We start from the raw sequence: 143,712 nt of genomic DNA, 5'->3' as shown, positions 1-143,712 counted from the left end.
CACACTTTAAGTAGGTGAGTTGTATGGTGTGTGAATTATATCTTAACAAGGCTGTGCTTTAAAATGAGAGAAGAAAGAGACGGAAGGAGGAGGGGGCCAAGATACTATCCGTATGGGGGAGACAGGGCTGGGCCTCTGCCCCCGTGTGTCCGCCAGGGCGAGTCGTCAGTGTCCCTGAAGCCACATCGCTTAGGCCTTGGTGCCTCTTCTGAAGGGAGGGCCGCTGTCAATCATTGGCCAGCTGAGAAATGGCCCTGTAAACTGGTGCCCAGTGGCCTCAGGTATGCTGTGCCCTTCCACCAAGATTACCCGTCATTACTGCTTTATGGGTCCTCAGATACCTTCTGGGTATTCAGTTGCTTGGAACTTTCCCACTCACCTTGTAAGTCCCCCCATGCAAGTCGGCCGGCCCCATTTCCCGGCCCAGGATTCCCACCAACCCCAATCTTCCTGCTATAAATGTCAGAGATGATAAACTGGGGCCAGATCTCTTGTAGGAAATGGTGGAAACCCTATCTCTGAAACGGAGGGAAGCAAGACTGGACAGAGGGCTGGGGAATTCACCAGAGCCACTCTCCCACAGGTGCCCTGGGGCAGGGGAGAAGGACGATGGAAGAATGGAGGTTAGATTTGGGAGCTTGCTTTTCCAAAACCCTATTATTCTGATGGCTTGCATTACCGCACGATAAAAACAGAAGGAAGTGAAACATTTTATTAGAAGTTAAAGGTTCAGGATACAGACAAATTAAGAGGCATTCACTTCCTTCATAGAGAAAACGTCTGTGGTGTTGAGCTAAAGGAAGAGCCCACACAGGGGTGTGTGTGGGGAGGGGTCTCAGGCCCCCCACTCCCCAGAGCAGCAGGAAGTCACAAATCCTGCAGGTGTGAGAGCCTGCCCATGACACAGCAACCACTTTAGGTAGAGCTTATTAGCAATGACTCTCTTTGTATACATTAGCTTCAACAAAGTAATTAAAGATTAAACAAAAATATGTGGTGATGGCTCTCAATTCAAATAGAAATAGTTTGGAGCCATCTGGTCTTTTGCATTCCAGAGACTATTTCTGCATGTCAAGCTCATGAGGTTGGGATAAGGGGCAAAGGAGGAAAAGTCCTGGGAAGCATTTTGGAAACTGCAAAGCACTAGACAAACACTAACATCTTGCCTTCTCTCTTGGGGACTGCTTACTCAGGGACCCACCTAGGATGCAGCAGGAGAGCCAAGAGCGCTTGCCAACCCTCTGTCCTCCAGAGAGAAGCAGACCAGCCATGCAGGCTGCCCCCTCCCACTGCCCTGACTTCACACGACCCTCCCCACCCTGATTCAAGCCCGTTTCCTGGGAATTGCTCTGGTTAGATAGAACTTAGTACCTAACGCCAAGCTTACTCTCTCATTTGATGACTCAGCAAAATGGCAAGGTTGGCAGAGCAGAGGTGAGCATCTCCAGGTATGAGGGAGAAACTGAGGCTCGGAGGGGGTCCTACGCTCTTCATCCTACATAGTCTGGTGTCAGGGGGAGGATATGGTGGTGGCTTGTCAGAGAGGTCCATTCTCCCCCAGCCTCAATGCTGAGGCCACTCCCCAAATAGCCCTTTGGTTCCCAGCCTCCTTTGTTCTCAAAAACTTTGCCCAGGGTCTGGGTGTCCTCGTGAGCCAGGCACCCAGTGGTCTGGAGGGTCCTCATGCCAGGACCCTAACTGCCCGCAGAGGGAGCCTTGGCATCTCATCACACAGGCATCAGAGCTGATGAACCACGGAGCGCTCGGTGCTGCAGGGCCTGGCAGCACAGCGAGGGAGGGAACCAGCTGAGCAGAGGGAAAGCCCATGCAGCCGGGTTGCGCGCCAAGACACGTGGAGGTACTTCCCCTTCCCCCTGGAAACATTTTTTTGGAAATTTGTGCCTCTTAACACTTTTCACTTTTGATAGAAACATGGGCACAGAGAAATATTTCTCTACTACAAGGGGAAAAAAAACAGTGCAAATACGATGATATACAAGCACAGACCCCCAACCCCTTAGCTGGGGACATGACAGGGAGCTGGGGGTGCCAAAGGGACTGAAGTGGGGCTGTTTCTCACTTCCACATTGTTGTCTCCACACTGGAAGGTGGGCCCAGTTTCATAAGATGGTGTGAGTTTTCAAGGGAATCTGGAAATGTGTACTTCTATATGTCACTTCCCCCTTTTCATATGTAGCACAAATCTTGCTTTCCCCTGAAGCCCAGTGAAGGTAGCTGTATGATGCATTGGTGGCCAAATTGACTTGCCTGTTTGGATGTTTGCCTTACCTTTTATATTACATGGTGTGTAAATGTCTCTCCCTCAGAAGATCCACACTGGTTCTCATACAGTAAGCTGACTTACTCTCTGCAAGCACGCTCCAAAGACCTGGGAGGGAGCACGGACACATCTCAAATCTCGTCTTTCCTGAGAATGCTCAGGGAATTCCCCTTCCTCTCTCGCCTGCTCTTAGGACCAGCACATAAATATATACTGATCGGTTCTATTCTTATGAGATAAAAATGCATTAATCGAACACAGTGTTCTCTACATTTTTGGTTTCACGATAAGAAGGAAATCTAAACTCTTCATTCCAAAAGACTCCAGAATGATTTAATAGATTTTGTTCCAAAGCCTTGCCTTTTTAAGTTAAGTTTGTAGGTTTCTTAACCAACATCAGTACTAGTTAACAGAAAGTTTAGACTTGGCCCCTGAGAATCCCAAGTTCAGGGGCTTATATCTTAATGTAAACAGGCTGTGAACATTTGACAAAAACAGGTAAAGTCATGACAAACAAACTATGATGAAATGAAAGCTAATCAGAGGAGAATAACTTTCTGAATCTTTTTGAGAAACTCTGCTAATCCTGGAGGATATGATCTCACCCTCCAACCATGCAGCCTCTGTCCACACAGGAGACTTGTAGAGGCACCAAGATAGCGGTTCTGTGCGCCTCCTGGTCCCAGCCCCAGCCATGTGGTCCTGAAAGCTTGGCCATCACACTGGTTTTCCTCCCTGATAGCCATTCTTCTCCTGGTTTTCTTTTCTCTCCTGACCAATGATCCCATTCTTTGAGATCTCCCTGGTATGCTTCTGCACAACTATATTTCCCTCCTTGTTTACAACATCATAGAATTTTTTTTTAAGAAAAAGGAACTGAGGAAATTGGAAAACCTGGCAAAAATGAAGTTGAAGAAATTCACTCCATCCTTCACTGAATCTCCCACCCAGCATCCAGATCCAGTTAAAAGTCAAAGATGCTACCACGCCTCTGCTCGGAGCCTGCGGTGTCTTCTTATTTCTCTGGAAAACCAAGGTCCTTCAAAGGACCTTCAGGTGTCTCTTTGAGCTGCTGTCCTCCTACCCACCCCCAAGTCTCTAGCCTCACCTCCTCCCGCTCTCTCATGCCTTCAGTCCGCCAGGATGACTCGCCAAGCACGCCAGGTCCACCCCACCTCAAGCCTTTGCCTTTGCTGCGCATTCCACCTGGAAGCTCTTCCCCAGAAAGCCACATGCCTTGCTCCCTCACGTCATTCAGGTCTTTTTTTAAAAAATGAATTTATTTATTTATTTTTGGCTGCATTGGGTCTTCGTTGCTGCACGCGTGCTTTCTCTAGTTGCGGCGAGCGGGGGCTACTCTTCGTTGTGGTGCGCAGGCTTCTCATTGCGGTGGCTTCTCTTGTTGCGGAGCACGGGCTCTAGGCGGGCAGGCTTCAGTAGTTGTGGCACGCGAGCTCAGTAGGTGGCTCACGGGCTCTAGAGCGCAGGCTCAGTAGTTGTGGTGCACGGGCTTAGTTGCTCCGTGGCATGTGGGATCTTCCCGGACCAGGGCTCAAACAAGTGTCCCCTGCATTGGCAGGCAGATTCTTAACCACTGCGCCACCAGGGAAGTCCCCGTCATTCAGGTCTTGATTCAAATGTCACCTCATTGGGGTTTTAATTTGCATTTCCTGACAATTAGTGATGTTGAGCACTTTTCATGTGCCTGTTCAGCCTATTATATGTCTTCTTTGGAAAAATGTCTAATCAGGTCCTTTGCCCACCTTTTAATTGGATTATTTGCTTTTTTGCTATTGAGTTTCACAGAAACAGAGAACAGAATGGTGGTTGGCAGGGGCTGGAGGTAGGAGGAAAGGGAGAGATGCAGATCAAAGGGTACAAACTTTCAGTTATAAGAGGAATAAGTTCTGAGGTTCTAATGTACAGCATGGTGACTATAGTTAGTAATACTGTATCGCATACTTGCAAGTTGCTGGGAGTAAATCTTAAGAGTTCTCACTAAAACAAAAAAGTTAACTATGTGAGATGAGGGATGTGTTAATTATTTTGATCTTGGTAATCATTCCACAATATTGTATATCAAATTATCACGTGGTACACTGTAGATATACACAAGAATATTTGTCAATTATTCCTCAACAAAGTTGGAAAAAAGAGCCCCTGACCACACTATCTAAAACTTCAATTCAATGCCCTCCAACTCCACCACCCCTTCCTCTCCTTCCCCTCTTGTTTTCCTAAGCCCTCATCACGCACTCTCCGACCTTCTGTCTACTTTATATATTATCTTGTTTGTTACTCTTTCCCTACAAGACCTTAACCTCCCTGAGAGCAAGGATTTTGGTCCCTGCGCTTGGCACATGGGAGGCTCTCAATAAATGTTAAAATCTCTATTCCTTTTATCAAAGCAGACACTAAGCAAAAACACACATGCACCTGGCAAGGTGATACCATTGGAGTTGGGCAGTGGAGAGGGCTCTGCTTCCCCGGCCCTTTGCTCCATGGGGGCCTGGGCAGGTTCCTTGCCATCTCTGAGCCTCGGTCCCCTCTGTGTCTTGCCTCACAGAATGAGAAACCATTGAAGAGCAGAGGCTAAAGTGCCTTGCAAGAGCTAATATGCTCTATGGCAGGGTTTCCCAATGTGGGCACTATTGCTATTCGGGGCCGGCTCATTCTGGGTTGTGCTGGGCTGTTCTGTCCACTGCAGGTTGTTGTATAGCATCCCTGGCCCTAGTGCCCTGGACGCCAGAAGCAATCCCCCCAAACCCCTATTCCCCAAGTCTTTACAACCAAAAGGGCTTCCACACACTGCCAAATGTCCCTGGGGCAGGGGCAAAATTGCCCCCACTGAGGACCACTGCTCTCTGAGGACCTATTAGTTGTAGTGGAAACTATAATATTCACCATTTGAATTCTTTAACGGGCCTGGTTTTCACTGAAATTAAAAATTTACATGACTGCCTCTTTGACTGAAGTTTTATTCATGTGCGAATGAACTAGACACTTCTCCTTCCCCCGGCAGCCCCCAGATGGCTCCAGCTCTGACCCTCACAGCAGATGTCCTTTCCCCCCTCTGGAGGATGGTAAAACATCTTCAGAGTTTACATCTCAATTTCAGAGCCTCGAATTGGATCCCCAAGGTACTGGGCAGTCTGTGCAAAGTTCCAAAGAAAAATCTGTTCGTAAATTGTCGGAAGTGAGAGGAAACGCTCTCATTCTTTACCAGCAGTCACATCCATGTCCTTTAGGAAAAGTTCTAGCATCTGGAAGAGGCAGTTACACACTTAGGCTAGTGGCTGGCTGCACGTAGCCAACTAAACGTAAGTGGCAGCTTTGGGAAAGAAACACACCGTAGGCTGCCCGGCTTCAGGGTACACCTCTGAAGGGGACTCTTCACAAGGGTAATAACTGGGTCCTAAATTTAACACACTTCACTCCAATGTGCAAAGAAAATGTTGCTTTTTTGTTTACACTTTACTATAATCTTTTACATGAATCCCCACCCACTGGTATGTGGACATAGAGCTAGCAAAGGCAACTGTGGCTTTCCAGTAAACAGCATCTCAATGTGTTTCCGGTTTAAATAGTTTCTTTTAGTAAGTAGTCAATTCCAAGTTCAGCTCTTGACTCCGGTGGGTTGCCTCTCCCTCTTTCTTCTCCAGATGGTGATCTGGATGAGAGCGAAAGTCCCGGAACAAGGGAAGCAGGAGGTCATGGATGGTCCGTGTACCGCCCACCCTGCTGGTGACCACCAGGGACTCTGCTCTCTCGAGGTCTGTGCTGGTCCGAGGCCAGTACACTGAGATACCAGCAGTGCTGGCTACTCCCACAGCAGAGGGGGTGCTATCACCTGCTACTGCCACTGGGACTCTGGCCTTGGTGGCCCTCAGTGCTTCTCTCTCTTTCAGAAAATAGATTGCTGCTCTTCCACATTGAACTTCACATGCTCTTATTTGGCAAAGGGGAGCTCCAGGACCCCATTCACGCCTGGTCTAGGTTACAGGGAGTCAGGAGGACTGCTCACACCTGACCACCTAGACACCTGTCACTCACTCCCAGCCTGTGTTGAATCTTGACCCCACTGAGCCAAGACAGGGCTTCTCCCAAGAGCATGGAGCCTCATTCACTCATTTATTCATTCAACAAATACCTATCAAATGTTCACTTCTGTGCCATGCACTGTTGTAGGCACTGGAAATGGAGTATCAAGCAAAACAAAATCCCCAATCCAGTGGGAAGAAAAAGACAGTAAGCAAACAAACGAATACTCAGTGTGTCAGTGGGTGATAGATGCTACTGAGAAAAGTATGTCCAGGAAAGGAGATGGGGACCATTGGGAAAAGAGGGCACTATTTTAAATAAGGTGATCAGGAGAGGTTTCTCCATAAAGTGATACTTGAAAAGATTTGAATGGAGATTTAGAATTGGTGAGGGGTGAGTCATGAGAATATCTGTTGAAAGAATCTTTTAGTCAAAGGGAACGGCAAGTGCAAAGGTCCTGAGGCAAGAGCATACCTGGTGTGTTTGCAAAACTACATGAAAGCCTGGGTGCCCAGAGTTAGAGAAGGGTTTGGAAACATCCAGGTAGATATGGAGGCATCTCAGAACATTAAGTGGCTGCCTAACTTGTCTCCTTGTCCTGCTCTTGGCTATTCTCTGACTTGAGGACCGGCCTCCCAGTGATGCCAGGCTGTGGAGCCTGAGGTCTGCTTTCCTTGCTCTCCCCCCATATCCCATTCCCTCCTCACCAATTCTTAGTGCAGGAGAGGCAGGGTCTCGTTCCTCTTTGAGTTTCATTAGAGAGCTACCTCACTGTACATCCTGGGTCCTCTCTCTTCAGTATGACTTACAATAAAATTCTATAATCAGAGCCATGGAAAGTCTCACTCTTTCTTCTTCCTTTTTCCAAAAATCCTGGCTTTGTCTCTGCTAGTCCACAGGGTGTCTTTGTGAGATTTTGAAAACGTCGCCCACTCTCAGAGGATGCAGCCATGTGCCATGATATACAGCTTGCCAAACCAAACCCAGACTGCATTTCTGCCCCTTCTTCACACTCCCTAAATAAGTAATCCTATAGCCCGCACCTCGGTAAAGGTCTAACTGGCTGTCATGACTACTAATCCCTAAGGACTTGAGAAAGTCAGCTTTGAGATGCAACATTAATCAATGACCTATGTGTCCTAGAAATACCAACGTTAAACTTTCCTGAGATAATACACTTTGTGGTTTTGGAGGTAGAAGACATCAGAGAATGCGATTTAAGGTGGAAATGAACAATATTGTTCCTATTACCAATATTTCCCAAAGAGTCTACGGGATCCATTTTGATCCTCTGAAAAACTTTCTCCTCCTTTCTCTCTCCCCTCATGACCAAGACCAGTTGGGACCTTTGCTGGCTGTTCCCCAAAGTTAGCGTTCAATCGAATAATAGACGGGGTGGAGATCAAGGTATGGGTGGAGACTAACTGGAGCCAGGCATGGGCAAAGGAGCCTGAGGAAAGGATCAAGACCTAACTAGTTGATATCAAGCCAAAGCAGTGAGTGTCAAGACCATTAAGGGTTTGCCATTTTACTCTACTTACAAAGTAACAAATTAGTCTACCACAGTTTCATGGGCAAAAGACATGAGAGTCCTGGATCAGAGACAAAGGACTTTATCACTCACCACACAGCAAGCAGCATGAGCATCAGCATATTTACATCAATTCTCCTTGGCCCCCCCAAGTCCTGTAGAGATGAGACAGAGAGGTCCACGTGGATGCCACACACGCAGTGAGTCTGCATCACAGCTGAGACACCCCGAGCTTAGGGAACCTGAATCTGTATAATATACAGTAAGCAAACCTGCCTGACTTTTCCCCAGAAGGAGACATTATCTTTGCCATATTGGATAGTAAGTAAATCTGCCTTTTGCTCTGAAGAGGCAGACTATCTCTGTCTTCCCAGGCTGCTCCCCATAGAAACATTCTTGAAGAGAATCTGGGCCAAAGGCAGCTGGTGTCTCTGCTCACAAGAGACGTGCAAGACACGTGGAGAACTGTCTCCTAGGCTGGCAGGTAAAAGCGCACTCTGCAATGTCGGCAGAAGTTCAGGAATTGGCTGCCACCCCAGAGTTCCTGTTCTTGGTGAGAATGGATGAAAAACATAAAACCGAAGACCATGTCACTGGAGGATAATGTTGCCCTTTTGATCCCTGGTATTGCCTCAAAAGTAAACAAAAATGAGCCTAAACACAAAACATAGGCAAGACAGGAGTTCAGCAACTTGAACATTCCCCCTCACCGGGTACGTTTTCTGTAGGAAGTCGTTGGCCCCTGGCTGACTGGGCCAGCGAGCAGCTCAATTCATCACTGACACAGCTCTGGCAGCTGCCGGCCCATCCGGCCTCTGGAGTCACCTCTCCAGGCAGAGACCAGCAATTAGGGGTTTAGATCCGAATCAACATTTATAATAGCCTTGGGGAAGTTTGCAGTGCTCTGGGAGACCAAGTAAGCTACTATCAGTAAAAACATATGAATTAAAATCGCACAGGGAAGGATTTTATAAAATCTACAAATACACTTGTTTTGACAAGAAATTTGTTTGCTTTTCTTACTGCTTCCTCTGCTTGTATAAGAGTATTAATGATTCACTAATTCTCTTAATGTAATTAAGTGTAATTCTCTTAATGTAATTAAGTGTCTAAAATTTTTCAGAAAAAAAGTAGTTGAGCATTTGCCATGAGTTGGTCTTGACTAGGTGCTGAGAATACACAGATGGGTAAGTGGCGCCCCATTTCCTCAAGAAGCTTACAGTCCGCTCAGCAATGCAGTCCTCTGAAGGGACAGCCACGGGGGCCTGCAGCAGTGCCAGGAGGGGGAGTGGAGTCTGGTCCCTGACACACAGACACAGGGACACTGACCTCTCTTTATCCGTCAGCGTGGGAACAATTCCTTTCATCCTCGTTCCTCATCACTTACTGCCTCCTCTGATTCTGACTGTGCTTTGTCCTGCAAAAGCCCACTTGGGCTACAGAAAAATATTAAGGCAAACTGGTCACAAATGTGAAAATCCAGGATTGCATTGCAGACTCAGAGTCCTAAACAAAGGTTGGGCAAGAGGTTCAGACAAACCTTCTGTATTTATAATAGGTGAAGAAATTAAGAGAATGAATGAATGAATAAATTATGTAAAATGGGAATTCTTGTAACATAAAAAAAGCAAAGAAAGATGAAATTTACACCCATTAGGATGGCCGGAAGAAGAAGAAGGACGAAGAGGAAAAAAAGAAGTGTTGGTGAGGCTACGGAGGAAATGCAACTCTTGTGCATCGCTGGTGGGAATGTAAAATGGTACAGCTGCTGTGGAACACAGTATAGCAGTTCCCCAGCCCCAGATAAACATAAAATTACCACATGATTCAGCAATTCCACTTTTAGATACTATATCCAAAAGAAGTGAAAGCAAAGACTTGAACAGATTATTTGTACACCAATGTTTATCACAGCACTATTCACAATAGCCAAAAAGTGCAAACAACCTAAATGTTCATTAACAGATGAATGGATAAACAAAATGTGACATAGATGATAGATAGACAGATAGGTAGATAGATAATGGAATATTATGTAACTCCCCAAAGGAAGGCGAGTCTGACACATGCTACAACATGGGTGAACCTTGAGGTCATTATGCTAAGTGAGATAGGCCAGACATAAAAGGACAAAGACTGTATAATTTCATTTATATGCGGTACCTAGAGCAGTCAAACTGATAGAAACAGAAAGTAGAAGGGTGTTTGCTTGAGGCTGGGGGAAGATGGAAATACAGAGTTTTTGTCTAATGAGTACAGAATTTCAGTTTGAAAAAATTGTTGAGATGGGTGGTGGTGATGGTTGCACAACAATGTGAATGAAATTAATGGCCCTGAATTAGACACTTAAAAATGGTTAAATGGTAATTGCATGTTATGTATATTTTACCACAATAGAAAAAGGAAAAGTAGAATATTCAGTGAGTCATCAGTTGAAAAATTGATGGCTTTTTCACTTTTTAGCCAGATGTTTTGGCGTCATGTAGACATAGCCAGATTGAAATGATGAAGGCTTTGGGAATTGAAACCAGGACTCCGGAGTCTAAAGTGACTGCAATAATTACTGCATTTCATTTCCTGTATATAAGGCTAACTGAGTTCAAGACCAAAAACAATATTCCAATGGGCTGTGATTAGTTGCCCCTCCTGTGTTTAAACGGACCTCCTCATGGCTTTTGCTATTGTTCCACACAAATAATTAGTGCTGTTTCCACTGCAGGGGCCATGTGTGTGCATGTCCTCATGGACAAAAACAAAGGGCAGTTTCTGCCCCATATTTAATGAGATTTCAGACTTGGAATAGTTTAATCCACTGTGAGATTATGAGCACATAGGTTTAACTGGGAAAGGAAAGACACAGACCTGGGGCTGGCTCCAGCTTTACACCAGCTTGTCATTCACCTACACCATTTCACTTAATTTTCTTAATAATTCTATGATGTATATATTCCTTTTTTCTTTCTTGATGAGTGAATTTCAGAGAGGTGAAATAGTTTGCCCTGAGTCACACAGATAGTAAATGAAAGTGTAGAAAGCTGTGCTTGGCTCTGATACCAAATCCTTTCGTGCTTTTCCGAACTCTGCATATTGACAGGTGATAGAAACCTTGACTTTCCCTGAATAATTATGCTATCCACTTGGTTATTTTCTTACTCAGCCAACAAAGAATCATCTTTACTTCCTATATTCTAGTGATAAGCACTGAGGATAGAGACATAACATAGTCTGTTGTTACTTCTAGGGAAGTTCAATGTCAGTGACAGGGAGAGGCAGGTAGACTGGCATTTAGTGCCATTGCAGAGGTGTGCACAGGTAGGAACGAGCACAGAGAAGGCAGCATAGACCAGGCCACTCTGCAGATGAGGTAGGGGTGAGAAGGCATCAAAAGACAGAAAAATGAAAAGCAGACATTCCAATCGCAGAAAAAAACCCAAAACTTCCTGGTAGTACACTTGGAGCAGATGTTGGAAATGGGGTGGGGGGTGGTCAGGGGGTTGGATTTTATGCTGAGGTAGACAATGAACAGGGATCCACTGCCACTAGTAAGTGAAAAAATGACAAGAGTCCATTTGCAGTTTAGAAGGATCACCCTGGTAACTCTACGGAGGATGGAGAGAGGAGGCGGCAGGCAAACACAGAGGCAAGGGGGCCACATTAGTTTCCTAGGGCTGCCCTTAACAAATTACAACAAACTGGGGGAGGAGTCGAGGGGGTTGGGGGGAAGCAGTTAAACAACAAATATATATCCTCTTACAGCTACGGAGGCTAGGAGTGCAAAATCAAGGTATCGGCAGGGCCAAACTCCCACTGACGGCCCTAGAGGTAATCTGTTCCATGCCTTTCTCTTAGCCCCTGGTGTTGTTGGCACTACTTGGGGTTCCCTGGCTTGGAGGCACGTTTCTCATGGCATTCTCCTGTGTGTCTGTCTCTTCTCTTCTTGTAAGGACACCAGCCATATTCAAACAAGGATTAGGACATGAACATAGTTTTTAGAGGGGAAACAATTCAACCCACAACAGAGACCAATTAGAGGACACTTGCCATTGCTCAGCTGAGAAAGGATGGGGAACTGGGCGGCAGCACTGACATGGAGTAAAGGGGTTGATCAGGAAGTAGAACTGCCGAGCTGGACGCTGGATGGACGGGAGAGCCGGCGGCAGTATTCCCGCTCTCAGCTTAGGGCCCGTGGGGTCATAAAGGAAGAGGATTAGTGTGGGAAAGAGAAAGGATAACTTTGCCATGCGCATCTGTCAGACTTGAAGAAAAAGTGTTGGCCACGATGGTGTTGATTCTCCGCTTTATAAAACAACAGAACTCTCCATTGTCTGTAAGATAAAATGCCAACATTTGATTTGGGCATTCAGAATCGTCCAAGTCTGGCTCACACCTCTCTCTCCAGCCTCACCACTCACACCCCTGCCTTTTCCCCATTGTGCACGCACACACATACACACACCAGGGAGTTATTCTCTCCATTTGCTCACCTTTCTCCTAAAGCACATGCCAGGCACTGCGCTCCTTGAGGATGGACTATGTCTTGTGCCTGTCGTGTCCACCTGGTCCAGAGAAGACCATGAGCATCTCAGTGAGGGAAAGCCCAGGGTGCCCCCTGCCCAGAGTGCACTCTTACCTGCTGAACTCCACTCCTCTGCCCACATGTCACCCTTGGGGAGAAACAAATTAACTCCTCCTGTCTTTGAATTTCCGTAGTACGTTGAATCTAATCTGCACCATGGCTGTCAGGCTCATTCATCGTCACTGCGCGTGTGCTCCACCACAGGAGTAACCACACGTAGTGAGGTCAATGTTTCACTCCTCTTTATAGCTCCAAGGCCTCACGGGACCCCTCTCGGCATAGATGCTCCAGAAATATTTGCTGAAAAAAACATACCATATTGGTCCTTCAAGGAAAGTTGCTGAAGTCTACTGCAGGGATCAAGTGCATGGACTTTGAGGTCAGATAGACCTGCATCTGAATCTGGCTCTGATACTCAGCAGCTCTGTTCATTTACGGGAATTTTTAAAACTTCCTAAGCTTCATTTTCGTGTTTGAAAATGGGTATCACAAGAGTTGGTCTGCATGACAATTCAATTAGCTCACAGATGGAAAGCATCTAGCACGCTGCCTGACACCTAGGCTCAGAACAAGGCTGATTGTCATGGTTAGTCTTCTGAGGCCACCCGGTTCTTCTGACAGCCCTTTCCCCACCTGAGAACAGAGGGATCTGTGCAGCGCTAGCCTGCTTCCACCATTGTCCTGACCCAAGGTGACCACAAAATTATGACATATGGTTTGGGTACTGAACAATCATGAGACGTCGGAATGTCATTGAGAACAGCTGTTTCTAGAGGAAAGCTCCAGGGAGAGTATGGAACCAGAAATGTGCCAGGAAAACAGGTGTAAGAGTTGAACAACGAGTTTTACAACTTGCAGATGGGATGGGAGCTTGATGCAGTGGAAAGAGCCTGAGCTGCTGTCTCCTGGTCCAGTCCTGGCTCTATCCCTTAGAGGCTGTGAGACCTGAGGCAAGTTGTTTACCCTCTCTGACCTTCATTCTCTCAGCCTTTTCATGAAGCTGTTGTGAGAACTGGAAATAAAACATGTAAGTTGACCAACCCAGTGGGCAACACTATTCAATAAACAGTGCGCCTGTTTTTCTGTCATTATTAAAATGATGGTGGGTGGAGAGAGCATCAGAGGCCCTGGTGGTAAACACTCAGCGATAAATCAGGCCCCTGAGATCCTCAGCCTCCCTCTCCCTGATGCGGGGGGTGACCTCTATAGTCTAAAAGAACATGTGTGCTACCAAGTGTAAAACCGATAGCTAGTGGGAAGCAGCCGCATAGCACGGGGAGAACAGCTTGGTGCTTTGTGACCACCTAGAAGGGTGAGATAGGGAGGGTGGGAGGGAGATGCAAGAGGGAGGGGATATGGGGATATACGTATATGTATAGCTGATTCACTTTGTTATAAAGCAGAAATTAACACACCATTGTAAAGCAAATATACTCCAATAAAGATGTTAAAAATAAATAAATAAATAAAAAATAAAAGAACGTGCGTGGACCTGCCCCTGTTTGGAAAGCAGTGTCCCCTTAGAGACCAGAAGTGACTCCCCTGGACCCCAGCAGAGCCCCGCTCCTTGGTCCTGCCTGATTCATTGGGCAGGTACCCCAGACTCAGTAACAGGCAGGCTGAGGCTGGAAACTCCACAGGACGAGTCAACTTGGAGGGGGTGAGGGAGAGACATGGAGGTTGGACCCAAGCTCAGAAAGGACCCAGCAGGGGGGATGGGAATAAGGGGGGCTTGGGGCCAAGGAGAGTTTGGGGAAGGACAGAGCAAGTCACCCCAAGCAACTGTGTGCTGACTTTGAAGTTTTTATTTGAGCATCTTTGGAAATGTCTTCAGGAGGCCTTCAAAGTACAATAAATTGCCTGGTGCCTTAGAGAACCGAGAGGTCCTCATTTTAATTCAAGTGAGAATTATTACCTGCCTAGGGAGGAGAATTATTACCTGCCTGTCTTTGAGTCTTGACGTCATGAACTGGACACTGGGGGACTTGCCTCTGGTCTTGCCCTGGCATTTTGTTTTTTAATTTTTATTGGAGTATAGTTGATCTAAAATGTTGTGTCAGTTTCTGCTGTACGGCAAAGTGAATCAGTTATACATATACATATATCCACTCTTTTTTAGATTCTTTTCTCATATAGGTCATTACAGAGTATTGAGAAGAGTTCCCTGTGCTATACAGGTGCCCTGGCGTTTTGTATTTGAATGACTTTGATCAGACCCCTCACCTTGGTAAATCCAGCTCCCTTTTTTGTGAAGTGTCCTTTGGAGAACTTGACCTCTTAGGTTCCTTCTAACTGACATTTTGTAACACTTAGTTTCAGATTCCCAGCCTCCCTTTCCTCCTCATTCTAATTTTTTTTAAGTGTGGGAACCATAACTTAGAAAAAAAGTTTTGCATTAACTTTCTGTAGCATTTCCTAGACACTAAGATCCACACTACAAAATCGCCCAGCAAGCCTATTAAAAATATCTTCCTTTGGGATGGGTCCCAGAAACATCTGTCAATTTAACAAGCTCCATAGGTGATTATTTATGATCATACAGCAATTAGCCTATGCTGTCTGAAAGTATAACCCATAAAGCAGCTGCTGGAAATTGAACATGATTCAATCCTTAAAGGCATATCTTTAAGCTGTAATAAAAGCCAAGGTCTGCACCAGCAGAGTGAAGCCAAGAATTGAGAGAAGCGCTCTGATGAACACCAGCCTCCACCAGCTTGAGAGGTGTGAACCACTGTGTGCCTGGGCCACGGGGTTCTGAGACGGTTCAGGTTGTCCAAATGACCTTGGGACGTGCTCGTTGTTGACCTAACATGCTTGTCCATGCTGTAGGCCACATGGCCTTTGGTTTAGGCTATAGCGCATGTGTGCTGAATTGCATTCAAGGGGCAGGAAAGAATCTGTGCAGAGTCATGTCCATCCTGTAGCCCTCCGTGGGAAGCCATCTGGCTGGGATCTGAGTACCCTCTGAGGCCATGGCTGGAGCAATACCCAGTGACCCACCATAGATTAGACCCTCGACCCCGGCTGCCCAAGAACAGAACTCTGCAGTGGCTGGTTCCCAGGAGGTCAAAGCTGGGCAGGGAGCAGAAGCTCAGACCTTGGTGGCCCCCTTTGAGAAGGCTAGTGACCCCTGTGACCCAGCAGAGGCAGAAAGTGCATCTGCAGGGGCTGCTACTAAGGTCCTGATGTTTGGTTCTGACCATGCAGGAGGGCATGGGACAGAGTGGGTTGCCTCTCAGTGGATTCAGTAGGCCTCCCTGGGCAACTACTGGGTTCACCCACCCCACTCTCCAGCTGGACACGGACCTTCCCTGACATCTCTGCATGTTCAAGCTAGCTGCAGGTGTCCTCAGTAACAGGACACACATAGCTGCTGCCACTTGAAAACATGTGTTTGCTTGTGCTTGCTTAATTGAGAAGTTTTCCATTGGAGGAAAAGGCAATTGGATATGACTAACATTTTAAGAAGCAGTAGCACTAAATAATGTTGAGATCAGTCCTTACCCAGTCCCTAAATCCATATTATTGAAGAACTTCTGTGGGCTAACCATTCATTCCCTCCTCTTCCCTTGTCTTCCATCGAGGCCTTTGCATATACTGTTCCCTCTGCCTAGAGCACCTCCCACCCCTATCTTACTCCACCCCCCTTCCCTTCCCTTGCTTAATCCTATTTAGTTTATAAAAAGAAAACTTTTACTTCTAGAAGAGTTTTAGATTCACAGAAAATTTGTGAAGATAGTACAGAGTTCCCACATACCCCACATTCATTTTCCCTTATTGTTAACATGCTATATTAGTATGGTTCATATGTCACAACAAATAAGCCAATATTGATACATCATTATTAGCTAAAATCTATGCTTTATTCAGATTTCCTCAGTTTTCATCTAACATCCTTTTTCTGTTTCAGGATCCCATCCAGGATTTTCATTACATGTAGCCATCATGTCTCCTTGGGGTCCTCTTAGAGCCTCTGAGAAACTGTGACAGTTTCTGACTTTCCTTGTTTTTGATGACCTTGACATTTTGAGGAGTTTTGAGGAGGACTCATCAGGCATTTTGCAGAATGTCCATCAGGTGGCCTTTGCCTGTTATTTTTCTCATGATTAGACAGAGTTATGGGGTTTTGAGAAGAAAACCATAGAGGTAAGGTGCCATTCTCGCCACATCATATTCAAGGTACATGCTATCAACATAACTAGCCTTGCTTGCCTTCATCACTGGCTGGGGTGGTGTTTGTCAGGTCTCTGTACTGTAAAGTTACTCTTTTTTCCCCTTTTCCACACTGTCTCCTTTGGAGGAAAGTCACTATGTACATCCTACACTTAAGGTAAGGAGTGGGAGTTATGATCCACTCCCTTGAGAGGGGAGTATCAATTTTTTGGAATTCTTCTGCATGGACATTTTGTCTGTTCTCCACCATTTTTCATTATTTATTCAATCATATATTGATATCAGTATGACCTAATGGATATTTATTTTAAACTTTGGGCTATGAGCCAACATTACTTTATTCATTTTATTGCTTAAATTGTTCCAGCTTTGGCCATTTGGAACTCTTTCAGTGCCTCCTGCGCCCCTCTGACATGCCTCCATCATTGTGTGTGTGTTCACGTGTCACCGCATGCACCCGTGTGTGTGTACTTATATTCTGGCACTATGAGGTACTCTTGTCGTACATACAATGCCTCAGCCCTAGAATCAACCATATCTCCAAGGAAACTTGATTCTTTTTATTAGAGAATACTATCAGAAACCAAGATTTGTGTGTCATGAGTGCTTGTTGCTACTGGGGTGCCACTGCTTCTAGGCCCTCTCAACTGACAGAGCAAAGAAATATATGTGAGTATACAGACCCAAATACAGTTGACCCTCGAACAATGTAGGCGGAGGGGCACCAACCCTCCACGCAGTTGAAAATTCATGTATAACTTTACAGTTGGCCCTCCATATTCACGGTATCACATCTGCAAGTTCAACCAACTGTGGATTGTGTAGTCCTGTAGTACATGTTCATCAAAAAAAATCCATGTATAAGTAGACCCACACAGTTCAAACCTGCCAACTGTATTTATACATATATCTCTAACCATTTCTATGTGTATCCTTCTGTATCTATATTAAGGCAATATGAGTTAATACCTATATCTCCAACTCTAATCCAGTATCACATGGATCTCTACCCTTCCCCTGACCCTTGCTTGTCTGTAACCTCCTACTCCAACAGTTAGAAACCTGGCTCCCACTAACTGCCATCTGTTAATTTTTGATTCCAGTGTACACGTGTAGTGGTTTTAAAACTGTTAACCCAAACCACTGTGGGAAACGACTTTACGGCTAGAGCACAGTGTTTTTGTACAGATCTTTTTGCCTTTAATCTTATAGCCCACGTTCATTTCTAAAGTTCCTTAGGTCAGCACCTTTTCCCCCTTCCTGTTTAGTGAAGTTATTTCATATATTTGTAATACAGTTACATTACATTTTTTGTCATAGTGTGCAGTCCATCCTGGCATCCACTGACCTCCTAGTCTTTTATTTTAATTTGCATCCATTAAATTCCAATTTTTATTCTATAAAGTTCTGTGGGTTTTGGCAAATGCACAGTGCTGTATACGCATCATTACAACATCATGAAGAATAGTTTCACCACGCTAAAAATTCCCCTATGCTTCACTTATTCAATCCTCCTTCATCCCCAAACTTCTGGCAGTCACTGATCTATTTATCAACTCCATCATTTTGCTCATTACAGAATGTCATAAAGATGGAATAAAGAAATTTCAGACAATAGAGAGGAATTGTGCCAGAGCCTGGAGTACACCCAGAGCCTTACCCATACCTGATTTAGATGATTTAGTTGAGATTTGGGAGTTTCAATTTGATAAAACTTAGATGAAATTTTGGACTTGGTTTGAAGCTGTAATGGATTGAGACTGTGGGCCCATTAGCTTGTGACAAATATATTTTGCACGTGGGATAGAGATGCTTTCGGGCCAGAGGGTGCACTGTGATAGCAAAAAATATCTCCCAAAGATCCTGGAATCTGTAAATATGCCATCTTGCTTTGAATAAGGGACTTTGTGAATGTGATTTGGTTAAGGATCTCAAGACGGAGAGATTATCATGGGTTATCAGAATATCAGGGTGGACCCAATATGATCACAATGGTTCTGACAAGGGAAACAAGGAGGCAGGGTGGACACATCAGAGTGATGTTATATGGGAAAGACTCAACTAACCACTACTGGCTTTGAAGATTGAAGACGGCCATGAGCCAAGGAATCTGGGCAGCCTATAAAACTGGAAAAAGAAAAAATAAATAAAAGAATTCTCTCCTAGAGCCTCCAGAAAGGAGTGAAGCCCTGCCAACACCTTGATTTTACCCCATTGAGAATCCTCTTGTATTTCTAACTTCCAAAACTGTAAAATAATAAATTTGCAAGTGTTAAGTCACAAGTTTGTTGCAATTTACTACAACAGCAATAGGAAACTAATACAAAAGCTATGATCCATTTGAGTTAATTCTTGTGTAGGGTGTAAAGTATGTGTCCATGTTCATTATTTACATACAGACATCTGATTGTTCCAAACACTATTTGCTGAAAAAACTACTTTTCCATTGGATTGCCTTTGTCAAAGATCAGTTGACTATGTTTGTTGGGTCTATTCCTGGGCTCTCTATTACATTCCATTGAGCTGTGTGTCAATTATTTTGCCAACACTCAATTGTCTTGATTGCTGCAGCTTTTTAGTAAGGCTGGAAATAAGGTAAAATGAGCCCTCTAACTTTGTTCTTCTTTAATATTGTGTTGGCTATTCTAAATCCTTTGTCTTTCTATATAATTTTAGAGTTAGTTTGTTGATATCTACCGAATAGATTGCTGAAGTTTTATTGGGATTACATTGAACCTAAAGATCAAGTTATGAAGAATTGACATTTCAGAAACATTGTCTTCCAATAAATAAACATGGACTACTTACTCCCATTTATTTATGTCTTCTTTTATTTCTTTCATAAAATTCTTGTAGTTTTTCCACATATTTGTACCTATTTGCTAGCTTTATAACTAAATACTTCATCTTTTGGTGCTATTGTAAAGAGTATTTTTGTTTTATTTCAAATTCCAATAGTTCATTTCTGGTAATAGAAAAGAAACTGACTTTTGTAAATTGACCTTGTATCTTGCTACCTTCTTATACTTGCTTATTTATTCCAGGGATTTTGTTTTTGTTTTTTGTAGATTCTTTGGTGCTTTCTACCTAGAAAATCATGCCATATGTGAATAAGACAGTTTTATTATGACTTTTAAAATCTCTGTATCATATATTTCTTTTTATTGTATTATTGCACTAAATAGAATCTCTAGTATTATATTGAATAGGTATGTTGAGAGAGGACACCTTTGTTTTGTTGCCAGTCTTGGGGGGAAAGCATTATTCTCTCACCATTAAGTATGGTATTAGGTGTAGTTTTTTCCAAATATATCCTTTATTAAGTCAACGAAGTTACTTTTTATTCCTACTTTGCTGTGACATTTTTATCATGAATGGATATTGAATTTTGACACATGTATTTCTGCATCAATTGATATGACTATGTATTTTTTATTCAATCTGTTAATATGATTAATTCCATTGACTGACTTACAAATATTGAACTATCCTTGCATTGCTGAATTGAATGCCACTTGGTTGTGATACACTACCCTTCTTATATGTTACCTAATCAATTTTCTAATATTCTGTTAAGAATTTCTGCAGCTATGTCCTTTAGAAATATAGGTCTGTAGTTTTCTTGTAATATTTTATCTTGTTTCAGTATCAAGGTAATTTTTTTTCTAACTCAAAAAAATGGGTTAGAAAGTGTTCCCTCTCTTCTAATTTCTAGAAGCAATTATAGAGAATTGATATTATTTCTTCCTTAAATGCTTGATATAATTCACCAGTGAAAACATCTGGACCTGATACTTTCTTTTTAAATTTTCTTTTCTGGAAGGTTTTTAATTATTAATTCAATTTATTTAATAAATTATATTGATTAGGGTTATCTATTTCTCTTTGAGTGAGTTTTGGTAGGTTGTATCTTTCAGGAAGCCACCCATTTCATTGAAGTTATCAAATTTGTGGACAAAGTGTTGTTTATGGTATTCTCTCATTATTCATTTAATGTCCATGGGATCAGTAGTGATGACCTCTCTTTAATTTTTGATATTAGTAATTTGAATATTTTCTTTATTTCTCAGTTAACTTGGCTTAAGGTTTATCACTTATATTGATCTTTTAAAAGAACCAGCTTTTAATTTTTTTTAGTTTTTTATCGTTTTCCTCTTTTCAATTTCATTGATATTTACTCTAATTTTTTAACATTTTCTTTCTTCTGTGTGCTGTAGATATAACTTGCTCTTTTTCTCTGGTTTCCTAAGGTAGAAGCTGAGGTTATTAATTTGTCATAGCAAAGGTTCAGTAAATAAAATAGTCTGACCGATGTAGAGAATGGACATATGGACACCAAGGGGGGAAAACTGCAGTGGGGTGGGGATGGCGGTGTGCTGAATTGGGCGATTGGGATTGACATGTATACACTGATGTGTATAAAATTGATGCCTAATAAGAACTTGCAGTATAAAAAAACAAACAAACAAAACAACTAATACTAAACTTTCATTGGGTTATTTTTATGGAAATATGTTAATATAAATGTTTCAGACATTACATGAAATTTCTAAAAATCTAAAAAAATATATATATATATCATGATCTTCAACTTCAAGTCATTGCAATTTAACAAATGTTGCAGTGCTTACTACATGCAAGGCACTGTGCTAGCTGGTTAACTTCCCTCCTCCCCCACTCTCAGTGTTGTCAGACATGTGTCAGACATGGTCCTTTTAAAAATCCATTGTTGCTTTTCACTTGCCTCTCAGAGAGTATTAAAGATATGAATCGTGAAAAAAAAAAAAAAAAAAGAAGACACTGATTTTCTGAGACAAACCTCTTGTACAAAATAAATTGAGAGATAATAAATCTCTATATAAAAATGATTGTACACACACACACTTATATGCCCACATACACATATTTACCTTTCATTTTAAACAAATCACTAGGAAAATAAGGGTTGAAGGAAAAGTTCCTTGCTCCTTTACAAGGTAGGCAAATCAACATAGGGTAAAAATAATACCCCAAGTCACCTAATCTATTTTGGAATAGTAAAACCAAAAGAGATGAAGAATCAGTTTTATCTTGGGGAAGTTGTTTCTGATTTTAAAATGTAAGCACAATACACATGATGATAAAATGGACTTCTCAACTCAGAATAAATGAACTTTTATGAGTGTACATAACTCTAAAGTAATGATAATGAAGTAATTCAAATAAAGGGAAGGTTGGTGTGTGAGATGTCTCCAAAATTTTTCATAATATTTGGTTTTCCCTTTACTTAGGACTTCTTTTAAACAAGGCGAAAACTTAAGGTTTTCTGGCCTGTTTTGGACAAGTTGTTATGAATTTTAGCATCTCATCTTTAAATCTCTATTCTTGAACTCCAAATGTTTCCCTCGATTACAGTGTACAGTAATAAACAACTGCTACTCTCTGCTTGTTCCCACCCACTTGTACAAGTAAGTCTGTAGTATTTCAGGACCTCTGATTTGGTTTTCAAGAGGCTTTTTCTTGTCACTGGCTCTCCTCCATTTCTGCTGACCCAGGCTTCCAAGAGTGTGAGGGATAATGGGATACACTCTCCGAAGAGTTTGATGCCTCTCTTTTTATTTGTTTTGCTCATCACTGTATTAAAAACATAAAATTCTAACTGAGTAAATTTGAAGATCGAATTGGCTTTATTCAATGATTTATGAATCGGGCAGCATCCCATTGAGCAAGTAGAAAGGAGCTCTGCGGAGCTGTAAAAAATGCAAGAACTTTACAGGCAGGAGGGGGCAGAAAAGGGAAGTTTCTAGCTAAGAGTGGATTGTTTCAGGCAGGGTCACCTTCTTTTGGGGGGAAGGTGGGGGGTCACCCCTCTAGTGCTGACCAGGTAATTCCAGATCTATTGGTGAAAGGTCCCATTCCTGAGAGAGGCTGAAACTGCAATTAGGTTAGCTATTAAGTCTTGGTTTGCTGACGTGGGACTTGGCACAAGTGACTCCATTTGGGGTTTGTTGTTTCTTTACTAACAACTGTATCTCATTCCTAGCTCTTAACCCCAGTACCTAGATACTTGCTGGTGAATGGATGACCAGACCAGTGAATTCAGAATTTCAGAGAAGTTCTTTATAATGAGAGACAGGCAGAGAAATGGCAGTTCTACCACCCAGTAAGTTTTGAACTCTTGCAGGTCTGATGCCCAAATCAAGCATGGGAACGTGAACAGTGAGACTGAGTGAAAACACAGCAGTTCTTTGTGTTTCTGTTAGAGAAACACTGGTGGGAGACAGAGGACAAAGGAAGGAGACACAGGACTGGAGTGACCTCAGCTGGGGGCAGGGTTTCACAGCGTTGGGTGCTGCAGAGTGGTAGTCAGCAGGAGCAGGGGCTGTGTACATCATCAGAGGCATTTTTTATTTTATTTTATTGTTTTTATTGACGTATAGTCGATTTACAATCTTGTGCCAATCTGCTGTATGGCAAAGTGACTCAGTTATACACATATAGACATTCTTTTTTTATATTCTTTTCCATTACAGTTTATCACAGGATATTAACTCTAGTTCCCTGTGCTGTAGAGTAGGACCTTGTTGTTTATCCCTCCTATATATAATAGTTTACATCTGCTAATGCCACACTCCCAGCCCTTCCCTCTCCCACCCCCCCTCTTCCTTGGCAACCACAAGTCTGTTCTCTATGTCTCTGAGTCTGTTGCTGTTTCATAGATAGGTTCATTTGTGCCATACTTTAGATTCCACATGTAAGTGGTATCACATGGTATTTGTCTTTCTCTTTCTGACTTACTTCACTTAATAATCTCTAGTTGCATCCATGTTGCTGCAGTCATCAAAGGCATTTTAGAAGAGGCTCTGCTTGCCATAGCTTCTGGCAGCATTGTTTCCTACAGTGGAAAGAAGAATGTTGTTGATGGGAATTCCCAAAGTTAGGCTAAAGTGGGGGTGAAGTAACTTTTCTAGGTGAAGAGGTGATCTTTTTTTTTTTTTTTGATTTGTATGTGTGTGTTTTATTATACATTAGTCTCTTAAATCAAATAGAAGACAAAAAGTGGAGCTACAAACCAAAGTTACAACAGTACTAGCTTTTCTTGTCACCCGTCTGTCTACTTTTACCAGGGGTCTTTATTTCTTCATAAGGCTTTGAGCTACTGTCCAGGGTCCTTGACTGCAACCTGAAGAACTCCCTGTGGCAGGCGGGTCTGGTGGTTAAGAACTCTCTCAACTCTTGATTAACTGGGAATGTCTTGATTTCTCCCTCATTTTCGAAGGAAAGTTTTGCTAGATATAGGATTCTTGGTTGACGGTTTCTTTCCTTCAACACTTCAAGTACATTGAGTCATGCCATCTGGCCTCCGAGGCTCCTGATGAGAAATCTGCTCAATGACCTTCCTGGCAAACCTTCTCTCAGCTTCATAGACTTTCATAATGTACCATATCATGTCTTATGCAACAGAACATTTTGTATAGTATTGTGAAGTCAGTTAAGTTGTAACGTTATTTTGAGACCAGAATTTAAGGAAAAGGAATTGAACATTTCAAGTGTAGACATTATGAGGTTTTTAAAATTATTACACATTTTCAAACTAGAAATAAAAAGGCCACTGAAGTATCCTGCAGATTTTTATTTATAACAAAGTGAATACCAATATCTAATAACACACGTAAAGAAAAATTTCTTTGGGATCCTTTTTCCTAAGTGTAAATGGGCCTTGAACTCAAAAAGTGAGAAAACCACTGTGGTGTATCCCCAGCGGTGATGGGTCCATTTCTTGCTCTGACCTCAGAGTGCACCATTGTGATGTACTTCACAAAGCCCTATGAAAGAGAAAGGTGGGCCCAGGTTTTTGGTCCTTAGAGCCCAGGAAGCTGCTTTTGGTGACCTGACGGCCTTGGACCTACAGTTAGCTTGTGTTTTCCTTGTTTCTGCCATTTTGTTGATTTTCGTTTCTCTTTTCTCTACTCTTTTTTTATTTGTGTCATTGTTCTTTCTACAGTTAGCATAGTGAGTATTGTTGGTAGAGTTAATACTTGATTAGCATAGTTAGTGTAGTTAGTACTAGTTAGCGCTGTTGGTACAGTTAGCGTAGTTAGCGTTGTTAGTAGAGACAGCATACTTAGCCCTGTTAGTACAGTTAGCATTGTTAGTTAGCGTAGTTAGCGTTGCTAGGTAGTGCTGTCAGTCAGTGTAGTTAGCAGATCACCAGGATGCAGGGCCTCACAGCCAAATCTGCTGGCAAGGAGGCTCATATTGATGATTTCGAGATCCTCCACACCATTGGTGAAGGCACCTTTGGTAAAGTGAAGTTGGCCCGGCACATTCTGACCGGGACACAGGTGGCTGTGAAGGTCATAAAGAAAAGGCGTCAGAGCTTCTCAAGTGTCCAGGCACTTTTCCGGGAAGTGTGCAGTCTGAAGGCTCTGAATCACCCCAATATTGTAAAACTGCTGGGGGTGATTGACACAGAGGAGACATTTTTCGTGGTGATGGAGTACCTCAGTGGGGGGGACATGTACCGCTATTTGAAGATCCATGGCCGTATGACAGAGGTGGAGGCCCGAGGCCCGTTCCGGCAGCTGCTCTCCGCCCTGCAGCACTGCCACCGGAGGGGCATCGTGCACCGGGACCTGAAGCCACTGAGCCTCCTCTTTGATTCCAACATGAATATCAAACTTACAGACTTTGGCCTCAGCAACAAGTGTGATGACATTGTCCAACTGGACACGATCTGCGGCACACACCCTTATGCTGCCCCGGAACTCTTCCTGGGGCAGAGCTCCAGCGGCCCTGCGGTGGACGTGTGGAGCCTGGGAGTAGTGCTGTACACCATGGTAACTGGGTCCCAGCCCTTTGTGGGAAAAGACTTCCAGGAGCTGCGGAAGCAAATCCTACAAGGGCAATACCCCATCCCACCTTATCTGTCTTTGAAGATAAGGGATCTGTTACAAAAAATGATTGCCCTCAACCCCAGTGACAGAGGCACCTTACCTGACCTCATGAGGCATCCATGGGTCAACATGGGCCAGAAGGAGCCACTCCAGCCACCCTGTGAAGAGGACCTGGAGGTGACAATGGTGAGGACTCCGGGCTTGACTTGCGACCAGATCCAGGACACTGGGACAGGCAGTGTGAGCTCCAAGAAACCCAAGGTGGAGGTCTCCATCATAACTCTGAAGCCCTTCTCTTGCGGGGACCTCTGTGGCAGTGAACTTGAGCCTTCTCCAAGCCCTGTGGTGTCCTCCCTGCAAACCAGGTGGCTCTACCACAGAAAAAGTGTGCAGCTGCAGGAAGACCAGCAGGCAGGGCAGAAGACTGGTGAGTCTGCCTGTCCCCCACCCAGCCTGGAGGCGAGGACTGCCACCCCCAGCCCAGCCCCCCAGTGTGGCACTGGGACATCCACCTCCAGCAGCAGCAGGATTGGAGCCCCAGAGGGAAGCAGCTGCCCCCTGGGTGTGTCCAACACTGGAAGGTCCTCCCACGCTGGGCAGCCTGAGAGTGTGTCCTCATCCACTGTCTCTGGCCAGAGCCAGAAAAAGCAAGGGGTGGCTGGGAGAATCTGGAACTTTATTTTGAAACATCTTTGTTGCAAGCTGCCCAGCATGAGGCGTCATAATAAAGTGAGCCCATGTGAACCCCATGGACGACCGAGGCAGGAAGGTCAGGCCACCGCGCTCCCTGGGGCCCGGTGCAGGGGAAGAGGAGTGTGTTCTCTGCACGGCCTTCAGAAGCATCGTATCCAAGACCCTGGCCAGCTCAGAGGATGGTCCGGAGCAGCCCGGGCGACCGAAAGCGAGGCCACCGTGGCTGCAGGTCTGCCCCTCAACCCCCACCTGGGTGAAACTTGAGAGACTGGACTGTCATTCCTGGGGCACGTCTCCCCTCCCCCACTCTTCTGTCTTCCGTGTTGGTGGGGGAGGGGGATAGTTCTTGTTCCAAGAACTCCTTGGTTCTTCCAATTCTAGTTAATAAACTTGATGCTCCAGAAAAAAAATAATAAAATAAAATAGTCTGTACCTCCAGGGTGGTAAATGCCTCAGTGAGAAACCTGAGACATGATGGTTTGCAAAAGGAAGGGTGTGGGCTGGCTGGGGTTTGGTAAGCAGAGCAAGGATTGGATTTTCTATTTTCTGTGCCTTTGATATCTACACTAACCCTCATGTTAGCTCTGATTTATGGAGGATTGGTTTTTGTCTAGCATTGTGCTTGGTAAGTCCTCAGGCCCTCCCAGTGACTTACGTTCTATCCGCAGGTGACAGAGGTGGAGACTGAGGCTCAGAGAGGTAGAGGTGTTGCCAAGGTCACAAACTTTTGGTTGAAACCTGAACCCAGCCTGCCTACCTCCAGAATCTGTTCCCATGGCTCCCCTCATGCAACAAGCCTGAAACAATCACCATAGCCCTTCCTTTCAGAGGATGAGCAGAGAGCTGCAGCTGCAGCTTCTTGCTGGGCCTGGAGCTTTCCAGGCTTCCTGCATCCACGCCACCTGGACACTGGTCCCAAGGTCTCAGCAACAAGCTCAGGGACCAGTGAATGAATCCAAGTAACGGGCCGTATTCAGGCCTGATGGTTCCCATTCTGAGGGCTAATTATGTCCAGAGGCCTCAAGAATTCCTCTGCCAGAAACATCAGACAGAAGGACGGGCAACTGGCACAAACAGCAGCCAGGGGGCATTTTATGAGGCCGCCCATGAGGCAAGAATCCAAGCCCTGTATGAAAGGTCCTTCCAAGGGCTGCGCCTGGCATCATGGACCACCAGCCCAGGGGGTTTTCCAGTGTTGCCTGAGAGACATCAGGTAGTCTGCACCTCTCTGCTCTCTGATGCTGGGTGTGTGTGTGTGTGTGTGTATGTGTATGTGTGTGTGTGTGTGTGTGTGTGTATGGGGGAGTGGGTTCAACAATCCACAGACAAGACCAAAGGCCAGTCACAGATGTCAGGCAGGCTGGTCACTGCCAGCTGCTCACAAGCCCCAGTGCTCCACCTGTGCCCCTGCCCACCATCAGCGTGGGGACCTGTGTGGCAGCCAGGGGGGCTGTGTGGGAGTCTGCAGCCCTCTCCCCAGTTCTTGCCTCCCCATCACTGTTTGATGCTCCGTTGTGTCCCTACTCGGCACTAGCCTCTCTCTATTAATGTTTATGAATATATATTTGCACCCTAATTGTCACTAGGAGTGCTGGCCAGTTCAGACACCTGGGTAGACGGTCCCCAGAGGTCTCTACTGTCCATGCATGTCCAGACACATGGCTCTTCACTTGGGACTGGAAAGGAACAGGTGTGCACAGGTGGGCTGTGGGGACGCGCAGGGCAGGTAAGATATGAGGAGCAGGACCCCAGGCATCCGGGCAGACTTCTAACCAGCAGACTCCTGGCATCAGCTGCCCCGAGCATCCTGGACACAAGGCTGCCACAAGCCTCAGGGGGCACGCCCGCTGCCTTAATCACTTTGGTAAATCCAATGCCCTGCTCAAGTCCTGGAAGCTTTAAACAAGGAGACCAGACCATTCAAGTTCACCTTTTGCTGTGGGAAAGCCAGCCTCTGGGAGTGATGCTGGCCTCACCAAGGGTCCTATGAGATGCAGCGAGGGCCTCCAACCTAACCAAGCGGCCCCTTTACGCTGCCCTGCTACCCGCTCTCCCAGAGTGCAAAGAGAGTCACCACTTTGTTCCACAGCCCCACCTGAGACCCTAAATTAGGTAGCGTGATGGAGCTAATCCTGCCCTTCTCTGAGCGTCCTGGAGATGCTCAGGCATATAGAGAAAGGCAGGCATATAGAAATCTGAATAAGCAGAAACATGGCAGCCGTGAGCCTTCCTTGGGATCCTCTTGTCTTTATTCAAGAGAGGTGGAAACGAAATGAGGTTCAGGGCCTGATCCTGGGTAGCAAACACCCTCATTCTGCTTTGCCCACCCAAGGCCAAGGCAGGATGGCTCGCCCTCTGGGCTCCAGGCGTGGCCCCAACCCTCTGACTCACTACTCCCTTGAGCGGACCAGTCACATCCATGGGACAAACCTGATGTCAGGGCACAATTTCAGGGCCGCTCTGCCTGCTCTGGGAAGCCCAGGTGTCTCTCTGTGACGGCAGGCAAGGCCAGGCTGGGGGCACGGGCTCTCAGAGGAGGTCGACGTGGGCTAGTAAGACACACAAGTCAGACACCGAAGAGCATGGATGACAGGACAAACAAGGGGCCGGAGAGAAATGAATGCCAGAGGAGAGCTGCTTTGGCCTCCATTTCCTGTGTGCCCGACACTGTGCTGGACCCTCCGCAGGGGTCCTCCCATTAGCCCCCGTGTCGGCTGCAGGGTGGGCACCGCCCCCACGCTGTCCCCGGAGAGCTGGAATGCCTCTCCCAAGAGCACGCATCTTATGAGAAGCTGAGCCCCAGCTCACCCCCCAGAACCCATGGCCACAGAGACACCCTCTTCCCCTGCCCACTGCAGTCCCTGTAAGGGGCCCGTGGTGACCTCACTGAGGCCTCACCGGGCAGGCTTGTCTCTGTTATCACTTCCCTGGGAAACCCAGTGTGCCCATGGAGGCCACCCTTTGGACACCGTCCCGGGAGCCGCATAAGCCGCGGGGGAGCTCCTGCATCTTCTCTCGGGTGTCACTTGCAGCCCTGTAAGAGGAGAGCTCAGATCTGAAATCAGGTTCTGTTGGGTTCACAATGTCCTTTTATCAAGTTACAGCATCTGGGGTGAAGAAGAAATAACAGACTTTGGCCTGTGGGCTGTTGTTGGACAAAAGCCACATTTGGCGCTGGGCTTTTGGCCAAAGTAATAATCATTTTTCTAAATTGACCCCAATGGAGGGGTGCAGCCGTGGGCCACCAAGGCAGGAGTGGGCGTGCTGAGGAATTCCTCCCTGTCCAATCCATCAGCCCAAAGCTTGATGGAGATTCTGTTCGGATGTGGACACCCAGGGGCCGTGCAGAGTCGACGCCCAGCCCTGTTTTCTTAATAAGCAGAGAGGCCGAGGTAATGGGTCCCGGGTAAACATTAGGGTCAGATGTCTTCAGGGTCTCTACTGTCAAAATATGAAAAGAAAACTGTCTGGGAGGCACAGCCAGCGTACAGACCTCTTGATTAGCCCCGTAGAAGCTGCACTTCATTTAATCATGCCTTCGATGGCTTTCAAGAGAAGGGAACTTTGAGGATTAAATGAGTTCCCAAAGCAAAGATTCTTCCTCTTGCTCCTATTTGCAATATTCGTGTTGGGGGTCAGCTGTGTCCTGGTCATCATGGGGCATGTGCAGGGGGCAGCAGGGCTTGTCAAGGCCCAGAGGGTGGAGGAGGACATTTAGAGATTTGGGGAAGTCCACCTCCCATTCCAGCTCATGGTCAAGAGGCAGAAATGTAAGAATGAAATGAAAATCCCGGAACCAGGAAGTGGGGAACAAAGTGCAGGGAAGCAAGAAGTTGTCCTCTAGAGTTAAGGCAGCCGGGCTGAAGGACAGGCTGTCGGGGGGCTGGGACTGCAGACCACCCCTACCCCTGCAGATGGACTTCCAGCGGCGGGGAGGTGTGGGTGGGAGCTGCGTGGAGCCGGGGCAGGCCGCTCAACCCACTGTAAAACCTGCAGAGAAGTCGTGAGGGACGCCCTCCCTCGTGGTCTCTCACCAAGCAAGGGGCAAGGCCTCCATCTCCCACCACCCCATGGAAGCACCAGGCTGTGATTCTTTCTCATGTCTTTGTTCAAGCTGCCCCTCAGCTCAGAATGCCCTTCCCCCACTCTCTTTGTTAGGCAAAGCTGAGGCATCTCCCCCTCTGGAAGCTTCCCTACAAGTTCCCTGGCCCCCTCCCTGTGCACCCTGAGCCATGAGCTTCCCCTTGGTTGTGTCCTTAGCACCTTTATCCTCACACTTTTTACCATGTTGTGGTTGTCTGTCTACTCCCATTCCACTGGGAGTGCCTTATGGGCAGATATCAACTCCTATTAATTTATACATGCCTAGTCGAGTCAGTAAGCCCTGAGGTGTGCTTGTGGAATGAATGCATGGATGAACGAGTGAATGAGAAAGGAGCAGTGGCTGGAGGGCGGGCCCCAGCAGCTCAGAGGGAAAGAGACTGCGGGCTTTGTCTTAGGTAACATGTGCTCTTCCGAGAACCCCTGCTCCATCTCCAAAGTCTGGTTGTTAACCTCCAAGTAAAAAGAAAACAAAGACTTCCAGGCCCCGGTGTAAACTCTGTCCTTAACGTATTTAATAAATGCCTCAAACGTGGAAACAAGCTGGGTGTCTCCCACAGAAAGCGTCAAGAAATCCAGTGGGGAAATGCCACAGTAAGCGGGAGTGTGCCCTTGGATTTCATTTACAAACTGGCCGTGTCTGAGCAGGGCCTCTCCTCATCCCCTCCCTCAGAGTGTGTTGTTGCTAAAATACACTATTCTATGTTAGCTCTTACTGCCACTCATGGGTATTGAGGATACCAGAGTGGTTGGAGGGTTGTTCACTTGGAAGAAAAAGTGCCCATTTATTTAAACTTGATAATGACTTAGATTTTAAAACACAAATAAGAATGGCTTAACTGGAGAATGTGAAATTTCAGTGACTGTTTAGAGACACACAGATGGGATTTGCTGTGGTGTGAACGAGGCAGATGGACTTGACTGAAGCATTGGCCTGAGCCCAAAGTCTCCCACCTCTATGAGCTCTCCCCGCAACACACACACACACACACACACACACACACACACACACACACACACACAGTCTTTTCAGAATCACAGAGGGCAGGAAGGCCCGAAAAGGCTACACTCTGAAAGCTAAGTGACATTTACTTCTCGCAAACCAGAGGAGCATCCAATCATTGTTTGTCAACTGTATAAATCTCTTTCTGCATGTATTTGTCATGTGTCCCAGCAAGGACACAATGGCAGGGGGCAGAATCATTCTCAAAAGAGCTAGAAGGTGGCCAATGGGAGAGGGACAGGCACGCATTTCTGCTACTCCATGCAGGGAATTCTCAGCAAATAAGATTAAGGGATCTGGGCTTGGCTGATTCGTGTCTGGAGGGGAAGGGCCCATTTAAACATGAGTGCCTCGATCTAGACGGCAACTCTCAAAGAGAATATTCCAGGGAGCTGTCAAGATTACTGTCAAAGATGGGCAATTATAGGACTCCATGTTTTCAGGGGGAAAACCTATGTACTTTGGCCCCAGGGAGAATGTTCAGAAAGAGACTCAGACAAACAAAGGAAATGCAAAGAGAGGAAGCCAGGCCTGAAGCACAGAGGTTGCCTTGTCCAGAGTCAGGCTCTGCTCTGGAAAAGTGTCCTAAAGCGTGGGCTCTGAGGACAGTCTACCACCCCACCCTCTGGATGCCCCGGGCTGGCCTGTGTGTTGGGAAGTGGCTGGTGGGGCACTGACAGCTCAGACTCAGGTCCTACTCATCAAGTCCAAAAATGCCTGACACTTTTTTCTAACTAAACCCAGATTGGCCAAGGCAGAAGTCTTCCTTTTTCTGACTATCCTTCATGATCAGCTGTCCCAAAGACTGTCCCCTACTTCTTTCCAGAATCAATGGACAGCTTCTTGTCAATAATCACACATCTATTTTTTCTTTATCTTTCCTATCAAACCAAATCTAACGACATAGACAAGATGTGTATACATAAAGCATAATAATAATTTCTTAAAAGGTAGCTTTACTATAGACAACAGTGGTCCTACTAGGGCAACCAATCAGATAAATTAATCCATGGAGAGTTAACGTGGAGTTCACAGGCCTCCCAGTTTGGGATGACTGATGACTGACGCTCACAAAACACATCTGTGTCTCCTGAAAGACAGAGGTGCTCTAAGGGTGGGCACCGTTACCATGCGGCAGGACAAGGATGGAGATGTCCTTTTCCGTTCCTGGATGGCCCCCACTCTTCCTGACACTGGAGCTAATGGCAATCTCATTGGCTGAGCAAAAAAACATCAACAGTCCACACACTGGCTAAGACAGCCAAGGAAATCTAACTCTGACAGTGGCCTTGAGCTCCCCACATTGATTCCAATTTTCTGACTACACAATTATGGGCCCAAATTCACTTTTATATATAAAAACAGCAATCATGTTTTGCTTAGTGTTTTCCAACTAGTAACTTAAATGCAGTAAACCTGCAGAGAGGATTGGATCCTGGTGGGTGGCTAGGTGACCTGCTATATGATTCTAAGAAGGTGCTGATATTTTTGTAAATGAAAGTAAGTGGCAGGCAGATTTGTGTAGCTGTAGAGCACCCAAGGACCAGAATGGCAGAAAGAGAAATGCAACATCAAAAACACGGAGCTTCAAAGACTCCTGTGGCCTCCCAACTTGTGTCCCCACTGTGTATAGAGGCACAGATTGAACACTTAATTGTGCACTTAGGTAATTAGATCCCTGACAGAATCTCTTCTTCCCAGCTCTGCAGAAGGCCCGGCACTACTGCATCTGGTTTTGTAGTATGGTAGCGCTTTGCACTCTCAAGTGCCTCCCTTGGAGTCCATGATCAATAATTTCTTCCTTTAAAGCTGAGCTGGCAGGGTGTTTGTCAGTGTGCGCTCCCACAAGCCTTGTGAGCAGCCCTGAGCAGTGCCGAGCTAGAGAGCCATGGTTTTTCTAGGTGGGTGTCAGAGCAGGTCAGGCCTGGGTGCAAGCCCTGGTTCTTCCATTTACTCAGTAGCTTTGTGATTTCAGGCAACTTGCTTAGCATCTCTGAGCTTCAATTTACTCATCTATAAAATGGGGATAATAATAGTGCTTATACTCAAGGTTACCTGAGAATTCAGATGATGCACGTAAGCCCCTTAGCACAGTATCCACCCTATGGTAGCTCTCGTTAAATGGTGGTTATATGTATTTTTGTTGTTGTTGTTCACAGTGCCTCATGGTACACATGTTGACAGAGAATAATTGAGTTAATAAGTCTGAGAGGGCCTTCTGGAGAAAAAATGGGTTTCCAGAAAATTTTCGGTGAACAAAGGACAATGGGAACTGATCACACTGAAGCGAAGTATTGTGTGTCCTGGACCCACTCTCCAGATACAGGGAGACTTTGTGGAACACAGCAATGAATGCAATTTTTATTAAATCCCCCTGTGATAGCTCTTTTATATAATATTGCGAGATGGAATATGATTGTCACCACCACCCTTCCAGCTCTTTCTTCTGAAAGTGTAGGTGTGCTGTCTAGGCAGGGAAGACACCATCCTCCACACACCCCCACCAACCCACACCCTTCATAGATGCTCACTGAGCCAACTTAACCCTGTAATATGACCACAGTATTAAACTAGCAGTGCTTTTTCCTTCATTCCTCCTTATTTTATTTCCTTCTTCCCACCTTTCTTCTTTCCTCTGCTCCTCAAACACTGATCCAGAACTTACCATGTGAACAAATCCGAGCGCGGTCCTGTGCACTGCAGAGCCCAGCCCTGAAGATGCCTCCCTCTAGGGAAGATGAGCTATGCACATAACTCCACCACATGGCAGGATGTAAAGGTGCCAGGAGATGGGAACCTACCAAGTCCTCAGGGATTCATGGAGAAAGGACCCAACCTCCAGCTGGGAAACCAGAGTTGACCCAACAATAAAAGTGCCATTGAGGCTGAGACTAAAGGATACCTAAAGGATGGGTAATATTTTGAGAGATGTGGAAACAGAAGAAGCTAAATGCCCATTACCTTGCCCTAGAAGTGCAGATATGATGAAACGTGGGATTTGAGGGCTAGAAGGGAATTTATGGACCACTTTGTCTGTGCATGCTCCCAACCATCAGAATGATCTTCTTTAAAAGTAAATAATGCCAAGTAACCACCAAGTTGAAATCCCTCCACTGGCTCCGCATGCACTTAGCGTAACACCCATGTTCCTGCCCTTGGCCCCTGTGGCTCTGCATGATCTGGATTCTGGCTACCTCTCTAACCTCGTCTCAGTTCATCTCCTCTCACCCACTGCAGCAAGGCTGCCCTTCTTTCTTTTTCTCAGACACACCAATCATGTTCCCACCATAGGGCCTTTGCATGAGATGTTCCCACTCTCTGCAACACTTTTCTGCCACACCATTTTGTGGCTGTCTCCACATCATGATTCAGATCTCAGCTTAAATCTCACTTCTCACCAAGGTTTCCATGGCCACTCCTAGATGAAGGGGCTCTTCCCCAAAACATACCCACCCAGGTAATCTCTAGATATAGGGCAGCACCCTCTTTAATATTTTTCAAAATACTTATCCCTCCCTGGAATTGCCTTTTTGTGTGTGTGTGTGTCTGTGTGTGTGTGTTTGTGTGGATTGTCTCCACAATCTTCTCACTAGAATGTGAAGTCCACAGAACAGGAATCGAGTTAGATTTAATCATAGTGCTAGCCCCAGACAATGCCATACAGCTGGCCCTCAGTAAATACCTGTTGTTGAATGCCTCGCTCCCACTTCGTCTCCCTTCTGAGTCTCAATAGCCCATCTCTAAAATGAAGAGTGTTATGGATTGAATTATGCCTTCTGAAAATTCATACATTGACGTCCTAATCCCCAGTACTTCAGTATGTTGCCTTATTTGGAAATTGGGTCTTTGCAGATGGAATTTGTTAAGTCAACATGAAGTCATACTGGAGTAGGATAGGCCCTAATCCAATATGACTGTTGTCCTTAAGAAAGGGGGAAATTTGGACACAGAGACAGGCATAGAGGGAATACAGTGTGAAGACATAGGGAGAAGATGGCCACCTTCAAACCAAAGAGAGAGCCTTGGAATAGATCCTTCCTTCACAGCCCTCAGAAGGAACAAACCCTGCCAACACCTCAATTTCACACTTCTAGCCTCCAGAACTGTGAGACAATCAATTTCTGTTGTTTTAACCACCAAGTCTGTGGTACTTTGTTACAGCAGCTTTACCAAACTAATACAAAGGCTGCATAAGATGATTTCCAAATTGCTCTCCTATGACTCCCCAGTTTCTTCTCTCCCCTGGTCCTATGGGAAGGGCACTTTCCATCATTCCCTTGGGGAGAATATGTGACCAAAAGTTCAGGTTGAGTTTGCTTACTTAACATTCTTTAGCAACTGGACGTATTCACTTCCTCCTCAGGTGAGATTAAATTCCTTGGCTGGACAGAGTCCTAATCTCTCCACACTGTTCCTTAAATAATATTTGTTCTACCACTTCCAACAAACAACTTGGTGGAGGGAGTTTATGACACGGCTTACAAGAGGAAGCTTTTACTTCCTCTCTCAAACCACTATTACAAAAACTTCTCCAGGGAACTGGGAGCCCATCCAGCGCCAGGGCACTGAGAAGGCCCTCCAGGGCTTACCTTGACAATCCTAAAGGCCCAGCTTGGTTTCTGCCTCGGTCCCATTCCATCCATAACAATTCTTCTAGCCGGCACCCCTCGTGTCAGAATACATAAACCCTGGTTAAAGCACAACTTAATCTTCATTCCCATTTTCCAAAGCTTCTTCCAAAATGGGAAAACTATAGTGCTCTGGAGACTGGCTGAACGACTTGAGGTTTCTGGCAAATACAAACATGCGCAGATGTGTTTTTCAAATCAAGAGCAGGGCCTCACCAGCCAGTTCACATGGGCCCTCTCTCCAGGAAAAAGAGGCAAGCAGTAGTTCTGGCTCACATATCTGAGAAAGCGTTGTCTATGTGGCCTTAGATCCAAGGAAGGGGCTTCCAGGTTCAGCTCAAGAGATGCAGAGAGCTGAGAAAAGCATCATCCTTACAACAAGAAAGACACTAGACAAATTGCAAATCAATGATATTTCTTGAACCCATCAGAGAACTGAGGTCACAGGTCAACCAACCAACCCAAAATCTGGGGAGAGACAGACACATTCAGGAAGAAACAGGATTTGAGTGTTTGCTTACCTGGGGCAGACACCACTGGGTGTCATATAAACTGGTAAGGAGATTCAACTAAAACATTTTGATAAGTTGATAAATGCCACCTGTGGGCTAGCATGAGCAAATGAAACTCCTGAGGAGGGGGTGGTGAATGGAGGTATAGGGACATTAGAAGCCTCTGGCAGGCTTTTCCTCCATGAAGCTACCACCAGGCACTTACAGGGAAGATTTGGAAAATTCTGAAATAGTCTAACTCACTGTGATGGATGGGGAAAGGTAAAAACAGACTTAATCTTCAGAATAAGAGCCACAAATATTGCCACCTTAGGGCACTGGTAGAAACACAGTGCATCTGGGAGAACAGCTAAAGTAAATCTCTATGCCTGGAGAAGCCCAGAAAAATGTGCTAGGCCCAGTGTTATAGCTGAAGGAGGTAAAGGAGGACTCATGAAAGTCATGCCCCCTGACACCCAGCTTCACAGTGCCTGCCTGAGACTGAGGCTTAACCAGAACAGCAGAGATTGCTTTTTTCCCCTTTCCCCAACACCATGATAACAAACATCAAGTAAACATAACAGTGGACATAGCTGGGAGAGTGACAACAAACAGACTCTCTCTAGGGAGCAATACAAAGTAGGGACTGAACATGAACCAGCTAGACCCCAAGCCAAGCAGGGTGCAGACAGTGGGAAAAACCCTTTGGAAAATAAGGCTACACCCTGAACACAAGGTATTACCAGAGGAATCTGAGATCTCTGGTCTCTGGTGTGCTGAGGGTAACCAGAGCAACAGCAAACTTCAAACATAACCCAACTACTAACTATGTTAACACAAACCACCAAACAAAAAGCCTAGCAGAAGTAAAACCATGCTCATATCCAAGCATAAAATTATATCCCTAACTCAATATCTACCATCCTACGTAAGATGTCCAACTTTCAACAACAACAACAAAAATAGGAGGCATATGAAAAGGCAAAATAATATACTGCGTGAGACAAAGCAAGCATCAGAACCAGAATCAGAAGTTGGAACTGTCAGACAAGGAATTTAAAATAACTATGACTAATATGTTAAAGGTTCTAATGGAAAAAGTACAGCATGCAAAAACAGGAGGGTAATTTCAGAAGGGAGATAGAAATTCTAAGAAAGAATTCAGTAGAAATGCTAGAAATGAAAAACATAGTAACATAGCTGAAAAACGCCTTCAACGTGGGTATGACACAAATGGGTATGACATAGCTGAGGAATTAATCAATGAATTTGAAGATAAGTTGATAGAAGTCAGCTAACCTTAAATACAAAGAGAAAAAAAGAGTAAAAAAAATGTACATTAGAAAGCTATGGGACAATATCAAGTATTTTAAGACAAACATAGTTGTGATGACAGGAGAAGAGAAAGACAATGGAGTAGAAGAAATATTTGAGGAAATAGCAACAAGAACAAGAATTTTCCCAAATTAATGACAGACACCAAACCACAGATCCAAGAACTCAAAGAACACTGAACAGGATAAACATCAAAACAACACAAAATTACAATAGACTTCTCATTAGAAATTATTACAATGAAGTGATTTTTTAAAATGCTTAAGGAAAAAAAAAACTGTTAGCACAGAATTCCATAGTCAGTAAAAATATCTTTCAAAAATGAAGGAAAAATAAGGACTTTCTCAGACAAACAAAAACTGAGATAATTCACTCCAGCAGACCTCCTCCACAAGAAATGTTAAAGGAATTTCTTCAGGAAGAAGGAATATGACATAGGTTAGAAAACAGAATCTACACAAAGAAATGAAGAACACTGGAAATAGAATAAATGAAAGTTAGATAAAATTCATTATTTTTAATTGCTCTAAAAGATAATGGAATATCTTTAAAGCAATACTAGTAAAAATGTATAGTATATTTATAGCTTATGTAAAAGTAAAATATATGACAACAATAGCACTAAAGATGGGAGGAAAATTGGGAATAAAGATCCTTATACGACATGTGAGGTGGTATAATATTATTTGAAGGTGAACTCAGATTATTTTAAAATGTATATTGTAAACCCTAACACAACGACTAAAAGATTTTTTTCAAGTGTATAGATATAGACATACTTAAATAAAAAACATAAAATAGAAATAGACTAGGTAAGGATTTCTTTCAATGGAGTCTAAACAGGTGTGGAGGGAATCAGAGCTGGAAGGAGGCAGGGTTGGGGTGGGTGGGTGGTGTGGGGGTTGTGATCACTTGGTTAAAATCAAGAGTACTGCTTGGGACCAGTGTCCACAACTGTCTTTTTTTCCTTAGCTTATGCAAAAATCAGTACTTCCTTTTGTTACTAGACAACTTGTCCACTCATAAAATGATTTTACTGAATAATTTCCTTTATCTTTCAGTTCTGTATCTAGTCCTTCAAGTCAACAGTGGCCAAGGGATCACAACAAAAATAGCAGACATACTTGAAAAAACTTTGTTGACCAAAACAAAGCCTACATAATGCGGCGTATTTATCAATATCAACGAGCTACACTGTTCTTAATACTGTATATTAGCCTGTTGACTTTTATCTTTTTATCCATCTTTTGCTTCAAAACAATGAGAAATTACCAAATTGGGAAATAGGCATGTACACAATTATCTTCTTGCTGACGCAACATTAAATCCTTTAAATTTACCAATCCATTGATCATTCATGACTACAAAAAGAGAGAAGAGAAGATGAGAGGTGAGAAGAGAGGAGAGGAGAGGAGAAAAAAGAAAAAAAAAAAGTGATTTCTATACCAGCCTTTGTCAGGGTTATTGACATAGAATCTAGAAGTAGTCTTTCAAATTTAGAACAGCAATTTATTTTAGAAAAAATAGACATCCATTTTCAGATTAAATTCTATCAAAAAGAGGGACCATCTACATATAGCCGAGGCACTGACTCTCTTATAATGAGAATTTGGAGCTGTGGTCACCACGCAAGCCATATCGAAATTTAAATAACTTCACCAAAAGGAAATTTCTCATGAGAAACCAAACTAAAGGCACTAAAATACAACCAAGCAACTGTAAATTTTCACATGGAAACCACTTCTCCAGATGGTTGAGGCTCTTGAGGACAGTATCATTGCTCCAGAGGCTAATTTACTGCCTATATGAACTTGAAAATGGTTCTTCTTCAATGAAAGTTAAACTTTCCATTCAGAACTTTGGCCATTAATAATTTTTCCCAAGGAATTTCTGGATTTTTTTCATAATAAAAATCAAGATCATGAGAAAATGTGCTCCAAATTTTTTTTAATGCTTGTTTTAAAGAGTAAATCTTTCCTTTTTGAAAATAAAGCTTTCTTTTTTCTGGTGAGGTATTTGTAAATTTTTAGTTATTCTAAAATAAAAATTGTATACATTTAATGTTTATAACATGATATTTTGATATACCTATACATAGTGAAATGATATAGTCAAGCTAATTAACATACCCAACTTCCTCATATAGTTACCATTTTTTGTGTGCGGTAAGAATATCTGAGATCTATGGTCTTAGCAAACTTCAAGTATCCATTACCGTATTTTTAACCATAGTCATCATGGTGTGCATTACATCTCTAGAATTTATTCATCTAGAGATGAACTTTGTACTTTGTACTCTTTGACTAATGTCTCCCCATTCCCCCCACCTCCCCAACTCCTGGCAACCACCATTCTGCCCTCTACTTCTATGAATTCGACTTTTTAAAAAGATTCCACATATAAGTGAGATCATTCAATATTTGTCTTTCTGTGTCTGACTTCTTTCACTTAACATAATGTGCTCCAGGTTCTTATCTCAAAACAGTACTATTAGCTACAATAAAGATGGAAGACAAAGGGTCACATTGTCCAAATTGGGTATTTATAACACAGAAAGGGCATATGGCCTAGCTGGTAGCAACTGTGACGGGAATCCGAACCTGACCATCAGTTGTCTGCGCTGGAGACTAGAGGCTTCCAGCCTGCACACCATCAAGGTACGGGCTCCACAAACATGCCCTGAGCCCTGCTTGTCTGCTGGCATCTAGACGGGGCACTAGAGGCCCAAACATGAAAAGGACACTCCTCCTCCTCAAAGAGTCACATCCTGGGGAAGACAGACTTAGAATTAATTAAAAATGGCATTTCAAGTAAATGCAGCCAAGCCTCCTGCTCAGTAATTTCTCAAATGAACCAAAATAACTTAATCTAGGAAAAATGAAAAATATTCTTCTACACAAAACCAGGGAAGTCCCGCCTCATTCCAGAATCTCTGTAGACTAGCCTCAGACACACCACAGTTGGGAATGAGCTCAGGGACAGAGGTCGTCACATCACAAAACTAGCCACCCCAGGACAACGCTGTCTGGCTGAGGGCGTGTCCCCGCTGCCCTCCAGCAAGGAGGGTGAGGGCCAGCGGCTGGCACTCTCCTGAGACTCGAGGGTAAACCCCAATTCGCTTCTCCCACCCAGTGCTGGTCCGCATGGGCAGAAGGACTAGAGAAACATGTTACCAAATAAGGTTTTTATTTTCTGTGACCAGGTTTCACAGACAGGAGGGTTGAGGTGAGGAGACATCTGACTTTATAACAATAGATCACAAGTGACTCAATAGAGGAAAAAATACACTGACGTCGAATCATGAAGAGTTCTTGAGCCACAAGGCATTTTTCTAATCTGACTTTGTACTAACATATCAAGTCTTATAACACGGTAGTATATCTATTTATTTTAAATTTTAAGTTATACAATACAACTAAAAATCAGCTATATCCCTTCCAAATTCCTGAAGATGGTTTTTGAGATGGAAGAAAACAGACCATAGTTCAAAAGATAGAAAAAATTTTAAAACACCAAAGAAGCATTCAAATAGAACACAAAAGCTATGTCTTACAACATCTATTTTATGCAGTAAATATAAATGTATAAATCTAACTCACAGAAGAAAGGCTTATCTCAGTCAGGACCAAAACAAAACAAATCTCAGGCATTCTACAAAAATATGCAATTAAAATAAAGGAACTTAGGAAGGTTGAAAGTAAAGAGAAGAGCAAAAATATCCCAGTTCATTGTACCTAAATAGAAATCTGGGTGCTAATATCATACACAGTTACATTCAGGGCCAAAAAAGAGGATTGTGTCATAATAATATTGAACTGTATTCAATATAAAAATATTGTACTCAACATAAATATTCAATATAAAAATATAACATACTGTATGATTTTTTGTTCAATGATTTAGAGTCATTTTTATTTATTAAATAGCATAGCACTAATAAACAAAGCAATAGCCAGAGTAAATAAAAGTATAAATTTGGCAAATCACAAAATCATTAGAAGATTTTAATGCAGCTCTCTCATTCAAACCAATAAGTCAAGAAATTAAGGATGATTAAAATGCAGAGAATCTAAATAATATAATTAATTAGACTGATCATATATATAACACATACATATATTTATGTAAACACATGTTTATTTATATGACTAGGTCTCCATGCATTGCAAACAGAAAGTTTACATTCTTTTCTACTGTCCATTTTCTTATATTATTTCATGAAGAAGATCTCAAATTAAAAAAGAAAATAAAATGAAAAATAGCAGAAACTACTTTCTATAAAGTCAATAGAGTCAAACTGGAAATACATAACAAAGGTTAGTCACTGCCAATAATAACAAGGAACAATTTTGGAATTTTAAAAACTCTTCCCCAAACAATACTTTGGTCAAGAAAAGCTGAAGATAGCTCATGGAACTTTCTTAAAACTCCTTATCAAAAAATTTGGGATTCTGTTTATAACTGTAATCATGGGAAAATGTACAGCCGTTAATATTTTTAGTAATAAATATGAAAAAACAAAAACAAGTGAATTGAGAATTCCATTCAATACATTTAAAAAATTAAATTTGCTGAAAAGGATATTGAACAGAATATAAGCAAATTAAGACGTTAACACAGAAAAGCATCATACAATTAATCATGATACAAAAGGTATTTCTTTGGGAGAGGAAGGAGAATAGAATAGAATACAATAGAATATTTATTTGCCTAGTCAAGAAAAACAAAAATAAACTAATAAAAGAAAAAGAAAGGAAGAAAGGAAGCTGGGAAATAATAGAGTAAGAGAAAGCACAAATATACAAACAGGTATTAAAAAAGAAGAAACAGAATTATACATACATGTTAATGACTCTGAAAACCTGAATAAGATGCCCTCTTTTCTAGGAAAATACAAATGATCAAAATGGACTCCAGAAGAGATAGGAAAGCCTAAAGAGCAAATCCAAACAGTTTTCAAAGAACTACGCCCTGTAAAACACCTGATCCAAACTTTTTTCTAGCTGAGCTTTTTGCAAACACTGAATTTAAACTGATCTAGTTTGTAAAGTTAGGGGGGGAAAAAAAGCCTCTCAATTATTTTTTGGAAAGCTAGTAGCACATCTCTGACATGAAACTAAAAGAGATAGCACAGAAAAAGTCCAGAAAACTCTCACAGATATTGATGCATAAATCCTAAATTAAATATTAGCTTAAGTAAGGACGCATAAATGAGAAATGGGGCAATGTGCCAATGGCAGCCAATTTGTGAGTATCTTTCTTGGTCATTGGGTCCAACTACGTTTCTGAGACTGAAAGCAGTGTCCTGGCTGGAGGAAATGGAATGCGATTGAGTACTTGGACCAAGGGCCTCCGGTGCTTGACCAAGTGCTGCTGAGCTAGGGGTGTTTGTAGAGGACGGGTCTGGAGCGAAATGCAGGTACCAGGCAAAGACTCTAGGCGGGTCTGAGTCTGAGAGGTTGAAACGCCTCTGTGAATTGTTCTGGGACTCTGCTGGAAAGTAGCGGTGAGCATTGACGCCTGGCCTCAGAGGTGCGGTGGGGAATGAGGGCTGGCCTCCCCCTCCAGGACAGAGGTGCCGGAGCGCGGGGTGACCACAGTGGCCTCTGGGAGAGAGAACTCTCCTCTAAGCAGGAACAGAGTGGTCTGCAAGACAGGAGCCTGGAGCCCAGACCCAGGGGCTTCGTAGCTCCTGAGCACAGAGGAGATTTATCTTAGACGGCGGGGAGGAACTTTGAGAAAAATAAAAGTGTAAAGAGTGAAAACATCAAAGTAGCAACAAAAGACAAAGAGAAATGTGCCATGCTTTACAACTTACCAAGCTTCTTTACAGCTTTTAGCCTGTTTCTTGTCAAGGTTTGGACAATGACCACGCCCAGGGAGGCTGGGAAGTTAGGGATCACACCCCCTCCCCCCGCTCCTGTGCTCCCCCTCCAACTATGATGAGTCACAAAATAAGTCACATGCCAGGCCCAGCCACCCATCCAGGCCACGTTCTCCCCACTGTTGGGGCTTTCCAGCCTGAAGTCCAGCCCAGCTTGGAACGCCCCAGGGTCTTCTGAACCCATGAAGCTGTCCCTCTGCCCTTTGCCACATTTAACTCCATTGATTCCACATCTTCCTCAAAGCCCTGGAGAAAGCGATTTGTGTGAATGATGAGGTAAAGTGAGAAGGTTATATGGCAGAGCATGATTGATTCCCTGGGGCTTTATTGTAATAACTTTAATCTTCTGGAGCTCATCTGGTATGAATTTAGGAACCGTGCGGCATTTTGCTGAAATTCCCCCTTAATGCAGCCCTCGCTCTGCTGGCCTCGGTGGTTACGGAGTTTGCCATGTTTATGATTTGGCCCCAGGCTCCTTATTAATAGGCCTTGAAAAGAGGGTGTGGAATGTGTTGGCGCCTTTAGTTGTGCTTTTCTTGGGGGAAGAAACAAACAGAAATCTCTACCTTGAAGTGCATCTGCGCTCTGCCTTCCTTGAAAGAGAAGTAAATCAATTTGTGCTTCCCAGGACTAGTTGGGTGGAGAAGAGTCTGGCACCTGTACGGTCTCTGAGCTCTTGATGTTTGCAGATCAGTGGAGAGAAGTGGGCTTCCTGAGGTCTTTGTAACAAGGAACTCAGGTCCTTCCACTGCTGGGCCCACCAGGGTTAATAAAAAAAAAAGACACTTGGTTTGGGGTGCAGCTCCCTCTATTTTAACAGCTCTCCTGGTCAAATCTGCCCACACTGGACATCAGGAGACTTGGGGTCAGATCCCCAGGCTTACTGACTTCGGACAGGTCGCCTAACCTCTCTCCACATCAGTCCCTCAGAGCACTTCCTGGAGTGGCCTCCAGGAAGGAGGGGTCCTCTGTGCTTTGCACTCACTGGGCATGAGGGTCCCAAGGTCAGGAAAGCAGAGGCTGATCATTCCAGTGATCGTGAGTCTAGTGCACCTTCTGAGCTTTGCATTCAGAGCCTCTTCTGCAAAACCACCTGCCAGCAGATGACGACAGGCCAGGTGCTGCGTTAATGGAATGAGACGTCAGTGTTCCCGTTACCCTCTGAGGCTTTTGTAAATCAACAGAAAGCAAACAGAGGTGCCCTTGTGACCCTGATGGAGCCGTGTTGTGACCAGCTGAGATGGTAAGAATTGTGACACCTTGAGGTGCAATGTGCACTTCACAGTTTCCAAAGCACTTTCACATACTTATTCTTTGTAACCAAAGGCTTTGGTCAGCCTTGTTTGCGAGCAAGGATGATAGTACGGAGGCTCAGCACTGTTAAATGACTTTCCCTGGAACACAGCAGGCGCGCTGCCTGCTAGAGACAGGCAGTGTGGTCCTCCCAGGCTTCAATCAGAAAGTGCAGATTTTAGTCCTGGCCACTCACCAGCTCTACGGTTGGGCAAGTTATTTATGTCTCCTATGCCTGTTTCTTTCTTAAGTTAACAAATGGCAATGAGATTGCCTGCTTTGTAGAGTTCCTGTGTCAACTAAAAATCTAACGTATGTCTATTTCCCAGGAGCATGTCGACACACAGTATATGCTCAGCAGAGCTAAGTTCACCTCCTCGCTTCTTTCACTGTGTTTCCTGCACTGTAGGTATTGCACAGATATTAACAGACAGTAGTAACCAGAAGAGAATGTTCAATTTGTGCACTTGCTGGCACATCTGTTTGAAGGTTGGTGATGCCCAGACCTGGCTCTTGGGTCACCTGGCAGCTGGTATCCTCCACGCCCTCCTTGTCTGGCACTGTCTACTGTGAGCTCAGGATTAAGGGGCCCATGTGGACCAAATCCCTCAAAGCATCCATGTGAGCCCCCCGCAATGCCACTCTTCACCCTCAAGGGGCCTCGCCAGGCCATATGACCCAGAGGAAGTGTATTATTGTCTCTGACCAGACATCCTGAGTATCCTACTACGTTCTGAAAAAAATCCAGCACTAAGAAATAAGGCAGAAAAAAGCCAGCTGTGAGAGCCTACATTGGATTCTGAACCCTGCCAACCCCCTGCTTCTACTCTTGCTAGTTCCCCACTCTGGGCCTGGCCTCATCTATATCCCAGCAGCTGGGGAGGAAAGGGGATGGAAGGGCATTAGAATGCAAGGACCCTCCACCAGGATCGGGACAGCAGCCACAAGACCCAGATCTATCGCACCCCTGGCCGAACCGCTGGGGCTGGGCTGTCCCGGCTCTCCAGCGAGCACTCCCAGGCACCCTTCACTCTGCTCCTCCCCTCTCCCTGGTCAGGGGCCCCACTGAGGCCGCCCGACCTGCCTTAGGACCAAGCCCAGGCATGAAATACAGGAGGGCATCCACATCCTCTTCTCTGGAGCAACCGCTCCTTCTATTCTTTAAATATGCAAAGGGGGAGAGAACCAGAGATCTAATCTTCCCTGAGGCAAGTCCGCCCGCCCTTCCCTTCCTCCGTCTATTTAGAGAAACAGTCAATCCCAACGCTGTGCCCCCTCAACCTTGGCCTGAGTTTGTTCAGTTGGGTTTTAGTCACCTGTGACTGTAAAAAACCCTTGCAAAAGGTTTGTAGATGTTCTATTCTAACAAGCTGGTGGAATTTTTATATCCCTGCTGTTTCCTTTATAAAAGCTTCTTAAAATTACATTTCATCTTAAACCAAGCCAAACCTCTACTCTGAAAGGTGTCCCATGAAACTCTACTGGGCACCCTGAGATTTCAGAGGCCTTGTCCTCCCGGCTTGTCCAAACAGACCACCCACACCCAGGAGCCTCCTGCGTGCGTGTGCGTGGGTCCTTATCACCGTCCAAGGCCAGGGCCTTAACCGGCCAGGTCCCCTTCTCACAGAAAACACTTCCTGAGAGACAGGGCTTGGCCAGGCAAGGGGTGGACTGTAGTAGATGCTGCGATGGGTCACCAGGTCCCCCATTCCGGCCCGAAGGACTTGTTTCTTCCAAGTGCTGGGAGTGTCACCGGCTGAAGGCCACCCCACAGCCGCCCCATCAGAAGCTGCCCTCTGCTGGAGAGAACAGCCTCACCCACGGTCGTCCTCTTCCCAGGGCGGCATCACCAGCAGCCCAGCAGGGTGGGAGCATGAGGGCCCCTTTCCCTCAGAGTCTGGGCTCTTAACTGGCGCCTTTTTAAGGCTGCCTCATAGCTTGACATCCCCCTCTGCTCAGTCCTGCTTCCTTCCCTCCCCTTCCACAGGTATCAGCCTCGGGAGTACTCCAGAATAAATTTGCTGCATATTAACAAAGTACACAGGAACATAAAGACATCATCTGCAATCCCTGTAGTCCTGGGCTCAGACATTTTCAGGGGCCCCCTTTATCCTCCAGAACTCTGCAGCACTCCCCACCATGGCCCAATGAGGCCAGCCATGGGGGCTCAGGTCATCCTGGGCATGTCCTGCCAGGGATGGACTGGTTGAACTCAGATGGCCAAGAGAGTGTCTAGAGAGAAAAGCAGAGACATGAAGCTGTAGGTGGTGGGACAAGAGCACTGCAGGGGGCATTCTGGCTCCTGGCCAAGGCCCCTGAGTGGGTCTGGGACGGCCAAAGGTGGACAGCTGCCAAGATGGAAGCTCTGAGGGCTGGAGCGTGGTGCAGGGGACAAACAGGGGCCGCTCCAGCCAGCACTGAGAGGAGCACGGCCTCTGCCTTGGCAGCTGGAGAAGTGTGGTCCCACTCAGCCCATGGCACGCACCGTGGCTTTAGGGTGAGTCCCAGCAGGAGGGCCGGTGTCAGCGTGCCCTCAAATAGCTGTGCGGGCCGGACATGAAATAGCCGGCTGCAGCCAGATGCCCTTGGAGCAGGGTCTTTGTGAAGGGGGGGGGGGGTCCAGTGAAAGGGGGCAGAGTCACCGTTTCCTGCAGATGGAGCCCATTTGTGCCCACAGGCTGCGAAAGGTGGGAACAGTGAGTGATACTACCCCACTCCTTGGTCAGACACTCGAGGTCTCTGTGGCCTGGCCACAACCTGCCCTCACTATTTAGCATCTGATACTCCACCAAATCATGCTCCTAGGTGCCCCCAACATGCCCCCGGTGTCCTCATCCTCTCTTTTGCTCCCCTAACCCTCTCCCTCCACCTGCCTCATCTTTACTTTTTAGATCTTTTCAGTCTTAAGCATTTAGGAAACCCCCTCCTTCATCCAACCTTTCAAATCTCCCCCACGATGTGCCTCTCCTCTGCCCTCCACCCCTCCTTTGTGTAGCTCAAGACCTCAGGCCCATCCTGATGAGACGCCCCCTTCCTCCTGCCCTGAGAGGGTGTGTGCCGCATAAAGGAGGGGAGAAGCTGGGATTTGTGGTTGAGTGTGAGTTCAGATCCCATCTTTTCCATTTATTGGTGACAAACTCCCCGAGCCCCAGTTTCCTCATCTGCAACAGAGGGATGGGTAACAACGTGTCGGCACCAGGCGAGCTCCGAGGACTCTTCATCCAGGGAGCAGAAGAGCTTCTGGGGAGTTTGGGCCGTCCACTCTGGCTTCTGCCTGAAAGCCATACTCTTGGGGGTCAGCCTCTGCCAGGACCTCCAGTTACCCCCCGAAAGGGAGGGAGGACGAGCCCAGGGGACCACAAGGGAGGAGTGCACCCTTGCCACTGCAGGGCAGACTGGAAGCAAGGAGCACCCGAGGGTGGCGCTGGGTGCCCAGGAGGGCCAGTTCTGGTGCTCAGGTGTGACTGCTGGGGTTGGAGACGTGGCATCGCTGAGATGACTCGGTTTGTTGGTCCCTCGGGGAAAGCAAATACACAGGGTGCGGGGAGAGGGGCCAGGGAGCCCGCTGAGTGCCCAAGGACAGGAGTAGAGGTGCCTTTCCAGATTCTTGCCCCAAATAGATCCCAGGAGGCGGGGGGCTTACTGGGCAGGCACACAGAGCCTTCGTGGCTGCGGCTGGCCTTTCTCACCATTAACTCACCCTCCCTGAGCTGACCTGCCAGAGGCGGAAAGTGTGGGGCTCACACTCATGCTGGCCTCCAAAGCATCCCAGATCTGCAGCTATGTAAGCCAGATGGGTTCTGTCCCAGGTGCCCGGCTGTTGGGGGGAGACTCCGGCTGGCTGCAGTGCTGAACGCCCCTCTTCCCTCCACGGCTGTGATCTGAGCTGAGCTTAGCACTGGCTGAGCAGTGCCCAGGGTCCTAGCGCGGACACTGCAGGCGGGGCTGGGAAGGTGGAGGGGGCCAGGCTAGGGAGCTTAAGGCTCTTTTTAGGGGCACGCTGGGTGCTGCCACCTACTGGTGCCCCTCCTCACTGGGCACAGACCCTAAGGGGAGCCTGAAGTAGGCAGCGGGCCACTGTGAGGTCTGACAGGTAGCTCTCCATCCAGGCCAGTTTCTTCCTTTATCTTATCTGCAAACTAAACGCATCTACCATCTGGCAACCTGGGGAGATGGAGGTCAAATTTTGCACACATGAAGAATTTCTGCCTGAATAAACAAGTTTTTTGTTTGTTGGTTTTTGGGGGTTTTTTTTCCCCTCTTGGGTCCTGGTCATTCTCAGAATCGAACCAGCTGTTCAAAGCCTGGGCCACCTCCTGGCCCCAGAAGTACTCTGGGGTAAGGACACCCCTGGGCTGGCTAAGTGAGAGGAGGGAAAAGGCGGGTCTCACTTCTGTGGTCCCGGGCAGGAGAGGCCTGCCCTTGTTTGGGGTGGAGGACGGGCAGGTGGCAGCCCACCCCAGCCTGGCCCTGCCCTCACTGCTCCTCCTGGGGTCCTGGAACTGGAGGCTTGCTCCAGGGAGGGTGACTGACATTTACAGACAAGCACCCTCTTCCTCCGACCAAGATGCAGCTCCTGGGAAATGCCCTCCCTCCCCGGACCTCAGTACAGCTCTCCTGTCCTGCCCTCCTTCTGTCTCCTTCCACCTCCCCTTTCCCCTTCCCCAGTGCTGATGGGGAGCTGGCCCTGGGTACAGAGATCAATTTATCTTCACTCCCATCTCCTATCAGTTCCTAGGCCTGCAGACAGGCTGGTTCTCACTGAAACCATGATTGCCCAAATTCCAGGGGCTGGTGCTTACAGAAAATAAGCTCCCATTTAAGAGCCTGTTAAGGGGCCAGGCTGAAAGCAGCAAGGGGGCAGGGGTGAGGAGTGGGTGCTCAAAACCTGTTTTTCTTGCTGTCAGGTCTGACGCAGGGACCAGTTGCTTGCAGACACCTGCCTGAGAAGCCTCTGTGTTAAGACTGAGGTGGCCGGCAGTGACTACAGGCAATGAATTGTTTTCCTGACGTCTTGCTAAGGTCAAATCTGCTGAAGCAGCTGCACCTTCACCCTTGCATGAGCTGCTTCTTCCTGACGGCATTCCCAACCCTCTCAGTGAGTACACCAGCCTTTAGAGGTCCTGCAGCTGAGGGCATGAAAACCCCCAGGACCCTGCCCCTCCACCCACCACCTGAGCGACCTCCCTCAAGTCTTTGAGTCCTGGATTCATTCCTTGCCAGCAAAATGGGGATGAGAACCCCTGGTTCAGTGGGAGACAGAAATGCATGCAAGAACTGCTTCATAAACCAAGAAGAGTTGTAAATTGGGAAGACGTAAATAATAATAATAATAATAATAATAATAAAGTGCTGGCATTCCCTGCACTTACACAGAATGGAAGCGTGCCGTCCTCCAAGCTTCTGGCTCCACCAAAAGGGAAGAGCAGATCCCACCACCTCTTCCAGCTCCTGTAAACAATGTTCCATTCTAAGAAGCTGGTGCCTGGGCATGACCTTAGCTGCGAGGATTTCAGATCTGCTAGGGCAGGGATGAGGGGGGCCCTCGTCAGGAGCCCAGAGAACCATGCCTGGAATCCTCCAGGAAGGTGCCAATGGGTATGAGACAGGAGGCCCATGGCCCACGCTGGGGCTCCCAGCCGGCCTGGGCCTCCGAGGCTCTGCAGACCCCACAGCAGGCCTCAGACACAGACCGAAGGACTGCGGGCCTCATTCTGGTCTTTGCGGTCAGCTATCTGTAGGGTTATTAAACTGCCTCCTCTCAGCTCTAGGGTAGAACCTAACCGTGAAGTTTCAGACCCCTGCTACACACCAGCCAGTGCTCCGCAAAGTGGGCCTTGGGTCAGGGGGGAGTTTGCCCTTCCACGTCCAAAGCAACCAAAAGACCGGCACCTCCACACCCAGACTGGAGCGAGCCGGGAACACATGGGCCATAGCATGAGTTCTGGGCAGAGTCTGGTCTGCATTGCCAGCTCAGCAGGTGATGGGAAGTCCATTCACTGTCTGGGCCTGGGTGTCAGCACCTGAAGAGTGGGTGAAGCACGCTTACCCTGCAGTGCGGCTGGGAAGCTCAGCTGAGCTGGCAGCGTGACCCGTCTCTGGACTCGTCAGGATCTGACGTTCGGCCAGACTGTGGCTGTCATCACACACGAGACCTCAGGCTAAGTGCAGCCTCAAAAGGCAGCTTGGTGCTTGGTCCCTAGGGAAGGACGCCTGTCCTCATAAGTTCAAGCTTTGCTTTTCCTTCAGACTTCAAGATCTGTGCGAGGTCTAATGGGCTCTTTCTACTGAGGCATGAGATTCTGATACAGCTAAGACTGCCGTCTCTGCGTGGTGGAATATCAGAAAAGCATGGGCCTCCTGAGGGCACTGGGACAAAATACAGCCTACAACTTCACAAACCAGTGGTGCTGTTGGACCAGGTACAAACTGAAGTCACCCATCTCTGTTGATAATGGCCTGGTGTGCAGGGACTCTCACCCCGCCCAGCCAGGACAGGACAATGTGCTTTTCTTGGCCCGCTTTGGGCAGGGGTTCCTGACCCCTCCTGAGTTATGAGCGCTCAGGGTTGGAACTTCCTGCTCAAAACCTCAACTCCAGTCAACTGGTAGACAGAATTATACCCACACTGACCTGCGGAAGAAGCCACAGAAGTAAATATTGCCTCGGGTCAGAGCCCCTCCTGGAATCTCAGAACTTTGTTGAAAGCTGCCAAGGCAGGGGTAATACATCACCACCACCCGTCTCTGTTTACAACCGGGTAATGCCTTTTATGACTGCCTCTCTCTATCCTGAATATTTGTTTTATTGCCCCTGTAGGGAGATTTTTCCATTTGGCAAAAATCATCAGATGGTTTTAGTCATGTTAACAACTGCTCATTAAATGCAAAGGAGTAAACAGTGAAATAAAGGTTTGTTTCTTTGTTATTTTTTTCTTTCTTTCCTTTTTTTTTTTTTTTTTTTTTTTGTTATTTACGGAAGAAAATCATGGGATGGGCAGTAAGAGGTAAAGAGTACTCAGATGTTGTCCCTCCTTAGCGCCTTGCCTGGGTGGGAAGCCAGGAAACCCTCCCTGCCTTTCAGGGAGCCCATTCCTTCAGCAAGGAGAGAGCGAAGGTTTTGATCTGTTTCAAGGTGAGGGCTTGCTGGGTGATCTCTGGGTTTTGGGCCCTTGATGCTTGATTCTTCTTCCCCTGTGGCCCAGAAATCAGGAGGTACATCTTTCTGTTCCTGGTGGAAAAGGCATCTCAGGGCTAGAGCCGTACCTGGAGAGAATTGGTGTGGAGTGGTTGAAAGGGAGAGCCCGGTAGATGGGTGGGTGGATGGATGGATGGATGGATGGGTGAGTAAACAGATGGAGGGGTGGATGGATGGATGGATAAGTGGACAAATGGATGGTTGTATTGTTGGGTGGATAATGAACGGATGGGGGGATGGTTGGATGAATGGATGAGTGGGTGTATAGAGGAATGGATAGATGTATGGATGGGTGGTGGAAGGGTGAATGGATGGATGGACGGATGGATGGAAGGGTGGATTGCAGACTTATGAAGGAAGTAGAGCACCTCTTGGTGGCAAGCCTAGGGCTGTGAGGCAAAACTTGGGTACTTTACCGAGACAAAGGGAGTATCAGTGATCCATCCGTCTGATTACAAACGTAAAAACTTCATTCTGGGAACCTAAGAAGAGAAAGGTTGCTGGAAGCTGGAAGCCAGTGAGATTTCATGGCTGAGACTCAAACTCGCAGTCAGCATCCTGGATTTGCATTGCTTAAAAACAACAACAACACCGCTAATTTACAAAGTTTTATTGATAACTTATCCCCAAACAAAAATATCTTTCAATGATCAACTTGTTTAACCTCCTCAGTCTGCGTCTGAGCAGTGGGGTGGGAGGATGCGTACCTTAGAGGTGCTGGCAATCCTCGCCACCCGAGCCCATCTCCCACTTATATCCCCCGCGCCAGGCTGCCAGGGGGACCTGCCTTTGCACTTGGCTTTGAAAGCCTCTCTGGGCAGCCTCCGTGTGCGGTCTTGTCCAGCACATCTGTGAAGAAAGACTTCAGACTCTGGCCACAGGGATGCAAGGTGGAGGAAAATGTACAAGTCCCTCCTCTGAACAGGGAGGGCCAGTGGGGCTGGGATCCTGACTTCTCTGACTAGGGGACCAGCTGTGCAGGCAGTAGGCCCAGCTCTTCCTCCATGACCCACAGCAGTGCTTGACCTCTTTCTATATCTGAGAATCCCTCCAGATAGGATACTGCTCATGTGATGCTCATTCCTGGCAAGACGGCTTCTCCTCCTCCCCCATACACAGCCCAGGCCTCCTAAACAGACAGAAAGGGTGTCAGTAGCTGGACTTCACATACATCTGCTCAGACCAGAGGAAGAGGAGGGCTGGTGATGCTGGAGAGAAGAAGCCTGGATCTCCTTGCCTCAGGCATGACCAGGACTATTTCTGGAAGGTCAGGATTGGGGCTAGTGTGTCATTAAACTGTTCATAGCAAAAAGGAGAATAAAAAAGATCATTCCCATACTGCTTTAATGCACCACTTGCCAGCATAATAAGACTCTGTTGTAGTAAAATTCAAGAAATTCTCTCACTGAGAAAGTGGGTGATTTCAGAACTTACCTTCCCAATGCCCTTCCCACCCTCTGCCCACAGGTCCTGAAGTTGCAGGCAGGGAGCCCACAGAGAGGGGCTCCATCGTGTCACGAAGAGTGTAAGACCCTGGGGTCGGGTTATCAGACTCAACAAATAAAAATCCTGCACACCTAGTTAAACTTGAATTCCAGATGAACAACGATTAATCCCTTCTAGTGTAACTATGTCCCATGCAATATTTGGAACATATTTATACTAAAAAAAAAAAAGACACATTTATCTGAAATTCACATTTAACTGGGTGTCCTCTAGTTTACGTGGCAAATCTACTCTTCTATCCTTCACCAGGAACAGCCCTACTCCACAGGCAGGCTGAGCTGGTTTAAATCCTCGCTCTGCCAAAGAGTAGCCATGTAATCTTAGTTCCCAAATCTGGGGAATGGGGTTAACACTGAACCCGCCTCGTAGGTAGATGTGGGGATAAAGGAGGCAAAAGGTATACAACACGGAGTAACTCCTGTGTAAATGTTATTTATCCCCCAGGGCACACACTTCCTATCACCCAGGGGTTTATGGTAGGGGCTGGTGTATACTCCAGCTCCAGAAACTTTGATGGAGCTCCAGATGCCGAGACCAGTCTGCCCAGAGGCAAGGATACTAAGAGAGAGGGGTACGGTTAGGATTGGCAGAGCAAATTCGGACCTGCCTCCACTGATTTTGGCGATGGGGTGCAGGCAGAGTTGCATTGGTGTGTGGGAGCTGGTGTGCAGGCTGGGGGCATGAGGATGTCCCAGAAAATACCACCCCTGCTTTAGAAGTGTCCATATCAAGGGAGCGTCTTTGGGTACAGCCACCTTACACAGAAGATCTGGCTTGTTGGACGTGCACCGTCACCTAGGGTGAGCCCTGCCTGCATGTGTGTCCCAAAGCCAGCCAAGACCCAGCACAGAGCGAGCCCCATGCAGGAGCCCTGCCTCAGCTTCCCTGGGTCCTTCCCTCCAGGATGAACTGGGGCTCTTGGAACTGGCTCCTGAGGCCAATTTGGTATCCAGTCAATGAAAACATAGTCAGCCTGACAGATGCTAAGCCCGGGCCCTGGGAACAGGACTCCAAGAGGTTCCCTAGACACCTGCCATGGAAGTGACCTCCATCCCCGCACACACTGATGTTCCAGAATCCAGAGACGCTGGTCCAGAGAGTTGTGCCTTTGTCCTTGGCCAGCTCTGCCATGTTGGCCAAGGCCTTGAACTGCTCTGAACTTCAGGCTCCTGTCTTCAAAGCTGAGATATTAGGGCTTATTCCGCTGGTGTCATCTTTGTAAGAACCAAATGTGACGAATTCAGAGACAGCAAACTGAAGTCCTGTGTAAATATCTTCCTGAGGGCCTTCCCTGTGCCAAGTGCTTTCACACTTAGTAAATCCGAAGGCCAACCCTGAGAGATAATATACCCATTCCACAGATGATAGCATCGAGGCTCTGAGGTTTTGTCTTTCTCACGGGCCTCCTGGTTCCCAGGGTAGGACGTATACCAGTGAACCCCGATGCGAGATGTCAAAGGTGGGAGAGCAGGGGTGGGTAGGGTGTAGCCCCTCCAGGCCCGCACTCAAGGTTGTATGAAAGAAGACTCATGATTGGGGTGGGAGGGTCATGGGTATCCAGGGTTGGGGGTTGGGATCTCATGTATCCCCACACTCTTCCTAGGACCTGAGCACTCCTGGGTGAGCATTCTCTGGCCTTATCTGGATGGCAAGAGTGAAGATGCCATATCTCCCTTGTATTATTTTGTTTTACCACTTTGAGACCAAATGGTTTGTTTATAAAAGGGGGAGTGTCAAGCACTTTAAAAATGTTCTTTATTTATTTTCAAACTTCAGATCTTTTTGTACCACTGTCTGATTTTTTGCTATCTCCCCAACCACCTATACTATTGCATGCTTTGTTCATTTACATCTACTTATTTTTTAAAACTTAAATCATGAAATCAGTCTTGAGCAATATCTGAAATGTCTATTTTAATGTGCTAGTTATTTTTTTCTTATTACTTTAAAAAATAAATTTATAAATCTATGTTGTTTAAAATAATGTTTTTAGAATACCACCTGAAGTCATCTTGTTGGTTTCACACTGGGAAACAATGATTGGGTGCAAACTTTCAACCCTGTACTAAGGTCCTTCTCCGAAAGCGCAGTCACTGAACTCTGAAGGTGTGAACAGCCTAGACTGGGCAGAGGGCTGTGGGCAGGCACCTGGACTGGCACGAGGGGTCTAGAGACCATAGCACAAAATCGAGCCTTGGAGATGCACCTGTCTGTTAACCCAACAGTAAGACCCCTGCCTCCCTCTCACCTTGAACTCCTCATGACTGAGGTGTCCCTGAGGAGCTGCAGCTCTGAGTGCTGAGTGTGGGAGAAATCTGCAAGATCTCACAGGGAAGGTGGCATTGCTTTGGGCCTTGACAGGGAACTGAGTTTCCTGGCAGAGAAAGAAAGGTGGAGCCTTTTAAGCAGAGATAGTGCCATAAACAAAGGACAGAGGAGAAAGGGTAGTGGGCCCTGCTACCCTGAATTTGGGAGGCACCCCTGTGACAGAGCACAGAGCCCAGGTTAAAAAGGCACAGTCTGGTCCCCGGAGTGTTGACTTGTGCAGAGTTTTACATTTAAGTAGCTTGCCAACTTATAAACTGTGGACAGTTTACAGATCCTTGGCTTCCCTATTTAAAATCCTAACTCACTCCCCTTCCTTCTGGTCCATTTTCTTGAAGCACTTAATGACCTTCCATAGTTTATGTGCTTAATTCCTTATGTATAGTGCCATTTTCTTTTCCCCCATCCCCCAGAATGTACACTCCAGGAGGAAAGGGGTTTGGGTTGTTTCGTCTGTTTGTTTGTGCTTCCTTTACTGAAGTATTTCAAACACTTATCCCGTGTCTGGAACATAACAGGTGCTCAATAAGAATTTTACTGAATTAATGGAGGAAGTGATGGCACTGATGGGTCCCACACTAATGTCTGTCCTGGGGTTGCGGGGCGCGGCCAGACACAAGGCCCTCGTTTCCCTTCAGCCCACGTGGGTCCCTCCCAGTGGCTCCCTCAGGCTGTGGGAGCAACAACCGATTTGTGACCAAAAGCAAAAAAGCGAGAGGCTTTGACATTGGCTTTGGCCGGACTTGCAGGTAAGGCTCCACAAGCGCGGCTGTCGCCGGGCTCTGGCCTCTGTGGTGTGGCCCTAAGTCCCGGCCACCCGATATATGACTGAACCTTGCAGCTTCACCCGTCTGTGCAGTGATCTGGGGCGGGCCCGAGTCTTGGTCCACTCGGACCGCAGGGGCGCGGGGGAGGTGGGGGGGGAAGGGGGGATATGAGAGACTTCGCCACCAGAGGGCGCCCGAGCTCAGCCGCCGCTCGCCAGCTTGTCAGCAGCGGGCTAGGGCTCCAACTGGAAGATTTCCTGCCCCAGGTCTCCCGAGAGGAGGTGGAGACCGGGGGATGCCGGAGGACCGTCTTATCCATTGGATTGTTAGTTCTTTAAGGGCAGGGACCAAGTCAGTGGGATTCCCGGCTCTACACCCAGCACTCAGAAGCAGGCTCGGCCCGGAGTGAATGAATGAATGAATGAATGAATACAGGTTCACAGAGCACCCAACTGGGCGCGAAAGTAGTTTGGAAAAAACAAAACAAAACGAAAAATGCAAAAGGCACCCATCCCCACGGCCGGAATCCCGGGGCTCTCGCAGCTTCCTGCTGATTGCCCCTTCCCTTGGCCCCCAGTTGGAGCAGCTGAGCCCAGGCCGGGCGGGCCCCGCCCACTCCCCCAAGGCCAGAGATCCGGGACTCCAGAGACTTGTCCCCACCGAACACCCCTTGAATGGACGCGGGGACAGTATCCACTCCATTGTCAGGTTATGAGGGAAAGAGCAGAGGGAGGTGGCCGGAGAGGCTTGTGACCACTAGCGAGGCTCAGAAGGGCACTCTTCTCACCCCTGCGCCTCCCAGACCGCCTGCTTGCAACCCTGTGCTCTGCTGGGGCCATCTCGGGTGTCCAGGTTAGGGTGCGGCAACCTGCCAGGAGGGCTGGACACCGCCGAGAGACGACCCCGTGGGTGTAGTTCTCTGGACCAGAAAGACGAGGAGCACCCTCCTGGATGTGGGGGGAGAGGGGAGTTCTTTCATCACTTCGGGGGGCGCAGGGCATCCTTTGGGGAGAGGGAGAAAATAACTGAAGTGTAAACAATTATTTCTAGCTTCCATTTCTTGGGTACAGACTATGTCTCAGACGCAGTGCTGAGCACTTCGTGGTGGTTGGGAGGGGAGTCTCAAGTCAAATCCCACAGTTCCCCTCCGCGGGGTGGGAACTGGGTTTATTCCATTTCACAGTGGAAAGAGCAGAGGTGCAAAGGGCTAAGTAAATTCACGTTTACTAAGAGCCTCCGGGGCGAACTGCCATTATTTCCTTTTGGTGGCAGAGCACTCTATTTTAGAGCTTCAATTTCACAGTTGAGGAAACTGAGGCTCGGCTAATAAGTTATAGCTTTGGCTTGGAATCAGAGTCGCTCTGCCTGCAAAGACTAGTCTGTTTCCCTTAGTCCCAGCTTTCCCCACCGCTGAGCAGCGAGCTGAAGCCGGTGGTCACCTCCAGGTCCTACACTCCCCAAAAAGGACCCTCTTAGCTACCCAGGACGCCGCTGGCCTAGCTGGTCCTCACCTCTAGGACCGACCTGTTTGTTTTTCCTTGGTTCGCATTCTGTTCCCACCTCTGGGACTCAATCTTTCCATCTGCATAATGGGAGCAGTAACCAGTCCCATCCGCGACCCTCACTGAGCGGCTGGCTTCCTCGGTGCAGGTTAGGCCTACAACGCAGGGCCCAGCGCAACCGAGAGGTCAAAGGCTGGGACGCACCGCAGTCCCAGGAGCATCCCGGGCGCGGAGCAGTGGTGGGAGGGAGGGGACAGGGGGAGCGGCCGCGTGGGAGGGGACTCTGGTCAGAGCCCCGGGCCGCAGGCAGAATTCGGCTCCAGGCCCGCCCCTTGCCGCGCGCCCGCCCCGCCCCACCCCACCCCGCCCCGCTTTCGCCTCTAAAGTGCTGGGCGCGCGCCTCCTGCTGCCGCACTTTCACTCTCCGCAGTCGCATACCCTCCGCGTCCTGCCTCCGTCCGCCCGCCGCCCGCTCTTGCCATGGATGCCAAGATCGTCGCTGTGCTGGCCCTCATGCTGGCTGCGCTGTGCCTCAGCGACGGTGAGTGCGCCCGGAGACGGAGGCGTAGACAGGCGCCAGGCTCCTGACTCCGTGCGGGGCCACGGCTCCTCTGCCCCAGCCCGCGCCGTCCCGAGCGAACCTAATCCGCGCCGCTTTGCACCCGGGAGGTCGAGGCAGCCCACCTCTCAGGGCGCGCTCCCTCGGCGTGCGGCGTTTGAAGTCCCCAGCGTAGCGCCCCCCGCGCTGAGGCTCGCACTCCGCTGCCGAGCTCGGGTTCCCGGACGCGGGAGCGGCCGCCAGACCTCTGGCGGGCTGCAGAGCGAGGTCGGGCAGGATAACTGGGTGCGAGCGCGCCCAGGGCGCTTTCGGAGCCGGCGCGGGAGGGCGCGGAGGTGTGGAGCCGAGTCGGGAGCCGCGGGTCCCTGGCCCTTGACCATCCACCTCCCAGCTAGTGCCTTCCCGCGGCCCAGCTCGGTTTCCAGAGTAGAATGGGCTCCTGGCTCCGTGCGGGGCCACGGCTGCTCTGCCCCGGCCCGCGCCAAGGCGGTCTGCGGTTCCTGTTGGAGAGAGCGCTTTGCAAAGCCTGTCTGGCATCGCGACTTGCTTGTGGTGGCAATGCGATCGGGTGCAGCTGCGAGGCGTCCCTCGCAGTCTTACCGTTCCGAGCAGCTGTCGGGTTTGCGGCGATCGCCTGGCTGCGCTTCTGTACCGCAACGCGGTCCGCAGCGACGCGGCGAAGCTGGAAGCGCATCCAGACAGTGCCTTCCCTGCCTCTTCCTGGGGTCACCCAGGAGAGGCCCAGGGGCGATCCGGGTCATGCATGCGCCTGCCCAGCCCCCAAAACACACCTGCAGGCTGGCGCCTTTGTCGCCAGACGGGCGAGCACTACTGTCTCGGAGTGCGCGCTGCAGCAAAGTTGAATCGCCAAGGCTTTAGGCCGTGGGGGAAGGTGGTGTACCGTTTCACTGAGAGGGAGAGAGCTTTTTTCCTTCTGAGGCTTAAGCGAAATCTCACTGTCCTGTTACAGGACACCACGGCTGCAAACCAAAATAAACTGTTGCCTCTGAACACACAAAATAAACCATGTCAGCATGGTCAGGCCATGCTGAGCTTTCTTGGCTGCGAAGTTTCCAACAAATCGCGCAGAGGGTTGAAGGACACTGTGCTCGGTGCAGCTGAGGTCTGTGCAGGGCCCCAGGCCCTGGAGCAGTCTGCTAGGTGCCGGCTGAAGACCACCGCTGCATTCTCGCTGGCCGGTGGCTGACCACCTGGGAAGTGTTCTTTAAAAGTGTAGCAAGTTGCTGGTCAGAGCCGCAGAGAGACTGGCACCAAAGGGAATTCAGAATTTTTCTGTAAGCTGAAAAAGTAACCTAGCCTGTGTCTTTACACTGACACTGACACTGACACCCCCCAACCCAGGTCATGGGGCACACTCCGGTTTGGGTATTAACAGCTGAGTGGTTTGGTGAGAGTAGAGGTGTCATCATCCAGCTGTGGGAATGGTGCTTCTTCTAGCTGCCCCCTCCCCTGGGGAACTGCAGAATTGACTAGAATGCAAGGACCCAGGTCCTTGAGTCCTGGGCACAGCTGACCTGGGGGGAGCACAGAAGGAGTGGGGGCCTCATCCACAGACTCCTCCTGACTCCGGGAAGGGTTGATTGCTTGCCCATCTGAGTTGCCCTCTTGGCAGCCAAGTGGCCAAGTCAGGGTCCTGGGCTCCCGCTTGGTCGGGCTCTCCTTGCACGCATAGGCCAGAATGCACTTTTTGACCACCTGGAGCCTGTGTACCCATGCTGGGTCCCCTTGTTCAGGCTCTGACTCTGGCTCCTGCCCTCCCTCCATTGACTAACCTCAGCCAAGCAGCTGGGCCCCCGGCTGCCCTGCGCTTCTAGGGGTTAAAGCCAGGGTGGGCCCCATTCCCAGGCCTGGCTGGAGGGGCTGGCTTGGGGGCTCTTGTCTCTGCATTAGAGTGGAAGGACTGCTCCGGAGCGGAGCCAAGTTCACCAGAAGCCAAGTTCCCCCGAACCCTGCGTAACATCTGGACCAGTCAGGCCTCTTGCCTGTACACGGACCCATATGCAAAACAGTTGGAAAAGTTAGTAATATTGACAAAAAGCTGGCAGGAAGGTCACCAGGTGGACACAGCACCTAGCTCTCTTGGTAAGAACACTTGGGGCTCTGTCACTTTAAAAAACCTGTTGAAATTCTCCACTTGACAGGCAGGCAACTGGGTCCTGGGAGCAGGAATAAAAATTGCCTTGGAAGGAAATGGATAATCCCAGGAGGTGGAGAGGGGAGAGGAGAAAAAGAGAAAGCTTGTGTTCTGACCTCAGAACGGGCTCTGATTTCTGGCCTGATCGCCACTGCTTGGCTAATGGACTCAGAACAGCATCTCAGGGACATGGGGGAGGAGCAGCCCCCATCTTGCACAGCGCTGCCCCCAGCAGCTGTCATACTGTGCACCTTCCAGTTTGCTGCTCTGGGGTTGGGACCAGTCCTGAGTCACCAGTGGGCCCCACATGCCGGTTCTGCTCAGCTCTGAAGGACCCCTGAGAATTTCAGGGGAACCTGGAGGCAGGACACTCGGAGGGGAGCCTTCGGCTCTTCCTTTACCCTGGCCACCCAGCCCCCAGCTGCAGGCCACTTTCCCAGGTGATCTGGTTACAGGGCCATACAGACTACTGCAGGGACCCGGTGCACTTGCTAAAAGCCAGGCCCAGCAGCGACTTTCTGGACTTAGCCCAGGTGTAAACCTGAAGCCTGCTCCAGGCTCTCCAGTGCCACGAGTCACTGAGAGCCTTGAAGCCAGGCTTTCTTCTTCCTGGTTTTCAGGGAGTCGAGTTTGGTCTTGGGGGGCCAGGTGGTCTGCTTTCCCCCTGACTTGTTGGCCATGCCACCTCTCGACGGAATTCAGCCTTTAGAAAAAAAATGAAGTCCCTCACTCACAAGCTTCCCCAGCTCTCTTGCCCCAAATACGGAACTTCAGAACCACCAGGAAGCCTCTGGGAGCTCTGAAACAGGCAAACTTTTTTTTTTAATCTCTGGACTAAATATTCTCAGACATACATTTAATCCCTGATGAAAGGATCCACAAATTCAAATAATTTGGGGTATTAAGTAGGGCTTGGATAAAATCTGCAGAAAACGCGTACACATACGCGTGCGCACACATACACGAGCGCACACATACACGAGCGCACACATACACGCACACACACACACACACAAATGTCAGTACCCACCCCCCCCACCCCCCGGGGCTTGCAATTCTAGACTTCCAGGGTGAGCTGTGGGTTCTGCAGGAGCCCTTTGCTAATTTACACTAATGAGTGTCAATTATGGCATTTTGCAAATTGGTGAACTGGCAAACAAAGATGTAATACAACCCAGGAGGCTGGAGCATCCCTGCACAGGCAATGAAAGCCACGTTTGCCTCCAGCCCTGGAAGTGCAGGGGAAAAGATGGGCCCTTGCCTGCCCTCTGGGGACGCCCAGGTAGGAAGCCAGTGGGATTCTTTTGCGGTTGCCTTGGCTTAAGGTAAATGTGAGGACAGTGAAGACTGCAGGTGGGGGAGGGGAGCATTCCCAGGGCAGCTGCAGTGGCTCCTGGGAGAGGGCGAGCCTGGAGCCTCCTTCTTCCCCCTCCCTGTTCCCTGAATCGGGAAGTCTTTCTCAGTTGGCCCTGGAGGAGTTTATTTTGCAAAGGATAACTAGGAACCTCAGTACCTTGGACTGAAACAGTTCTCTCCTGTGATTAATGTCCTTTATCTTGAGACACCCGAGCAGGGGCCTTCCGATTTTAGCTTCCCTACCCTCCTAGGGTCCAGCTCTCCTCAGGTCCTTCTGGCCTCTTGCCCTGCAAAAGCTGAGCCTCAGCCCACTCAGAGCTCCCTGTGCTGCCCAAGGGAAAGGTCTCTGCCAGGATGCACCCGTGACTCCTCCCATCGTTCCCCATCCTACCCTCATTCCACCATCTGATCACTCGGCTGCAGACTCAGACACACTTGTATCCCCAAGGCCTGGCAGGATAATAACAAGCTGCTTTGTTCTCATTACCTCTCTAGGGAAACCGGTCAGCCTGAGCTACAGATGCCCTTGCCGATTCTTTGAGAGCCATGTCGCCAGAGCCAATGTCAAGCATCTCAAAATCCTCAACACTCCGAATTGTGCCCTTCAGATCGTGTAAGTCCGAACATCATCCTCCAGGGATGTTACATTTGATGGGCATAGTAACACCCAATGCGCAGACTTGTTAAAGCTAGAGAAATGACACATGCCGAGTGTCCAGGCTCGAACCTGGCATAATTAGAGGCAGCTGACAGTACCACCAGGCACGGGTTTCAAAAGCTGCTCTCACCCTTGGTGCCCTAACCCTTGGTGCTGTGCTCACTCACAGAGGGCCCTTGCCTCTTCTTTCCAAGCTTCCTCCCTTTAGTGCAAGAGATGGGAGCACATTCAGATGCACCCTTAGACTGGAGAAACATGGGATTCACCAAAGTTTCTTTCTGCTGAAGTACAGTAAATTAGCCAGCCCCTTGCTGGTAATAGTTCTGCCAATTTCAGGGCTTTGGTGCCCTAATTTAATCCTTTATCACATAGCACAAACTCACAAGACTCAAATTCAGTTGAAGTCATCGTTAAACTGTTCGGTGAAACTCAAAATTACCAGCTCACTTAACTGCATTTTCTGAAAGCCAACACACAAGGTTTTAGTTTTGCTGGTGTTGATGGCAGCTGCTAACATTTGATTTCATCCATGTGGGAAACGAGACATACCAAAATCACACATACATGAGACGCTAAGATCTCTCCTGGAGAGCAGGAAGCTGAGCCAAGTCCAGAAAGAAAGCCACACGTGGCCGTCCATTGCTCGGCCCTCCAGGGCCCGTGTGTCCCCATGCCGCTCACAGCGAGCTTGGCCGTGTGTCTAGATGTCGGGGAGTTGAGGCTCGGGGTCTCCCGGGCAGAGCTCACCTCCTGAAAAGTCCCATCACTAAAAGCAGGACGGGGACACAGCAGTTGGAGCAAAAGCTACACCCACCTGACGACTTTCCACCCAACACCAACTGGTTTTAGGTTTGACTTTTCTTTTTCTCTAGCCTTTGCTGCCTTGAATGTGTTTGTCATTTACAATATGCTTTAGGGCACTAGAAGACGAATTTTGTTTTTCCATTTTCTTTGCTTGTAATAAAATACTCTCTTTTGAGTAGTATTTAATCAGATAATGAATTCAGCGAGGATGGGCCCACTTTGTGGTGCAGACTCTGTGGGTTCCCTTGCCTCGAGGTTGAAGAAGCCAGATAGAATCCTCAGGTCTTTCGGGGCAAACACGTTAATAAACAGCAATCCCCAGAATTGGACCTGGATCCGCCTTGCTCCGAGCCAGGCCCTCTGCACAGCTCGTTGACTCAACAGGCAGGCTGTGTGAAGACTCCTGGTGTCCACGAGCCTCTGTGCTGGCCGCACGGGTCCTCCTAGACCCCAAGTGGCTGGGCGGTGGTGTCCTCGGGCTGCTTGAGATTACCTGGTACCCAGGGGCTTTATGGAGAGGGATCCAGAGATAAGTCCAGGTCCTCTTCCAGGAGTCTTCAGGGAGGGAGGCTCTGAGTAAAGGTGAGAATTGGGAGGAAGGTGCAGTACGAACTTTCAAAGAACAAATGAGACCATGAACATTCAGTGAACTTGTAAAATCTCTCTGGAAACCATTTTCTGGCAAACTACCTACCCTACCTCTCCCCTGCCCTCCCCACCTGCCCCCACTGTACTCTCACCTCTCCCCATCCCCCAGACTATGCGGTACCTCTTTGTAGGTCTCCTGCCTCTAGGCTTATTCTTAAGTCTGTCTTCCATGTACTATCAAGATGGTCCATCAAAAGAAAAATCTGCTTCTGCCACCCCACAAGTTCCCGTCATAAACAAAATTGCAGATGAAGCCCCACTGCTTTGCCCCTTACATCTGGCCGCGGGCTTCTTGAGTGTCCTGTCTCCCAAATTCCTCACATCCTCTCTGCACTGTTACCCCTTTGGGCTATTTGCTCTTGCTTTTCCTTCCCCCTTTACTTCACTTGCCCAGCTCCTACTTATCCTAAAAAAGCCAACTCAAATGTTCCCTGTGTGAATTCTCCCTGGACTCCTTAAAGACTTTTCTTCACTCCCCGGTGTCTCTGGGGTAAAACTTGCAGCACGGCTAGCGCTGTCTCCCCAGCACACCTGGGGTTCCTCCCGAGCCTGAGCCTGCCAAGCGGGGCACCCCGCTCCAGTTGGGTCCTAACCTGGGTGTCGGATGAGCAGATGTCCAGGTCACAGCCATGTTCCCTTCCGATCAGCTGCACACTGTCGCCTCTTCTGTTTTGGCAGGGCAAGGCTGAAGAACAACAATAGACAAGTGTGCATCGACCCGAAATTGAAGTGGATTCAGGAATACCTGGAGAAAGCTTTAAACAAGTAAGCACAACAACCAAAAAGGACTTTCCACTAGATCCACTTGAGGAAAGCTAAACCCGTGTGAGATGAAAGGGCAAAGGTGTGTGGGGGAGGAAGGCCTGAATGGTGAGGACCAGGTGTGCCTGGGGGGCAGCGCATTGACCTGGGCACGGGCGAGAGGTTTGTCCAGCATGTAGACAACTGCATTTATAGCCTACGGTACAATATCGCAGCGTGTGTTCATATGTGCCCCGTACCTTTCACATTGGCTGTTTTATAACTGGGGTTTTTCTAAGAAATTGTATCATCCCAATAGCATTTCCCACCAGTCGGTTCCCTCATCATCATCACAATCATCATCATTCTCATTACCCTTTTTTAAATCGATGATTACTTCAAGCTTTGTATTTGGTTTGTTTTGGAGATTCTCCTTTTCTCCCCCGGGAAGTCTGAGCACAGTCAGGTGATGGCCAAGCAGGGAGCTCAGATAAGCATCCTTCCTCCAGAAGCTGAGGCTCGGAGGAAGACAGTGGGCGACTCCTGCAGGGGGTGTCCCTCCTGAAATGACAACCCACATGCTGACCAGTGCTAGGCGGCGGCCACTACCTTCACCTCCTCTTTCAAGCTCAGTGATTGGATGGGTGGGCTCCACGTAGAACCGCCATCACTGGGGACTGTGCTCAGAGACCCTCTCCGGGTCACTCCCGGCCTCTCCCTGCCTCCCGGAATATGCTTTCATCTCGCTTCTGCTTCTCATTTCTGTACGCACCCAGCTGGAGGAGGGTGACCGCAGGGGCTCCCACCCTGTGGCCCCCTCCTCCCTTTGCCCGCCCCTCCTCTGCAGGCCCTCTGTGAGATCCTTCTCTGGCCTCCTCCAGAACGGGGCTGGCCCTCTGCTGGGGGTATGAGATCACGTCTCCTCCTTCCCACGAAAGACGGTCTTTGCAGAATCAAATGCAGTTTTCAATCTGAGAGCTTGCTTTGAGGAATTTGGGTTCTGTGATTGCCTCTGAAACCTATGTATGCCATGGTGGCTCTACAAACTCTGAGGTTTCTGAAATCAGAAGTGAAAAAATAGATGAATCAATGAGCCTCTTGCCACTAACCCCTCCTCCTGAAGCCACAAGATGGTTTCAGGTTCCAATCAGAAATGTTGGCAAGATGAAATCCCCTGCATAAATGTGATCCACAGATGGGCCTGGTGGTATTTGTAACTTTTTGCAAGGCATTTTTTTATATATATATATTTTCGTGCACAATTTTTTAAACGTTACTTTAGTAAACAAATGTATTTCAGAATATATTTATAGTCGAACAATTCCTATATTTGAAGTGGAGCCATATGAATGTCAGTAGGTTACATTTCTCTATTACCATAAACTACTGGCGATTTGTAAAGAAATATATATAAGTGTGACTGCAGCTTTTTAATGTTACCCACAGTGTATTTTTTCACTTGTACTAAAATTGTATCAAATGTGACATTATATGCACTAGCAATAAAATGCTCATTGTTTCATGGCATAAACCTCCTACTGTATGTGGGAATTTATTTACCTGAGATAAAGTCCATTAGTTGTCAGACATGGGGCTCACACACATTTCTGGAATCTATTCAGATAAGCTGGCCTGCTGGTCAGGTGCCTTGCATCCCTCCTGCCGAGTTCACATGCAAGTGACAGCACATGGGCCTTGCTCAGGAGCAGATTAGATCTGCAGCTCAAGTTTTTATGTCTTTTTTTTTTTAAAACCCGGTAGAAGCAGTGGGGCTAGTTGTCTGAAGAATAATATTTGGCTCACTAATTCCTTTTCCCCTTCTTACTGCTCCTCGGTTCTCCTAACATCCCCATGTAATCTCCAGAGACTCAATCCTCATAATATCCAGCTTTCACATTTTCCCATGTAAAAATCCCATAATTCCAGCCCATGGCTAATATCAAGCTTTCTCAGGAACAGGTGGCCTTACCCCATAAATCATTAAATACCATTCAGCTTGAATCATTTTAATGTGACCGTCAAGAGCCAATTGCTCTAATAAAGTTGCTCTAATAAAATTCTGCTAACCAGCTCTCTCCCTTGCTCTCCAGAACAATCCCAGTCATTCCCAGGGGGTGCGCACAGGCATCCAGAAAGGAGAAGGTGGGATAAGGCTGCCTTCTTTCTCTTCTCCTGGATGGCCATCTGAACCTTGGGCCTCCAACCTCCAAAGCTTATTCGATTTGAAATGCAGAGATTTTAAAGATAAAGCAGAGAGTTCAGCCCTGCATTGAGATGTAAAGAAGCCCTAGGAGAGCAGGTTGGGGTGAGACAGAAGACCAGTCCGGCCTGGCCCTGGGCGTGCCTTCCCACCCTTTCGGATATCAAGTCCTCATCCCTGTTAGAAGCCTCAGGCAAGAGCGGGAACCAGGGGCAAGTTGGCAAATGGCCAACTGCTATAACCAGTTCACGGGTATCTGTGTTCTGGAAGCCCATCTAACATTTTTTTGAATTGGGGAAAATGTCTGATTTATTTTAATGAAGTACTGACAGACAGTGCTTTGCCCAGGGGCCTCCAGGCCTGAGACTAAAGACAGGGTTAAACAAATACACGGGCCACTTTTAAATATTGTACAGACTGAGAAAGACTCCTGTTTATTTCAACGTTATTAATGGTTCTACTAATTTTATCTAAGGGGGCGCAGAGAAGAAAAAGTGGGGAAAAAAGAAAAGATAGGAAAAAAGAAGCGACAGAAGAAGAGAAAGGCTGCTCAGAAAAGGAAAAACTAGTTATCTGCCACCTCGAGAAGGACCACAGTGCACTCTGCTCTTGTGTCTCCCGGCGCTTTGTAAATCTGCCCTAACCCTCCTCCAGGGCAGAGCCCCTGCCTCCCGGGCGGGCGCTCAGACTTCCGTGGGGGAGCAGCACTTTGCCGCCACTGTGGCCACCCCGGGTCCTGTATTGATGTGCTTTTTAGGGCCTTTCCTGGTCTGCTAAGTTAAGAAGAAAGTAGTTGTACAAAGACCAGGGTTGGAGTCTGTGACACGGAGCCTGTGTGCTCAGGACTCTATCTAGAACAGCCTGGGACTCCGGAATGGCCCAGGGCTCCATCTAGAATGGCCCAGGGTCTCTCTCCAGCATCACCCTGGGCTGATGAGCCTCCACCCTGCCCTCCGCTCCCTCTCTCGCAAGGCCCATGATCACGAGCGCTCAGAGCTCACACAGCTCCCCACTCTTACAAGCTGCGTTCCCGTCTGAGGCCAGCGTGTGGCCACCTGGCCTGTGCACAGAGCGGTCTGCTGGCCCAGCAGCCGGCATCTCACCCAGCAAGGGCCATGTGCCTGATACCCTCTCATCTGCCACTGCCGGTGGCATCACTGCCTTTGTGGGGCAGAGCTGGCTGTGGCCGTGCCATTTGCAGGCGATAACTGACTCCTTTCCCCAAATGCCTGTTGCCTGGCTCTCCACCACTCTGCCACCTGGGGTAGGACTTTTCTGGCCGCTCCCTCCCTGGGCCTGGCACTGTATGAGCGGCTTTACCTCCAAGCTTGGGTGGGTTTCTTCAGACCGTGTGGGGAGAATGGCTGACAGCTCTGCATTTCCAGAGGGCAGTTGTGGAAATGCTTCTCAGGGAGCCTCTTTGCAGGGCAATTCACTTTGTAGATTCTTTAAATGGGTCCCTGATGCAGAGGAGGTGTGTGAAGGGCCTGTAGCTCTGGGGACTCCTAGCCTATCCCCTTCCCCCTTCTGCGTGACCCCAAGTGATTAAGTTCTGGGACGCAGCCGCCTCAGTCCTCACTCACCACCCCGACCTCAACACACATACACACACAGATTCATGGCTCAGCTTTCTTGCCAAGTCTCTCCAATTTGGGCTGGAAGGAGGGGGATCACAGGGGAGAGCAAGGCCCTGACTTCAGTAGTGCTTTGAAAAGGGAAACCTTGAATATCTACTCTTCTCCCCATCCCCCTGTCACACAGGGACACACACTCACCCTGTACCCCAGACCCCTGGTCATAATTTCAGTACATGGATCCAGAAAGACGACATGGTTGAAGGATGGAGCACATGGATTTCAGGAGAAGAAACCCAAGGTCCTTGCCTGTCACCTGGGTCACAGAGCGCTGTGTCCCCCTCACGCTTTAGTGCGCTCCTTTTAATTACAGCATAAGGAATTAGAGCCATTACTTTTCCTCACTGGAGAAGTGTCCCCCTAGGGCACTGTAGCCAAAGACTTTTACTTCCCACTGCCATCCCTTGTACCCGGCTAACTCCCCCAGCCTGTGGCCCTCTTGCCAGCAACAGGGATGGCAGGCCTGCTCCCGGGCGTGTGGGTTGCCCACTTACCTCATCCTGCCTGTGGTGCCTCCGAAGGCCTCTGGATGGCTGCTGGGCTATCCAGGGCTGCAGTCCTTTCCGTGGAAGCCAGCAGCAGTGCTGGTCTGCAGGACCTTGGCCAGGGTAGCGCTGCTCTTACAAAAGCACCTGCAGAGGGTCAGACCTGTGACTCCACGCTCCCTTTTTCACACCGCAGGAGCAGTACCTTTCTGTGCCAGAGAGGGTGACAGGTCTGTTCTGGGAGAGCTGTTTGCCCTGTAGCAACTGTGGGTCAAGCTATTGCTTCCCTGAGGTAGGCAATAGCTTACAAACTGCTTTCTGCAGTGCCCAGGGAGACAGCATCTGCCACCTCTCCGGGGGGAGCCGGGGCTGCGGGGACTCAGAGGGTTGGACCCACATTAAAAAACATAGGCAAGCCCCTGTCTGTCCTTATATGACTCCATGGGCCCTGGGGCCTCACTGTATCTGACCAGCGGGCCTCAGCCCCGCTGAAGGCAGGGTCGCCGTGGAAGAGCCGAAGAGCCGGACCTCCATTCCGTTGTGGGTTGAAACTGACTAGGCAGCGCTGGCGCGTCTGCCACCGGGTGCGCATGCGCGGTCCCAGTGCCGGCTGCCTGGGCGCCTAGCTCCGGGGCCACTCCGCCGCGCCAGCCCAGAGGTCCTGGGGCTTAATGTCTATGCTGGGCTAAGGCATCGCGCTTCGTCCTGCCTTGTGACCACTGTGCCATGCCATCTCCGTGCCCTTGTCCGTCCATCCGCCCTGTGCTTGCTGTGCCCACCTGCCCTCTCCGCTTCCCGCCTTCCATCTATCCTTCGCTTCTGCCATGCTGTCTCTCTCACTTCAGTCCCCCTGCTCAGGGTCTCGGAAGGCAGAAGCACCGCAGAGATTTGGAAGTCAGAGGTGTGTCCCCGGCTGGAGCGGGACTCAGCGTCTCAGGCGTGCGGCCCGGCCACTGCAGGAACCCGCCTTAATGGTGTCTCCCTCTGTTCTTGTTAACAGGAGGTTCAAGATGTGAGAGGCGCAGGTTGGGTCAGACGCCTGAGGAAACCTTACAGTAGGAGCCCAGGTCTGAAATCAGTGTTAGGAAGGGTCTGTAGCCACTCCCCTGCACCCAGGCAGGCCTGAATGCATTTCCAAGGGCCTTGTCTTGCACAGTTTGCCTTACTTCACCATTTGATTATGTAGCAAAATATATGGCGTTTATTTCTCATTTAGTCTGATTATCCAGCGTCACTGGCGACAGATAGGAACTTAGATTAAGGCCATTCTTTTACCTGCTTTGTTATAATATCCTTCCCACGGACCCCCTTATCTAGCCAGAGGTTTCTGAGCTGTGCAGGCTGGAACCCCAGACCGAGGGAGCCTTGCCCACATCACCATGTCCAGGGTGGAGAGCCACCAGGAGGTGTCAGCACCAGTCAGCGTGGGCAGAACTTAGTGAAGGCTGCCCTGTGCAGGGGCGGGGGGGGGGGGGGGGGGAGAGGTTCTGGGGCGCCAGGCAGGAGCCTCACCCTTCCTTAGGGTGAGAGCAGGGTTCTGCCTCTTTGGCGAGTACCTCAGGGCTTCCCTGAGCTGAGGCAGGCAGGAGTGTGAGGCCAGGGTAGAGTGAGATTCACCCCTCATCCCAAGCTCTCCTCTACATCCCATCACGTCCTTCTCATCATTCTCTCTCTCATCCATCATCATGTGTATCCAAGACTGTCTCCATGACCCAGGAAAAGGACTCTCTCAAGAGCAAAGCTTTACTTTAAACTGGGCACCAAGAAGTAAATCAAAATGTCTCGTGTTACCCGGTCCTGAAAGCACTGTGCACATCTGTGGCTTGTTTGGGATATTGTCCATTGTCCAATCCTGTGTTTTTGTTCAAAGCCAATGTCCTCCGTGCATGCACTGTCAGTTCCTCAAATGCAAAGCCTGAGAGTGAGGAGATGCCCCTTGGGGCCTTTGACCAGGTTTCTGATTAGGGCTGTGATCCTTTTGGATGGAACCTTGTATTCCCCATGATCACAAACCCATGTTGAATCAACAGAGCCCAAGGGAATTCGGTTTGCAGCAGTATGACCTTCGAGGATGCAGACCCTCAAGGCGTCTATAATTGTTGGTACCTCAGAACTACAGAGAGTTTTGCCTTCATGGTGTCAGCATTGTTTGGGGAATAACAAGAGAAGAATTTTCAACTTTTTTTTTGGTTTTGAAAGCCCAATCCATAAAATAATCAATCCTGGACATGAAGATTCCTTCCCAATTAAAATCTAACCTCATTTTTTTCACCATTTGATGATCCCATCATCTCCTAACTTTGCACAGTGGCCCCTGGACCTTCTCTGCTGCCGCTGTCATCTTGTACTTACAGGACGTCCAGCAGGGCATTCCTCTTAGAAAAGAATGGGCTGGTTGGGAAAGTAGCTAAAAAATCCTGACATTTAGGGTGTTTCCCTTTACTGAGAGCAGTTTGTAGAGCTGCATTAAACAGTTTAAAAATCTCACTTTCTGAAAAGGTAAGCACTTGAGGGGTTTTGGCTTGTTTTGTTTTTCATTTGGTCTCACTAATACTTTTCCCCTCTGGTTAATTTTTTTTTAATTAAGAAAGTAGAAAAAAAGAAGGGCAAAACAAGGAAATGTATCAATTGACAGGATGATGCAAATAACATGCAGAAAGTATATTCTTGTAAAATAATCTTGAATTGTAGGTGTTCTCAGATTTAATAATCTTTGGGTTATCAGTAACATGTGTTAGGCATTTCATAAATATGCCTTTAAATTAGATCTTCACGCAAAGAGACGCAAATCCATCAACCAAACAAAAATTCACATCCTCAAACCAGCTTTGTTATATTGAAAACAATAGAGTATGGAGGGGCCTTTACTAGTTATAAGGGATACAGAGCTGGTTTCAAAACCCTCTTCTGAAGTTAACCTGTCACTACAGGGCTCCTGAATTAGACATGAAATGATCGAATTTTCAGTGGGAGAGTCATTTTCCAAGTAATTCAAGACATTTTAACATCTCATGGAAAATTTGGAATTATCATCCCCTGGAACCCATGAACCGGAACCATTAAATCTCTTTCTCCAAGAAAATTAACATGGCCCTAAATAAATCTTGACTACAGTTAAGAATAATTTTTGTTTCTCCCCTATAGGGGGAAAAATAGATAAGAGGAGAAACTGCAGGAAAAATGATTTGTGTGACAATCCCTCTACTTGCAATCCGCTCCTAAGTGGAGACTGCCCAGCTAAAGCAAATATGCATTTAAATAGTCCATTTGCAAAGGAAAAGGCTCTCCTGATCCCCTTTTGCTTTCAAAATACAAGTTCCGTGGATCACTTTGATTAGGGGTCACCTAGCTGTTCCTCCTGGTCCAGCGCTGCCTCTACCTGACCTTCCCTTGGGCTCCATGTAACCTCCAGGGTGGTCCTCCACTGCCAGCCTTTGCATCAGGACCCAGGCAGAGAAGACTTGGGGGCACTGAACTCACAGACGTGCTGTGTGTTGGAATCTGAATCTGTGCCTTGTGTTGTTTTGCACTGTTCTTTGTCCCACTCCGGCCAGGTGCTGAGACCCCAGCGAGACACACGAAGGACCCTCTGCTTATCTGCCTGTCCTCCAGAGAAAGGAGGGCCAGCTTTGAGCAGAGGGCCTGAGTAGCAAAAGGTTGCAGCCCTCACTGTGTGAAGTCCAGAGAACTTCTAAGCCTTTTCACTGGATCCGATTTGACCTTCCTTTTCTGACTGCCCCCTGGTGTTATCACTATGGGATCTCTCACTGGGAGTTCATCACCTTTCCCAGGTGGTGCATCCTTTTGTAGCTGGATGAGAACTGTGGGGTCCTGATCTCTCTATGCATATTCCCTGGGAAATTTCCCATCCCTGGGAAATGTTCCCTGGAAACCTTCAAGTCCCCTAAGGAGACCACTGACATTGTCAAGTTGAAAAATCCCATAGGCTGTTATTCTGCAACCTCGCTGGACTCTCAGTCTCTGAGCAGTGATGGGTTCAGTGTTAAATGTGATAAATACTGTATTTTGTATTGTTTAAATTGCATCTCCCACATAATGTGAAAATGGTCCAGGAGAAGGCAGCTTTCTCTATGCAGTGTGCTTTTTTTTTTTTAACAAGTAACAACTCCTTTTGAGAAACAACAATTTCTACTTTGAAGTCATATCAATGAAAAGATGTATATGCACTTATAATTTTCCTAATAAAGACATGTACTCAAATGTAGCAGCCAACGGTTTGAAATTAGTGTTACCATTTGGAACTCTCCAGACTTGGTTTTTCTTCCTCAGACCCAACACGGAGGGGTTGTGTAATTCTAGCTGCAATAGTCAGTGAAAAACAGGCCATTGTAATCATACTCATCATAGGCAAGAATTCTGGGGGCAGACTTGCGTCTCCTAGTCTGTGTCCTTAGCAGGGGGAAAGGCTCTCCCTTTTCTCTGAATGTCCTTGGTTTTGCTGGAATCCCTTCTTAAAAGCGAGCCAGCCTGCTACTCCAGAAGGGATAGTTTTGTGCAAGGGCCTGGGTGATTGCCTGTCAGCCATGGGGAAGGAAACTTCCACTCTGTACTTCTCAGGCTTAGTAGAAGGCAACAGAGGTCCCGTCCCCGAAGGCATGGCCCAACACCCAGCACCTTTAGTATTTTCTGTCCTGCACTGGGGCCTCTGCTGGAAGCCAGATGCTGATTCAGCCAGCAGTGTCCTGAATACTGGGGACAGGGGCTGAGCCCAACAGACAGGGTTCTGTCCTCACAGAGGTCGGTCAGCCTTTCACACTTTCCACCACATTCTCTCTGATCCAGTCAACCATGCTGGAAAGGAGAGGCCAGCACGAAAGCCCCCAAATGCCTAAATCCAGATTGTTCTGTCCTCCAGGCCCTCTTGCCCACATGCCCAGATGTGACCACATCACCCCCGTGCTCAGTACATCCCAGGTATTTCTAGGGTGACTGCAATGTGGTTACCAAGTTGCAGATTAACTGGAGGGAGGAGGAAGGGTTAGAGAGACCACGTCAAGAGGCAGCGTGGTGTCCTGGGACAGGCGTGGCAGTGAGGATTAGCAGGCCAGTGCTTGAATCCTGGTCTTCTCTCTGCTCACTGTGTGATTTGAGACCCCTGCCTGACTCTCATTCTCCCCATATAACGCTGGAGCTTAGAATCACCAAGAGTTGTGAGGATTAGACTGGGATCCTGTGCGTGGAAGCCGTTTTGCTCCCTCTCTCTCACCCCACTGCTCCCCGGGGTCTAGTCTTGGGATAAGAGCCTGCCTGCCTCTGCTTAGACCCTCAGCAAAGCTCTGATACCAGCTGGAGCTCAAAGTGATCTTAAAAGTTGAGCTTCACCCGCTTAGCCGACAGATGGGGAAAAGTCTGTTGGTTGGGTCTTGTAGGTGTCCCGGTGCCTGTGCAGTGCTGGTCCCAGCATGTCCCACCACTATCCTAGCACCAGGAACTCACAACCTAACCTCTGGGTTAATTCCCCAGGATGATGTTGACTCTTCAGAATGATGTTGCATTAAAAAGTAATAATAATAAATAACTGAATCCATGTCCTATCATGCTTTACACAGCTGATGGCCCTCATTTAGCCAGCCGACAATCCCTGCCACGCCAGGCCCGGTACGAGGTGGGTAGTATGGATACTGTGGTGAGCAAGCTGGCGTGCCCCCTGATCTCAGGGAGCCTGTAGTCTGCGGGACTGTCTTGCAATTAAGTGAGCATTTTCGTAAAGCGTGGTAATGTAGGTCAGGGTGCATCCAGGGGTCAGGGAAGCTTAGAGCACCATCGAGGGCTCCTTAAAAGAAGTGCTGCTGAAGCTGAGACCTGAGAGAAGTAGATTATTTCCAGGGAGGGGAGTATCTACTGACCCATGAGGACTGCCCTTGTGAGCCCACGTGGGGTCCTGCTGTGGGTTAGAAACGGGAGCTTATTCTGCCAGGGGCGCAGCTCCCATGGGAAGCCCAGCATGAGGGCAGAGAGAGCTGGATTTCAGCCCCTCACTCCCCTGCTGCAGCCTTGCGTAAGGCACAAACTGCACAATGGCGGCTGAGATGGGCTGGGCCCCCCCATGAGGATGGGGTCCTGACAGCTGGGAAACATGATGAAGGGGTGCCCTCGGTACAGCTGATTGCATGGTTTAGACACCTGACCCTGGCTGCCCGGTCCAGTTTTCTGCCCCAGGAGTGCAGAGTTGTGATTCACACTTCCTCGGGTTCTCTGGGTTTCTCTGTGCCTACAACTGAGAGCCTTGTTCTCGGGAGTGTGGGTAGCTGGAGAGAGAGAGACGTAGAGAGAGCTACAACTGGATGAAACAGATTCAGAGAGAGAAGGGGGGTGAGAGAGCAGGAGGCCCTAGATGCAGGTGAGAAGTGGACAGAGAGGTCCGGCCACACCCCCTGCCCTCGGCTTCTGTGTGTTCCAGATAAACCCCTCTCAAGAGCTAGGATGAGGATTTCTGCTAATTACACCCAAATAACCAGCATTGGAGGCAATTAGACAGGCATGGGGGGCAAGGCAGGTGGGGAGCAATGAGGCTCTGGACATGGGCTCGCACTTGCACAAGGAATCATTTTGGAGACCGCCCTACCTCCTCCCCAGCCTCCCCAGGGGTCTTTTCTGGGGTTTGTCCCTGGCTTCAGCTTGAACTCCAAGGAAAGACCCCTCAGCCCTGTGCTTGCTACCCTGTTAAGACTGATAAATGACCCAGAAGCATCCCCTAAGCCCCTCCCCCCATAAAAAAGTACACAGATTCTGTTTAGGACCAAGATGCCCTTCCTTCCCTGAAGAGCACCAACCCAACCTGCCCAACATAAATGGTGGTGAGATGGCTGAACCATCAGCCTGTGGAGAGTGCTAGCCCAGCCCCAGATGTGTGGAGGGGAGCCTGCAGTCCACCCACAGCCTATGTGTCCAACGAGAACAAACTGGGACAATGAATTCTCAAGTGCATCCATCCCCAGGGCATCCCCTGCTGGGCTGCAGGCTCTGTAATGTCCTGTTGGGATTGGGGGAGCTCTGCGGTGAAGAGTGCTTGTCATAGTGGGTGTTTAACAAACATTTGATATGTGAGCTGATGTCCTCGAGTCGTGAGGCATCAACAGACCCTAGCAGCAGCTTCCCGGGCAAGCCACAACCAAGCCCTGGTGTTCCTACCTGGGACTGGAGCTAATCTCAAACTCCAAGGAAGTTGTTCAGCTAAGTTTCCAGAAGTTAACACTCATTTTAAAGCAAATGAATTGCAGCTACCTCTTGGCCCATGAAACCAAACAGAAACAAAGCAGAGTGAAGCCCTAGATGGAGGGGGGAGAGTAGAGTGGCAAGGGGTGCTTATGGATTGGGAGGCTGGGTGGGAGGAGCCTTGGATTTGCAGTGAAAGCGAGTAGCTGCGGATTGCTGTACGACCCATCCCCAGTTCAATCTAACTCAGTCCACAGGGCGCCTGCCTGCACCTCTGTAGCTGACTGGAGTTCAGAGAAAAAAGTACATCCCCGCTATCTGGTCTGTTTAAATTCCTGACACTCACCAGAAGCGGGTCCTTAGTGCTGCCACACTTCCCTGTTCCATTTGCTCCTCCTTCTCCTGGGTGCTGATTCCACACTTTCCTCTCTCTTTAAATCTTCATCCCCCTCTCCCTCCTCACTCCCAGCTGATGGTCTGGTATCTATGTCAGAATAAAAGGAAGAGGTAAGAAGGGCATTTCCTTGAGCTTCCCCTCTCATCCACTGTCTGTCCATCCTGTACCCACTGTCACTGCTGTCACCTGGGAGTGGTGCCCAGTGCTTCTCACCTGCAAAAGGACATCTCTCCTAACTTCCCCCGTCTCCTGCACCATCAATCTTTCACTCTCTCCATCATGCCAACATGCTATGATAGCTCCCTTGGAAAGCAAAACAAGGCAAAAATAAAAACAGCCTCTATACTGTATCTTCTACCCCTAGGTCCCCCTACAACTTCTACAGTATTTCTGTTTATCACACAAAAGTCCTCAGAAATGTTGCCTGTATTTCCTATGTCCACCTCCTCTCCTCTCTCTTTTATCCTTCCTGAACCCACCCTACCACTCACTCCACTAGAGTTGCTCTTTGTCGAGGGCGTCATTGAGCCCTGCTGGGAAATCGAATGGTCGGTTATCAGTCCTCAGCTTCTTCAATCTCTTGGCGTCATTGGACATCGTGGAACACCCTCCTGGAAACACGTTTTCTGGTTGGCTGTCAGGAGGCCACTCCTGGCTGTTTCTTTGGCTTCATGCCTTCTTGTGTCTCTTTGCTGCTTCCTTCTCAGCCTCCAGACATCATCCAGACAGGGACACCCCGGGACTCAGTCCTCAGATGCTCTTCTTAAGCACCAGGTGAACTCACTCACTCTCTTGGCCTTGAACTCCATGTGAAGGTTAAGGAAACCAGTGATCTCTCTCCTGGACTCTCACCTTGTAAGCTCAGCTCCTCCTCTGAAATTTACCATATGCAAAATGAAACTGCTAATTCCCAATTTCCCCCCAACCTGCTCATCCCGATTTCTGCAAATAACAACTCCATTTCTTCCAGTTGCTCAGGCCAAAACCTTTTAGTTGTCTTTGATTTATTGTATTATCTTACAGCCCTCAGCTAAACCATTACCAAACCCAATTAGTTACCTTCAAAATATATCCAGAACCCAATCACCATGCTACCATCTGATCCAAGCCACAGTCATCTCCTCTTTGAATCCTTACACTAGCCCCTAAGCTGGCCCACCGTCATGTCCTGCAGTGTCCTCTCAACAGCAGCAAGGGTGGCCGGGCATGGTGATGTCACCCCTACTCAGACCCTCCAGTGGCCAACAGAGGCTTTCACCTGTGGGTCCCTGCCATCTCTCTGATGTCACCTCTCTCTACTGTGGCCACGCTGGCCTCCTCTCCCTTGAACAGGCCAGGACTGCCCCTGGCAGAGGGCCTTTGCACTTGGTGGTCTCTGCCTAGAAAGCACATGGTTTACCCCCTCCCTTCCTTCCGTCTCTGATCGCCATCACCTTGTCAGAAAAGCCTTTGCAGACCCCCCATCCCGTACAGCCGCTCCTCACCTGCATGTGCCCTGGCACCCTATCCTGCTTTTTTCTGTCCACAGCACCGCCTGCCGTGTTTACTTGCTTGCGGACTGCTTCCCCACAGGAGAGGTTTAATACCACGCAGGAAGAGAGGGGCTCGGTCTGTTTCACTCACTAATTATTCTTTGCGGCTGGTACACAGAAGGTACTAAAGAAATATTTTTTGAATGACTGCCTGATAAATCAACAGGATGCTATCATATTGGATGCTTTCTTTGCTCATCTCTAAAATAAAGATAGCCATGCTCGCAAGGTTGTGCGTTCATTCATGCACCCAAGGTCACACTGGTCAGTCGTTACTTGGATCCAATTCATCTTACTCTACTGTCCGTATGTCAGTGGTCACACACATGACCCTTCTCTAGAATCCCCTGTGCCTGACCCTTCCCCCTGAAGTCCCCATCACATGAAGAACTACAGTGGTTCATTTCCTGTGAGTCTAGATTAAAGAATCATCCCTTTCCCCAGAGGCCCCTCCTTCTGAGCGCTCCTCCCCCCGTGGGGACCTGCACACACTCCCTGTGCAGACCACGGGGGCGGCGAGTGCTGGGCTGGGGTCCAGCTGGCCTGGGCTCTGCAGCCGGGGGCTCAGGGGGAGGACGGCCACGGCCAATACAGGTCCCCAGGGACGAGATCTCTGCTGCTGGTGCTTCATCACAGGCAGTGGATGGCTGGCCAGACCTTAGGACCCAGCAAGAGCCCTAGAGGAAAATGATTCCAGAAATACTGAGCAGAAAAGAACAATCTACAGGGATCAGCTACAGGAAACGGAGGCTGTGTGACCACAAATAGACACGAGTGGGAAGTGACAGACTGGAGGGGTTCCCACCTCCGTAACCATCAGGATTCCCGGCCTCATTTCTAGGGGTACCCAGGTCTTTCCCACTGCCCTGCCCAGGTGGAGGGCTCCAGGCACCTGGATGCTGCTGGCTTGGCCTAAAGGCAGATGCTGGCAGCCAGACCCGGGAGGAGGTCCGGCCAGCGGCCGAGAGCTCGGGAAGGTGGGTGGCAGCAGGGTCTGAGCTCAGCTTTCCTGAGCAGCAACCAAGCACTGCACTGCAGCTGTACAAGTTGCTCGGGGGGAGGAGTGACCGGTCAGCCTAGAAGGCCCCAGATGCAGCCACAGGCTCTCACCTTGTCCTGGCCTCTTCCCAGGCATTTTCCTGAACACGGGAACATCAGCCCAGGTCACACAGGCTTGTAGGCCGTGAGGAAACAGCCATTCTGAGCATTCCTGAGCTCTGGGGGAGGGGACTGTCCTTCTGGCCACTGTGGGAACCCCCAGCACCATGCCGAGTCCTTGGCACCTAGGAACGAGGCCTGTGAGGGACCAGCTCTTTCCAGTTCTTCCCCTGACAGATCACCTGCCCAGCCAAGGCCTGCCCCCTGCTCAGGAGGCCAAGGGGAACCAGAGGCTAATGCATTCACCACGCGTTTCCTTATGTGGGCAGGACAGAGTTCCCAGCGGGGACAAACAAACCCCTTGGTCAGGTGCTTTCCATCCTGCTGACATTTCTGGTGCAGCCTGTACCTGACAGGCCCATAGCAGTACTTTCTAGGCATGGTCTTCTTGTCCTCCCAACAATCCCACGAGAGACCAGCCCTCTCCCGTGTGATGGACACAGGCACCAAGGTCCAGGGCGGCCATGGAGCCTCCATGTCTCAGAGCTGGGACGTGGAGAGGGCAGATCTGATCCTGGGCATTTTGGCTCCAGTGCACCAGACAACCCGTCCTTGCTGTTTGCAAAGCAGAGCCCCAGGCAGAGGCGGTGGGCAAGGGCTGCCGGGTTTCAGATCCCTTCTGCCCTATATGGCCCAAGCGTATTTCCAGACCCCAAATGAGAATCCATTTAGAAGAAATGCTAGGCAAACTCTGGCTGTGAAGTCAGTATAGCCCGTCAGAAGCAGCAATTTTTAAAAATGAAACAGCACTGAATAGAAAAGAAGAGAATAAATTGGAAAATATGGGCATATGTCACACTTTCTAAAGGGAAGAACAATTCACACGTGTGTGTGTATGTTTCATAACGTCAAATGCAATTTTTATTGTAGACAGTGGTCAAAAGTGTACCGGTCTTGTGTACATAAAACCCATGAATGTGTCTCACCCTCCCTGAGTAGAAGGAAAGAAGTTAGAGGATAGCACTAGATTTCCTTGATTTAATGAGTTAAAAAAATTCTTATGTTTCTAAAATGAGGATGCAGTAATAATAACAGTATGCATCAAATGGCTACTTTTTTTTTTTTTTTTTTCTTTCCTAAAGAGCTGTAGGCTTCTCTAGAATAGCAAAATCAGATCTAACCCACAGGGTACTTTCCTGGCCCATATTCTCAAGTGGCAGGAGGGCAGGGGCCAGATCCCCATCATTATGCCTTTCCAGGGAGTCCAGTTCCAAAGGGGACCCCAACTGGCCTCCCCAAGCCTGGTCTGTACTCGGGAAGCCCAAGGAGCAAGGGCCTGGAGCCTGGGTCCCAGAGAGGGGAGGGCCTGAATCTCAAGATTCCCAAAGAGTGAAGCCAGAGGGAGTAGTCCCCCGGGCAATAAAGAGTATCAGTGATGCTGTTAAGATGCCCTTTCAGTGTCCTTAAAAATGGAGCGATCCTGGCCCCGGATGTGCCCAAACAGTCCCAGTGTCTGCCTATTGTCCCAACAAAATCACTAATAGTGCCCTTTCTCTCTCAGAATGTCCTAGTTTGAATGATAAATTGTATGGCCGCCTTATCAAAGGATGAATGAGTTTGTGGACTCCGCTAAGTTCATGCCTGCTTCTCCCAGCTCTCTTTCCCCTCTTTCTCCTCCCTTCCCTTCAGGAAAGCCTGAGCAAGCCTCAGGTCCCTGTCCCACTTCCTCCCCTGGCCCTCATCTCCTCTGCTCACCCAAACCAGAGCTGCTTTCTGGGGTATCTGAATCCCTGGCCCAGCCTTGGGAGCCTCATTCTCCCCAGAGGCCAGGTACAAGATAGGGCGGCTGGCCCAGGAAGAGGAGACATCAGAATCCACAGAGCTTTTGAAGAGTCACTGGACCCACAGTCAATGCCCACCTGTCCCAGACCACACTGGGGACCCAGGGAAGCCTCTGTACCTCCCTGAGCCCTGCTCTCCTTGTCTGTGGTTCCTCATCTGGAGCTCACAGAGAGGGGAGAAGGGACAGCCCTGGATTGCCCTGGAGGTGGGCAGGGCAGGCGCCTGAGTGCAGGGAAGGTACCAACGTTGCATTCATTGCATCTTCCTTGTGCCCGGCACACAACATACACTAATGGGTGCTCACTGCAAGGGAGATGGTGTTCCTATTTTGCGTATCAGGAAAGTCAAGTTAAGCACTTTCCCAAGCCATGTGTGTAAAAGTAACAGAACCTTGAGTCTCCACGTGTTTTATTGCACCATCTGTATCACCTGTTAGTCCTCCTTCCTGTGTGTCTCAGAAGTAACCATCAGCCATGGAGGGGTGAAAGGGAGGTGCTGGGGTGGGGAGGGGTTATGATGACAGGAGGGAGTCACTCTGAGCCTAAAAGGCAGTGGACACTCTTTCACCATCCACTTAGCTGGGGGCTGCCCTGGGATAGAGGGGTGACGTGACGGCGACTCTCATGGGGTCTGCACATGCAACGTATGCAGAAGTGTCTCCTGCACGTGACCCTGTTGACTGACATGCCCCCAGCCACGCGCAGCCATGGGCTCAGGAGTGTGGGTGAAAGACATGCATTCTTGGGTTGGAAAAGGGGGGCAGTTAGACCTTGCCCTGAGCAGGTGGCATGGAGGGAGCCAAGGTAGAGGCTGATAAAGAATAACAGGAATAATAAGGACAAAAATGATGCCCGCTAATGTTCCCCACGCGCTGATTATGTGCCACACAGGGCTGGCTGCTCTAGATCTGCGACCTCATTCAACCTGGGAGAAAGGGAGTGACTTGCTCAGGGCCACACAGGATTAGTAGCAGACGCGTACCAGATCCATCCCATCTCTGCATGGTGTGGGTTTGAAGGCTAGCAATGGGGGCTTTGCAGCTTGATATGTTGGGTTCCAAGGAGTGCAGTGCTGAGCTGGGGTTCCCCTCCCTGGTTTTGCCCCTCAAAGCTGCCAACATGAGGCTCTTTCATTTTTCAGGGCTGCCTCCTATGTCCTCCATTTGTAATCAAACCCATATCTTTATGAAGTGCCAGGGGCTCTTGGTGATGTTCATCCGCTCAGCTGTCTGTGTTGAGGTTGTTCCTTTGCTGGAGACCAGGCTGGGATAAAGGGTTAAAGCCCACCCCACCCCCCTTTCAGCTTTTTCCCTGGGGCTGTCTCCCAGTGGGCTCCTCCTGGGGTGGCCTGGGCTGTTTGAAGTACCCAGGGCAGGATGTTCTCATGAAGCCAGGATTCAGGAATCTTTTCAGATTCATGTGATTAGGCTCTGTCCTTGGCCTTAGGGTACACAGGCCCCCAGTCCACCCACCCTGGGCTCAGCCTGTTGCTTCCCTTCCCTTCCTCATCCCCATGCTGCTCTCTGTCTGTAGTCTCACCCCATCCTCAGGGACCCCAGCTCCTAGCTCAGCCCTTCTCCAAGATTTCCCACTCATCCAGGGCTTTGGGCCCTGTTCCCCTGGGTCCATCATCAAGGGTCACCAGCTCTGCCCAATTTCATGGAAATTTCCAGCTCCTAAGTCTCCATCTTGGGTCCACCGCTCACTCATTGCAAGAAATTTTAATTACTTGCCGAAGAAAATATTTAAACAAACAACTGAGGTTATGTAATTGCCACCGGCTGCAGCTCCCTGACCCGCAGCTCTGGAAGCATTGAGAACTGTGCCCTGGGCTGGACCCAGAAGCTCCTTAGAGTTGCCCATCCCTGTGACATGTCAGCACACATGGCACATCTGATTATGAGTCTGCTAATGAGGATGTGGTTTGAAAAGCATTTTTGCTCCTTTGTCTGTGAACTGAAATTCTTTTATCTGGATTTTATCATTTCTTAATTTTGCTGAGGGTTCACAAACCACAGATCTCCACAGTGTTGAACATATGTATTCTTGGGAGTTCAAATTCCCGACTTTCATCCTTCACTCCCAACTGTTCCAGCTTCAGCAATTTCATTTCACCAGCTGTCCTGCCAGGGGACCCCAGCGCCACCTCATGCCAGTGTTACAGATCCTTTCTCAGAGCAGCCAGGTGGCCTCCTATGCAAAAACTTTTTTTTAATTAAAAATGGTTTCCAAGTAAAATAAGAGAGTCCTCCACCTCGTCCCCTCAACCTAAGCCACCCACCGCTCAAACGGGTCTCCACCCAGAGGTTGCTTAGAAACATATACAGAAGGTCCAAGGCAGCTTGGAAATGACTTGCATCTCTTCTCCCAACACACGCCGTGGGCTGTTTTACAGGAATCAGATCAAAGTGGAACAAACTTGTGAAGTTTCCAGCAACTAAATGCAACTTCCCCACTGTTTGCACTCACATGCTCACACAATTCACTATCAAAGTGAAACAAAAGACAGAAGAAGGCACCTTTGGCAGGTTAGGGCTTGGAATTGTGGCTGGAATTAAAGACACTTTTGAGAACTCCCATCTCAGGGACCCAGCCAAACCCAAACTGAATGAGTCAGGGAGCTGCTGCCAGCCTTTGGAAGTAACTCCAGCCTGATTTGTGACTCTTTGGGTATGCCCCCAATGCTTAGGACAAGGGAAGGCATGTTTTCGGACCTTTGCACTTCCCAGCATCCAGAAAGAGAAACAAAAAGGGCTACCTGATTCCCTGGACGTGGCCGGTGGGCGTCATCCATGGTGAGAGAAGAGATGCAGCGATTTAAGAAGAGCCTGGAGGGAAAAACCAAGCAAAAATGAAAATGGATGGAAGGAAAACAAAATTTACAGAATAATATTAAACATTTAATTTTAAACAATGTGAGGAGAGCCTTTGTAATGGTCTCGAGCCTTTTAGGATTTTGGATTCAGTGTCTTTCCTCACAGAAGAATGAAAAGTATCTCAAAGGTAGCAACGTGTTAGATTCTGGAGAAGAAAGATCAGCCTCACCTTGCTTTGGGGTTCCCTGTGTGCTCAAGAAAGTGTGAATTCATTGTAGGCACTAAATAAAAATGCTCTGTGTGGATCTTAACATCCTTTAGTTGAAACCCTCCAAGAAATTCCCACAGCTCCCCTCTGCAGCCCCACTTCGCTTCCCCATCCTCAATCACACCATCTCACCAGGGTCCTCAAATGCATCTTTCCTTTGGCCAAGCGTCTTCCCCGACCTTCCACCCCATGGCTCTATTGAGCCTTCAGCTGGACCCTCCCCTGCACCAAGATGCCTCCCTGATAACCATTTCTGCTCCACCCTGTTTCCCTCACAACGCACAGATCTCCACACCATCTTCACTCCCTTGCTCACGTGTCTGTGTCTGTGGTCTGTCCTCCCCCTGGTTGCCAGCTCCAGCAGGCACTCTCCTCCACACCGCACCCCAGCCGTCCCTGATAGGACAGCCTCTGCGGGCAGCTGGCATTCTTCGGTCTTGTCTCTCTGGAAGTTTTCTCCTGTCACACAGCCAAGTCCAAGTTTGTTTACCTTCTCTTTAGCCAAAGCCTGACCTACTATCCCAAGAAGGAAGGCAGCAAAACTGTCTCCTGTTAACTATTTACAAAGCAGTACCTTTTTCATTGCTGTTGCCTACATGCCCTGAGGGTTTTGCATTGGTCAAATTGGCATAATTTGAATAATGTGGTAAGTTAATATTTCTCTAAAAACTTTCATGTGGTTACATTTGTAATGTATGTTAATACATTAACATAAACTATAGTATTCATTTTATTAAAAAAGAAAAATCACTTGGCAAGTTTCATATGGAACACTGTAAGTCCCCAAGACTACAGGCTGAAGCGTTAGGAAAAATCTAATATATTATTTTTAACATACTGTGCAAAACCCCCAGAGGATTTGCTCACAAGGATCTATCTTGTTTAGGCACTTTTTTTTTCACAGTACATGTTTGGAAAGACGATTATCACCCTAACTTGTTTTCGGTGAGTAGCTGAAAAAAAGAGAAGGCAAATCCAAGAAGAGGATTTAGTAAAAGAAATACAGGAAAGCAAAGAGATAGGAACAGCAAGTCTAGAGGCGAGAGTCCTGCTGGGGGAAGGCCCAGGCCAGGGGCTCAGCCCGAGCTGCACGTTAGGACCACGATTCCCAGACTGTGACCAACAAAATCAGAGGCGGGGGGTGGGAACCAGGTGGCAGTACTTTCTTTGCTCTTAGGGAAACTCACGGTGGGAAATCACTGCTGCAGACCAGAGGTGCTCAAGTTTGAGAGATGATCAGAGGGCTTCTTAGGACACATTTCTTGGCAGCACCCCAGAGCTTCTGACTCAGCAGGCCTGGGTGACACCTAAACAGGTGCATTTCTAACGGGTCCCAGGGGATGTGCCGCTGCAGGTCCGGGAGCACAGCATGACAACGAGCCTGTGCTCTGGACCTGGGATGCTTTGCCTTGAGGAAAAGGCAAAGCCCCAGGGATTGTTTGAAAACTAAATCAAACTCTCTAATAGCTTCACACAGCCTCTGGGCCCCCATGCCTCATTACACCTGCTTTTGCCTATACCTCACCGGGCTGCCCAGGAAGCTCTCAGGGCTTGCGGGGAGAGAGTGGCACGTGGAAGTGGGAGGGGTGTCCAGAGGCAGAGGCAGGACCAGTCCTGCAGCCTTGTTGGGGCAGGTGTCCTGCCCGTTCGCTGCCTTCAGCCGTGGGCATCCTCCGCCTCTTCTCAGCCTGTCACTGTGGACCCAGCCTCTGGGTTGCTGCTCCCGCTTCCTCTTCATTAATTTCTTTCGCTCTCGTTTGATTAGTGGGATTTTCTGCGTGTATATGGCAGACCTCACGCTACTCACTCAGTGCCCCGCAGAACTTGAGGGCAGTGGGCTGCCGGGGCTTTGGTTGGGAGGAACGGTCCAGGTTTAGTGAGTGTCTCGAGGACTCAGTTCCTAAGATGGTATTTAGAGACACAGCTGCCAATAGAGGTTACTTTATAGGATGGGATTCTGGGGCAGTGTGTGGAATATCTTCTGTCACCTTCCAGACCCAGTCCCACACTCTTGGGCCTGACCTCTGCCCTGGGAACCAACCTGGCCAGCACCACTGTCGGCACCACCAGCAGGAGCTGAGGACGACGGGATGTTTATTCCCTGGAACCTTGAGCCAAGTCACCCCACCTCCCCCAGCCCCCCGCCCCGCTTCTGCTGATGGAAGGTGGGAACTCTGTCCCTCTGTCCAGGCCTGCTCCCTGACTCTGTATCTGGTGACTGCTCCCGCCCCTCCCCCCTCTCCAGGGGAGGTGACTCTGTGTCCCGCCTGCACTTTTGTAAGGAATTCCTTTATTAAACTCTCCTGAAATGGCGTTAACTGGAGTGTGCCGTCTCATCTCTGCTGGGACCCTGATTGCTACATTCACTTTCACATTTTCAGATTATATCTTTCCATGATGTTTGCATTTCTTGTAACAAGCCCATGTTACTTTTACAGCAGAAGAAGTAAACAGCAAGAAGAAGCAAGGAAAGGCAGCAGTCAGTATGCTGCATGGGGCGGAGAGCTGCTCCCTGACCTGGCTCACTCTGGGCCCAGGTTTCAACCCCCAAGGGGACACAGAACTGACCCAGGTCCCTGCATCTGTGCATAAAATACCCAGGGGAAGATTTTAACTCAGCGAATTATGATGATGCAAAAGGATTTGCCAAGAACGACTCAATTCACCCTCTGGAGTGAGAAGGTTATAACTTTAGTCTGCATTCATTTCAAGGTCTACATCAAGCTCAGAGGCTACAAGGCCAGGCTTTGGAGTTAGGCAGACCTGGGCTCCAGCCTGTGTGACCTCAGAGAAGTCACCTAACTTCTCTGAACTCCAACCTTGTCATTGGCAGAATATTAGCTGTGGAGAGAATTAAATGAGATAATATATTTTCAATCTTTAGCATAATGAGCACCCAGCAGTTCCTCAAAACATGGAGATAATTCTCATATAATTATTATAAATGCTATTCCATACCTTGAGCAATCATGAGTACAGTAAGATGGATGACGATATACACACTTCTAGTTTTTCACATGGCATGTGTGGCAAGAGGCATTTTTGGTCCCAGTCTAGCCTGGGCTGCTTCAAGGTCTTCAGCCCCTATTCTGTCCATCCTCAGCTGAGGGTCCCGAAATACCTGAGGCCCAATTTGCTCTGCCTTGGGGTGGCAAGCCCTCCTCTCAAGGGCTTTGCCACAGTTGGCAGAAGATCCGCAGTCTGGGGATCTATAGTCATTCAAAGGTCACTTCACGCCCAGATGTGTTACCACCTGATGTCTGAGGAAGAAAGCTTCCCTCCAGTAAGTTTCCCAGGACTCCAACCGCCAGCCTGGTGGTCAGTTGGGACAAGCATCTGCTGTCGGTCACCCGAGGGCTCTGTGTCTGGCTCAGTGCGGTTTTGGGGCTGCCATCTTAAACGTCTGCTGTTCGGGAACAGTCTTTTCCTGAATGAGATTCAAGCTCAGCGCTCCCACAGGACACGGGGCAATTCCCCTATAAAGGCACCCTGTCCTCTCCGTCCATCCAACCACTCCTCCACGGTCAGAGGGCCTTAGTGGAAAAAGCACTATGTGTTTGACCCTGTCCATCAGGGGGTCATCGGAGGGGAAGGTAGGAATGATCGCCTTGAAGCTATACGTCTCCAGGCCTGAAAGACCGAAGCCACTTCCTTGTCCAACCCCCATGTACTGGGAGCAAAGGCTCACACGGGAGGCTCTCGGGATGGCACTCGAAGGACAGCTGGTCCCCATGGACTGTGTCACACTCTTGTTTCTGCCCTTCCCTGGCCACTCTCCCTCTGCACATCTATGGCCCAGGTCTGTGGGAGGATCACGGAGATCAGGGGTGTAGTGTCCGCGTGGCTCGGGGCTCAGCTCCTGGTGTCCACTATGCAACCCCAGGCCCGGCTGCAGGACACGTGTCCACCAGTGGGGTTCTCTATGGCACCTCTACTGGGCATCCAACAGCTCCCAGCTGCCAGACTGATCTTTAAAATATAAATTTGTTCACACCTTTCTCTCTGAGTAAAATTCTCCAATGCTTTTTTTCTGTGCCTTTATAATAAAATTCAAGCATCTCTCTAGAGCCCACGCACAGGCTCAGGAAGTTCTGCCTCTGGTTACCATCCAGTGCTCATCAAAAAACACCCCATCACCTGTTTCCTGAGATCCAATCTCCCCACCATTTCTCTGTCCCTTGACCAAGCCCCACGTGCTCTCTCCTCAGGACCAGGACGTTTGTACTTAGGGTTCCCTTGCCTGGAGCACTGCCCCCTACATCTTCCCACACTGCCCCCTCTTCACCCCCAACTTAAAGAAGTCCCCCCAGGGAGCCCTCTTCTGGTCCTCAAGCAAAGCCCCTCTCCTCCTCAGTCCTGCCTGCACCCTAACTGCCCCCAACCCATTTATCACTTGACATTTTCTCCCTCATCGTCTGTCTGTGAACGTAAGCGTGTAAGGGCAGAGAGCCTGTTCATTTCCACCTGTGCACCAGGCCCCTAGGACAGTGAAGAGAACATAGCAGGGATTAAATAAATAGGTGAGGATGGGTGATGATTCCCCAAGTGCCTTGCAGTGTAGAGACACAGGGGTCCTGGCTCCAGGCCAGAGAGCCCAGAGAAGCCCAGGCCCCCTGTGGACCAGTTACACAACAGGGGAATAGAGGTAGGAAGTGTCCCAGCCTGGCTTCTGAAGAGTGCAGGCCCCCAGTGCACCTGACGGAGAGAGACTGGGGATGCGGGGGAAGTGGGTATTCAGAAACCGAGGACGTTCAGGTGTGGAGAGCGCTGGTGGCGGGGGACAGGTATGGACGCTGCGGGTTTCCAGCAAGCCTGAGCCCGACACCAACCGGTGGGACGCCGGGCTTTGGAGCTAGGCGGCTTGCCCAGGCCACAGCTGGCCAGGCTCAGCTGAGCCTCCCCAGAGGAGGAGAGCTGTGTAAACAGGAAGTCCACTGCCCGGACGCTGATGTGCCTTTGATAAGGGCCGAATCCTCGGAGGTCTCTTTCTCCCAAACAGTTTCTCTATTGGTTTGAAGCCACAGCTCCGGTGCAGGAAAACGAAATGGAAAGTGTGGACACTTTCCTCCTTCCTGACTCAATCTCCATGGGGGAGGGAAGGGAGGGGAGAAGAGGAGAGGGGAGGGAGGGAGGGACTAGGAATACATGAGAAAAAGGGTGAAAAGCCGAAGAAAATAAGACGAGGAGAATGAAGGAGAGGGTGAGACAGAGGAAGAAGCAAAGGAAGAGCTGAGTGATTACGCAATTTCTCTGAAGTAAAACCAACTAAACAAAATGGAACTTTGAAAAGCTAGAGGTACTTTGAAGGGATGAACATATGAAGTTTCATAGGTTAGAACTTCTGTGGAGCCCCTGCTTGCAAACACCGGAGTCAGAAGCACTCTCTTTCCAGAAACGGGTCTCGTCAGAAATTCCGTTTTCTAGTGTGTGCTCTCTGCGGAGAAGAGAGATAAGGCAGCTTAGCGCCATCCCTGCCGGGTCTCTCCAGCCCTCTTCTCCCTGCTTCCTATCCAGTCTCCCGCACAGAGCTTATCTAACCCAAATGTTCCATGTAAATCATTCCCAAGTCTCCACTCTGTCCTCATTTCACTTCCAAAATTCAGTCTCACATTTTCTATTACCACCTCCAGCCTGATGCCCCATCAACTCCTCAAACTTCCTGAAATCTGGCCTCTGAGCATCAAGTAATATACAGAGATAGAAGGAATACATCAAAAATGAGAAATAGAAGGATTGCTTGGAAAGCAATTGTATTTCTGCAGTATTCCTCCACCTCCCCACACATTACTGGGTCCTTTGCATGCAGCAGGTGATCAATGGCTGTTCACTGAGTGAATAAATTGATAACAGACACCACATCCACCTAAATGGAAATCACTCCCTTGTGAAGCCCAGTGAGCCCCACCCCTGCCATCTTCCCTGTCCCCTCTCTGCCTCCCCAACTCAAGTCTTCTTCTTCGAACAGTACTATGCGGTGGAATCTTCATTTGTCCCCCTCTTCAGTTTTCCTCCATTCCAATGCATTTGGCCAGCTAAATCTTTCTCAAGCCAAGGTTTGATATTTGACACGTACACATATGTCCTACTGTGTGCCTGGCCCTGTGCTGAGCATCTCACATACATGGGCTAACTTGCTCATCAAAGTCACCACGTTACACAGGTACCCCTATTTCTCCCCCCATCCCTGTACAAGAGGAAAACTGAAACCCTCGTGCAATATTAGTGGGATTGTCCATTGGTATAGACACTATGGAAAACAGTACCTGAAACCTGAAAATAGAACTGCCATATGATCCAACAATTTCACTTCTGTGTATTTACCCAAAGAAAACAAAAGCACTAATCTGAAAAGAGAAATGAACTCCAGTGTTCATTGTAGCTTTATTTACAATTGCCAAGATGTGGAAGCAACCTAATTGTCCATCAATAGACAAATGGATAGAGAAGATGTGGTGTGTATACACACACACACACACACACATATATATATATATATATATATCTATCTATCTCCTGGGCCTGCTGCCTTCTCCTAGCATCCAGACTAAAAGGGGAGCTATTCCTCAGAGCTCACTATGAACGTTCCTTAAAGAGACATCGTCACCAGGGAACTCCATCTGACCAGCTTGCGCCCAGGGAGGTCAGTATGTCCAAACCCTTTCAAAAGAATTCCAGAGCAGAAATAAATAATTGCTCTTCCAATACGCACTCTGATTTTATTGCCAGTTAAGTAATTTTGGTGTTTTTAAACTTTGGATTCATTACTCGAGGTCATTAAAAATAATCGTGAGCTTCAACATGCAGTACACTAATTAAGAGTTCGTGGCAGATTCCTGTCATTTCCTTCAAGTCCCTGAAATCCAAGTTCTCTCTTTCCCCAATTTATTGAAATTCGAAAGCACGTCCTGTGTTCTGTCAAGTTCCAGGTGACCCTGTATTAAGACGGCACTTTTTGGGTGGGATGAGTGGTTGGTATGAATCTGACTGTAAGAACAGATTGATTAATTTTTAAAAGTATAGGACATGTAATTTTTTAACCTTTCAGAGTCCCCCCCACCCCCTAAAAATGTCATGGGATTCTTCCCCCAAAGAGACCCAGGGACAACTTAACAATGTACAGGCAATTCAGAGGAATCTATGTTAGTATGATGCTTCCAAGCCTCACCTTGGAAGAAAGTACAGAAAGTTAAATGCAAGAAAAGTTATGCCCTGAAGCCACGCTAGTTTAACTAAGAAATGAGATGTGGCAGGTCGGGTTGGGAAGCTAGATCTGGGCAGCTGCCACGTCCAGGTTCACATGTGGCTGGCACCCTGTGGAGGCACTCTTAACTGCCCGTGCACCCACGGCTGCCCTGTCCTCTGCCCCTGGGGCTCTGCCTTTTCAGACCGACAGTCTCCAAAACGTGGGGTGAAAGGGCTGGTCCCTGAGCAGTGCAGAGGAGAAGTGTGCATGCATTCGGAAGGCTGTAGCTGATCTACACGCCCCAAGATCTCAGTAACCTTCAAGGCAGCCCTAAGATGCATGATTGCTGCATGCCCAAGGCTTTCAAGTTCTCACCTGTCTTTTTCTCTGCAGTAGGGCTTGCTAAATTGTGTACATATTTCTGGGTTGGTAAGTTAACTTTGGATCTTGGTTCTTTCATCCAAGGCATTTGAAATTCCTCCCATCTACATGCGGTCAAAGTCTTGATCAGAACTTCTATAGTGGACCAACGTCTCAAATGCCCTTCGGCACCTCAACCCTTCTTCCCCTAGTCTGCAGGTGATGAGAGAGACCTGGGCGACAGGTCTTGTTGAGGACTAACTTGCATTCTGTCCCCTTCTTTCCTTTAGGACGTGTCTTTTAATTCCTTCACTATTGCCATGGATTTCTTCCGTACTGTTCAAGTTTTTTAGGTGCCTTTTAAGAAATGGCACCAAGAGCTGAGTTTGGACTAGAAAGCAGGACTCTGAGACTCCCCGCTCCCTCAGGGGAAAAGGTGGAATCAAGGATTCCCCTTCGTCTAATTCATTTGACAGTCATCCTTGCCTCTCTCAGTTGGATTGTGACTCATTTACACCCCGTGTGGAAAGGGTGCCCCATGTTGCCCACTGCAATCCCATTTTCATATCTTAGAGATACACCAAGGTTCTAATGACATTTTTCCAAACATTCTTGCTCAGAAAAGTTTAAAGAGAAAGGATGAGCCTAGAGTCCTTCTGCAAGCGGGATGTGGAGAGCCAGATTTTCCATCCCCTTGTTCCCTCCCCTCAACAAAAGTGGGCATGGCTCTTTACACCGGTCTGGGCTGGGCAGTGGAGTCCGGGAAACAAATAGCCTGTTCCATTCTCTTCCCTTCCTAAAGAAATGTATTTCCCTCCAAAGCAATCTTATTATTTGTGTATGTTCCCAGTGTCCTTCATTACAAGTGGCTCACAGCCAGCTCAAGGGAAACTGTGAAATTCACAAGAGAGCCCTTGTAGATGGAAAGAAACACTCACTAACTCAAGTAATTATGATTTTTTTTTCTTTTTATTAATAGAGTAACCCCCGACATAGCCTCAGCTAAGTAATTTATCAAATATAAATTCCAGAGCCTATATATAACTGGATTCCTTTTAAAGCTTTAAAGTGATCCATCCTATAGACTTCTTTTGTTGAGGGTTCAGTGGAACATGAGAAGATGAAATGAGGGGAACTTGGGAGTTAATACTTTAAAACTGAGATTTCTTGAGCTGGTTCAGAGAATGCTGTATTTCTGGGGAAGGAAAACAAAGAAAGATGAGACAGGAAGAGGTGAGAAGTCTTAGTATTTGGTGTAATGAGTACTGTTTGGGGAGCTATAGGCTTTCAGCCATGCCAACAAAATCCTCCCTCAGCAATATTTGAGGACTACGTAGGAATATTTCTCCTAAAGATGTGAGTAGTTCAGTTATGTGTTACTGTCCACCAAACCATCCCAAACACAGTGCCGTAAAGCCACTTCACCACCACTTCACTGTGCTCATGGGGTCTGTGGCTCATGAGTGTGAACAGGGAAGAAGGGGGTGACTGGTCTCCCCTCCATGCACTTGGGGGCCTCAGCTGGAAAGAACTGAATGGGCAGGAGTGATTCTCACAGCTGAGGGCTGAACTGGAGTCAGCTGGAGGTGCCTTCTCTCAATGTCTGGCACCTGGGCTAGACAGCCGGCAGGTTAAGCTCCACTGTGACTGCCAACCACGGCATGAAGGCCTCGCCTTTCCCTGTAGCCTTTCTTGGCCACTGGATTCCAAGTGAAAGGGCCTGTGATGGTTGATTTTATGTGTCAACTTGACAAGGCCATAGTACCTAGATATTTGGTCAAACACTGTCTGTATGTCACTGTGAAGCGTTTTTTTGTTTTGTTTTGTTTTGTTGTGGTTTTGGTTTTGGTTTTTTTTAGGTGAGATTAAGATTTAAATCAGTAGACTTTGAATAAAGCAGACGATCCTCCATAATGTGGGTGGGCCTCATCCAATCAGGTGAAGGCCTTAAGAGAAAAAGACTAACCTCTCCCAAAGAAGAGGGAATTCTGCCTCCAGACTTCCCTGGAACTCAAGACTGTAACATCAACTCTTCCCTGGGTCTTCAGCCTGCCTATCCACCTACCCTGCCGATTTTGGATTTGCCAGGCTCCACAATCAGGTGAGATAATTCCTTAAAACATGTTATTAGTTCTGTTTATTTGTTCTGTTTCTATTAGTTTTGTTTCTCTAGAGAACCCTAACACCTAGGGGCTCAAGAGGGACAATCCCGAGAGACCTAATTGGAAGGCTGAAGCATCTGGGCCTTTTCTGGCTGAACCCCAGAAGTCACAGAGCGTCACTGCTCCATGCTCTGTTGGTTAAGCCCAGATTCAGGGGGAGGGGGTGTAGACCACCTCTCAACAGAAAGCGTGTCAAGGAATGTGGGTCCATGTCTTCCAGCCTGCCCACTATAAAATCCACAATGGCCCTTTGAGAACCAGGATCAGACACAGGGTAAAGTTTCCCGATAATTATCTAAGGAGCCAGAGGAAGTACAGATTGAAGATCATGTCTGTGCCAAGAGCCCCGGCATCATCACACAGCCTCTGAATGCACTTCCTTACTGGAGACAAGAGGGGATGGTCAAGGTCACATTTGTCCTAGGTCTTGGGTAGGACCAACCGTCAAGAGAACTGCTGCCTTGCTCTGAGCTTTGGGAGAAGCCTGTGGCTTGTGTACCATGGGTCTAATCTGTGTGACAGAGTAGACAACTTGGAAGAGGGCATATAGGCAAAACCTAAAATTTTAATGTGGGTCAGGTTGAGGGGATGGCCGAGTGCATGCACCCCAAGACGCCTCCTCTCAGTGTGCTTACTGTATAAGGTTGTACTCAAACTCTTTCACTGTCTCATTTAACTTTTCAAATAAGCATGTAGAGTAGTTATCCGTTGTTGCTGAACCAATCATCCCCAGATCTAGTGGCGTGCGGCAGGAACAATCATTTCGTTACCCATCCTCGTGGCTCTGGGTGGACTCAGCTCAGCTGGCAGCGCTCCGTGGACGTGCCTCAGGCGACAGTGAGGGCCGAAGTCACCTGAGGCTCACAGGTCTGGCTGCTGAGGCTGTCGCGGAACCTCCACTGGGACCGTCAGCTGGAACGTCTGCATTGGTCCTTCATGGAGAGTGATTGGGTGCCGAGAGGGAGCAGCCCAAGAGAACCAGGCAGAAGCTGGCCGGCTTCTTGTGACCTCACTTCGGAATCACGTAGCATCACTTGCACTGCATTCTATCAGCTGCGAGCATCACTGAGGTCAGGCCATATTCAGGGGAAGGGGTATCAAAGCGCTTTCAGACATGCTGAAGACCATCGCAGGTTATTATTCCTCTCCTTTTACAGATGAGGAAACTAAGATCTGGAGAGGTTGCGGTGAGTGTGGTGGTTCACACAGCTAGTAAGCAGCAGAGAGGAGACTTTAACCAGCTCAGCTATACCCTGCCTCTGTGTGAGCGCACATTCTAGCAGGGCACAGAAAACACAGACATATAGGACCAGACATTGAGGTTGAAATTGATAAGCACTAGAAGAGAGGAGCTGATAAATTATTCTAAGAGCAAAGAAGGAATGAACCTGTCCTGCTCAGAGAAGTAAGGAAAGGCTTCCTGAAGCAGGTGGCTTGGAGCAGAGGGGGAAGGATCTGTGTAAGACACAGATGTACAGAGAAGCTGGGTGAACGGTGGGGAAGGCGGAGAGGCACAGGCATTTGTGGCAGAGACACAGCATGAGTGGATATGCAGAGGCAGGAACACACGTGGCGGCCCTAACTGTTAACAGCGGAATGTGCATAAGACATTTCATGGAAGTAGATGCAGGACGCGAGGACTGCCACCTGATGATGAAAGGGCTGGAATGCCAGGCCTTTGGCTTTTATTTAAAGCTGTGCTTCTCAAAGTGTGATCCCTGGACCAGCAGCCTGGGCAGCACAAGCACCACCTGGGAACTTACAAGAAATGCAAATTCTCAGTCCCACCCCAGACCTACTAAATGAGAAACTCTGGGGAGGGGGCCCAGCAAGCTCTGAGGCAGGCTCTTGTTTGAGACCCTCTGCTCCCAGGTACTGGGGAGTCCCGCAGCAGTTTTGAGCAAGCGAGTACTGTGATCTGAGATCCTCTTAAAGCAGATTGCCCTGGTTGTGGTGTGTTGGGCAGGCTGAAATGAGAAAGCAGATACTTGTCTCCAGGAAAGAGGTCATGTACAATCGGACAAGTGCAGGCGGAGTGGAGGATGGGGCAGAAGTGATGGGCGAGGCACCAGGACAGGCAAAGCCCTGGGACTTGGAAACTGGTGAGGGCTGTGATCCCTTCCTCACATCATCCCCTCTAAGGACAAATAGCTAACAGGCACAGTTGGGCTATTTAGAATTTCTCTAAATATTTGAACCACGTGGCCCAGGAACCTGAGTATAAACTGAGGACCCAGGGGTTGGATTACAGACGCGGTTTCCTGTTACACAATCAAGCTACTCTCTGCAGTTTTCCTGGGGGAAAAGCATTGCTTGGTCCAGCATTTTCTTCTTCATGCTTCATTACAAGGTCTGTTGGTTCCATCATGCTGTTGCAGAATGGGTTTAATAATATGAACTATCACATATGGTTGAAAATTAAATAATTCCTGCAAACTCAATATACATTAGCTATTTTAATTATTATCATCCTTGCTGTCATCATCATTATTCATTTATTAAAGATACATTTTCTGTGCACCTACCGTGTGCAAAGCACTGAGAACGTAGTGGTCCATCCTCTGGGTCAGTCTGTCCTTTACTGAGAGTTCATCTGTGAAACAGACAAGAACATGGATCTTAGACTCTAAAAAATTGGGTTTGAGCTTTAAGTTTTGTAAAGTCTTAACTTTAATCTTGGTAAACCACATTTCTAGGCTTGTTTAGTCTTCTGCAAATGGAATTAAAAGACTTGCCTTGCTTCACAAGACTGTGTGAGGATCAAATGAGAAAAAAAAGGGAAGACCGTTCTTTACTTTTTAATCATAGTCAAGGCTATACATCCTCAGAGAGGTGCCGCAGAATCAGTGCTTCTTGCCCATTCCTCCCCCATCCGCACATCCCCCTCAGCTCCCAGGCCACGTCCATTCCTGGTGCCTCCCTCTCTCTCCCTGCTCAAGGCCCAGTTCCCCACTGGAGTGTTGCAGATTTCATTGTCTCTTTTTCTGGGCTGTCCCCAGCTGCCCTTCCAATTCAATGAAAGCCAATTAAGTCACAAATCAATTGGCAAAATGACTAATTCATTGACCATATATATAAATAAACAGATCTGTCAACAACTTGTTTCTTTTGATTCTTTATTGAGACTTTGGCAATCTTACTGGAAGTGATGATTTTATCAGCTTATTGACGTTTTAAGGGACGTTTCACTTGTGCTGCTGTAGGGATCCTGGAGGGCACCGGGACGTAAAGGAATTCTCTGAGGGAGGAAAGGCAAAGGCAATCAGCACATGGATCCCCCCGGACTGCCTGACTCAGAGAGGGAGGGGCTGGCAGTTATCTGCAGAATATAGAGGCCCCAGAGCCCAGACTCCTACAGCTCTCTTAGGTCCTGCCAATCCATCAAATATAAATCGCTAGAGACTTTAATAAATATTTTGGTAAATCTGCCAAGTTTGCAGATTTGAAATACTGAAACATTAAAACATTAAAAGCTTTAAATTTAAAACATTAAATTAGCCCTCCAGTGCCCAATGGTCCAGTCACCCATCAGTGTGTGGTCGACTGGTTTTTAGGGACTTGTTGAGGCCCAGACAGACATTTCTGAGTGGACTTTCAGCACATGTGGCCGAGCCTGGTCTTCAGCGCACTGCGATTAGCCTTGTCTCTGGCAGTCGCCTGGTTCTGACTTGCGCCCGCAGACCTGCTCACTGACCAATGTTTCAGCAGAAGCCACAGAAGCAAAATGGGGGGGAACTGCTCTCCAGGACTCCACACCCGAGTGGGATTTGGTACCACCTGGAAAAATTCTGGCCTGAAAATGTCTTAGGTAACATCTCTTCTCTTCCTCTGTGTGAACCTTCCTAAAGCTACCATTTTCCCCACCTGTTTCAACACATTTTCTTTTCCAAGCCAAGAATGAAGGTCAGAGAACTTTCTCCGTTAGTAAATGTCCTCTGCGTATGCTCAGCTTCCAGGCTGGGCCCAGAGTGGCTGGCCGGCTGACCTTCACCAACCTTCCTGCCTTGCGTCTGTGACCGTGTTAGCTCTCCTGGGGGCCTGCGCCTGCCTGTGTGATCCACCAGCTGCGGTTCCACTGAACCTGTGTGTGCTGACCGCTGTAGCATCTCTTACCAGGAGTAAGGTGGGGTTCCCAGAGTGGAGGTGGCCACGAGGTTGCCGTGGGCTCCCTATGGGCGGGGCTGGAACCATCTCGCCCTCCCCTGAACCTCCTTAGGAGGAGGAAGAGGAGGAGGGGAGTATCTGATAGAAAGGGTGACTGCTGAGGTCTTGTCCTCAAATTCTGCACAGTGAACCTACCCCTGCCAGGGTGGTGGGCAGTGAAGGGGACGCCCTATGGTTTTGGGTATTGTTTACCTCTGGGGAAACTGAGAGCTGTAGGCCAGGAGGAACATGCTGAAGACACGTGTCAGTAAGAGACGAAGGTGAAAGTGAACAGCAGGATTCTGAGCCGCTCCACCAGCTGTGCTGGGTGTCTCTGCTGGGTCTCTCCGAGCCCACTTGCTTCCTACTCTACCCAGCAGAGAAACTGGCTAAGACTCCAACCTGATGTCTCAGGCCCCACTTTACCTCCCAGCATCCCCTCGTCCTTGAGGACAATTCCCAAACTCCTCAGTTTGGCACATGTGGCTTTAACTATTGGAGCCCTGGCTGTGTCTCTGGCCTGACCACCTACTTTGGTGTTTTACTAAACCACAATGTCACTGCCACTTGTGTGTCTTCTCACATGCTGGACCCCTTGAATGAATGACCCCCACCTTGTTTCAAGGCTACGTCTTACCCAGTGTATTTGTCTGTCAGGGCTGCCATAATAAAATACCACGGTCTGGGTGGCTGTTACAACAGATATTTATTCTCTCACAGTTCTGGAGGCTGGAAAGACCGAGGTCAAGGTGTGGGTAGGGTTGATTCCTTCTGAGGGCCATGAGGGAAAAGTTTGTTCCAGGTCCCTCTCCTTAGCTTGCAGATGACCACCTTCTCCCTGGGTCTTCACAAGGTCTTTCCTCTGTACGTACATGTCTCTGTCCCAACCTCTGTTCCTTATAAGGACACTGGTCATGTTGAATTAGGGCCCACCCTAGTAACCTTCTTTTAACTTACCTCTTTAAAGGCCTTATTTCTAAATTCAGCCACACTCTGAGGTATTGGGGGTTAGGATTTCAACATATGAATTCTGGGGGACACAGTTCAGCCCAAATCACCAAGCCCCAAGTAGGGAAGTAATTGCCCTGGTTTGAAGGGGATTGAGGGGTTTTCTACAACCTGAGACTGTGGGTGCTAAAACTGGGACAGTCCTGAGCAGACCAGAGCCGTTGGTTCCCCAGCCCTAAATCTCCGCGGGTGGGGCTCCCCGCACGTCTATCGCGTCCTTCATCCCATTGTTCTCCCGAGTGTCTCTGCCCGCCTAGTAGGAACTCCTTGCTTACTCATCTTTGCATATACCTAGCCTAATTCGGTGTTCATATATGCAGAGGAACTGATAAATATTCCCTGATTATGTTCCAGACTCTTCCTTCCCTCATTCCTGGAGTGCCTCTCACTCTCCCCCTTTTAACTTGCAGTTTTTATATCAGACCCATGATAAAGGCTCAGCTTGAATGCAGAAAACCATTCCAGATTTGTCCACCAGAGCTGACTGGGAAGGTTTCTCCATCATTTGTGCACGGCCCTCCCCATCCGCTGTCCTCTGCCTTGGGCTTGGTTATGTGGCAGGAGGCTTGGCTGTGAATGTGTCTCAGCCCCTCCAAAGGCTTGAGTGCAGGAAGCAAGCCCAGCCCCTCCCTAAGGTGACGGTGCTTGGTCGGTTAGACCAACGGTGCTCAGAAAGCTGGTCCTCATCTCGGGTTGTTTTGTTCTCTCAGAGCCTGAGCAGTAGGGGTCCAGAGAAAGTCAACGGCCTGGGCAGGTCACACAGGGGCAGGGGTGGAGCTGGGAGGTTGCACTTCCAGTTGCAAATCTGTGGCGGGTGGCTGGACTCCCCTGAACACCGAGCCGGGTGACCTCTGGGCCCACCTGCTCTGCCCACCTTGTCTTGCTTCCCCACAGGTGTTGTTTAAAGCCCCTGCTGGCCTGGGGCTTGCTGAGTGTGCGGGTCTCCGACTCCTCCCTGCATCTATAGTGGCCGGGCACAGTGCCCACGAGCTGTCTCTAGCACTTCCTGGTTGATTTTTTTTTTTTTTTCTAATCTCATTATCCTATCAAGCACTGTTTACATTTTTTTTTCACACACACACACTGTATTTTATTTTTACAAGAGATAAACAGACTGACACCAAGCATTGTACATGGATGACCACAACAAAAGCAACAATGATTGCAATTACCAAACACGAAACACACTGATACTATGTCATAATATAGACATTCAGTGCAGTAATCCTCCACTGTAACAGCTCCTTTACTTTGCAATGAAAATTGATTTGTATATTCTTTGCCTCTGAGTCCTTGTGGGATTTTTTTTTTTTTATTCAAACAGAAAGTCACAAAAATTATAATCATCCTCATCAGTTCACTCAGTCCCATGTAATTTTTTTTTTCTTGATCTTTTGTTAGCACTTTTATGAGTTCATCAGTTTTTCATTAGAGTTCTGAAAATGCTTATTCATTCAGTTCAGCAGTACAGTTACCAGAAACCTGTACTTGTCAGAGTCTTTTCTATGAATTCCTTGAAGATGAACCCCTTTTATAGGGACATATTTGCAAAAGCATCAGAGTACACCCAGAACTGTCTGTAAATGACAAAAGACTTAAAAATGACCACAGTTAAAGATTTGATGAAAGTTCATAATCCTGCAATTGACAAGGAAATTTAGTTATTTCTGAGATATACACTTTAAAGTAATAACTAGAATTATGACTTATAACATTATACCAGAACATATAAGATTTTTAGAAATTTCATGTAATGTCTGAAACATTTATATTAACATATTTCCATACAAATAACCCAAAGAAAGTTTAGTATTAGTTGTTTTTTTTTGTTTGTTTGTTTGTTTATACTGCAGGTTCTTATTAGTCATCAATTTTATACACATCAGTGTATACATGTCAATCCCAATCGCCCAATTCAGCACACCACCATCCCCACCCCACCGCAGTTTTCTCCCCTTGGTGTCCATATGTCTGTTCTCTACATCTGTGTCTCAACTTCTGCCCTGCAAACCGGCTCATCTGTACCATTTTTCTAGTTTCCACATACATGCGTTAATATACGATATTTGTTTTTCTCTTTTTGACTTACTTCACTCTGTATGACAGTCTCTAGATCCATCCACGTCTCAACAAATGACTCAATTTCATTCCTTTTTATAGCTGAGTAATATTCCATTGTATATATGTACCACATCTTCTTTATCCATTCGTCTGTCGATGGGCATTTAGGTTGCTTCCATGTCCTGGCTATTGTAAATAGTGCTGCAATGGACATTGGGGTGCATGTGTCTTTTTGAATTATGGTTTTCTCTGGGTATACGCCCAGTAGTGGGATTGCTGGATCATATGGTAAATCTATTTTTAGTTTTTTAAGGAACCTCCATACTGTTCTCCATAGTGGCTGTATCAATTTACATTCCCACCAACAGTGCTAGAGGGTTCCCTTTTCTCCACACCCTCTCCAGTCCTGGTTGATTTTTGATTACCTGCTCTGTGCCCACCTGTGATGTGCAGGCAGAGGCACTCATTTTAGGAACGTGAGAGTTGAAGGCTCTCAGACTGTAGCTGTAGATCATGGACCGATCTAAATTTAAATTATAGGCATCCCTATAATAATAGCTAACATTTATTCCGTGCCAGACCCCTTGGTGAGGGGGTTCCCATGTATTAATGCGTGTGAGCAGACTAGAACCCAGTGAGGCTGCTTCTCTTATTACACTGCAAATGAGGAAACTGAGGCACTGGGAGATTACATGATCTTTTCAAGGACATAGACCAGGCGTGACCCACTGAAATTCACACCCACCAGCCCTCTCACAACCACAGTTTCGCTCTTAAAGTTTGTGATCCACTCTCAACTGGAATTTAAATGGAAACCTTCAAACTAAGAGTTTACAAACACACACGCCTACAGGGCGGGGCCCCCTGAGCTTGTCCAGTGCTGGCAGGCTCCGTGTGCCCCAGGCTGGGAGCTCGGGCTGGTGCACCTGCACGCAGCCACCTGCATCCCTCTCCCTGGCATTCCCTCCACGTCCATCCTCCTCTCCTCCCAGCTCCGTCCCTCTACTCCATGGTCACGCTGGCCTCACTGCAGCCTGATTTCACCACAGCTGTGGTGAGGGCCACGGGATTTCGCAGGGAATTAGTCTCTAATTGTATCCTATGAGTCACGATCATCTCCCAGCTAATAATAATTATGGCTACCCCTGCACAAGACCTCGAAAATCTCAGAGCTCTTTTACCTGGGAAAGTCCAATCGATCCTTCTCATGACCTCACTAGGAAAGCAGGTGGCAGTGCTGATTTTCGTCTTCTAGGTAATCCAAGGGCCGGGCAAAGGGACAGAGGGGAGTGGCTCCTTTGCCCTGTGCCTGAAACGTGATGCTGGGCTTCAGTGTGGGGTGGAATATGGACGCTGTGACTGATTCTATGTGCACTTTCAGAGACCACAGAGATGGGACAGACGCTTTGCTCCCAATATGCATCATTGCAAAAGGCACAGAATGTAGTCTCTGCAAAAGAATCTGTAAAGAGACAGAGGAAGAAGATGAAACAAAGCCAGAAATGAGAAGGCCCTGCTCAGCAGGCACGCGGAAGTGATTGGAGCCTTAGGGGATCGCCTTACACCCACGGGAAATCAAGCAGGTGGTGACGCTGGGGATCTAAGGGGGTTTGAAAGTAATTATCCCCAGTTTATTATTCAGAACAGCATCGTTTATAGCTGAGCGAGAAGAAAGCAAATACACCTTTCCTGAGCTTTGGCCTTCTTGCCTCCACGACGTCTAGACCTGGACTGTAAAACTGGGCTGTGAGGACATCTGGATTGGACAGCTGGATCTGGAAGAAAGACATGCATGCGTCAAGGAAGGATGCAAGCCTCTGTTATCTAGGAGAATCTCACAGCTGCAAGACAGAGACAGAGGGTCTTGGGGTCTTCATTGTGGCGACTTGAAGGGACAGAGGGGACTTGGAGGATTAGGGAAAGGCTCCCTGACACCCAGATGCAGGGGCAGGGCTGGGCCTGGAATCAGAGGTCTGCCTCCCAGCTGGGTGCCTGCCAGGACCCTGCAGACCAGAATGGCCCCTCACTTTGTTGACTGATTGATTGATTCATTCATTCATTCATTTATTTATTTTTGGCTGCGTTGGGTCTTTGTTGCTGTGCGTGGGCTTTCTCTAGTTGCAGCGAGCGGGGCCTATACTTCATTGCGGTGCGTGGGCTTCTCATTGTGGTGGCTTCTCTTGTTGCAGAGCATGGGCTCTAGGCCCGTGGGCTTCAGTAGTTGTGGCATGTGGGCTCAGTAGTTGTGGCTTGCAGTCTCTAGAGTGCAGGCTCAGTAGTTGTGGCGCACAGGCTTAGTTTCTCCCCGGCATGTGGGATCTTCCCGGACCAGGGCTCGAACCCGTGTCCCCTGCATTGGCAGGCGGATTTTTAACCACTGCGCCACCAGGGAAGTCCCAGCCCCTCACTTTGAAATGCTTCCGGGGTGTGGGCCGACCTGAGCTCAGCTTCTGCAGCAGGAAGCATGTCTTTCTCTCCAGCCCAGCCCGTGATCCGCCCACACAGTGCAGGACGTGAGGGGGTGTTTTTTTCCTTTTGGAAGAAAGTTGGGCTTTGTTTGTTTTCCTTTTTTCCCCCTTTCTCCTTCTCTATTTCTTCACTTAGAACAGACCAGTACCGGGCATGTAATAAGTATTCAAGAAACAGCTGTTAAGTATAGTACTTTATTCTTCTTTTTAAGTAACACCTTTTGTGTTTAGTTATGGAATTAATATGAGTTCAACTGTAGGAACTCTTGAAAATATAGATAAGTATAAAGAGGAAAATAAAAACTCTCTAAATTTCCACAACTTGGACAAATACACGTTAACATCTAAACATATCTTCTTCTGGTCTTTTATAGATGCATACATTTACATACATAGTTAACAAAGCTGCGGGGCATCATTTATATAAAGTTTTATATATATAGATAGATAAATATAATATATATTTGATTTTCACTTACTATTTATATATATATAAATATACAGAGATTTGATTTTCACTTATTATTTTAACAGAAACATTTTCCCCACATTTTTTTTTTTTTTTTTTTGGCTGCACCATGGCATGTGGGATCTTAGTTCCCCCACCAGGGATTGAACCCATGCCCCCTGCACTGGAAGTGAGGAGTCCTAACCACTGGACCACCAGGGAATTCCCCATTTTCCCCACATTATTCAAGTTTCTTAGAAAAAAATACATCTGAGAGCATGCTCACCATTTCATCATACAATGGGCCGTAATTTACTTAACCCTTCTCTTCCTAAAAGCACTGCTGCTATGAACAGCACCATGCACAAATCATCGTGTGTCCTCGGTGGGGGGCGGGTTCTTTAGGGTCATTCCTAGAAAGGAAGTGAATGGCTCTAGGGCCCTGTGCACACTGCACTCCAGACTGCTCCGAGGACAGTGTGGGTGGGTCTCTGTGACTTGCTCACTTCTCTGGAGCTTGAGAACACTTCAGGAGTGTCAGGCTCCATGGGTACTTAGCAATCTGTGCCTGCGAGTCATTAAAAATATAAAATAAATAAAGGAAGGTGGAGCAAAGACATGGGATGTGAGAGAGGAAAGAGGCAAAGTGCACACACCAGGAGTCTGGCTTAAGGACAGTGAACTCTTTGTCAGCAACTAGGTCTTCCCAAGGTGTAGACAAGCCGATGTTCCTATAGAGGTGTGCGTGGTCACTTTCCTATGATCGAGTGACTCTGTAAGGCAGTAAAAGGGTGCCTATTTCCTTGTAGCCTGGGTAGCTCAATAAGTGTTGATATTAAAATAAATCCCAGTGATTCCTCTACGTTGCTGTGAAAATGATTATGGTTTTCGTTCTCAATAGATAGAAGTACCAATTTCTCAGACCTCCTAAAAAGGACCCTGGCTTATCTTTCAGACCTTATTTTCTACTTATTCACTTGCACAAATTTCAGATCCAGCTAAGAGAGAAATCTCTCTGTGATCCAATCATGTCCGCCACCCCCACCCCACCATGCCATCACATTTCTACTTCCTGACTGTTGCTGGACCAAATCTCTGCCCCTAGAAGACCCCTTCCTCTCATAGTTCCTCTCACTTCTTGTAGAGGTCCTGATTTCTCAAAACCTGGGATTTACTCAAGAGTCTGGTTTTAAGAGTCTCGTTTGAGGTCCCTGCTGTGTCAAGAATCAATGGATCACAGCAATCCCACTCCTGGGCATATACTCAGATAAAACTATAATTTGAAAAGATACATGCACCCCTATGTTCATAGCAGCACTATTTACAATAGCCAAGACATGGAAACAACCTAAATGTCCATGGACAGATGAATGGATAAAGAAGATGTGGTATATATATATATATATATATATATATATATATATATATATATACACAATGGAATATTACTCAGCCACAAAAAAGAATGAAATAATGCCATTTGCAGCAACATGGATGGACCTAGAGATTATTATACTAAGCAAAGTAAGTCAGAAAGAGAAAGACAAATACCATATGATATCACTTATATATGGAATCTAAAATATGACACAAATGAACACATCTACGAAACAGAAACAGACTCACAGACAAAGAGTTTGGGGTTAATAGATGCAAACTATTATATATAGAATGGATAAACAACAAGGTCCTACTGTATAGCACAGGGAACTATATTCAGTATCCTGTGATAAACCATAACAGAAAAAAATGTGAAAAAGAATGTATATATATATATAGATAGATAGATAGATAGGTATAGATATATCTATAACAGATATATGTGTAACTGAGTCACTTTGCTGTATAGCAGAAATTAACACAACATTGTAAATCAATCATACTTCAATAAAATTTAAATTTAAACAAAGAATTGATGGATCAGATGAGTAGCAAAACGTCATGCATCCAACACAGCATCTAGTAAGAGGAGAGGCAGAACTACTGTGAATGATGTGCCTCTGCTCATTCGAGAAGGAAACACTGCAGAGGATGAGATGTAACCATGCCTAGTACCGGGGGACAGAGGGAGACGTGTTAACTTGCCTTAACCATGGCTCTGGGCCCCAGGCTGAACCAAGGTCCTCTCACCTCTGATGAAGATGCTCCTCAATGCAGCTGAGTAATGAGACTTGATATGGAGTAAAATTCAACATTTGGATCTGAGTATCCCCAGATTGAATTTTTTGCTCAATCTGGACCAGTTCCCAGTGGAAACAGCAGCACTGACTTGTAACTGGGCTCTCAACCCTAGGACTTCCCATGAACAAAGCTTAGAGTTAGAATTCTGGGGAGACTGCTGGGTTGAAACTTTGTTTCTTATACAGGAAGAGCCCTGGAAACCCGGGTCTGAGAGGCCACAAATGCTCAGGCCAGGCTGAGCAGGTTTAAACATTTGAACCATCTGCCCATCACAGAGATGGTGAAGAAGGGAAGGGTCCAGCTATGATGCAGAAGAACAGATTCCTGGAACTAAAACTGAGAACAGATATTTTAAATGGGGATGGAGATGATGGTCCGTGTAGAGGGGAGGGTAACCAGGTAATTCCCAGAGGCGTCAAGGAAACTAAAGCCTCTTCTTGTAAGGACACCAGTCAGATTGTAAGGACGCCAGTCAGATTACTCTTCTTGTAAGGACACTACCCTGACAGCCTTATCATAACTTGATCACCTCTTTAAAGGCTCGATCTCCAAATATTGCTCATGTTCTGAAGTACTGAGGGTTTAGAGGGTCACCATATGAATTTTTTTTTTTTGTGAAGGGGAATGCAATTCAGTCCATAACAACCACACTGATTTAATTATTATAGTTATACAATATGACTTGTACCTGTCTTAATACAGTACCTCCCTTTCTTCTTCCTTTTCAGAATGATTTAAGGTAGTCGTTTAGTTTTACTCTTTTACCAGGAAAGGAGACAGGTAGTGAGAGAGGAGTTGATAGTTGGAAGCAAAACCCGGAGGAATTCCATGAAGGTCCAGAGAAGCAGTATTCAGCTCAGCCAAGGATGAACTGTTAAGCATTTTGAGCTCTACAGATCTCTCTCCCCCACTCCACTTCTCTCTCAATCAAGCTCTTGCTTCAGGTAAAATAGGTCTCTCAGGTCCAGTGGGTAGAAGACCCTACCATTTCTGGAGCAATCTGAACGTGGGAGGGAGTTCTGATTTCCTTTCACCCCAGCCGTACTCCTCCCAGTAAACCAGGTAGCAGAGCTCACTGTAGCCTTCCCATGGGTCTTGTGATTCTTTCCGTTTACTGCTACTACTAAAGTTACTATTTAAAAACATTCAATTATTACCTAATTTAATCCTCTCAGTAACCCTGTGAGTTATACATACCCATTCTACAGATGAGGAAACTGAGATTTTCCTAAAGTGACTTTCCTAAAACCTCATTAGTTGGTAGTAGAGCTGAAAATTAATCCCATGCTAGTCTGGTCCAGATCTCATCTTGACCACTGGGTTTACACCCTCCCCTAGCTAAGTAAGAGTGTTGGAGCACTGGGTCCATTGTCCTGGGTGTCCAGGTCTGAAGTAAGATTACTTGCCCAAGGGCTTAGATTCATGGGGCAAGATAGTGACTCCAAGGACTTTCCAACCAAGATTTTTCTTAAGTCGAGAGGTACAGGGTCAGAAAAGGGGGCATCAAGACACAAATTTGGGAAACTAGTAGATAGTCGTGTTGGTATCAAGGGAGTAGATGAGAAGCCAAGCTAGGTTTTCCCTGATTTCTTTCCTACTATGGTGGGTTGATAAGTGTCCTCCACCCCCACCCCATCCCAAATACATGTCCACCTGGAACCTCAGACTATGACCTTATTTAGAGATGAGATCTTTGCAGATGTAACAGTTAAGATGAGGCTATTCTGGATTAGGGTGAGCCCTAAATATGACTTGTGTCCTTATAAGAAAAGGAGTAGACATGCGGAAATACATGTATTATAGATAAGAAGGTCATGTGAAGACAGAAGCAGAAATGATGCTGCCACAAGCCAAGGGACACCAAGGATTGACTGCAACAACCAGAACCTGAAAGAGGCAAGAAAGGATTTTCCCCTAGAGGCTTTGGAGGCAGTATGGCTCTGCTGACACCTTGATTTCTGACTCTGTCCTCATGAACTGTGAGACAATAAATTTCTGATGTGTTAAGCTGCCCAATTTGTGGTAATTTGTTATGATAGCCCTAGGACACTAACACACCTACTCAGGAGTGAGAAGGGATATCCCTGTTGAAACAGTTGAGGTGACATTTCCAGATACCTCTAATTTCTTATTCTTTTGATGACCTGACTTGCGAAATTATCTCTGCTTCTTGGCATGTGAGATGCAAATGAAATAAAATCCTAGATCTGAAGCTTCTTCTCAGTACGTTTGGTTCTGGCTGGGATGGGCTTCTCAAAATGAGCAATGTCTGGCAGGCGGTAGACCCTGCATATTCATATTTGTTGAATGGATGAATTAATTTATGCATGATGGGTATGGGAAGTAAAAGAGATCATTATACTTCTTTATGGAAATCAGGCCTCTTCATATTTTTCTTTGATTCAGTTGTCTGTAGGAGACGGTCTGGTTTGCTGAAGTGGTAGAGAATGGGCTTGATAATCAGATAAACTTTGAGTTACTTGCTGTGTGACTTTGAGCCAATAACTTAGCCTCACTGAGCCTTTGTTTCCTTACCTGTGAATAAAGAGGGCAATGCCTGCCTCAAAGGGTTGGTTATCTGAGTACCTGGGCTATCACATAAGTATACATGGTCACAACTCCTATAATGTTGATCTACTTGCTCCTCAAGTGGGAGGTGCCTAATGGTAATACTTGCAATGGCCTTTTGAAATTGGAAGATGCATGCACACATTTTGCGGTGTGTGTCTGTGTGATGTGTGTATTCTTAAGTGTGAGGTGTGTACAAAGTAGTGTGTGTCCATCGAATGGCTGTTCTTAAATAAACCTGAAAAACTGTGACCACCCTCGGCTGTGGCTGAATTCAGCTCTAGAAAAATCCAAGTTTTCCAAGTAGCCCTCTTCTGAGAGTGGAGCATCAAAGAACTGAGTCATTTAGTCACACATTTTAAATCTCTGTAACATTTTCCTCATTCATCCCAGGACTGTCAACACAGCTGTTATGCAACGTAGGTGTAGACAGCTTTCTAAATGGAATGGTAAGTCCATTGGTTTTGGTTTAATAGACACAGTATTAGATGTTTTCCACTTTTGGCTACCGTACTCAATAAATCATCTTCTCTGGAGGAAATATAAAGGAATAAAAAAGAAGAGGGAGAAGAGAAAAGGCATCAATCTTGACTGATAATGATCCCAGGAGCTTCTCTCCCAGGGAGGACTTTAGGAAGGGCGTGTGAAGGCAAGTGCCAGAGGTGGACACAATTAACCTGTCTTGAGATCTATATGTCAACATTCCTAACACCGAGCTGTGCCCCAGGGAACACACCCCCAAGAGGAAAGGAAGGTGAGGAACAGTGGAAAATCTGACTGCTGGAGAAAGTGGCTCCAGGTACCTTGGAAGCAGATGCTGGCAAACAAATGCTATGCACGACCTGGTCCCCAGCCAATTTCTTAAGCTTCACCAGATCCTATAGCCAGAGCAATGTGGCTTCAAGACTCATTTGGCTGATTTTAAATCCAGACATACACACAAACTATTAGATGACATTGCACTGGTATTTTTATGGCTTCGTAAATCCATTCTTTGTCTAATGCCTTAGACACCTTGGACAACTGTCTGGGTGGCTGGGAGGAGGGGGAAGCAAGGAATCCCACACACAAGGCAGCGCTGATATGAAAACTAGATCTGATTCCACTGCCTGTGCTCTTTCTACCCAGTGCACTGCTTGGCAAGCGGCAGAGACTTAAGGCCTTCCATCATCTGACCCTTGCTTCTCTCCTTGGTCTAATTTGCCATAAATCTATACTTGCCTTCCTGGTCTCCAGCCACATGGAATTCCTCACCTTTCATGAACGCACATCAGCGCTGAAGTCAATGTCTTTGCACTTGCTGTCCCTTCTATCTGGAACACTTCTCTGTTTAGAATAGCGTTGGCCCTTTTGGCTGCCTGCCACATTTCTGAATAAAGGACAGCCACTTCTGAAAAATTTTCTTCAGCTCCCTTTTCTATCTCCCTTTTCATAGCTCCCTTTTCAATCATATACATCTCTGAGTCTCTGTTTACCTGGCTGCCTACCTCACCTTTCAGCTTTATATCTCCATAGTCAGGATTATTCTTGGGCTCTAGTGGCATTTGACAAAGACTGTTTAATGCATGAAGGAAGTAACGAATGGATAAATCCAATGAAAGCTCTCAGCGGAAGTCCACAAAGCTTTGGGAAGAGGTGAACTATAATCATTATACATCACATACAACATTACATATCGTGCTGAATAAACCATGACTGAGTCAGGTCTCCCTGAATCAGACTACATGCTCCTTTCTGAGAAGGCAGAATTCTCAGTTTGGGTTATAAATTAAGCATCAGAAATAACCAGCATTGCAGATATCAGCGGGTGTAGTTGATTATCTCACATATCCAAGGAGGGAGTTTAACTCCTAATTCAACTCCTGGCTTAGCATGTGACTTCAAGCAAGTATCTGTTGTTCTTTAATCTTCCCACTCATACGAGAGGGATAAAGACTTTGACCTTTAACTCAAGGACTAATGAGGTTGAGAGTGTGAGTGCTCTGAGCATCTTGGGGGAAAATGCTTGCCACAGGGCTATGAACACGCACTCTCATCTCCTGTGGGGTGTGTAGGGTGGCTGAAGTTGTCTCCACTCTTCTCTACCATCTAAGGCAGATAATCTGGATTCCAAATGTCACTACATGGAAGGTTGCAGTTAGACGCTATTTCTGGCTAAGGAAAAGATAGAATTGGCATTTCTAGAATAGTTTTCACTAGATTGGGGTACAAACTAAGGCCAACACAGCTTTATAGGATTAAATTTGGAGCACTCATCCTGCAAGCTGTGGGAAAGTCTATCTTCCCCATCTGGCATCTCCCTCCCATGATAAATGTGAGAAATCCTTTCTCAGCCCTGGAAGATCAGCCCTGGTGATTACTGTCATCCAGAGGCTCCACTGCTGCAGACATTAAGTTCTGTCAAAGATTCCTCATGCTGAAGGGTGGAAAAAGCCCTGAACTCAGTTATGGGTGCTGTGGCTTTTGCCTTAGTCACATGCAGTGCCTGGAATGAGCCTTTCCCACAGAAAAGCTCATGACATCTAGATGGCAGCTACTCTCAATTAAATAAAGAAAGTCACTACAAGTAAATCAAGATGGGATCCTAAGATATTGTTCAAGTAACCTAAAGGAAGGCAAGAAGAGAGAAACAAAGGAATAAGAAATAGAAGAAAACAACAAAATGATAACTTAGGTCCTGCCACAACAATAATTGCCTTAAGTGTGAATGATCTAAATGCCAATCAAAAGAGAGAAATTGACAGAGTGGATTTAACAATATGGTCAAAAATACACTATCTACAAGACATATACAAATACAATAACATACAAACATCAAATACAATGACCTAGGTAGGTTGAAGTAAAAAAATGGATAAAGATATACCATGAAAACATTAATTAAAAAAGAAGTCAGGAGTGGCTACATTAATATCACATAAAGTAGACTTCAGAGGAAAGAAGAGAGACAAAAAGAGATATCACATAACAATTAAAAAAATATACCACTATCTGGAGAAAAGACAGCCTCTTCAATAAGTGGTGCTGGGAAAATTGGACAGATACATGTAAAAGTATGAAATTAGAACACTCCCTGACACCATGCACAAAAATAAACTCAAAATGGATTAAAGACCTAAGTGTAAGACCAGACACTATCAAACTCTTAGAGGAAAACATAGGCAGAACACTCTATGACATACATCACAGCAAGATTCTTTTTGACCCAGCTCCCAGAGAAATGGAAATAAGAACACAAATAAACAAATGGGACCTAATGAAACTTAAAAGCTTTTGCACAGCAAAGGAAACCATAAACAAGACCAAAAGACAACCATCAGAATGGGAGAAAATATTTGCAAATGAAGCAACTGACAAAGGATTAATCTCCAAGATTTACAAGCAGCTCATGCAGCTCAATAACAAAAAAACGAACAACCCAATCCAAAAATGGGCAGAAGACCTAAATAGACATTTCTCCAAAGAAGATATACAGATGGCCAACAGACACATGAAAGAATGCTCAACATCATTAATCATTAGAGAAATGCAAATCAAAACTACAATGAGATATCATCTCACACCGGTCAGAATGGCCATCATCAAAAAATCTAGAAACAATAAATGCTGGAGAGGGTGTGGAGGAAAGGGAACTCTCTTGCACTGTTGGTGGGAATGTAAATTGATACAGCCACTATGGAGAACAGTATGGAGGTTCCTTAAAAAACTACAAATAGAACTACCATACAATCCAGCAATCCCACTACTGGGCATATACCCTGAGAAAACCATAATTCAAAAAGAGTCTTGTACCAAAATGTTCATTGCAGCTCTATTTACAATAGCCAGGACATGGAAGCAACCTAAATGTCCATCGACAGATGAATGGATAAAGAAGATGTGGCACATATATACAATGGAATATTACTCAGCCATAAAAAGAAATGAAATGGAGGTATTTGTAATGAGGTGGATGGAGTTAGAGTCTGTCATACAGAGTGAAGTAAGTCAGAAAGAGAAAAACAAATACAGTATGCTAACACATATATACAGAATCTAAGGGAAAAAAAAGCCATGAAGAACCTAGTGGCAAGACGGGAATAAAGACACAGACCTACTAGAGAATGGACTTGAGGATATGGGGAGGGGGAGGGGTGAGATGTGACAGGGTGAGAGAGTGTCATGGACATATATACACTACCAAATGTAAAATAGGTAGCTAGTGGGAAGCAGCCGCATAGCACAGGGAGATCAGCTCGGTGCTTTGTGACCACCTAGAGGGGTGGGATGGGGAGGGTGGGAGGGAGGGAGATGCAAGAGGGAAGAGATATGGGAACATATTGTATATGTATAACTGATTCACTTTGTTATAAAGCAGAAGCTAACACACCATTGTAAGGCAATTATACTTCAATAAAGATGTTTAAAAAAAAAAAAAATACCACTATGAAGACATAATGATCTTAAATGTGCTTGCACCAAACAACAGAGCCTCAAATACATGAAGCAAAAACTGATAGAGCTGAAAGGTGAATAGGCAAGTCCACAATTACAGTTGGAGACTTAAACACCTCACTCTCAGCAATTGATAGAACTACAAGAGAGAAAATCAGCAGGCATGTAAGAACTGCACAACTACTATCAACAAACAGGATTTGACTGACATAGGTATTCTACTCAATAACAGCCAAATACACATCATTTTCAAGCACCCGTGGAACATTCACCAAGATAGAACCATATGCTGAGTCATAAACAAACCTCAATAAATTTAAAAGAACTGGAATCATACCAAGTATGTTTTCTGACCATAATGGAAATCAAACTAGAAATCAATAACAGAAAGACAACAGGAAAATCTCCAACTTAGAAGTTAACACAGGACTTCCCTGGTGGCTCAGTGGTTAAGAATATGCCTGCCAATGCAGGGGACACAGGTTTGATCCCTGGTCCGGGAAGATCCCACAAGCCGCAGCGCAACTAAGCCCACGTGCCACAACTACTGAGCCTGCGCTCTAGAGTCCACGAGCCACAACTACTGAGCCTGTGTGCCACAACTACTGAAGCTCGCATGCCCTAGAGCCCGTGCTCCACAGCAAGAGAAGCCACTGCAATGAGAAGTCCATGCACCACAACGAAGAGTAATCCCTGCTCGCCACAACTAGAGAAAGCCCGTGTGCAGCAACAAAGACTCAACACAGCCAAAAATAAAATAAATATATAAATTAATTAAATTTGTTTAAAAAAAAAAAAGAAGTTAACACAGTTGTAAATAACCCATGGGGCAAAGAGAAATCTCAAAAGAAGTAAAAAGTATACAGAGCTGAATCAAAATGAAAATATAACACATTAAACTATGTGGGCTGCAGTTAATGTAGTGCTTAGAGAGAAACTTGTCCTGAATTCTTAGTTTAGAAAAGAGAAAAGTTCTCAAATCAATAATTTAAGCTTCTACTTCAAGTAACTGGGGAAAAAAAGAGCAAAATAAGCCCAAAAACAAGCAGAAGAAAGAAAATAAAGAAGAGCAGAAATTCACAAAGTTCAAAATAGGAAAATAAATTAAAGAAAATCAATGAAACAAACAACTGTTCTTCAAAAAAATAATAAAACTGATAAAACTCTTGCAAGGCTAACAAGAAAAAAGAGAGAAAACACAACTCATCAATATCAGTTATGAAACAGAGCATGTCACTACAGATTCTGAAGCCATTAAAAGGATAAGAGGGAAGTACTTTGAACAATTTTACTCTGATAAATTCAATAACTTAGAAGAAATGGGTCCAGGTTAAGAAATGGGTCCAGTCCTCAAAAACCACAAGCTAGCAAAACTTAATGAGGATAAAATCTTCAACCCTAATAATCCTATAACTTGTGGAATAAACTGAATTCATAAATTAAAAGCTCCTAAAAAATGAAAGACAGTACAAAAAAATTAGGAAACTACAAACTAATATCTCATGAATTTTGATGCAAAAATCCTCAACAAAGTGGGAGGGAGGCGCAAGAGGGAGGGGATATGGGGGTATACGTATACATATAGCTGATTCACTTTGTTATACAGCAGAAACTAACACAACATTGTAAAGCAATTATACTCCAATAAAGATGTTTAAAAAATAAAATAAAACGCTCACAACTGAAAAATAAATATTAGTAAAGCAAATCCAGTAATGCATAAAATGAGTTACAAACCACCACTAAGTGGGATTTATTTCAGGTGTGCAAGGCTGGTTTAACATTTAAAAGTCATCAGTGTAATATGCCATATCAGTGGGCTGAAGAAGAAAATCCATATGAGCATATCAATTGGTGAAAGAAACAACTGACCAGAAAAAAAAAAAAAGGAAAGAAAAATTCTGTTTCACCGAAAAACCAGTATGGGTTGTGCTGGCCTTGTCCAACTGTGGCAAAGGTCAAGATGAACAGTCTTTGGTTCCCTGTCCTTGGAGAAACAGGAAGTCTAGAATGGAGCGGAGATATGCAGAAGGGTGGAGATAGAGCATTTGCATTATGGGCTCAGGAAGGCTAAATCATTTGCTAAATGCCATCTAGCCAGTAATGGAGAATAAGAGTTTTTGATAGAGCAAATCCAGAGATCTCTGCACTGGGGTACCCTGGAACTGTACTCCGGATCAAATTATTTCATAAAATTACATACACACACACACACACGTGTATGTATATGTCATAGAGATGAAAAATACGTCTCAAGACAAGAAGATAGTGAACACAGCAACTAGAAATCCTTGAAATAATGTGAAGTGGTGACTCTTATAGTATTTGGCATCACAGAACTCTTTCATATGCCTAGTTTTACAATGATGGAATTGAAGTTCTGAAGATTAAGTCTTGCCTGAAGTCACACAGCTACTTAAAGGCACAGAGAAAACTAGATCTAGTGACGACTGTCCAGAAGGAAAATTTCTTTTTACTCTGCAGCTCACTAAAATGTTAATTATGAATGCACTATATGTATTAATTGTATAAGAGAACCCCATGTACTTTTAAAAATGTTAATGCCATGTCAAAATCCAGCCTCACTGTATCATTCATTGGAATTGTAAAATGGGCTTGTACTGTAAACTGTCTCAAATTCTTTAAAATTATGTAGGAACTGCTTTATAAACACATAGGATTACATCTCATGTATATGATCTCTAATATGAGCATTTCAGCAAATATGGTAAATATTCATAAATATTTAATAATAAAATCTGGGTATTTTCAGAGGATATAAAAGGGATTGGTTTGGTGGGATTGCCCATGTTACTTTAAAAAGTTGTTCATAAAAATGGGAACAACGTCTTAGTTTTCCTTCAGTACATTTCCTCAAAACAAACAGCTGTTCAGAATCCTTCCATGAACTATTCTTTTCACAAGGATTTTGAGCACCTGGAGAAGAAAGCATTTTTTAAATCTTATCTCATTAACATTAATGATGATTTTGCCCTGGGCACAGCTCTGGGCCCTTTCTACATTTTTCTTCTTTTTTTTTTTTAATCTTCACAACACTCTTCCAAGGTAAGTATTACTAATAGTAATATTATTCCAATTTTACAGGCAGGTGAACTCATCGGCTCACCCAGCATCACAGGGGGCTGGTGGGAAAGCTGCGACTGGATCCAGAAACCCATGCCCTTTCTCATTCCTATTGTTCCTCCCCTCTACCCTCCCCATCCACCCCTAGCGTCGGAGGTCCATGTGACATTACCTTCCAGGATACTACAGGGGGAAAATTTGAAGGGACTGTTCAGAAGGAGGGGGAGACCAGGGCGGTATGTAGAGTTCATGTTCTTGGGCTGATGTAAATGCCCGGTATTTTGCAGAAGGAGCAGGATGGTGACGACTAACCATTACCTGGGTGCACAGCTGAAATTGTGCCCACTGCCATGCAGATCCACCACACACAGCCAGCCAGATATCCCCAAACTTCCACCCTAAAAGGAATGGCTGTTTTGACAGGAGGGATGATCCCAGTTGCACCTGGTTTTGGATCAGTCCACAACTGACATTCATTCTTTTGCTTCATATTTTCCAAAACTTAGGGAGGAACTAGAACGAGACCTAAGAGGAACAGTAAATGATTAAAGGGAAAATTAAAGTTCACCCTTTTAAAGTGTACAATTGAATGGTTTTTAGTATATTCACAAGGTTGTGCAACCATCACCACTATCTAATTCCAGGACATTGCATCACCTCAAAAGAAAATCTATACCCATTAACAGTCACTCCCCACCCCCACCCTCAAACACCTCCACCCTTGCCAAGGGTAATCTATTTTCTGGCTCTATGGATTTGCCTATTCTGGACACTTCATGTAAAAGGAATCATATATATGTGGTCTCTATGTCTGGCTTCTTTCACTTAGCATGTTTTCAAGGTTCATCCATATTGTAGCATGTTTCAGTACTTCATTTTTATTGCCAAGTAATATTCCATTTTTGTATATACCACATTTTTTTTATCCATTCATCAGTTGATGGGCACTTGGGTTGTTTCCACTTTCTGGCTATTATGAATAATGTCACTATGAACATTCAAGGACAAGCTTTTGTGTGCACATATGTTTGAAATTTTCTTGGGCATATACTCAGGAGTGGAATTGCTGGGTCAAATGGTAATTCTATTTTTAACTTTTTCAGAAATTGCTAAACTGTTTTCCAAAGTGACTGCACCATTTTACGTTCCTACCAACAATGTATAAAAGTTCCAATTTCTCTACATCCTTGTCAACTCTTGTTATTGTCTGTTTTTTTTTATTACAGTTGTCCTAGTGTGTATAAAGTGGTTTTGATTTGTATTTCCCTAAAGATGTTTAGCATCCTTTCAAGTACCCATTGGCAATTTGCTTATCTTCTTTGGAGAAATGTCTATTTAAATCCTTTGCCCATTTTTTAAATTGGGTTATATGTCTGGATACTAGACCCTTATCTGATATAAGATTTACAGATATTTTAGATACTTTCTCCCACATTGGCTGTCTTTTTGCTTTCTTAATAGTGTCCTTTGATGTACAAGTTTTTAATTTCATTGAAGCCTGATTTAACAACTTTTTTATTTTCTTGCATGTGCTTTTGGTATCGTATCTAAAAATTCATTGACAAATCCAAAGTTATTCAGATTTACCCTATGTTTTCTTCTAAGAATTTTATAGTTTTAGCTCTTACATTTGTATCTTTGATCTATTTTGAGTCAATTTTTCTATGGAGTATGAGGGTAGGGGTCCAACTTCATTCTTTTGCGTGAGGATATCCAGTGGTCCCAGCACCATTTGTTGAGGAGGTTATGCTTTCCCCCACTGAATGGTCTTGACACCCATCTATTGATCATAAATGTAAGGATTTACTTATGGAACCCTTTCATGAGGGAACTTGCCTCTGCTTTTACTTTCCAACCAAGTATGTGACTATCCAGTGATAAGAATGGATGTGAAAATGTGTGGTAACCTTATAGTGCTGTGCACATCAGAGGGTGATGACGTTGATGATGAAGACTGGTCAGGTAGAAAATAGAGAGGTCCGGTTTGCCCTCTGCCTCATGGCCAGACAAGTTGGATCTGTGCTCTCAATTTATGATTTTCACATTCTGGGTGCAAAATGCGTGTGACCAATGTCTGCATGAACTGAAATAGGACATCAAGGAAGAAGGATGCCTAAGAACAGGCAATGTTCTTTGGGGCAGAGGGAGCATAGGACAATGATACAATAATAAGAAAGGCTGGAGATTTGCTTCCCTGCGCACCTGCAGGAAGGAACGAAACATTCACTGCAGCCCCTAAGGGCCTGCGACCCCTTCACCGCAGCTTCCTCTGCAGTGTGCAGTGAGGCCACGTGTCGGAAGGAAAGGGACGTGGAAGCACTTCTTTGTCACAGGACAACGCAGGGCACCTGACTCAGGGTGCAGAGGAAGGGAAGTGGGGGCAGGCAGTGCCTCGTCCCTCCCAGCCAGGTTGTCTTAGGGGACTGAATGCTGCTCAGCCCCCCTAAGGCGTTGGTTGACTTAGTGAGCCTTGGGTTCTCCAAAAGCTTTCTTGAACTCGGTATTTCCTGAAATAAAGCCCTTTCTTTGGGGTGATTACTCATGATGGGACCCAAATGTAGCATTTTCTACTAAGTGATTTGATGCTGAAATTATAAACTTAAATTATAATTGAAAAATATTTTCAAGAGGAAATCTGGAAGTTGTCAGGGGCATGTCACTGCAGTCACAACACTCACAGCTGGCTCCTTTAAAAAATGGAGCCAGAAGACTTCTTAAAACAATGACCAAAAGTAAAATGTCCGGGGGTCTTGGCGCAGTAATAGCCAACAGCTTCAGAGAATAGAGAGGCTTACTTTCTCTTGCTGGCCATTCTTGGCGCACCAGAACTGGGCTAGTAATGTCCCTTGTGTCAGCACTGGGGACGAAGGCACCAATAGGATGTACAATGGGATGCATATTGGATGGTATTCTCACCCTGGACCTTACCAGATATAGTCCAAAGTAAAGCACTGCTTTGTGTCTGTGAGTGTGCAGCACAGTAAAAACAAAACAAACCCCAAATTCATTTTTTTTGGCCTCTGAACCTGAATTAGTGGAGCAATTTCACTACAGAGTAGATGGTCTTTGTTTAGCAAAATACTTTGGTACGGTACACCATTGTAACGCGAAAGAGGAGGCTCCCAAGATGTTATTTGGAAAGGGACAATGGAAGATATAGTTAAAAGACATCGTCTAGAAAATCAAAGGGAATGCAGGGGTGGGGAAGGCCAGAGAGGAGAGGACACATCTTAGAGGAGGGGAGAAAAAAAGCGGGGGTGGGGGACAGCCACATGGCCCACTTAGAAGAGAGATGTGCAGTGACAAATTCCCAGAGGCATAAGGTGGTTGGCTACTTTGAAACACAGGGCTAGCATACATTAATTTTATTTTTTTTATTACGTGCTACTGACATTTCACCTTCCCCTACCCTCTCAAACCTTTAAGGATCAGCTAAACCCCTACATCCTTTTGAGGTGGTGGTCTGGAAACACGATATTAGCAGCAAAGGAAAAGAGGTTTCCACCTCCTTTTAGGGGCCATGATCCCAGGAAGTAGTATCTAAAGAAGAGGTCGGAGGTCCCGAAGAGCCCTGCAGTCACCAGAAGCAAAGAGAGCTGAGGGAACGCCTAGAGGAGCCAGGGCTGGTGGGAGGAGCTGGGGCTGGTGGGAGGGGCCAGGCTGGTGGGAGGGGCAGCTGCCAAGTTACTGGCCAGGAGCACTTTCAGAACCAATCCTATTTGTCTCATCACAGAAGGAAGTGGGTGGTGCAGGGGAGAGCCACATAGGTATCCTCTCCGTAATGTCATTAAAGCAATGAAAATAGAGAATTGATTCAAAGCAAGAGCAGAAAACTGGAAAAATTGGTGCTAGTTTTATGGCTGAGAGGCTACAAGTAGTGCTGGACGTTGCTTGGACTTCAGAGGCAGCGCAAATCGAATGGGAACCCTACTTCTGTCACCTGTGAGCTGGGTAATCTTGAACGGAACAGAGCCTCACGGGACCCCAAACTAAGAAATGGAAGTAAGAATAATGATCTTGCTGGGAATCATGCCCCCTTTATCCCTCTTCTCACCACTCCCTGAGGAAGAAGCCAATTTCCCCCTTCACCATGGCCACCCAAGGCGTTAAGAGAGCCAGGGGATCTGAATTAAGGAGACCCTATCTAAAGGAGCTCCAACTCCCCCTGTAGTCCTTTCTTCCTAAACCTGTGCTCTCCCAAGGGCCCCCAGCTTCTCTCTCTGCTTGTGGCTGCTAGAGAGCCCCCTTTCATGCTACGTGGACCAACTCCCCTCTCACTCTCCAGCATCATGCAAGCCGGCAGCTCTAGGGCAGTATCTCAGAAGTGGGTTTGTGGTGGATTCCAACACAAACTGAGCAGGCTTTTATTTTTTTTAGCAACATGTTTGGAAATGTAGGAAGTGGATGGGTGGGGAGAGGTACAAAGAACCCACCCTGTATGAATCAGATACAGCAGGAGACAATGATTATGTCCCGAAATGGGTAAAAGGAAGTTCTGGGACATACCCTGCACTCTCAGCATTCCCTGATTTCTTTATGATGCCAGGATTGGACAAACTTATTCCCCAGTAGAAGAGGCTTTCTAAGTCAGAGAGCAAAACACCACATGCCTGGGCTGGGGAAGCCCTCATGGCAAAGATACAGTCTCTCTGACCAATACACTTTGCAGAACCCAAAGGTTACCTTGACAGCTTTCCATTGAAAGTCTTCCTTGGTGCTCATTTCACAGCTCAGTGATGACCATCTTTGTTAGCTGGTGTCTTGACTTTCTCAGTCCAAACTTTCCTGTCCCCTACCTTCTTCTGCCACGCCAGGCATCTAAAGCCCTCTCAAGCTTCTTAAAGGGGTCACAGGCTGCAATGCAGCTACCTGGGGTGCCCTACCAGCCTGGAAGACTCAGTCCTGTCCTTCACTTGCTCTGCTTTATTTTTTTCTGTCCTTCCTCCAGATTATGAGCTCCTCAAGGACAGTAACTTGCTGGAGGTACCTGGGCATAAAAACATTTTGTTGAATGAGTGATCCTTTGCTGTTGGTTGTTGTACATGCACGCACACATGCGTGCACACGCGCGCACACACGCATTAGTCAGTGTTTACTGACTTTACCATGTGCCAGGCATTTTGCTGAGCATTTTATATGCATTTTCCCCTTTCATCCTAAAAACAAATCGTCCCAATTTAAAACCAAGAAACTAAGTAACTGACCTAAAGTCAAACGACTTGTAAGTAGCAGAGTCAAGACTCTGACCAGATTCATCCACCTGCCCTCCAGACTTGTTTGAAGTTAGAAAACTTCAGAAATCATTCTAAGCAAATTGGAGAGATGAAATCCAGTGAGCTGTGCAGTTCAGGGAATGTGCGTGAGCTTATTCACTGTGTGACTTTGAACCTGAGCCTCAGTGTCTTCTATCTGTAAAATGGGGATAAGGGTTTTGAACAACAGGCTTTTGTACGGATTAAATAGGCTAATGTTAATAGGTCTTACCAAACCTCCTGATCAGGGCTAGCACTAGGGTGAAGCCAGCCGGCCACCCACCAAGGGCCCAACTTTTAAAGAAGGTGGTCTCTCTCAGGAGCCGACCTCCACCCAGCACGACCTTGAGCTTGAGCACCTGTGTATGCCTCACCCTAGTCCTGCTCCTGGCCCTCAGGAGGTGAGGAATCATTATCAGTGCCTCTCTTTCTTACTTCTCCCTAATGAAGCTGAGTTTTCTTAGGCACCAGGGTGGAATTGTTCTATCTGTAGGAGGAGCTATTTCCTCCAATCATCTCGCTTTCCTCGTAGTCATACATACCTCAGTACTATTACTGTATTTATTAGGAAAACCCCCTGACCCCAGAACTACCTTCATATCTTCATGCAGTTTCCACACACCGGGGGAGTGGTTTACAGTGGGTCTAGTTTTCTATGGTAGCTCAAAGGGTGCCCTTTGTGCAGATGTGGTCCCAGGCACAGTCTCTCCAGGAATCACGCTTTCCTTTCCATTTCTAGAACCTTCGCAGCTTACCCCAGACATAGGGTTCTTACCAAGGCTTCAGCAGAAACTCTGCCCTGGGCTGTCGATGCCGTGCTTGTGCCCTCAGCCCTGTGCTGGGCCTGAGGCTTTTGGCTCCTCTTTAACTCTTGGACACGCAGGTAGCTCTGGGGCCACGTCGGAGCGGCCAGCCAGGCCTTGGTTGCTATAAAGCTGCTGAATGACGCCTGGGTTCTCCGGGAATCATTGCCGTGCGGAGCTGTAAGGGAGAGGCCGCTGGCTGCTGGGTGGAGGAGATCGGACAGGCGGCGCGCCACGTGCCCCCAGGACTGGCAACGGGGGCTCAGTGCCGGGTGGAGGAGGGGCTCACGCCCCCTTGCTGAGAGCTCTGTGCGTTCCTAAAGTGAATGCGGAGATAGGCCTCGGGGAGTTTAAAAAAATATTCAACCTTTTTATTTTGTTAGCATTCCCTCAAGATTTTCATCCTCCCCCTCTTTCTCTCCCTCTTGTTCTTAATAAAATGGCATTTTTTTTTTCCTAGAAGTTTCTGAAATGTAGCTTGCGAAATAACCCTGCCCAAGGACAGAAGAAACTAAGTTATATGGCTAATGCCCCTTTCTGTTTTTGGACATATTTCTTTGGGCATTTATTCCTGTTTGCCCTTCCTGTCTTGAAAAGCCAAACAAGAAAATGGAGCTTCGATTCCCGATGCAAGCTCTCCATCACTCTGTCCAGCAGAAATGTGTGAACCACACATGGGAGCCACACCTGGTATTTTCAGTTTTCTTATGGCCACATCCAGAAGAGTGAAAAAAGAAACAGTGAAATTAATGTTCAATATATATTTTCTTTTTTCTTTCTTTTTTTTTTTTTTTTAGTGTAACAAAGATTATAAGCCAGACTTTATTTTATTGCTACATTTTCCCCACATCCAATATGGGTACATTTGCTTCCGCCAACCTTTTCTATAATACTGGCGTGGTTTAGAGTTGTTAAAAAAAAAAAAAAGCAAATCTGGATTCATCCTCTCTTTACAAAAGTGTTGATTTATTTATACTGCACTTGATTCAGCAAATATATTTGCTTTAACTCAATATATCCAAAATAATATTTCAACATATGATCAATATAAAAAATTATTAATGATATATTTTACATTTACACAAAACCCAGTGTGCATGTCACACTTACAGCACATCCGCATTTCAGCTGGCCACATTTCCAGGGCTCTGCAGCCACATGTGGCTATGACTTCCATACTAGACACTGGACTGCACAGTTCTAGATTCTCTGTATCCACTGAGTTAGAACCACCATGCCTGGCAAGGCAGCGTGATGGATTCAGGCAGACCCGGCCCACCAGTTGCCACATGATGGTGTGTCGCTTTGAGCACGTGACTTGAGCATGCTGCGCCTCAGTCTTTCTCATCTATAAATGAGAACAGCATCTCTATCTCCTAAGTCTGTTATAAGGATTTAAAACATTGCTGAATTCAAAGTCACAAATGCATAGTCAATGAGTGTCGATCACTGTTATCAGTACTAGTAGTAACAGCATCCAGGTACGGATCTCAGAGACAACGGGTCTATATTGCGAGTGATCATCTCAGGACGTGGTGGGAGACTTGGAAGGGATGTTTGACATCATCTAGTCCCAGCCATTCATCACATAAGCAAGAAGACTGAGGCCCAGAGAGAGGAAGTGATGCCGCCACACCACGTGGCAGGTTAGAGTGGACCCCTGACATCTAGTCACATTTTCTCACGTACTCCTCCACCTCCCAAGGGCACATATTAGGCTCTGACATCAACTCCACATTTTTTATTTAATTTATTTATGTTTTTATTGAAGTATAGTGGATGTACAATATTATATAAATTACAGGTGTACAATACAGTGATTCATGATTTTTAAAGGTTATACTCCATTTATATTATGATTATTTAAGGAGAGATAAAAGTTCTTACTTTTAATGTATTATTATACTATTAATATGTAATATAGTATAAAATAATATAAGTGTAGTCTAGTAGATAGTATGAAATATAGTATAGTCTAGTATATAGTGTGTACTATATATTATAAAATAAATCTAAAACAGTAACTATCTTGTATAAGATCCTTGTTATACATACCATGCACATAGCACACATATTCGGGCATACCCTGAAGAGATGGATGTTATTTGTATTAAAAACAAAAGGTGTAAGAAGACATAATAGTATGAAATCAGTGCAGGACAATTTATGAGTAATATCAGGAAGTCTTTGTTAAGTGTGCCATCTATTATTAGACTAAAATAGCCTCCCCAGGGACACAGAGGAGGCCCCGTGACTTGAGACATTTCAGCCAGGACAAGGCGCTGCTAAGCGCAGAGAGAAACAAAGTACCCCCCTCCCAGGGGACGCTCCCAGGGACAAAGCTTGAGTCTTAGCCTCCTTTCTGAGTCTCGGATGTAGAGCAGAAGTTTGAGCCAGAACAGAGCATGCCTCTGTGTGTAGCAGCCTCACCTTAGTGTCCGACCGTGTGAGCTGAGCTATAGGCTTAGAAACTACTAAGGGCAACTTAAAAGATGTCATGTCAGAACCCCACAGCAGGCGATTACTAGCTGCATGTAGAGATACGTGATGGGCTCAGTGTCTCTGGATTTCTGTGAGGTGTGTGACAAGGTGACATGTGGAAGCTTTTTGATCAATCTAAAGATGACAGAACAAGAGCCTCATGGGGCCCTCATAAAAGCTTTGGTAGTTGATTGAACAATCTCTCACAAAGGGCAGTGATGAATGTGGACCCAAGGGAGCTCTCTAGGAGCTGTGCAGTCTCCTTAAATAAATATTAAGATGGATTGTGGTAATCAGAGGCACTAGGATAGAAAGGCTGCCTGCCAAACTCACTAAATTGTTTTGGAAAGCACTACAGATATACTGGATATCAAAAAAATAAATCACATCCCAAATGATGATACAAAAATTGTGAAGAAACACCAAGATTGAACAACAGTAATAGCAACTGCCTGGCATGTAATATTCAATAGGAATGAAATGTTTGCTGGCTCAGTTAATGGATGGGATTAATTAATAGCATGTATAAAAATAAAAAGTTGAACATAAACTCAAAGTGTGTCAGAAGTGCAAAGGTTGTGTCACATCAACTGCTGTGACCTCCACTGTGTGCCCAAGTCCAGCCGTCAGCCCTGGGAGGTGACATCTCATCTTGTGCACTGGTCAGACCCTGCCTACAGGGTCAGGTGGGCTTCTGGGCACCACTGTGTGAGAGGGGGTTGGAGAAATGAATTGTGTCTGGAAGCGAGGGATCCAAATGGTGACGTCACATCACAGCTCGATGGCTGAAGGACTTAGGAAGCTTTAGAAAGAGGGGAGGAACTGGGGTTAGGTGATGGTTGGGTTCAAATTCCTGAAGGATTGTCGTGAGAAACAGAACTATTTTTGCTCAGGGTGACTTAAAAGGACAGAGTCAGGGGAAGTGGAACAAATGATAAAGGGCAAATATTGGCTTAACATAGGGAGCTATTTCCAATGGTCGGAGCTGACAACAGTGGAATGGACTGCTGATGAACTCCCCGTCACTGCAAGTGTTCAATCAGAGGCTGAACAGTTACTTCCCGTGTTTGGCACAAGCAGATTTGATTCACGCCTGGGATGGACGATCAGACTGGTTTGTATCCTCCTTAGGGTTGAGTCTAGAGGAAGGCTGCCACCTTGCTGGCCCAGGCAGAAGAAGCCATTGCCAGCAGAGGGCGTGCTTACTGATGACCGGTGCACGGGCTGCCTGGACCACTGGCTGGTGTTGTAAGGAGAAGTGATGGGATTCGAAGTGAAAACAGCTGGCAGGGGGCTGGTCACCGGGTCCAGAGTGACCAGCTGAGCTAGGGGGCCACGGGTTTCTAGCGCTGGCATGAATGCAAAGGCCTGCAGGCCATAGGCGGCTGTGGTCAATAGGTGAAGTGGGCCGGGAGGGGCCATGGGAGAGCTTGGGGCCCCTCTGGAGGGGACAGTGGCCACTCAACTCCAGACCACCCACTCTTGCCCCTTCCTCTGTGCAGCATGTCAGGAACTCTTACTAAACCACAGTCCTCGCATTTCTCACGTTTCCACTTTGTTTGGGGTTTTTTTCCATACACTGTTCTCTTCAGGCCTGCCTTCCTTCTCCCCCTGCCCCCAGTTGGGTCCCCTCCATATCCACACACTCCTGGTCTCACGATGGGCACCTACAAGGCAGTGAGGGAAAGGAGGGTTTCTCCCCCTGGCCCTCTGGGAATCAGCTGCTCAGAAATGAACCCTCTGACTCTGTGTACATCTCGTGCTAAGAGGTGAAGAGAAGCCAATCAGCCCTAGAGGCAAGAAAACCATCTTTTCAGTGCCAACGTCTCTGGTTTCCTTAGTGGCTTTTCACTTTTATACACCTTAACGTGAAAATTCCTCTGCAGGTTTCCCTGGGGGCAAGCCCAGTCGAGTCACACCTGGACTGCACCATTAGACGCCAGCATCCTGCTTCCCACCGGTTTAGCAAACCCAACCATCTCAAGTGCCTTCCCCACAGGGAAAAAAGGGATGAAGGGAAGTGAGACTCATATTGAGTCTCCCAAGGCCAAGTCTCTGGTCTGTGTCAGTCACACCAGGCAGCCAAGTTTTTACAGAGATGTCTGGCCCTTGCTGGGGCACATTTCCTCTTTATGAAACGTTTCCCTTTCCCTCTGCCCACTAGCCCACCCTCCCTCACCGTGTGTCCAGTGGGCAGCAAAGGTGGTACTTCTGCTGATGCCCCAACCTGTGGGAGAGTCCAGCTTATGAAAGCGGGCAGCCTGACTTCAGGCTTTCATTTGCGGACTGAATAAGCAGGCGGGGTTTCTCCACATCACCCAGAATCCTCAGCACCAAGCTTGGAATAGTCCGCACCAGGAAGAGAGTCAGGGTGGCTTTATCTGGGGTCAGGAGGCTGAATGGGGAGGTGAAGAGCTGAAATTCCTCCATGCACACCAGGACCAGTTCACTTGGTCAGGGGTGCCTCCTCTCTCTCACACACACACACAAAGCCACATGGATTATTCCTCTAAAAAGTTCTCTGATTTTTTGAACCACATGATGTTTTCAGTGGATAAACTGTTTATGATTCATAAGGGCCACAGCTCATTAGACTTTGTTTGTTACAAACTGACTTTATTCACTTTCTCTAGGCAGCCAGCAGCTCCCAAATGAGTAGCACCACAGTGCCCGTTTGTACCTGACAGAGCTGCACGATTGCGTACGTTCTGCCCTTAAACTTCCCGATGGCAGAGCCCTGGAAACTAGACAGTGGACCAGAGGAGGAGTAATGACAGCCAGTGAAAGGGGAACCAAGGCAGTCCTCCAAAGCGAGTCGCTTACAGACTGAGGGGGACATTTATCAAAATCCAAATCGTCCACACAGCTTCCATCATAACCAGCCAACCCCAACTGTGACACTTGATTTTGGGGGGAAAAAAAAGTAAACACAGCACCCAGCTACAACACTATACTTTTAAACAAATTATTATGTAAACAATTTGGAAGATTTCTGCCAACGATTCACTGGGAAAAATGAAGAGGGCTTGTAAGTTCCAGATTTTTTTTTTTCATTAGCAGAGGACTCTTCTATTTGTTTGCGTTATGAACATTTAATCAGCTAGGTAGGCCCAAAGCAAAGGCTGTAGCTCTGCTTCCCTTTCCCATGTTGAAGTCTTTACTCTCTATTTCTTATTTCTAGGCATTATTGAATTACCTTAGAGCCTCATGATGGACTGAGTTAATTATTCACACGAGAGGGCACAGGTAAAACATCAGATAGGACACTGAAGCTTAATGGGGACAACTGCTTAGAAGTCCAAAAATATATCCCATTGGTACAGGGCCTGGGGCGGGGTTGGGAGTGGGACTTAGCTCGTGTTAATCAGAAGCACAAGAAGTTGGTAGATAACCAAAATATCAATTGTTAATACGCTATGGGAGTGTAATGTCTCACACTCCTGTGGACTTGGTTGGCATATTCTTTTTTCTGAGCTGACCAAATTCAAGCCAGAAGGTTGTATTTTGTGCACTGCCCCCTGGATGAGCCCTGGGTGTTGTTCTGGCTCAGAGGCAGATGAGACGATGATGGGAAAGGCTGAGTAAATAGCTAAAATGTCAACAAAAGATTTTATCATCACCCATCAACAATGGTTAATAGGCTCATGGCTTTTATGAGCCACCACCCAGTGTGAGAATACCTAGCAATCAGTACTTTTTTTGTAATATTATTTTACTGATGCAAAGGACACTGGATATTTTTTGATAGAAGAAACTATTTCAGAGGATATGTTAACCATGTCTTTTACTTTCTTTATTCTTGTGCTTTGACATCTTAGGACCTTGCTGACCTTGGAGGGACTCCCCCTCCCAAGGTTAGAAAATTCCTGGAGATAGCCAACAACTTGCCTTTCAGCATGCCTGTCAAATGCAGTAAATTGGTCCTATGTCATTTTTTAAATTATAATAATATACATTCATACTAATAAATCAAATAGTAAAAAAGGCTTATAATACAAAGTGGCAGTTTCTTACCAGATGCCTCCATAGCCCAGAACCAGCCTACAGAGACTGTTCACTCTTTCTGTTGGTAATTGTTCTGAAGTTATCTCCCCATAACTCTAAATAACATGCATTATCCACTTATTGCTCCCCATTCTGCTGGAGATGTAGAGGGGTTTGGTTCCCTTACAACCAACCCCTTCCCTCCTCTGCTCTTTGAAATGTTAGAGAATTGTATTATTATTTGTATTATTATTATTATTTCTAGCACGTCTATTGTTAAATTGTAACTTTAACACACTCCCCCTTTACCTCTAGTTCCATTTACTTTTGACACACTTTCTCTATTCTAAAATGAGGGTATTCATTTCTGGGCACTTTCTTCTACTTTTCTTCAAGTCATCTCAGCCCTCCCATCTTCTGTCGGCTGTGCATTTACTCGTCCCAATTAATGTGATGTAGCTGACACTCTCCTGCTCGAACTGCAAGTCCAACATCAGCGTGCTACAGCGGCCAGACCAGCAGCTCCTGAGAAGGGAACCGAGGCTGATTTCCACTAGTGATTTTCTCTGCTCCCCCGAGGAAGCCAGCCAATTCCTTGTAGCAATTCACTGCTCTTTGCAAACGATCGCTCTGGTGGAGAACCCATTAATTTTCTTCTACCACCTCCTCAGAGACCCTCTAAGCCTCACAGCATGAGAGGTTTCAGCTTTTATGAGAGTGGGGAGATGGTAGGGGTCAGGGAAGAGAATATCTGGTTATTTAAAATATCTCTATTTCTTAATTTTTCAGTTTACTTGGTGACAGTAACAAATAGAGAGAGCTGGAAAAATGCCAAGCGTGTGTCAGACAACACGGGTATTTTTGTCCTGGTGCCAGTTTTGATGCCCGATTCCTCTTAATATCTTATATTAATAGAATATTTAAGAGACTACATTGTAGACATACTGAGTGCTTTGATCTGGAAGGACCTGCAGCGCCCTCAGATGGAAGCACTGAGCATCTCCACAGCTGCTGCTTCCCGCCTCCTGCAAAGATTCCCTGATATCCTGTCTTAAACTTTGATGCTGTCTTGGCCTCCTTTGGCATAGACCTTAATATTTCCTTATTGGGGCTGCTAAAAATCTTGGGATTCGTTCTTCTCTCAAGGATCACCATCCACTTGCCACTTGCCACTCTGCACAAAGGTTTAGGACCATTGCAGGCTCTCAACTTGACTCCTTCTCTTCATTATTCAGGTCTTGACTTCCTATGCTGGCTCTTGGCTCCCCACTCCGCCTGGTTCACTGAGCTGGCCCCAGCCTCCCCTGCAGACGGCTCAGGGCCAACAGATTGCTGACACCAGGAGATTAATTAGGTCCAGGGAAGCCGGAAGCAGGTGGCTTGAGTGACTTGGCCACTCGTTGGCTGCTCTTTCTCTAGGATAGAATGCAAACACACATACACATGCCTAGTGTCATCACGACCATCATAACCCAATAGACCCTGGCCACAGGGATCTTAACTCCAATAATAATGGGCAGTTAGTTTAGCTGCATCTCAAGTAAAGAAGTACAAGTCAGTAAACCAGCTCTGGAGAACCAGAACCATTGACCACACGTAATTCCGGGGAACAGATCATAGGCTCAAGTCCGAGGGCATGTCTGTCAATAAGTCTGGCCCAGTGCTGAATCATTTAGTTTCTGGTACTTAGGCATCTTCTGTTCAAGCAAAAAGCAACCAGATAAACATCTGCTGAGGTGAGCCAGTAATAACAACAGGAACAGTAATAATCAATTTGCATTGTGATCTCTAGATCTAAAAGCACCTCTCTTTATTTGCTTATGTATTTATATATTCATTCATTCAATGGACAAGTTTAGGCTCAAAAGATGAATGAAGCTCTGTGCAGGAGGCTGTGCTGCAGAGAAAGGCCTTGCCACCGAGGAACTCAGTGTGTCTGGGGGCACGCTATCAACACAAGGATCCACAGCCTGCAGTTAAAATGCCGAGACAGAAGTTACACCACATGCCATGGGGACAGCGTGGGGACTCAAGAACTCTGCTTCTCGATGAGTTCCTTCACGTCCAAACTTATCTCTACGTTACTTACTCTCTTTACCTCTGGCAAGGTTGAATGGCCTTATTTTACCCAACACCAGGAATCTTCCAGGAACTCCAGACAGACTCAGGCAGGTGAGGTCAGGCAGGCATGTGTTCATGGGAGGAAGTGGGCAAGCAGCTGGGGGGGCAGACAGGCCTGCCAATAGCCTCTCACTCAGGAAGAACTCTGCCTGCCACCCATCCCGGAGCTGGGGGGTAGACATCCAAGGGTGGACCACGGAGAGAAATGACTTTAGCAAAGCCCCACCATATGAGCAGAGCCTGTGTCCACGACATTTCAGTAAGGAATTTTAATTCTCGGTTGTGTAATGTGGCATAGAAAATCATCTTTGGGGATGGATTAAAGACACCTCGGTTGTCATCAGCTGAAAGCTTTTACCCTGAGTGCTCACATCTCTACGGAGCTGGGCCTCTCAGAGTCGGACTGTTAACAGGAATTCTCTCCGAGGTACCAGCGCTTCTCTGGGAAAAGATCCAAAGTTTGGGTCAGTCCTCCCAGCATATGCATTCCTGGCCTGGGCCATCAGATCTCTGCCAGCCTGGTGCAGGCTCAGTGCACCTGCCCTCTTTGCTCCGGACTCCCGACCCGGAATTGGACGGTGGGGGATGGCCGCCTGTGCTGGTGCCAAGAAAGACCCACCCTGACTCTCTGCTCTCTCCCTTCTCCCTTTGTTCTAACATTTTCCTTGGATTATGGCACGTGCCCACCTTGGAAAATTGAGGAAATACAGACAAATTTAAAAGGAGGAAACAACATTTTTTCTAAACCACACCACGCAGCAAAAAATTCAGTTAATATTTTAGTGATTTTTCTTGCAATTTTAAAATCCATGTTGTATACAGAGAGAGAATTTTGAGGCTGCGGGGGGCTAGAGATGATATTCTATAACCAATTTGTCTTCTCATTTTATATTACACGAGTGTTTCCTAATATCAATAGGAGTGTCCGATCATTTAAACACTGGAGATATTTTGGGTCATGCTTTTCTAGACAGACCCACACACGTCTTATCTTTCGTTCTATTATACATACTATTCTTTAATCATATTTTTTACTTAATAGCCATTATGGGTAGGTCTTTATGTTAGTAAATATAGATCATATGTCAATTTCTTTATAATATTTTGTAGAACAGAGGTTACACAATTTCTTTAATACTATATCGATAGACATTTAAAATTTGTCCTTTTCTTTTTTAGTCAAATTAAAACAAGCATCATGATGGGTCCCTGAATTATTTCTTTAGAACAGGCTCCTGAAGCTGGAGTCCCTGGAGTCAGCAGGAGTGTGCTTTGAATTCCTGCCCTTGCCCTGCAGGTAGGTTGTAACACTATTTCTAGCAGCAGTTTATGAGCAAGAACAGCTATGGTCCCTGTTAACATTTAAGATCTTTTTAAATCTATGCTGATTTGGGGCTATAAATATCTCACTAAGGCTTTTTCATATTTATTGATCATTTACATTTCATTATATTCTATCTGAATTGCCTGTTTGTATTCTCTCTCTGCTTTTAAAAACGGTTGTTTACCTTTCTCTTAATGTTTTATAAGACCTTTTTATATAATAGCTATATTAATCCTTTTATATGCATTTGACAAGTCCTTTCCTGCCCACACCCTCTTAGAAATTTTCCTTACCTCTTAACTTTATATCTGGCAGATTGTTGTTTTATTTCAAAGCACATTTTAAATTTTTATGTATTAACATGTATTAATCTTTTCCTTACAGTATGTCAGGTTTTGGTTACGTGCTTAGAAAGAACTTCCGCAATCTAAATTTTCATACAACTTTTCACTCTATATTTTCTTCTATTGCCTTTATGGTTTCTCCTTTTTTTTTTTTTAACTTTAAAATATTTCGCCCATCTGGAATTCATTTCAGTATGAGGTATGAATTTAACACTATTTTCCCCTGAAATGATTAGTAGCCTGTCACAACACGTTCCCTGGCTAATCCTTCCTTTTTCCATAGATTTAAAGAGACATTTTTACACATATACCTCGTCCCATGTGCTTCTGTGGCACTTCTTGTGGGCATCACATCATGATGAGAGATGGTGACACCTGTCAGGGGAACCTCTCTGACTCAGCATTTTTGTTGCTTCCAGGTAAAAACTCTGGAATATACATACACACTGTTGGGATGTTGACTGGCATTTTGTCATATTTGCAGATTACAGAGAATTATGATAGTCTCATCTAAATACAATAAACATTTTGTTTCTTCCTTTCCAGTACTTATGTAATTTATTTATGTCTCCTTCCTTCTGGGAGGAGCTAAACCGTGGCTCCACGGCAATGCTGAGACATAATACCGAGCGGGGCATCCCTACTTTACTTCCAACTTTACCCACAGATCCCTCTGTTTCACAACTAAGTATAACACAGGCAGGGTATTTCTCACAAATATTCTCCATAATGTGGGGAGAACACAGGAGCAGTTATTGAATTATTATCAATAGCAGTTATTATCTGCCACTTAAGCAATAAATGAGATTTGGGGGGAGTGGATTTTCTCCTTTAGCAAATGGAATTTTTAAAATATCAATTGTATTAACATACTTCATGCTGATAAACTATTTCCATATTCCTTGAAATATATCTGGCTAGTTCATGTTACTTTGAACGTGTTCCCAGGTTTAATGTGAAAATATCTCATTAATAAATGTTATATCTATATTCATAAGTGCATTTTTTCTACAGATGCTTTTTATTTTTATTAAGTTCAGGCTTCAGTGTGATGCTAGCCTTATATAACCAGTTCAGACAATTTTAAAAAACATTCAATGCTTTGGAATCTTTAAAATAGTGTTACATTTAAGTATCTCATCAAGGTCTGATAAAATCATCTGTGACTTGTATTATTTATATGGAATCTGAAGGAGGGTGGACAGTAATTTGCATTTTTAAAAGCCCTCCTATCTTGGGGTTGGGGTTCTTTGATAGAAAGAGTAGTTTTACAATTTCCATGTGATTAAATACTGCTATTTTTTGGCCATTACTTTCTAATTTTATTACACTGTGGTCAAAGAATAAGGCTTGAAATTTTCTACTTTATTTAAAGTAGAACTTATGAAAGCTTTTGGGCCTAGTTCATGATCATTATTTATAAATATTTCATTAACATGTCAATATTTTTAAAGAATGTGTTTTATCTCTTTGTGGCTTATAAAAATTTCCTCTGTAGCTAGTATGGCAAGTTTGTTAATTATACTATCAGTCCTTCTATGTCTTTATTTTTTATCTCTTTGATCTGCAAAATTCTTTTTTTAAATATTTATTTGTTTGTTTATTTATTTATTTATTTATGGCTGCATTGGGTCCTCGTTGCTGCGTGCAGGCTTTCCCTAGTTGTGGCAAATGTGGCTACTCTTCATTGCGGTGCATGGGCTTCTCATTGCAGTGGCTTCTCTTGTCGCAGAGCATGGGCTCTAGGCGTGCGGACTTCAGTAGTTGTGGCATGTGGGCTCAGTAGTTGTGGCTCACGGGCTCTAGAGTGCAGACTCAGTAGTTGTGGCGCATGGGCTTAGTTGCTCCGCGGCATGTGTGATCTTCCCAGACCAGGGTGCGAATCCGTGTCCCCTGCATTGGCAGGTGGATTCTTAACCACTGTGCCACCAGGGAAGTCCCTCGATCTGCAAAATTCTGTGCAATGTGTTAAAACTTTTTGATACCAAACATTCATTTCCTTACATGTTTTACATTTTGCATAGTTTCTTCTGAAATCAGTATTTCAAATGCAAATTTCATGACCACAATGTCTTAATTTTTGGTTGTATATTTTATCAATAAACATAATTTTCCCCATTTACTATTTTTACCATATAAAATATGTCTGCTAGATCCTTACCCATCTCCTAAGTGTCAAAGTATCAGTCTTTCTGTTCATCTCTCTTTAGGAACATCTAGGTTTTGCCTTTTGAAGCACTCTGAGCTACTTGGGCTTTGAGTAGGGAAGTTTAGCTTACTTATTTTTTTGAATGTATTCTGATAACTGATAAGTTGGGTCATATTCTTATTCCATCTTTTATATTTATCTTGTTTCTAGTATTTCTGTTTTATCTTCTTTACTTTCAGTGTGTTGACCCAATAATATTTTTTTCCTTTTGCCTGTTCAGAATTTGGCAAGTTATAGATCCAATTTATATTTTCCAGTGGTTACAATTCAGTTTGTAACTGTACAATTCAGTTTTGTAAAACAAAACATTACACGAAAACAACCTTGATCTTATATTTCACTGTAACTGTAAAAAATGAAATCGTTTCCATGAAACAGGCTTTAGAAGAGAAAGACATCTTGTATTTCCCTCCCTCCCTTCTTCCCATATCAGATCTGGATGTCCCACAGTTGGCAAGGCAGCTGGGGAGAAGTTTGAATTTGCCCTTGTTTGAGGGAAAATTAGTTCAGTGTGGCTTTGCCTTTGCCACAGAGAACCTATTTGGGAATGAAAAACGATGAGCTAAACACATGATAACATAAAAGGGGTGAACACATTCCAATACTGTGTTTCTTTTAGAACTGTTTTGTTCTTTTAATTGACGTGCATGTAGACTGAGCTATTTATGAAAGCTACTTGTTTTTAGAAGTGTGTGTGCCACATGCATGTGAATGTGTTTGTGGTGTCTGTGGTATGTGTTGGGTGCTTGGTGTGCGTACTTTCTGGTGTGCATATGGTTTGTGTACGTGTGTGATATGTGTATGCAGTGCATGTGTGTAGATGTGTGGTGTGTTTGTGGTGTCTGTGTGTGTGCTGTGCAAATGCCTGTAATGGGTGTGGCATGTGTGGTATTTCTGTGTGGCAAGGTATTTCTGTATTTGTTTGAGTTGTGTGTAGTTTATGTGATCTGTGACATGTGATTCTTATCAATAGAGCAAGTTGTGTGTGTGCACCTGTGATGTGTGTTCCACGTGCCTAGAGTAGTGCATTTGATGTTTGGCATATGTGTACGTGGTGTGTGTATGTGTGTGAGCACGTATGTGGTGTAATACATGTGTGATGTAGTATGTGTATGTTGTGGGTATTTGTGTGTAAAGTACTCTGTGTCTGGTGTGTGTATAGTGTGATAGGTGTATGTAGCATGTCTGGGGTGCTGCGTGTGATAGGTGTGTGGCATGTGTCTCGTGTGTGTGTGTTAGTGTATAATGTACGTGTCTGGTTCACTGTACATGTGCAGCACCTGTGGTGTGTATAGTGTGTGGCTCGTGCAGGTGAGTCTGTGTAGAAGGTGGTGTGTGCGTGCACTCGGGTGTGGTATGTGGGCGCTGTGCATCCTAATCTCGCACTGGAAGAAGCAATTTCTCTCCACCCCGTGCAGGTGCTGGTGGGGACCAGGCCAAGAGGACTGGAACCCCCTCAGCCCGTCTATCCTCCCCGGCCCAGCAGGAGGCATCCTCTCAGATGTGGTGAACAGAAGCCCACAGTCTAGGGGAGATGCATGGAAGTGAGTAGTGGTGTTCCAAAGAATTGTCCCAGGGACCCCGGGCCCTACATCAAGGTCCCATGGGTTAGGGGTGGACTCCTTTATGTCCTGAGGATTGTGAGATTTCCTCCTGTCAATTATTACAAAGATGGCAGATGCAGGGTCACAAAGGGTGGCCTTGGGGACAGTCCTGGAAATGATTTGGGTGGGCCGGAGACTCAGTGCAGGAGGGAGGTGTGGAAAGACTCACTTTCTGCCTGGGCGATAGGGGGACAGGTGAAGGCCAAGGTGTGCCCATGAGGCGTTCAGGAAAAGGATTTCCCTTCTACTCTTAGTCTTCAGCATTACTTTTGGCAGGTGTGCTTTCCTATGCTGTGTTTCTGGTTCATTAACCTCAAGCCGTCAGGAATCTGGCCTTTGCTGAACCGAGGGGCACTTGAGACAGGCTGGTGTGTCTGATCTGGGGTCCAGTAAAACAGAGGGCAGTCTTTGGGTGTCCCCATATCCTCTCTGAAGCCAGCTCCAGGGGGGCAGCACTCCAAGGGAGTGCAGATGCCGGTCGATGCAGGGAACCTGCATCTTTGCTCCTGGTGGAGCAGGAGAGCTGCAGAGCAAGATGCTGGTCATGGCCCAGGTAGGGCCAGGAGACTTGAGTGCCGCCCTTCCTCTCTGAGGACCCTCGCGGGCACCGGCTCAGCCCTGCTCCTGTGAGCAAATAGATTAGCGCTCTTGGATCTATCCTGCTGTCTCTGATTTTTCTCTCATAGTTTCCACCTTCTTTTTTTAGTAATTATATGAATACGTGAATGTACTGTTTTTAACTTTCCATTCTGAAATATTGCAAACCACACGCAAAGTCAAAGCCCCCTTTGATACCACTGTCCTGGATTTTACTTCTAATCCTGGCCCTCATCCTCAAGGGTTATCAGTTTAATGTTTATCGTTTTATACATATTTTCACAGACAAAAATATGCAGTTTTCTTAACATATATAGTATTATATCACACACTTTCTTCAAATTCTCTTTTCACTTATGCCTTAGAGGTATTTCCAGATCAGAACATGCAGAAGTACCTAATCTTAAACTGCTGCATTGCAGTGCATAGTGAAAATACACCCCAGTTCCATGTGACACTTGTTTTGGTGGACATTTGAAGTGCTTCCTTTTTATCCTACCTTAAACAATATGGCAATGAACATCTTGATGGATATGTAGTGTTCCTCTAAAATGGCTACCTAGATTTAGAAATGTCAAGATAAGAAACGTACATTTAAAATTTAACAGATAATGCCAAAAAGTTCCTCAAGAGGATTTGCCAATTGATACTCTCACCAATAATACCCACATTCCTTTTCAATTTTTATAAATATGATGAGCAAACCAACGGTTTCCTTGCTGTTTTAACTTGCATGTCCTTGGTCATGGTGGAGGCTGCATAGCTTTTCATGTTTGTTGTCAATCTGGCTTCCCTTTCCTGTGAACTGTCTGCTTTCATCTTTTGCCTAGTTTTTGACTATTTGCTTTCTCATTGATGACAGAAAAGTACTTTATATATTCTGGAGATTGATACTTTTTATAAATTGCTAACATTTTCTTCTAGTCTATGGTTTGTCTTTTAACTATGATTACAGTGTCTCATCATATAAGAACTTTCAATTTTGATGTCATCAAATTTATCACAAAATTTTTTTTTAAAGTATTTATTTATTTATTTATGGCTGTGTTGGGTCTTCGTTTCTGTGCGAGGGCTTTCTCTAGTTGCGGCAAGTGGGGGCCCCTCTTCATCGCGGAGCGCGGGCCTCTCACTACCCTGGCCTCTCTTGTTGCGGAGCACAGGCTCCAGACGCGCAGGCTCAGTAATTGTGGCTCATGGGCCCAGCTGCTCCGCGGCACGTGGGATCCTCCCAGACCAGGGCTCGAACCCGTGTCCCCTGCATTGGCAGGCAGACTCTCAACCACTGCGCCACCAGGGAAGCCCTATCACAAATTTTTTAAATTACTTTTTCTTTATAGCTTGGCACTCAGTGGACTCTTCTAAGTGTTCATCTTTTTTCCTTAAGCTTTGGAAAATGTTGTATTTATTTTAATATTCCCTCTGCCATACTTCTCATATTCGTACCTTCTAGAACTTTGCTAATAAATTTTAGAACTTTGACATCTATTCACATTTCTTAACCTTTAAATTATTATACCCAACTCTTCCTTTGTTTTATGCTCAGGAAAAATTTCTTAGCTTGATTTTTCTTTAGTGATGTCTGTTTTACCATGCAGTATATTGAGTATATAGTAAGTTTTTTTTACAATAATAGCTTTGTGTATGTATATGTGTGTATACATACATACATACATTTTTTAAAGAATCGTGATCATTTCTTTATAGTAACAGCCCATGCTTGTTTCATGGGGATCAACAGTGTCTTGGCTCCCTCTGAGAACTTGAATTATCCCAATACAAAATCTCGCACATCTTGTTGGCAGATGTTGGCTCCTCTCTTGCTGGTCCTGGGCTTCCTCAGCTGCTTGGTAACTCTTGGTATTGCTCATCTTTGAATGTGGCATTCCTCTATGCTGGGGCTATTTGCTGTGACCCAGCAGCAGAGGCTTGGGATGAGCCAATAGGCCAAGGGTTCCACTCATTATTCTCCTGGGTGAGGAGCTTCCCAGCGTCTCTTGGGTGTTTCCAGACATTCAGGTCACTACCCTAACTCTTCGGCTCAGGTACTCAACTCACACCCTCTCCTGACTGACAGAAGCAGCAGAGTGGGGAGAGGGGAGGGTCTGCACCCCCAGCTGCTCCTTTTGTGCCCAGCCAATCACCCTGTCCGTCTCCCCAGATTCCTTCCCTTCCTGCTCCTGATTCACCACCTTTGGGGCTTCAAACACCTGGTGAGCTGCATCCACCTTTTGCAAAAGTCCTCTTCTGTGTGAATTTGGCTTATAGTTCCCTTCTTCAAAATGATCCCATTCACTTTCTGTCTTTTAAGGATTCCTCATAGTTTCTGATCCATTATAGAAATGGATTTTTTGTTTGTTTGTTTTCTGGCTCTAATATTGATTTTATAAAATACCTTTTCTGTAACTTTTCAGTATTTGGAATTGGAGACGGGAATGAGAGTAGGTGTAGTTCACCATCTTTATCTAATTTTCCCTCACATTTGTCTCTTGAAACTGGGTTCCAAATTAATTTCTGCGTCAGCCTCCTGAATTTATTTTTCAGTATCCATTTTGCTATTATTTGTTTTATCAATTAATCAAGTTGCCTTCACTGAAGAATTCAGCAATGAAGATTTATCTTTAATCACTCTTTTTCCCCCTTCTCAGATTGCTTGCTCTGTATGACAGCCAAGTTATAGACTGGTTCTAAAATATTTATATATTAAAATAGACTAAGGGGATGTGGATCTTATCTACACTGGCAAAGGCAGAAAGAGCAGAAAGCAAATACCCATCCAAGGAATTGGGCCAACAGCTCTGAGGAAAGTCTGTGTGTGGTTGGCAGGGCACAGAGGAAAGAACATTTTTTTGACCTATTTGGGTGGATTCCAGAAGCCCATACCCAGGATGAGGGGCTCAGCCTTTAATATCAATCTGCTCATGGATACAGACACTTAATGGCTCATTAAGCACCAGGACTAATCATGATTTGATTTCCCACAGAATGTGTGTTTGGGAAAGTGGGTTGTATAGTGGTTAAAGGCTTGATCTCCTGAACAGCAATTCTCAAACTTCAGCATACGTCAACGTCACCTGGAGGGCTTGTTGGAATAGACTGCTCGCTCCCTCTCCAGAGTTCTGATTCCAAAGGTCTGGGGTGAGGCTTGAATATTAGCTTTTCTAACAAATTTTCAAGTGATGCTGAGGCTTCTGGTCAGGGACACACTTTGAAAACGAATCCAGAGTCTGACAGATTTAGGATTAACATCTTTATCACTTCTTAACTGCTTGAGCTGGAACAAGCGATTGATCCTCTGCGCCCTCAGTGTACTTCACCAAGGATCCTAATAGACTAGAATAATAGAATTTCCCTCACTGGGTTGGCATAAAGATCAAATAAGATAAAGTTTACACTAAGCACTGAATATGCACCCAGATTACAACAAATACTCAAAATCTAGATATAATCATGATTTGCTTTGACAAAGTTAAGGACAATAACTTAGAATTTTAAAAATACAATTTATTCTTATCTACACTTTTAAATTGTATGTCAGAAACTTGCCATAGGGCATTCAGGATTGGATAACTATTGCTTATCTTCCCATTGTTAGAACATAGCCCCAAGCCAATTTATGGAAAAGCCCATTAATCATGGGTCTAGTTAATACCATATTCAGTTTCAGGCTACTTATAAAGGTGAAGAAAAGACATATATTAACAGAACTTATTATGCCACTCTCTTGATAGTTTACATTTTAACATGTAAAATCTACAGGAAACTGCCAAAAATCAAGTAAGGATACCATGCCTGAACTTAGAATCCATATGAAAAAGCCTAGTTTTCCATAAATGTACATTATTGCCCTGGAGCTGGTTCTCAAAGTATGTTCCTGACAAACACCATCAGCCTGACCTGGGAACTTGTTAAATATAAGGTCCTCAAGCCCTACTTGGATGAACAGAATCAAAGCTCTGGGGATGGGCCCAGGTGACGAACACTTGCCCACTAACTTTGACAACCACTGCCCCGAAAGACAAATGATAACAGGAGGAACGTGCTTCAGCCCAGCTCCCTGATTTTACAGGTGGGAACACTTACATCTGGAAGAAAAATGATTTGCATCAAGTCACAGGGTAGCTTGGTAGCAGAGCTGAGGTTAAGAGGCAGGCATCTCCCTCCTAGCCCTGCCTGCTCCCCCAGGCTGGGTGGGGGCCATCACAGACCTGAGTCACCCAGGCCCACCGATGAAACAAAGGCTCCCCCGGAAGCTTGGAAACTTCCCTTTGGAATGTGACTGCTTCAAGAGACAAGCATGCTTCCTTTGTTTTTAGTGATGTTGTGTTATCACCGTCAGAGCAGCTGAACAGAGAGCCTTACCAGAATCAAAGGCGCCAGGAAGGCAGACCTCCTCTGGAGGCTGTGAGGGCCAGCAGCACACAAGGCCAGGCTGCCAGGAGCACGGTGGGAGACGTGGCTCTGGGAACGGAAGCAGCCCATGGACGGCCTTCTCGGACTTCCTGGCTGCCTGTGGTCCACAGCAGAGACACAGCTGACTTTTTAAATGTGCTGTGAAGGAGTCAGCTCCTCCAAGACACAGGTCAGCCCTGGGTTTGCTTGAGAAAAAACTTGATTGTATCAACACATCTCAATGACTCTCCTTCTATTCTTCCTTTGTCTGAGAGACCAGTGAAAGCTGAGGCTATGTCACTGCATTTCAGTGTCAGTGAGGGCAACAGATGCTTTTCCTGGTGGTCGCCTTTGGGTGTCAGGTAGCCCCCAACATCATGGGAGCAGGACCACATTGAATGGGAAGCAGGGCTTTGCTTTCTGCTCTTTCCCTCACCCTCCTCCCGGATCTCAACACACATACACACACCTGCAAGGACTCACTACAAGTACAGCAGAAAGGAGGTGGGGGAAGATTAAAAACATGTGGTTGCTTATATATACATTTATGTACATTTTGGAATGTGTATATCTTTACATTTTACATATAGCATATATATATTATATGTATAACATGTGTGTATATACATATACATGCATGCATATATTGTATATCACACATGCGTGTATATACATATACATATATAGAGACATACCTTGGAGATACTGTAGGTAAGGTTCCAGACACCACAAAAAATGAATATTGCACTAAAGTGAGTCACACACATTTTTTTGGTTTCCCAAGGCATTTAAAAATTATGTTTACACTCTACTATAGTCTATTAAGTGTGCAATAACATTATGTCTAAAAAAGCAATGTACATAGTTTAATTAAAAAATACTTTATTGCTAAAAAATGGTAACCATCACCTGAGCCTTTAGCAAGTCATAGTAGTAACATCAAAGATCACAGATCACAGATCACCATAACAAATATAATAAAAATGAAAAAGTCTGAAGTATTGCGAGAATTACCAAAATATAACACAGAGACACAAAATGAGCAAATGCTGTTGGAAAAATGATGTCAATAGATTTGGTCCACGGAGGGTTACCACAAACCTTCAATTTGTAAAAAATGCAATAAAGCGAAACGCAGGTAATGAGGTATGTCTGTATATGTCGTCACACATATAATCAGTTGTGGAGTCCAGGTGGAGACTCTTTTCTGTTTGACTCCAAAAACTGTCCCATCTTCATGTTCTTTAATAGAGTGCAGTCCTTAACAATACAGAATACAGATCTGGCCACTTATCTGCTGCAAGATTTCTGTCACATCACCTTCATTCTTGAGTCTCAGTGTCCTCATCTGTAAAGTGGGGTGGTTGTCTATCCATTGCGACTTTAACTTTGCCACGTATGCCAAGAGCTTACAACCATGTATGCACCGAGCACCATATCCATTTAGTGATTTTTAGTGGTTTCCTCTCTAAGACCCTCAGATAATGAACTCAAGCGTGTGCCCTCAGCCTCCCAGTTGTGTCCAGAGGCCCTGAGAGCCTCAGAATGCGCTCTACCTGCTGACGGACAGGCCTTAGCTCACATCCTGGCAGTTGGGCTGTGTTCGGAGTGGATCCCGTGAAGGGCAGCCTGTTGCCCTCTAACTAGGCCTCTGGGTGGAGTTTAAATATTGATGGGGAAGGTGGGCTCCTCGAATGTTCCCCTATGGCAGGAAGACCGGACGGCAGTGGAGGAGAGAAGTGAGACACAGGGAACAGAGGTCCGTCCCCACACCCCAGGGAGGAGGGAGCTGAACTGTATGTCACGACTGGATAGCGTGTCGCTTGCCCCTGCCTGGAGTTCCAACCTCACCTCTTAACTGAGACACATCCCAGCAGAGTCCTGTCAGGGTAGAGGGCCCAGGGGCCAGGCCCTACAGAGCCCCTTTATCACG

The 143,712-nt window shown here is 46.5% G+C and overlaps 2 protein-coding genes and 1 long non-coding RNA gene across 6 annotated transcripts; 1 reads left to right on the top strand and 2 right to left on the bottom strand.

Annotated features, from left to right (window-relative positions):
- The first annotated feature begins 58,599 nt into the window (after nucleotides 1-58,599).
- Nucleotides 58,600-86,889, top strand: CXCL12 (C-X-C motif chemokine ligand 12). Of its 3 annotated transcripts, none has more exons than XM_059901043.1 (4): nucleotides 58,600-58,744; nucleotides 62,769-62,886; nucleotides 65,062-65,148; nucleotides 86,567-86,889. In XM_059901043.1, the coding sequence occupies exons 1-4, from the start codon at nucleotides 58,684-58,686 to the stop codon at nucleotides 86,649-86,651; spliced, it is 351 nt and encodes a 116-aa protein (XP_059757026.1). In that variant the 5' UTR covers nucleotides 58,600-58,683; the 3' UTR covers nucleotides 86,652-86,889. The 3 variants fall into 3 exon arrangements, with proteins under 3 accessions (XP_059757026.1, XP_059757025.1, XP_059757027.1); XM_059901042.1 differs by lacking the exon at nucleotides 86,567-86,889 and adding an exon at nucleotides 67,800-70,437; XM_059901044.1 differs by lacking the exon at nucleotides 86,567-86,889 and adding an exon at nucleotides 70,444-70,907 and having other exon boundaries at nucleotides 58,603-58,744.
- Nucleotides 58,845-60,547, bottom strand: LOC132351012 (uncharacterized). Its single transcript, XM_059900725.1, has 4 exons — nucleotides 60,298-60,547; nucleotides 59,363-59,482; nucleotides 58,962-59,262; nucleotides 58,845-58,857 (listed from the first exon to the last, which is right to left on the bottom strand). Exons 1-4 carry the CDS (start codon nucleotides 60,545-60,547, stop codon nucleotides 58,845-58,847), a joined length of 684 nt encoding a protein of 227 aa, XP_059756708.1.
- On the bottom strand, nucleotides 62,774-85,036 carry LOC132351144 (uncharacterized). 2 transcript variants are annotated; one of them, XR_009498101.1, is made up of 5 exons: nucleotides 84,888-85,036; nucleotides 84,246-84,315; nucleotides 69,453-69,590; nucleotides 64,977-65,068; nucleotides 62,774-64,307 (listed from the first exon to the last, which is right to left on the bottom strand). It is a non-coding gene; the product is annotated as an uncharacterized LOC132351144 (long non-coding RNA). The 2 variants fall into 2 exon arrangements; XR_009498102.1 differs by lacking the exons at nucleotides 84,246-84,315; nucleotides 84,888-85,036 and adding an exon at nucleotides 76,966-77,404.
- Nucleotides 86,890-143,712: the final 56,823 nt, after the last annotated feature.

The sequence above is a fragment of the Balaenoptera ricei genome, chromosome 16 (genome assembly GCF_028023285.1).
Source record: "Balaenoptera ricei isolate mBalRic1 chromosome 16, mBalRic1.hap2, whole genome shotgun sequence".
NCBI lineage: Eukaryota > Metazoa > Chordata > Mammalia > Artiodactyla > Balaenopteridae > Balaenoptera > Balaenoptera ricei.
The sequence above is the reverse complement of the archived record's forward strand: the minus strand, read 5'-3'. Positions and strand labels throughout refer to the sequence as shown.

What these genes read in the sequence shown, in the direction of transcription:
- CXCL12 (XM_059901042.1), top strand. Translation starts at nt 58,684, where the DNA reads ATGGATGCCAAGATCGTCGCTGTGCTGGCCCTCATGCTGGCTGCGCTG. An exon ending in TGCGCTGTGCCTCAGCGACG is followed by an intron (nt 58,745 to 62,768) that starts GTGAGTGCGCCC and finishes TTACCTCTCTAG; the next exon opens with GGAAACCGGTCAGCCTGAGC. An exon ending in CTGGAGAAAGCTTTAAACAA is followed by an intron (nt 65,149 to 67,799) that starts GTAAGCACAACA and finishes ATTTTATCTAAG; the next exon opens with GGGGCGCAGAGAAGAAAAAG.
- LOC132351012 (XM_059900725.1), bottom strand. Translation starts at nt 60,547, where the DNA reads ATGGAGGGAGGGCAGGAGCCAGAGTCAGAGCCTGAACAAGGGGACCCA. An exon ending in TCCTTCTGTGCTCCCCCCAG is followed by an intron (nt 59,483 to 60,297) that starts GTCAGCTGTGCC and finishes GGGTGACCCCAG; the next exon opens with GAAGAGGCAGGGAAGGCACT. An exon ending in CCCGACAGCTGCTCGGAACG is followed by an intron (nt 59,263 to 59,362) that starts GTAAGACTGCGA and finishes TCTCTCCAACAG; the next exon opens with GAACCGCAGACCGCCTTGGC.